This window comes from Arachis hypogaea, chromosome 3 (genome assembly GCF_003086295.3).
Source record: "Arachis hypogaea cultivar Tifrunner chromosome 3, arahy.Tifrunner.gnm2.J5K5, whole genome shotgun sequence".
In the NCBI taxonomy this organism is placed as follows: domain Eukaryota; kingdom Viridiplantae; phylum Streptophyta; class Magnoliopsida; order Fabales; family Fabaceae; genus Arachis; species Arachis hypogaea.
Genome location: NC_092038.1, coordinates 134,518,900 through 134,637,629, shown reverse-complemented (window position 1 = coordinate 134,637,629; position 118,730 = coordinate 134,518,900). Strand labels below are relative to the sequence as shown.

The 118,730-nt window shown below is 34.4% G+C and overlaps 13 protein-coding genes and 1 long non-coding RNA gene across 15 annotated transcripts; 3 read left to right on the top strand and 11 right to left on the bottom strand.

The window, feature by feature from the left end:
* The first annotated feature begins 2,912 nt into the window (after positions 1 to 2,912).
* On the top strand, positions 2,913 to 6,660 carry LOC112734045 (probable LRR receptor-like serine/threonine-protein kinase At1g14390). The gene is made up of 7 exons (XM_025783227.3): positions 2,913 to 4,594; positions 4,757 to 4,890; positions 5,013 to 5,256; positions 5,453 to 5,646; positions 5,751 to 5,785; positions 5,882 to 5,993; positions 6,146 to 6,660. The coding sequence occupies exons 1-7, from the start codon at positions 3,367 to 3,369 to the stop codon at positions 6,377 to 6,379; spliced, it is 2,181 nt and encodes a 726-aa protein (XP_025639012.1). The 5' UTR covers positions 2,913 to 3,366; the 3' UTR covers positions 6,380 to 6,660.
* A 464-nt stretch (positions 6,661 to 7,124) lies between these two features.
* On the bottom strand, positions 7,125 to 11,277 carry LOC112734046 (ubiquitin-conjugating enzyme E2 2). Its single transcript, XM_025783228.3, has 6 exons — positions 10,977 to 11,277; positions 10,257 to 10,390; positions 10,136 to 10,161; positions 9,468 to 9,557; positions 7,905 to 7,993; positions 7,125 to 7,542 (listed from the first exon to the last, which is right to left on the bottom strand). Exons 2-6 carry the CDS (start codon positions 10,379 to 10,381, stop codon positions 7,414 to 7,416), a joined length of 459 nt encoding a protein of 152 aa, XP_025639013.1. The 5' UTR covers positions 10,382 to 10,390; positions 10,977 to 11,277; the 3' UTR covers positions 7,125 to 7,413.
* Positions 11,278 to 42,059: 30,782 nt separating this feature from the next.
* On the bottom strand, positions 42,060 to 47,436 carry LOC112736072 (uncharacterized). Its single transcript, XM_025785426.2, has 4 exons — positions 47,368 to 47,436; positions 43,835 to 44,233; positions 43,419 to 43,532; positions 42,060 to 42,877 (listed from the first exon to the last, which is right to left on the bottom strand). The coding sequence occupies exons 1-4, from the start codon at positions 47,434 to 47,436 to the stop codon at positions 42,185 to 42,187; spliced, it is 1,275 nt and encodes a 424-aa protein (XP_025641211.2). The 3' UTR covers positions 42,060 to 42,184.
* Positions 47,437 to 51,546: 4,110 nt separating this feature from the next.
* Positions 51,547 to 56,634, top strand: LOC112735547 (uncharacterized). Its single transcript, XM_025785079.1, has 2 exons — positions 51,547 to 53,775; positions 53,941 to 56,634. The coding sequence occupies exons 1-2, from the start codon at positions 51,547 to 51,549 to the stop codon at positions 56,632 to 56,634; spliced, it is 4,923 nt and encodes a 1,640-aa protein (XP_025640864.1).
* A 937-nt stretch (positions 56,635 to 57,571) lies between these two features.
* LOC140183636 (uncharacterized) lies at positions 57,572 to 59,451 on the bottom strand. The gene is made up of 3 exons (XM_072232098.1): positions 58,555 to 59,451; positions 58,083 to 58,474; positions 57,572 to 58,015 (listed from the first exon to the last, which is right to left on the bottom strand). Exons 1-3 carry the CDS (start codon positions 59,297 to 59,299, stop codon positions 57,572 to 57,574), a joined length of 1,581 nt encoding a protein of 526 aa, XP_072088199.1. The 5' UTR covers positions 59,300 to 59,451.
* A 975-nt stretch (positions 59,452 to 60,426) lies between these two features.
* LOC112734041 (uncharacterized) lies at positions 60,427 to 62,058 on the bottom strand. Its single transcript, XR_011877745.1, has 2 exons — positions 61,315 to 62,058; positions 60,427 to 60,785 (listed from the first exon to the last, which is right to left on the bottom strand). It is a non-coding gene; the product is annotated as an uncharacterized lncRNA (long non-coding RNA).
* A 357-nt stretch (positions 62,059 to 62,415) lies between these two features.
* Positions 62,416 to 64,992, bottom strand: LOC112734040 (single-stranded DNA-binding protein WHY1, chloroplastic). Its single transcript, XM_025783221.3, has 7 exons — positions 64,580 to 64,992; positions 64,364 to 64,464; positions 64,185 to 64,277; positions 63,941 to 64,035; positions 63,695 to 63,768; positions 63,338 to 63,426; positions 62,416 to 62,760 (listed from the first exon to the last, which is right to left on the bottom strand). Exons 1-7 carry the CDS (start codon positions 64,797 to 64,799, stop codon positions 62,638 to 62,640), a joined length of 795 nt encoding a protein of 264 aa, XP_025639006.1. The 5' UTR covers positions 64,800 to 64,992; the 3' UTR covers positions 62,416 to 62,637.
* Positions 64,993 to 65,064: 72 nt separating this feature from the next.
* Positions 65,065 to 66,932, bottom strand: LOC112736070 (SPX domain-containing protein 1). Its single transcript, XM_025785425.3, has 3 exons — positions 66,590 to 66,932; positions 66,375 to 66,507; positions 65,065 to 66,140 (listed from the first exon to the last, which is right to left on the bottom strand). Exons 1-3 carry the CDS (start codon positions 66,824 to 66,826, stop codon positions 65,755 to 65,757), a joined length of 756 nt encoding a protein of 251 aa, XP_025641210.1. The 5' UTR covers positions 66,827 to 66,932; the 3' UTR covers positions 65,065 to 65,754.
* A 5,480-nt stretch (positions 66,933 to 72,412) lies between these two features.
* On the top strand, positions 72,413 to 75,929 carry LOC112734037 (uncharacterized). 2 transcript variants are annotated; one of them, XR_011880400.1, is made up of 8 exons: positions 72,413 to 72,784; positions 72,867 to 72,922; positions 73,326 to 73,488; positions 73,784 to 73,872; positions 74,135 to 74,267; positions 74,796 to 74,888; positions 75,008 to 75,277; positions 75,367 to 75,929. XR_011880400.1 is itself a non-coding variant. In XM_025783218.2 (8 exons), exons 1-8 carry the CDS (start codon positions 72,578 to 72,580, stop codon positions 75,729 to 75,731), a joined length of 1,209 nt encoding a protein of 402 aa, XP_025639003.1. In that variant the 5' UTR covers positions 72,413 to 72,577; the 3' UTR covers positions 75,732 to 75,929. The 2 variants fall into 2 exon arrangements, 1 of the variants encoding a protein (XP_025639003.1); XM_025783218.2 differs by having other exon boundaries at positions 75,175 to 75,277.
* A 583-nt stretch (positions 75,930 to 76,512) lies between these two features.
* On the bottom strand, positions 76,513 to 79,026 carry LOC112734039 (uncharacterized). Its single transcript, XM_025783220.2, has 8 exons — positions 78,699 to 79,026; positions 78,320 to 78,402; positions 78,160 to 78,168; positions 77,969 to 78,057; positions 77,801 to 77,874; positions 77,655 to 77,705; positions 77,487 to 77,563; positions 76,513 to 77,307 (listed from the first exon to the last, which is right to left on the bottom strand). Exons 1-8 carry the CDS (start codon positions 78,950 to 78,952, stop codon positions 76,685 to 76,687), a joined length of 1,260 nt encoding a protein of 419 aa, XP_025639005.1. The 5' UTR covers positions 78,953 to 79,026; the 3' UTR covers positions 76,513 to 76,684.
* Positions 79,027 to 80,533: 1,507 nt separating this feature from the next.
* On the bottom strand, positions 80,534 to 82,548 carry LOC112734036 (pectate lyase-like). Its single transcript, XM_025783217.3, has 3 exons — positions 82,165 to 82,548; positions 81,164 to 82,067; positions 80,534 to 81,095 (listed from the first exon to the last, which is right to left on the bottom strand). The coding sequence occupies exons 1-3, from the start codon at positions 82,383 to 82,385 to the stop codon at positions 80,871 to 80,873; spliced, it is 1,350 nt and encodes a 449-aa protein (XP_025639002.1). The 5' UTR covers positions 82,386 to 82,548; the 3' UTR covers positions 80,534 to 80,870.
* A 12,709-nt stretch (positions 82,549 to 95,257) lies between these two features.
* On the bottom strand, positions 95,258 to 97,068 carry LOC112734033 (pectate lyase). Its single transcript, XM_025783214.3, has 2 exons — positions 96,730 to 97,068; positions 95,258 to 96,589 (listed from the first exon to the last, which is right to left on the bottom strand). Exons 1-2 carry the CDS (start codon positions 96,954 to 96,956, stop codon positions 95,464 to 95,466), a joined length of 1,353 nt encoding a protein of 450 aa, XP_025638999.1. The 5' UTR covers positions 96,957 to 97,068; the 3' UTR covers positions 95,258 to 95,463.
* A 692-nt stretch (positions 97,069 to 97,760) lies between these two features.
* On the bottom strand, positions 97,761 to 99,758 carry LOC112734034 (thiol-disulfide oxidoreductase LTO1). The gene is made up of 2 exons (XM_025783215.3): positions 98,719 to 99,758; positions 97,761 to 98,483 (listed from the first exon to the last, which is right to left on the bottom strand). The coding sequence occupies exons 1-2, from the start codon at positions 99,338 to 99,340 to the stop codon at positions 98,230 to 98,232; spliced, it is 876 nt and encodes a 291-aa protein (XP_025639000.1). The 5' UTR covers positions 99,341 to 99,758; the 3' UTR covers positions 97,761 to 98,229.
* A 77-nt stretch (positions 99,759 to 99,835) lies between these two features.
* On the bottom strand, positions 99,836 to 107,924 carry LOC112734032 (alpha-amylase 3, chloroplastic). Its single transcript, XM_025783212.3, has 13 exons — positions 107,467 to 107,924; positions 106,844 to 106,974; positions 106,644 to 106,698; positions 106,397 to 106,519; positions 106,144 to 106,264; positions 105,223 to 105,578; positions 104,112 to 104,797; positions 103,620 to 103,809; positions 102,295 to 102,401; positions 101,799 to 102,048; positions 101,310 to 101,432; positions 100,793 to 100,960; positions 99,836 to 100,392 (listed from the first exon to the last, which is right to left on the bottom strand). The coding sequence occupies exons 1-13, from the start codon at positions 107,758 to 107,760 to the stop codon at positions 100,234 to 100,236; spliced, it is 2,763 nt and encodes a 920-aa protein (XP_025638997.1). The 5' UTR covers positions 107,761 to 107,924; the 3' UTR covers positions 99,836 to 100,233.
* Positions 107,925 to 118,730: the final 10,806 nt, after the last annotated feature.

Sequence of the window (118,730 nt, the reverse complement as noted above, 5' to 3'; positions counted from 1 at the left end):
TATTTAACATGATAAAATTCACTTAGAAAAATATAACAAGAACCAACCCTTCTTCAAAATTAAAGCATAACCACAATCAATACTAAAGTATAACCACAATCAATACTAATATTGTCTAATAATACCAAATATTTAAATACATACAAATAACACAATATTATGCATTCTAAACATAAAACATTAACTTATAGTCTTATAATGACTAATAACACAAAATATTAAGATTTACAATACTTAAATTCCACATAAGAATAGTCATGATCCATCACTAATAACACAAAATATTAATTGTGTATGATGACCGGGCCACCGGGCCGACTTCGGGTGACCCGAGCTATGGCCCGGACCCGACCCGAAATAATGACCGGGTCTATTTTTGAGACCCTTACCCGGCCCTAAACCCGATGAAATCACACCAAATTAGCCCTAAAAGTGTTCGGGACCGGGCCGGGCCTTCGGGCCGGGCCGGATCTGTGCACCCCTAGACTCCATAATTGTATATTGTATATATATACTAATAAAGGAATTTGGGATAGAATAACTATATTTGATCGTTACGTACCTCCCCTAACAAAAAAATTATAAGTGATATCTCGAAGCTAATTTTTTTAGCCAATATCAATTAATTTTTTAAAATATTTTATTTATTTTAAATTCTAAATCTTAAATCATAAATTTTTAATTCTAAATTTTAAAATACTAATTCTAAACAATAAATTCTAAAAAAAAACGAATTTTTAAAATTCAAAAAAGTTTAATAATATTCACTAATTAAAAATTAGTTTTCGATTTTTTTTGTTATAACTATTTTTAGTTTTATTAACACTAAGTTTGCTTTTTTTTTTTTTACATTTCTTTTTATAACTATTTTCAATTAAATAAAAATGGTCTATTAGTAAATATAAATTTTGTTCTTTAGCGTTTACAAAATAGAACAACAATACCTTAGATTTCTATTTTTATCCAAAGTATGAGTTAAATGACAAATATTATCTAAAGTAAAATACTAAAATATCAACAATTGTCACTATGTTAAGGTTCTGCAAAACCTGAATCTTGGCCTTCTTTTATTAACAAAATCTTCTTTTATATAAGTTTTCTATTCTCTGCAATAAAATAAGAATACAACCATCTAAAAGTCAAAATTCTTATCTCAAAATATAGTATTAACTATTAAGATCTTGTACAAAATTGACTTGTCCATCTTCACACATGCATCCAAACAAAGTAATTAACCATTTGATATTTTTCTCTTTTTTTTTTTTTTGGTTTACCCAAACGGTATCTCCCAACCCGACAGGTTAAGAACTAATTCGTCGCGGATCTGAATTCCATTTAAGGGTCTGCCGCTGGCTAATGAGTTGCTGCATGCACAAGACAGGATTCGAACTCTCAACACTTGCTTAAACGGACGAGTGAGCTGACCACTCAATCAAGCGAAGTTGGTTTACTATTGTTATTATTATATGATGAAATTGCTAGCAACTTATTACAATCCAATACACGTACATTTACTAAATCCAGCAATGCATGTATATAGTGGAAAACAATGCTAAACAACACTTCTTCGGATTCCTTTAATTCTTTTCCTTCCATATCAATGTTTTATTACAGTTATTATTATTATTATTATTATTAAAAAAAATGCTATGCTATCATAAAGAAGAGCATGATTAGGTGTAACTAACTAATATTACATTAAAAAAATGTGTCAGTGTCAAATGCATTGTACCAAAGAATGTGCGTGGAAACATGGACCTCTCTAACTGTAGGATGCTTTTTTGAGTTTTGAGGAACACTTCACCGACACAATGTCACAATCACAAAACTCCAAAAATCTAAGCACTCTCCAACCAAAACCCAAAGGGAAAAGTTACGCTATTATTGTTTGACAATGAAACTTTAAATTATTTGGATATATGAACCCTACCCTCGCTAAAGCCACGTGCCGTGGCGCCTGGGATTCATACATTAATTAATATATTACTATTACATCACTCACATTATCCTATTAATTAAAGATGGATAAATTTAACTAATCAATTTCTATGGTTATTTTTTGGTGTCTTAGAAGAAATTAAAACACGGTACAAAAGACAATAATATGGAAAATTTGCTGGAATACTGTAATTTTTAAAAATTTCATATCTGAACTTGGTGATGTGATAACATACATGCAAGTCCATCATAAGATGGTCAACACTACTAAGTGCCCCGAGTTAAGTTCCTGCATCTTGAAACTTTGAATTCAGAGCCGTGTGTTGACTTTGGCATCATTGGCAGCTTGGAGCCTTGGAGAGCCAAGTTGCAATTTAATATCATGGTTCCCAAATCCCTATATTATATTTTCTCTTTATGAATTCTACATTTTTTCCTACTAGAAAACGGAATAAAAAATTGATGATAGTTTACACTGTCACTTTTTAATTTGGATATGAAAGCAAAAGTGGTGTTGGATTCGAATATGGGGAATATAGGTACTTCACAGCCATGTGGTATCAGTGGAACAGAACTCGGATCATGCGAGTTTTTTTATCAGTAAACGGACGATTCAAATTGCATTTGATATTCCATTTCATAAAAAAATTGACAACAACAAACAACTCGGACGTCCGTTTTTTAGCTTTCGAAATTCATATTTGCCAAACCACAAGTCGGACCATGCGATTTCTTAAGCAAAATTTTAAAATCAAACAACTCGCATGGTTTGATTTGTGTACTCTGAATTTTTTTCAACTTTTTAAACACAAATCGAAAGGTTCGATTTGTATACTCTCACAATTTTAAAAAACACCAAAAATTACCATGTTAAAATATATCACTCATTTTTCTTCCATATTAAAATTTTTTAGGCTAAAACTGTTTGATAAAATAAATAAATATACAAAAGATATTTCTCTTTATTACACAGCACCTTTTATTTCATTTGCATCTTTCATGTGACGTGTCTAGTTAATGAAGTCTCCTTTACTAAGCTATTTAGTACACACTCTTTTAAGGTTTCTCAAAGTTTTGAAATCTCATTCTTTTCCAGATCTCAGGTTTCAGTATTTTTTTTTAAGAAAAAAAAAATTGGGGGTCCTCTTCCTTCCATTGTCCTACCTGCTCCACAACATTACTGAAATTCTTTATCCTCATAATTTTCCATCAGAAAATCTTTTCATGCAATCATTATAACATGACAAATAACTTTTCTGCTTGATAGCTTTCCTATGTACTAACTAAAGTGTTTGATTCTGTACAACTGGAAAGAAAAAGATAAGAAAGCAATTCTGTTTACTTATGCTCACTGCTTAATAGCTTTCATGCTGTGACAAAACCATTCTGTTTACTACAAATATTTTTCTTTTCTTTAAGTCTAAGAATATGAAGAGATCATTGGTTTTGTTCTGTAACTTGTTTCCTTCAACAATCCTTCTTGTTCTGCTTACTATAACAACAAGTACTTCTGCACAGCTTGTAAGCAGTGAGAACAGAATCCTCTTCCAAGTTCAGAAGCTTCTAGAATATCCACAAGCCCTTCAAGGATGGAATAACTGGACCAACTTCTGCTACCTCCCTCCATCACCTTCCCTCACCATAGTCTGCACAAATGGCCATGTCACAGAACTCACCATCATTGGAAACAACACTAGTTCTCATCAAATCCTTTCATCAAGGTTCTCCATTGATTCTCTCTTCACTGTGATGACAAAGTTTTCAAATTTGAAGGCCTTATCATTGGTTTCATTAGGTCTGTGGGGTCCATTACCTTCCAAGATCAACAGGTTCTGGTCACTGGAGGTTCTCAACATTAGTTCAAACTTCATTTATGGTGAAATTCCACCATCAATATCAACATTGAAGAGCCTCAAGAGTCTTGTTTTGGCTGATAATCTCTTCAATGGAACTGTCCCAGATTTCAAAAAGCTAACTTTTCTTCAAGAGCTTAACTTGGGTGGCAACAAGCTTGGTCCTTATTTTCCTTCACTATTAGGCCAGAATCTTGTGAGTCTTATCTTGAGGAACAATTCTCTGAGATCTCAAATTCCTCTTCAACTCATAAAATTTGATAAGCTTCAGACACTTGACATCTCTTCCAATGTAATCTTTGGAAAGATTCCATCTTTTCTTTTCTCTTTGCGTTCTCTCCAGTACCTAAACTTAGCTGCAAACCAATTAAGTGGTAACCTTTCGGCAAAAACAGCATGTGGTTCTGCACTGACATTTGTGGATATCTCACACAATCTTCTAGTTGGAAAGTTGCCATCATGCATTGGTTCAATGATTTCAACGGGCAAGGTGCTATACTCTGGGAATTGTTTTTCAACAAGAAGGTTGAATGACCAGCAGCATCCATATTCATTTTGCAAGAAAGAGGTTGCCTTAGCCGTTAAGCCACCGGAGAAAACAAAGAAGGAGAACGAATCCAGAGTGAAACTAAGTCTATTACTTGGTATAATTGGAGGTGCTGTGGGAATTGCAGCAATTCTGGTTCTACTCACTGTGTTCATTGTGAGGAAATCCAACCAAGAAAGATCATATCGTCACCGCGACAGATCCGTTGCTGATAAATTTTATGCCCGAGCATCTCCCGGACCAAACACTGATACCAGTAAGAAACATTATGATATAGTTGTTATTATTGTTGTTATTGGATGATGATCATATGATAAATGGTTATACATTTTAGATTTTCACTTTCAGATTCTTTTAGACTCTCATTAAACTGATTAAAGTGATGCATTCATTAATCTGGTTTCACATGTTGGAATAGGACGTGTTCCTCAGACGATGAGGCTATCTGCGGTTGGAATGCCACCATACTGTAATTTCACATCAGAAGAAATTGAAGATGCAACAAACAACTTTGACTCAACAAATCTAATAGGAGAAGGAACACAGGGCCAAGTAAGAGAATTTTTCTTTCAAGTTATTTACAGGGTTCATAGCTTGTTTTGTTTTCCATGATGAGATGGAACCCACAGAAAACAGGTTCTAATGTGTGTTCATTTACTATTGTATTCACACAGCTATATAGAGGTTGGCTCAGAGATGGTGCAGTGGTCCTGGTTAACTGTGTAAAAATAAAGCAGAAGGGTTTGCCCCACACCATTAACCAGAACTTAGAGGTTTTGCCTAATTTGAGGCACAGGCATTTGATGAGTGTTCTAGGACACTGTGTCATTACTCATCAGGAAAATCCTCAACCAACAAGCACAGTCTTCATTGTCTTTGAACACATATCAAATGTGTCGCTTAGGGATCAACTTACAGGTAAAACGATCACATAGACACTGGTAATCGTCTCATGACAAAAATATAACAGAAACGCAACTTCTGTCTTGTCTCTGTCTCTATTGTCTGTGTTTTCTGTCTTGAAACACTTATCAAACACCACCATAAAAATAAGGCTCACTATAAAAGCAAGGATTTGAAAGTCCAAAAAAATATAACGTGTCTTACTCAACAGATTGGAGAAAGAGAGATATGCTGAAATGGCCACAAAGAATGGCAATCAGCATAGGCATTGCAAGAGGGGTGCAGTTCTTGCACACAGGAGTTGCTCCTGGCATTTTCGGCAACAATTTGAAGGTTGAGAACATTCTATTGGATGATAGCCTCAATGCAAAAGTTAGTAGATACAGCATTCCATTGCCATCCAAGGTTAGCAGAAAGTACATGTAATTTGGACTATTTTCTCAGTAATGTTTGTATAATTGCATCCATGTCTCTAACATTGAATCATACCTGTCTTGGCCAATTTCCAGAACACTGACCAAAATGCCTCCAATCAGATTGGCAGGTATATATCTCTGCTCACTATCATCTCTTTCTTCAGTTTTAGTCTTCCATTACTGTGTAATAAGTATAATTAATATGTTGTTAATCCCACATGCAGCACAAATAATGCAGAAAAGGAAGATATCTATCAGTTGGGTGTTATTCTTCTTGAAGTTATCACTGGCAAACAAATTAAATCTTCCAGTGAAATAGAGGAGCTGAAGGATGAGGTTAGTATCCATAGCACTTGTTCTTAGATATCCTCCAATAAAAAACCTAAGAATCATAGAAGTGTTAACTCTACATAGCTATGTTTACCATAAAAAGGTTGTAACCAAGGTATATTTTTCTTATCTTTAATTCAGTATTTTATCAATTTCAGCTGGAGAAAGGGTCATCAGAAGCACAGTCAGTACTAAGGAGTGCAGTTGATCCTTGCCTGAGGGGAACTTATGCATATGAATCAATGAGGACTGCAGTTCAGATCACCATCAATTGTCTCTCCAAGGCTGCTAGTCAGCGCCCTTCGATCGAGGATGTTCTGTGGAACTTGCAGTACTCGATGCAAGTTCAAGAGTCCTGGACCAGCAGTGGAAATCTCAGCACAAAGTTCTGAACATCCCTGTCAATAGAAGTGTCTGCTGGCATTCCATAAGTTCATTGATCTTAATGAATAAATGAACATGTAAATATTTATTTTCTTCTATATTTGGCCAAAATGCACTACTTGTCCTGAATTGTTCCTACAAACTTATTGTCTAGTCATAGAAGTTCCTCTTCAAGTTTGTATCTACCAATTTCTTTGGATTACCCTTGAATAAGGCATAAAATCGTTTTAATAAGCCATGATGAGAATGATAATTAATAGCAATATTACACTTGAGTGTTTGTCACCAATTTGACTTTTCCCTATTCTATTAATTTTTTTCTCTGCTTAATCAACTCTTATTCTTGTCTCTCAGCTAATTAACTGCTCCAACTTTTTTTCTTTTAAAAAGAAACTTGATGATATTCATTGATTCAAAAGAAAAATATAAATCATACAAGACATACATTTTCTGTCATATAATATATTTTGTCTTGTTTAAATCTTTTGATAATTTTATATTTTTATTCACTGCATCTTTTCAATCAAATTCAGATTCTTATCATGGAAATTCAATATTCTCAACAAATATTTCATTGTTTAACTAATAAAGCTAGCATCAACCTGCATGTATTACTTCCTCCATAAGAATTAACTCCAAATAACCAAAATCTATCAGCTTTTTTTCTTTTGGACTGGAGAATCTATCAGCTAACTAGATCTAAAGTTATAGCATTGAAATGATAAAGTAAACAAAAACACAGATAGGAAGAACATGGAGAAAATATGGTGGAATATTAATTCATATAAAGTTTGAGCAAACACATCATCACAGAAATATAAGTATTCTTTTAAAGTCACAAGGTTACTGAATCATTCAGATCCCCTTGATAACCTTTTAACTACAACCTTAATTCATATGAAGTTTGAGTAAACACATTGTGAAGGACTAGAGACAACACACAACTGTTCTTTTTTTCAAGTCTCAAGGTTACTCAGTCAGATCCTTCAGATCAGTTGACAACCTTTTAACAGACTTAGTGGCAGCCTATTGAAGATTATAATTAATCAGCAGTCCAACTTTGCTCAACAATCTCACGTACTCTTCTGTTGTATTCGCGCTTGTTTTCACTGAACATCCGAGCAGCCTCAGAGTTTGCCGGGGAATTTGGATTTGGGTCACACAGCAGTGACTGCAACAAGAAAGCCAATTTAAAGAAAGTTAACATACATCTAATAAATTTTAATTCTATATCTCTCTATCTTAACAAGAATGTCATCAAGCAGTATAAACTGAAAACTAAAAATGGGAAATTTTTAAAGAAGGGATTAGGCTTGATTCCTTTTGAAGGACTTTCATTGGTTTATAATATGTGATTAAATCACAAAGAGCCTTCACTAACACAACCTTCGAATGAGATAACCCAACCTCCAGTGAAACTTCTATGTACCAAGAAAAAGAAAGGGAAATTTTAAAAAGGGGTTAACTGGAATCAAACTCTGCAGTATAAACTTTCTTTCAGCAACCCCAAAATATTAAGCAAATGACAATTACCTGGATTGAGGTAAGTATTGCAGCTACATCATAAATCGGGCTCCACTGGTTTTGTAAGATGTCCAAGCATATACTTCCATCTGCATAAACTGAAATTGACAAGTAGAAAGCAGGTTAGAATTGGATCAAAGTTATTCTGATGCAAATATCCTATCAATGTTATCTACTCTGCCAATTTATGGTTAAATGAACATAATATTTTCTGCAGAAAAATGAAATAGTCTTTTTTATTTTATTTTATTTTTACAAAAGAAAAATACTGCTAAGACTTAGAGGAGGAGGAAGAAGAAAAGGAAGAGGGGGGGGGGGGGATTACAAGGAATAGAAGATAAGAGGTCCTCCATAGAAGAGCCAAGACAAGAATTAAGAGTAAAGCTGTCTATAAAGCATAGCTTTCCAAGTACTCAACATGTTTGAGAGAGAACATCCTTTGAAAAGATTGTGTGTTTTACAGCAAATAGATGCTAAATGGCAAATTCTATACAACAAAACTTGCTCGACAAAAAATCGGTCATTCAATGTGTGTCAATTGCACCCCAACCAAATACTCCCATGAAATCATCTTTGATTGATCAATTCTTGTAATTGTTTATATTTTGTCATGAATTTGGCATGCAACCTTGACGTGACAAGTTGTTAACTATGTATAATTCATCTGATAATGAGTTTAAATAATTTTGTACGAGAATTCATTAAATGGTGTGACTAATTAAGGGTGCCAACTTTTTTATCTTATTTACTTTTATATGAATTATCCATGATACGGCTCAATAGCATGGTATGTAGCCATCCCCACCTGGTGAAATAAGGCTTTGTTGTTGTTGTTGTTGTTATTGTTGTTGTTACTTTTATATGAATTACCAACATTAATTACTTCAGTTCAAAATCAATTCTAACAGAATTAATACCCCTTAGATTAAATTCTACAAATGCAAAACCAAACTCTAGTACCAAGTCAAGAACCAACTATACTAAAACCTAATATAGTTGAGCAAAGGTTAATTAACGGTTTTTATATCTAATAATTATAATACTGTCAACATATTTGCACAATAATTCTCTACAATGATTTCTACTTTAATCATATTCATATCAGTCCCCTAAAACTTGTGTAGGAAACAAAGATATCAAAAGGGCCACTACATCCTTTATTACACATATTTTGGAATTAAAATTTCAAGTCTCAACTTTCTTTAATAAACAAATCAATCATTAAAAACACATATATATGAACCAAATTACAAGATGCCATATTGCCATTACCAAAAGCTAACTAAATTATGTAGATAAAAAGTTTGCAAAGTTTCTACATTCAATAGAACCAAAGTGCCAAAACTAGACATAATACAAAATAGGGTGTGTTTTATATATTGGATAAACTATAGTTAAAGAAAGCTTGGAAGAAGACAAAGGCACCACCAATGAAATCCCAAAAGCCGTTTCTACAATATTCTATAGGCTAAATAAATACTCATTCATGGCCACACAAATAAAATAATTCAAATGACTTTCATTCTAACTCCAACAGGGATAGCAATGTTGAAATTTCGAGTTTGGACTTACTATTCGGATGAAACATTCGAGAAACAAAACGCACTGTAGGAGGCTTATTTGGATAATCCTCCGTAAATTGAAGTGTCAACTTAAACGTACCTGAAATTATAAAGCAGCATCACACAATATAATTACATGCTTTGAATACATTAATCACAAGGGGGAAAAAAGAAGTGTAAACATGACATGGGTCAACTTAAACCTTTAGTATTTTGTCCTATTGTGTCTACAATAGTACAATTGGAGCAATAAATCAAAAGTTTAATTCGAAAAATGCATATTGAATACCAAGATTTAGGTGAGACCTACAAGCACAAGTTATATTATAGTACAACACAATATTATACACTTCCAATAGACAACTAGAATTGTTTCAGATTCTAGTAAAGAAAGACAACAAAGATGCGATTTGACACAACTACACAACGATATGGTTGCTGCCTCATGACTTAGAGGTCATGGTTCGAAGCTTGTGAGGCTAAGGCTCCATATGCTTACCCTCCTCAGTCCTCAGTCCTCACACCCCACCAAGTAAAAGCCTCAATACCTAATAGACATATGCTACTTCTACAAGTAAACCACATGCAAGAAATTCACAAATAATCATCATCATATGTGAAAATGCTGAAATGAGATATTAAGTCCTTCAGCTTATATAAAGTAGAATACTTTTATACCTCCATCCCAAGGGGTATCGTCCGGTCTGAAAAAAGCACCGAGAAAAAGTATAATTAGATTGTTATGATAACATATTTAAATAAATATAAAGAATGTTAGGATTTGAAAACTCCTACACACCCAAAGATGACAGCATTCCAAAGCATAATATTATTGTCTTGGGGAGCTCCACTGATGCCAGCAGGAGGATCTTGTTGCAATCTTTTAAAATCTCTCATCAGTCTCTTCCTTGCAGGAGTCGACATCCTCACCACCTATAATTCAATCAAGCACAACCCAAACCGTAGTAATCAGCAATTGACATGCCCATGTACACAAACCACAGTAATAAGAATACATGGAAAGTTCAAACTTCAGAAAATGCAGAAAAACACACACACCAAGATAGAGACACAGATTGATGTTCACATAGCTAAACAATTATCAACAAAATCCTTAAAGAGCAAATTCCGCATAAATTTCCATTAAAACATTCGCAACTGAGAAAATCCCAATTCCCTAGAGCTGAATCCAGCTAGCAAAAAATCCATCTAGGTACGAATCAGTGAGCAAAAAATCAAAACAACAAAATCATTTCAATAAAACATCAGAATCAAGTATTTTGAAACAACCAATAACAATTAAAAGACCCACTCTAGCAGATACCCTAGATCGACTTCACCCTTTTCACCAAAAACACAAGCCAAACAAACATCGAGCAACCCACCAACCAAAATAGGGTTTTTCGAATAAAAAACAAGCGAAATCGATCTGGGTACGAACTAATTTAATGACGAACCGTTCACACAAAAGGAAAAACGGGTTTTTAAGTGAAATATGGAGAAGAGAGAGAATTCTAACTTGTGAGTGAGAGCAGGTGCAATCCCAGGAGGAGGAGCAGAGAGAGAAGAGAAGAATGAAGCTCTGGGATGGATGGTATTTATGGAGAACCAAAAAGAAAAGAAAAGAAAAAAAACAGTAAAAGAATGTGAAGAGAGAATTTAGCTTTGGGCATCAGAGTGAGAGAAATGCTTCCATGGCAACTCGCTTAACTCACACAGAGACCAGAGAAAAAGATATTCCCTTCTAATCTCATCATCATAGTTATTATTTAGTAGAGATTATTGGGAGATTATTTTGTTACTACTGCAAAATTACACCCAAAGAATATTGATTTGTTGTGCATGGATAAAATATCGAGAAAAAATAAAAAAGTTACTGTTTTTGACTAATATTTTTAGTAATTAATCAAATTTTTTAATTTAATAATTTAATAATATATTTTTAGTTTATATTCTTAAATATTATTGATTAATTAATGATTAAAAATAATAAATTTTATTAGTTTTTTAATATTTTTTAAAATATTTTTGTTTATAAAATTGAGTTTAAACTACTATGTTCCTTTTTTTAAATAATGATATACTTATTATGAAAATAGCTAATTTTATTAAAGTAACTATTTTACAATATCATTAAAATTAAATTTCATAAAAAATTAAATTTTGTTTTGATTAATTCCCTCTAAAGACAATGAAAGTTTTTAAATATTTTATTTTCAATATTTTTTTTATGTTAACTACTTAGTATGTGTACTAACAAAACATTAGAAAACATATTTTATTACTTAAAATTATTAATTATAAAATTTATGGAATTCATGATCAAACTTTAACCACTAGTTAGTTTATATAGAAGTTTGGTTTGGTAAAATTTTTACTTTTTAAAAAATTTTTATAAAGAATTAACTTTTAAAATATTATTTTTTAAAAGTTGTAGTATTTATATTTAGTAAATTTATTTAAAAATAATTTTTAATAAGCATAAGTAACAATAAATGTATTTGATAAAATAGTTTTTAAAATTTAAAAATACTATAATAGACATTAATATAAGAATTAAATTTAGATATTAATTAGCATGTGAGGTTATATTATACTTTTTAATTTTGATAACTACAGGACAACTTTAAAAAAATTTTCTTTAGAACTTAGTTTGGTAAAATTTTTTAAAGAGGTATTTGTGTTTTTGTGTTTGATAAATTAAAAAGCTCATGTGCATGTATTTATACTTATAGCTTTTAAAAATTAGAAGTGATTTTAAAAGTACCTAAGAGAGAATTTTTTAAAATTAGCTTGTGCTTATCAAAATTAAAAAAATCTAATATAACCTTATACATTAATTAATATCTAAATTTTAAAAATTATTATAGTATTTTTTAAAAATTTTAAATTTAAAAACTATTTTAAAAATATTTAATGCCTATTATAATATTTTAAAATTTTAAAAATTATTTTATTAAACGTATTTGTTATTATTTATGCTTATTATAAACGGTTTTTAATTTAATTTACTAAATATAAATACTACAATTTTTAAAAATTTAACCTTTAAAAATTAATTTTCATAAGTTATTTTTAAAAAATAAAATTTTATCAAATTAAAGACTATTTTAAAAATATTTTTAACTTTTAAAAATTATAAAGACAAATATATAATTTTTTTATTTATTAAATATAAAATAAAATACTTATACTTTTAAAAAATATAAATATTTGGTCAAAATATTTTACCAAATTAAACTATGCACAAACGTGATAATGGATACTCATGCTTTTATAGAAAAAAGAGTAACTGAACAAATCTGATTTTATTAAACTTATTTTGCTATTATTATTTTCTCATTTTATTATGGGGTCATCTTTGTATGACGTCATTCATGAAAGACGCCAATTAATTAGTAATTATTAATTGCACATCAATTCATTTGAATTTTTTATTTAAATAAATAAAATAAAAATATTAATTACCGAAATAAATAAATTTAAAAATATTTACCGATTTATGTTCTACAATCATATCTCGTTTACAATGTAAACGAGATGGCATTGCATGTATCTCGTTTACAGTGTAAACGAGATATGACACATCAGCTGTGCTATGTCTAAACGAGATAGACCTTATCTCGTTTACACTACCCTTATCTCGTTTACAGTGTAAACGAGATGTCATCGCGTTTACAATGTAAACGAGATACTTGGAGTTGTGTCCAACCGGCTATAAAAGGATGTGTAACTCTTGGTATTTCTTACAAACTTTTCGTATCATATTTTCTCACAAATACGGGGCATTAATGGCTAGTAGTAGTCCGTACATAGTTGTGTTTGTGTATCCCAATTCCCGTATGAGAAACGGCGACAATGGGGTGACATTTGAGTGCGAGGATCCAATATTGTTTCGCACTGAACGTGTGAATACGTTATCGGATTTGAAGAGTTTGATATTGAGTAGGCTCGGTGGTACAGAAGCGAGGAAGATCGGAAGGGTGGCGTATAGGTTGTTGGCTCCCATGGGTAACGGAGTCTTCCGATTTCGACTATTCCGACTACTAGGCGACGAGCATGTGCGAGTGATGTTTGACATCCATGAGAGGATCATGGTGGAGCAAGTGATGGAGCTGTCTGTAGAGGTGGGACACAGTGGCGGTGGTCTTTCCGTACACTCGACCTATGTGCAGGACGACCGACCCCTCGCACCACCACCCATTCATGTCGCTATTCCATTGGATCAGGCCGAGGAGTGCGAGGAGGAGTCGGACGAAGATTACGTGGCGGACAGTGGTGATAGCGACTTGTCTGATAGTGCGGATGAGAATGAGTATGTTCCGGAGACACCCGTTTCGACTGCGGCCCGCCACGTCCTGCCTCCACCTCTTCCAATACCGGCGCTTTCGCCAGTTCCGACTCACTATCACAATCTGGATTTGGACGCCATGCATGAGAGGACTCCGTTTCTTGACACGGGTGAACAGGATTACAACCTAGACGGCGGTGTAGAGTTTCAGGTCGGCCATAAGTTTAGAAGTCAAGAGGCAGTGTTTCAGGTAGGGGTGGAAATAGGCCAGGCAGCCTGCCAGGGGCCTGCAGCCTGGCCTGGCCTAGCCTGATAGGAAATAGGCCCAGGCTCAGGCTATTAAAAAAGCTTATATTCTTTAAAAGGCCAGGCCTAGGCTTTTGAAATAGCCTGTTGGGCCTGTCAGGCCAGCTTGAGCCTGCAAATATATATAGAGAGTTTTATTATACTAGTAAAAATACTATTAGAAGGATTTGAACTTGGGTCTTCTATCTTATGAAAATACCTTTATCCACTCATCCATTTGTCTCTTTGATTATATATGTGTATTTTTTATCAATATTATTCATAAATTTATTATTTTATATTTTATAATTTTAAAAATTAAATTATATCTTAAATTTAATTATTATTAAAAAAAACAAGCCTATTGACAGGCTTCAGGCCAGGCCAGATTTAACAGCAGGCCAGGCTCAGTACTCATTAAAAAGCCTATACCAGGCTACAGCCCAGGCTAAGGCCAATATACTCTATTACAGGCCTGGTCTGTTAAGAGTAAAGCCTGGCCTGTTTCCACCCCTAACTTCAGGGTGTCAAGAACTACAGTATTCGGAGGAGTGTGGAGTACCGAGTGTTCGAATTGGACCAGTTAAAGTATCATGTGCAGTGCCGTCAAGCTGATAATGGGTGTCAATGGAGCCTCCGTGTGGCCCTTCGTCAGAACCTCGGATATTGGTAAGCTTAAGTTTATCTGTGCCTTTCATTACTTCTATACGATATACTAAGTAGGCATACGACATGGCTGAAGCAATATTGTGTTGTTGTGTTCAGGGAGGTTCGGAGGGTGGGTGGAGTGCATAGTTGTCTTGCACCCACCATGTCTTAAGACCATCGTCAACTAGACAGCAGTCTGATCTGTCGGGTCATCTTGGCGTTGATTCAGTCCAACCCTTTTGTCAGCATTCCGGTTTTGCAAGCAGCGGTCCAAGCAAGCTATCACTTCAAACCGTCCTACAGAAAGGTGTGGATGACCAAGTAGAAGGCAATTGCACAAATTTATGGGAATTGGAAAGAGTCGTACAACAAGGTTCCCAAGTTGCTTCAGGCACTGCAGAGCTATTTTTCTGGTACCATTTGTGACCTACGCGTCAACCATTCTACTTATAGGCGTCGTTCGGTCTTATCTCGTTTATAGTGTAAACGAGATAGACATGGCGCAGTTGATGTGTCATATCTCATTTACACTGTAAACAATATACATGCAATGCCATCTTGTTTACAGTGTAAACGAGATATGACTGAAAAACACAAATTGGTAAATATTTTTAAATTTATTTATTTTGGTAATTAACACTTTTATTTTATTTATTTAAATAAAAAATTCCAATTCATTTCACAATTTCTGTTTTTTAACTTTTTAAAATTTGGTGAAAAGGGTAAATAATAAAATAGATCATTTGATTTTTTTTAATTTTATTAGTATATGGATGATAGATCCTTGTCTTTTATGAAATAATATATAAAAATATATAAAATTCTTATAAAATATAAAATAAAAAATATAAATAAATAAATTTAGTATTAATATTCACCACAATCAATATTTCTATATAATAGAAATAAATAATATATATTACTAATATATATAGTAACGTATATATAAAAGGGAGAGAAAAGTGTTTATATATTATCGTAGCATATAAAGAATGAGAAGAGTGCTTTGGTATTGTTGTGTGTCATATGCTTCAGATTCTAGTCATTTTACTACTATTTATACACGTATGAAGGACACTTTTTTCAAACTTTATTAAACACAGTCACTCTTGATAACTTGAATCTTATGGAAAATAGGCATCCACCTCAGGCAATCTTATCACAACACTCCCGTTAGATGATCATTTAGGATTATGCCTCATTAAAAGTTACTAAAAAAATCCAATGAAAAAAAATTTTAGTGAAAGAAAAGTAGTACAATATTCTTTGTGATGGGGACTGCTTCATTAAAAACCTTGCCAAGAAAAACTCAATGAAAAAAAAACTAACCAAGAAAAAAAGAGTACAGCCTCCTCCTCTTGTTACTATTATTTAATATCTCGAAATCGGTACATCCCAATCTGATGTACCAATCTTTCAAATGAGGATTTTAGAAATGACTTTGTAAATAAATCTGCCAAATTATCACTTGAGCGGATCTGTTGAACATCAATTATTCCTTGATTTTGAAGGTCATGAGTGAAGAAGAATTTTGGACAAATATGCTTTGTTCTATCACCTTTGATGTATCCACTTTTAAGTTGAGTAATGCATGCTGTATTATCTTCAAACAGAATAGTTGGAGTTATCTTATGATCAATCAGTCTACATGATAACAGAATATGTTGGATCAAACTCTTGAGTCAAAAACACTCGCGACTAACTTCATGTATCGCTAGTATTTCAGCATGATTAGAGGATGTTGCTGCAATCGTCTGTTTTGTAGACCTCCATGATATAGTTGTACCACCATATGTGAACAAGTATCCTGTTTGAGATATTCCTTTGTATGGATCAGACAAGTATACAACATCTGTATAGCCAACTAATTATGACTTAGATGCATATGGATAAAACAAACCCGTATCAACCGTTCCATGAAGATATCGAAAGATTTGTTTGATTCCATTCGAATATCTTCTGGTTGGAGAGGAACTATACCTTTCTAGTAAATTCACCGCAAATGATATGTCAGGTCGTGTATTATTAGCAAGATACATTAACGCTCTAATGGTGCTAAGATATGGTACTTCAAGACCAAGGATATCTTCATTTTCTTTTTTAGAACGGAATTGATATTTTTTCGCATCCAAAAACCTTATTATCATTGGAGTACTCAATTGATGTGACTTATCCATATAAAATCCCTTCAATATCTTTTTTGTGTATGTTGTTTGATGAATGAAGATCCCATTTTTGTATGCTCGATCTGCAGGCCGAGACAAAATTTAGTCTTTTCAAGATCTTTCATGTCAAACTCTTCTTTTAGAGTTTTTATAGTTGTTGGAATTTCTTCAGGGATTCCAATGATATTTAAATCATCAACGTACACAGCAATTATAATGAATTCAGATGCAGATTTTTTTATATGTGAGCAGATATCATCATTCTTGAATCCGTTTTTGGCCAGATACTCAGTAAGACGATTATACTACATTCGTCCAGATTGCTTTAGGCCATATAAAGATCTTTGTAATTTGACTAAGTATAACCTCTGTGAATATTCATTGGATGGTTTTGATATCCTAATCCTTCAAGGACTTTCATATAGATATCACGATCTAAGGATCTGTATAAGTAGGTTATCACCACATCCATTAAATGCATATGTAGTTTATGATATGCGAATAAACTAACAAAATAACGCAATATTATTGCATCCACTACAGGATAATATGTTTCTTTATAATCTATACCGGGCCTTTGTGAAAAACTTTGTGCCACAAGTCGAGCTTTGTAACGTACTTCATTTTTCTTATTTCATTTTCTCATAAATACCCATCTGTATCCAACAGGTTTTATATCTTCTGGTGTACGGACTACAGGTCCAAAAACTTCACGTTTTGCAAGTGAGTCTAACTCAACCTTCATAACTTCTTTCCATTTTAGCCAATCATTCATTTGTCGACATTCTTCAACTATTTTTGGCTCAAGATCCTTACTTTCATGCATGATATTTAATGTCACATTATATGCAAATATTTCATTGACGGATTTGGATCCTTTAAAGTTTGAATTTCACTTTAGAGAGTAAAGTGTGATCTCTCACTATTGATTTCATAGGTGGGACCAAGAACAAATATGAAAGAGAAACTATTCAAGGGTAGAAGATCACACTTTACTCTCTAAAGTGAAATTCAAACTTTAGAGGATCCAAATTCTTCATTGACAATTGTCTTATTTTGGTCACATTTTTCTCCTGTAAAGACATAATTTATCGAGATCTCGTTATTTTCAGAATTTTCAGGTACCTGATGAACGTCTTTGGGCATCAAAATTATATCAGAATTTTGGACAACTGCAGGTATCTTTACTATGTCTTTATCTTTTTCAACAGAATTAGTATTTACCTTTTTTGTTTTTCGAGAATTTTTGTTTTTTAAACCGACTGGCCTACCACGCTTCTTAGGTGAATTTGTTTCGGTGGCCATTTGCCCGACTGAGACATCAATTCGAATTGGAGCATTTTCAGCTGGTATAAAGGATTTAGTTATCATTTTCGTATCAGAAAATGCATTAGGCAATTCATTTGTTATTCTTTGCAAATGTATAATCTTTTGAACTTCTAGTTCACATTGCCCTGATCAAGGATCTAAATGCATTAAGGATGATGCATTCCAATTAAGTTCCTTTTCAAGAAGCTTATTCTCTCTCTCTAATGTTAAAAATTTTGATTCATTAAAATGACAATCTGCAAATCGAGCTTTAAATACATCTCTAGTTTGTATCTTAAGATACCTCACTATAGAGGGAGAATCATATCCAACATATATCCCCAATTTTCTTTGGGGTCCTATTTTGGTGCGAGAAGGTGGTGCAATGGAACATATATCGCACACCCAAATATCCTTAAATGAGAAATATTTGGCTGCTGGCCAAAAGCTAATTGCAGAGGAGAGAATTGATGATAACTTGTTGGCCTCAATCGAATAAGTGTTGCGGCATGTAAAATAGCATGCCCTCAAGCCGAGATTGAGATATTTGTTCTCATAAGTAAGGGTCTAACAATTAATTGGAGGCATTTAGTAAGTGATTCTTCTAACTCATTTTGTGTATGAACATGAGCTACTGGATATTCAATGCTTATTCCGTTAACCATACAATAAGCATCAAAGGCTTGGAAAGTAAATTTACCAGCATTATCAAGACAAATTGCTTTAACTGGATTTTCTGAAAACTGTGCTTTCAATCGAATAATTTGAGCAAGTAATCTCGCAAACGCCAGGTTGCGAGAAGACAATAAGCACACATGTGAGCATCTCGAAGATGCGTCTATTAGTACCATAAAATATCTAAAAGATCCACATGGTGGATGAATAAGTCCACATATATCACCTTGAATCATTTCTAGGAATTTAGGGACCTCAAATCTAATTTTTACTGGTGATGGCCTTAAAATTAGTTTTCTTTGAGAACACGCGGCACAATAAAATTCACTAGATTTAAGAATATTCTGGTTTATTAGTGAATGTCTATGGGAATTTTCAATAATTCTCCACATCATGGTTGTTCCCAAATGACTCAATCGATCATGCCAAATTATAAATTCATTTGGGTTGGTAAACTTTGGGTTTACAATGGCATGTGATTTAATTGCACTAATTTTAGTATAATATAACCGAGATGAACGTAAAGGTAAGTTTTCTAATATAACCTTTTTTATTTGAATAATGAGTTGTGATACATAAGTACTCGTGATTTTTCTCGTTCATTGTTTCAATACGATATCCATTTTGGCGAATATCCTTAAAACTCAACAAGTTTCTTAGAGACTTAATAGACAATAGTGCATTATTTATTATAAATTTTGTTCCTCCGAGAAACAAAATTATAGCTCTTTCAGAGCCTTCTATTACATTACTTGAGCTAATAATAGTATTAACATATTTTTTCTTTGGTACAAGATAAGTAAAATATATATTACTTTTGAAAATGGTATGCGAACTTGCACTATCTGCAAGGCAAATATCTTTACTATATGTCCTTGCAATTTTTTTCAAAAAGACAAATATCTTTACATAGTATCATATACTAAAAATTTTATTATTATTATTATTATTTTAGAACTTGGCACATTCAGTAATTTAAAAATTTATAAACATAAATATTTTATTAAACTTAACAAGAAATTTCTTACATTATTTATTTACATGAGTACTTAACAAACCCACATATTAAACTTTTCTATCATTGATCAAATGGCCAATATTTTCTTTAGGATTCTCAAAGAAATCGGATACTTCATAATGAGTAGTGTAATTTTCAGCAACTATCCTTTGAAACAAAATTTGTCTCCTTTCTTTTATCATCCTTTTACAAGAATGCTTGATAAAGATCAACTAGGTGCCTCGGGATATGATAGGTACGCGACCAATGACCCTTTTCACCACAACAGAAATATTTATCCTCTATTGATTTATTTTGCCCATGATTTCTTTCTTTATCCCACTTCTGATGAATCTTTTCTTGTGAACATAATTTTTTTCCTTCTATAACTTTTTCTTGTTACCAAAACCTTGCCATTTACCTATTCTGGGGTTATGATTTGTCGCATTTGCTTCAGAAAATGGGGCGGCGCCAGCTGGACGCGCTTCATGATTTCTTAAAAGCAATTCATTGTTACGTTCAGCAACAAGAATGCAAGAAATTAGCTTAGAATATTTTTTAAATTTTTTTTCTCGATACTGCTGCTGCAGGAGCACATTCGAGACATGGAAGGTCAAGAAAGTTTTCTCTAACATGTCATTATCAGTTATCTTCTCCCCACATAATTTCATTCGTGAGGTAATTCAAAACATTATTGAATTGTATTCATTTATGAATTTGAAATCTTGTAGACATAAATGCGTCTACTCATATCGAGCTTGAGGAAGTATCACTATCTTTTGATGAATATACCTTTCTTCAAGATTTTTTCACAGATCTGCAGGATCTTTTAGTGTGAGATATTCATTTTTCAAACCTTAATCAAGATGACGACGAAGGAAGATCATGTGTTTGGATTTATCCTTTTGGGATGCATTATTTTCAACTTTAATGGTATCTCCAATATCCATTGAATTAAGATGGATCGAATTTCAGCATCTAGTATCCATGATAAAAAGTTGTTTTCAAATATATCAAGAGCATTAAATTCAAGATGAGAGAGTTTCGATATAATGAAAATTTATTACCTGAGTCTTCCTAAAATTTTATTAGAGTCTCGTGCTGATAATGTGTTGTAAAATAAATAAATAAAAAAATATAAAATAAAGAGATTATTAATGTTCACCACAATCAATATCTCAATACAATAGAGATTATTCATATATATATATATATATATAAAAGAGAGAGAAGAGTGTTTATATATTATGGTAGCATGTAAAAAAAAGAGAAGAGTGATTTCATATTGTTGTGTGTCATATGCTTCAAATTCTACTACTATTTATACACATATCAAGGACACTCTTTTCAAACTTTATTAAATAAAATCACTTTTGATAACCTGAGTCTTGTGAAAAAATGGGCATCCGCTTCAGGCAATCTTATCACAACAAAAATATTTTATTTTAAAATTTTTAAATAAAAATACGTATAATAATTTTGTTATAAAAATTTTATAAAATTAATTAAATTTAAAATTTAACTATTTTAATATTAAAAATAATAAAATTAATGAATAATAAATTTATTTATTTTTAAAGTATAACAATTACTCATTAATAATATATAGTTTGTAATTAAATTAAAATATTTATATTAGAATTCTATATTTTTAAAAATAATATTAGTGGTTAAATTTATAGGCATTTTCTCTTAATTAGTGAGCAAAACTTTTAAACTCTCCTACTTTTATGTTAAAATCGATTTGAGAAAGTATAATTTAACATGATATAAAATTTGATCTTGAATTACCTTTTTTATTATTATAGAAAAAAATATTATGAAAAAAAATAAATTTTGTTAAAATCTACCTAAAACTATTTTATATTCTAGTTTCATATTCATTTTTGGAATCAAAGTAATACGATTAATGTTGTTATCTGTTAAAATTTATTAATATATTTTGTCTATTTTTAAGATGAAATAACTGTATTTGTACCTAGAAGTAGCTTCATATTTTTTGTTAGTTTAAAGTTTAAACACCTACCAAAATTGCTAAAGATAAGATAAATACACAATTGAATATACAATATCTTGTCTTAACTTTTGTAGAATGATAGAAAGAATTTGTGTCTAAAATTTTGGATTGGCCATACATAAAATAATAATTATTGATATATATCTTTTCTAAAAAAAATCTTTTGTTGCAATAAAAACATAAATGATATTGATTATTCAAAAATCGAAGTTGATTTGTCCATCCCGTGCAATTATTTTTTCTCACAAAAGGCAAATATCAGTTATGTGTTAGAAAAAATTAAAATAGTATCATCACTCAAACATTTATCAAGTGCTTCGTAACAATATTTATTAACTAATTTTTTTTCTCAAATTACGAGTTTGATTTTCACTAATAATATTACTTGATGATAATCGAGTTAGATCTTGAATATAGAATTCTCAATTATATTTGATAATATTTTAAACTTTAAATGTATCTAATTTTTCTATTGTAAAGAAGTAAAAATATAATGTCATTTGAATTATTAACAATTCATATCAAGTAATAACATATAACTTACTTCATATCTATTTTTAAATAATTACGAACATTCTATTTTTCTAATTTTTTTTTTAGTTTTATTTATCATTCATTTTCAGTTAATTATATTAATATGTAAATAAATTAAATTAAATACGATAATATTGATATAATATAACTATTTAATTTGGGAATAACTTATGTTTAATTTAGTATCATTTTTGTAAAAAATTATTATTAGACCAAAAAAAAATAAATATATTAGACCAAAAAATATTTTTTTTAAATATCAAGATGCAAAGGAACAATATTAAAAAATCTCAAACAAAAAATAGTGAAATATAAAATAATAAAAACAAATACAATAAAAATTTATCCAATATTCAATTGCATCATTTTCAAATTCTTCCAAAATATTAATTTTTTTACCTAATTATTTAATCTATTTCTTTATCTTAGTCCATGACGTTATCTATTGTATAAGCATATAAATTTATCTATTATTTAATTAAGAAGGATTGTATAATTTTAAATGTCTTTTGTTAAAATGTTCAAGTCTAACACAAATTTAAGATAATATTTAACTAAAAGAACTATATATTATACTAAATAAAGTAACTATCGAATAATTATATTTTTAAAAAATTTTAAAGTTATCCACAACAATAATTGACTTATTGATCCAAAATAATTTATAATATTTTTTGTTTTAAGATAAATAATAAAAATTTTATTAAGAAAAGATAGGATACAATTTATACTTATTTTTTTATGTATAAGAACCATGGCATACAATTACTCATGATCCTTACAAAAGAGGGTAAATAAAAAAGATGAAGAATAGATAAACAATAACCTTCGTTGATATTATTTAATCGCTCAATCTCTCGAAATAAGAAGTGAAATTAAGCATATAAGGAATATAATTTAAATATTAAGAAGACCAACATGTAAAGAATTATGATAAATTAACTTGTATAAGATAAAAATGATAAAATTTATAATAAAAAATAATAAAAAAAATTAATAAATAAGAACAAAATAAAAATAAAATAGATAGAGTACAATAATGAATATTAGTAATATCTTATAATTTATATAAAAAATGAAAAAGTAGAAATAATATATTATAAGAGAAAAAAAAATATTATTGAATGAAAGAATAATTGGTGAAAAAAAAAAGTAAAATTCTCTTTTAGCATATATGATTTTTGACAAAAAAAATTATGAAATATACAAATAGGTAAAATAAGAACAAAATAAAAATTATAAAATTATATCTTTTTAATAAATTAAAGAAATATTACCGACTATATAATTGATGGTAGACACATAACTATTTGACAATAAATACAAGAAAATATTAGATTTGATATTAAAATAAAAATATAAATAATAAATAAAAATATGAAATTTAAAATCTAGGAAAGAAATAAAGATAAGCTTTTGATAAACAATGACTCAAAGAGTCAAAGACAATAAATTAAATTAAATAACATATATTTAAATTAATTAAATTAAATAATTAATATGATAAATTAATTATAATTATTTGACTCAATAAAATAAGTTAAATAAATAAAAAATATCTTATAAATATATTAATATAAAAATTATAATACTTTTAACATTATTAATCAAAATATATAAAACAAAAAAATTAACCTAAATTAAAATAAAATTTATTTATTTATTTTATATAAATTAAATAATTAATATAATTAATATAATTAATTAGTTATAGTTAATATGGTCAAACAAAATATTAAATAATTTGATATTTATTTTAATTAAATTAAATAAATAATAGTTATAATACTTTTAAAAATCATTAAAATACATAGGACAATTAAAACAAAATTAATTTATTTATTTTAGTTAAATTAAATAATTAATATAATTAATTAATTATATTTAATGTGATAAAACAAAATATTAAATAATTTAATATTTATTTCAATCAAATCAATAAATAATTTATTAATTAATACACTTAAAATAATCAAATAAAATAAATTAAGAAACAAACTTGAAGAACATACCACATATATTATGCTATTTATTAAAAGAATTTAGTTTTAATAATATACAATAATTTTTTTAATAATTTTTAAAATATGTGAATAAAAATTAAAACAGTGAAATTAACAAAATCTTTTAGAAATTAAGTAAAAAATGCCTTACATACACATAATTTTTTTAATCATTATATTTTTAAAAATTTGAAACTTGTAAGTTACAATTTTATATTATTATACTTGTTATGGGGTTACTTGAAAGTTGAAACGTTGATTTGACTTTGAATGTAAGGTTTAGACTCCTTATGTGAAGCAGCATTCGACTTGTTCTTGTCCTGAAGTGTCGCCGTCCAAGTTTCTCGTGAGAAGGTGAGAGGTGGTATCTGCAAAAAATTTCGATGCTTAAGTTAGCAAGGATTTTAAGCAGGGTTTTATTATAATAGAACGTGTATACCTGAGCGAGTGTCAGTGTATTTATAGTAGAGTTTGATGACCACCTTTTTTTTTGGAGTAGTTTCACATTTAATTGACACTACAAAATTTTTGTTTATTTGTGGCAGTTTTTTTTCTTATTTGTGGAGGTTTATAACCCCCACCAAATGGTTTGTGGAGGTTTTTAAAACCTCCAAAATTTGAGGTACCACGAAGTCTTTTGTGGGAGTTTTTAAAAAACTCCACAATCTATTCAGTGGAGGTTTTGTATATATTTAGTGGGAATTTTATATTAGACTTTTGTGGCAGTTTTAAATCACTTTTGTGGTAGTTTAAAACCTCCACAAATTAATTTTTTAATTTAACAAAAATTAACTATTTTGTGAGATTTTTAAATCTCCACAAATCCTGTAATTATTTATTTATTTTTAATTTCAAATCATTCATTAATCTCATCTCATTTACATATTTTCAAATTAGAAATTTATTTTTTAATATCAAAATTTAAAAACTAAATATTTTATAATACAATTCCTCAATATAAGACATAACTCTATATATAAAAAAATTTTCAATGTCAATAGTTCCAAACATAATTACATATAGTATTGTTCTACATAATTATTACTATTTTTTTTAAATAAAATAAAACAACAATTTCAATATTTTAATATCATCTAATTACATAAAAAGTGATCTGTCAAATACATCTGGATGGCCATAGTGAAACCGCACCCTGAACGGAAGTATACACAAAAAAAAGGTAAGCATATGTTGGAGTTTGTACAGCATGATGAATAGCAAGTATCAATGAGTCTTATTATACTTTTAATTATAGAAGGTTGCTAAACTCTCATTTATCAAAATAAAATTCTAAACCAATAGCATCTAAGCAATTAATTGCATAGAAGTAGCAGATTGAACACCTTATACTGGAGCTTAAAGCACAAAGTAATAGAAAGAATAACAATTATTAAAGGAAGCTATTTATAGTATACCTTATGAAGATGGAAAGTAACGCCCTTAATGGAAACACTAATATTACTAGGCAATTCACTATTGCAAAACCTACCGAAACCACATAAAAAAAATCATATGAAGGAGGATCAGTCAAAGACAGAGAAGCAACACCACCAAAAGTAGTAGCATCAGCCAAAAACAGAAGTAAGAACAAGAAGAAGGAAGAAATACCTTAGCGGGATATCACAAAAGCAAGAGAGGTAATTAACCAATTATTAACATATATACACACTAGCTTTTTTCATTAATGTCAATTACTAATAGTTAATTATAATTATTTCTATGCTCTTGTTCAAGATAGCCAAGTGGCCGTAAGAAAGAGTTCTCCTGAAACAAAAAGAAAAGGAAGTTTATATTATTGATTGCTAACCAAATATGCGATTCACATCGTCCGATCCTTCGATAGATGGTGACGCCGCGATACTCTGAGCTTCGCGACCTTGGTCCATGTCTATTCTTCTTCACCTGTTGCGCTCTATGAAGAACCATCCTTTGCTCCACCACTGCCATTGCCGTCGCACTATCACCGCCGTCGCACTACCACCGCTGCGATCTTTCTTCATAACAAATTCCAACCACGCTATATATGCATGAAAAATGTAGAGAAAAAGTAAAAAAAAAAAAGAATATCCAAACTGAGTTAAATAAATAACAATGTGTTGAGTTAAAAAATTAACTAAATTAATTAGTGATGACAAACATTATTTTTGGCAAAATAAATAATTAGAGTTGTTCAAATTAATAAGTATATGTTGCTAATTATTTATTTTGTGTTGCAGGCCAAATTCATTTTTAAGCAGCCCAAATGGTATAATAAAAATATAACAAGGCTGATGGAAAAATAATCAAGCTCAGCCCAAAAGAAACAAAGCCAAAGGATCTGATGGGCCAACCGGGTTGCTTTATGGAAATTCAATCCAAACCCGTATCCATCTCACAAGACTTCTTTTGTAAGATTGAAGTCTTCTCCCTCTTGAAGTGCAACGTTCTTCTACTCTCTGACCAAGTCAAATCAACTTCACAAAAAGTAAGAAAGAGAAGAAAAGCTTCCTCCATAAGTCAGTAACCAAAGAAGCAAGAAAGAGAAAAACTAAGCTTGAAGCAGAGAAGCTAAAGCAGAAAATCTAATCCAAATCAAGCTTAGGATAAAGGTAATCCATCTCATCTTGCATGCATCAGATCTTCATCCCCTCTTCCCAACTTTCTGCACTATCCGAAAATGGCATTCAAGGGAAAGTTGATATCTGTTCTTCACTGCTACAAATCCACGGTCACAAGAGATTCTTGGAGACCAAGTTGCATTTCTATGGTTCAGATTTGGTTGACCATGAGAAGATTTTCATGGTTACTGTTTTGTGGCTTTCGGTCAAAATGAGGAAGTCAGAGGGAAAGTTTCTTCTCTGAGGATTAAGGTGAAAAAGTAAATCTGTGGCTTGGTGAAGCTCCAGGCTCAAGGTGTTGACCTTGGAAGAAGAACCAAGCAACATGCAAGGAGATAAGTAGAAGCTTGTTGTTCACTCAGAGAACAAGGAGAGAAAACCAGTGAATAGAGGTTATTGTTCTGAGAGAGCTCTTTGAAGAAGTTCAACTAACTGGACAGTGTAACCTAATCAAAGGTGCATTCCGCCAGTATGAAGAACTGAATCAGAGGCTTGCTAATCTGGTTTTTTGCATAGCACAGAGGCTGTTGATGAAGTCAATCTCCTTCATGTTTTACTGATTGTAATGTACTTTTCTAAGTTTATCTTTCTGTAATTTCTTGTGAGAAAAGGCATTGTGAGAAAGCTCAAGTAAAAGCCATGAGTGGAAAAAGGCTGAGTGATACACTTGAGAGAAAAGCCTAGAGTTATTTTCAGATTTCTTTAGGTGTGTTTATGTCTTGTATCTTGTACCTGTGAGGTATCCCTTTCTTAGTTGGGTTAGCACTAAGAGTGAATAGTTAGGTATTAGCATAGCCAATGTCAAGTTAGGTTAGAACTTGAGTGTGAAAGGATTGAGTCAATCCTGTGTTATTGGTGTATGTAATACTGTTAACTATAGTGAAATTCTTCCATTGTTGTGGAGGAGACTGGATGTAGGTTGCATAGCACAAGGCAACCGAACCAGGATACATGCTGGTGTTAGCTTTTCTCTTCTCTGCTGTGTTCTATTTTTTGATTTTCATGAGACAAAAATAAATTGTCTCATAAATTTTTGCTGCTAAGTTATAACAGGATCAGAATTGCAAATCTGTTTTAAAAGGGTAACAACAGCAACTAAAAGGAAGGCATAGATTCAACCCCCCTTCTCTAAGCCTACCACAACCTTCAATTGGTATCAGAGCTAAGGTCTCAAGAATCAAGCTTAACCGCTTGGAGAAAAGATCCAATGGCGAACAATCTGGGCACAACCACAATTGCCTACACCCTCACTGAAGGCCAGTCAAACAACTGGCCACCTTTCTTTAACGGAAAGAACTATTCCTACTGAAAAGAAAGGATAAGGATCTTTATCCAATCCATTGACTACAACTTATGGAAGATCATTGTGAGTGGTCCCAAGATCCCAACAAAAACAAGTGCTGTTGGAGTGGTGACTCCGAAAGAAGAAGCTGAATGGAATGAAGATGACAAGAAGAAGATAGAGCTGAACGCTAAAGCAATCAACCTTCTTCACTGTGCTATCAGCTTTGAAGAGTACCGGAAGGTGTCTAGATGCAAGACAGCCAAAGAAATCTGGGAAAAACTCCAGGTTACACACGAAGGCACTAAACAAGTCAAAGAAACGAGGATTGATATGCTGCGAAAAGAGTATGAGATGTTTAGCATGAAGGATGGAGAAAGCATTGATGAAGCATTTGAGAGATTCTCAATCATAATCAACAACCTTAATGCTATGGGTACAAACTATGCATAACAAACCTTGGTGAGAAAACTCCTTAGAAGCCTCACAAAAGAGTGGGAAAACACTGCCACTGTCCTAACCGAGAGTAACAACATAAGTCCCATAACCTATGATGAGCTGAGAGGAAAACTCCTTGCCTATGAAGCCACACACACAAACACAGACTCAAAGAAAAAGGGAATAGCCCTCAAGTCACAAATAGAACCAAAAGAGAGTGAGTCTAGTGATGGTATTTTAGATGACGAACTTTTGTTTTTTGCTAGGAGATTTAGAAGGATGATGAAAAGCAAGGGCAAATACAATGGTTCAAGTTCAAAGGAGCAAAAGATGGACTTGAGCAAGGTGACATGCCATCATTGCAAGGAGGCTGGACACTTCAAGTCAAACTGTCCAAAGCTCAAAAAGGAGGACAAAAGCAAGAGGGAAAGGAAGAGAGTACTCATGGCAGCTTGGGAGGATCTTGAGAATGACTCAAATGAAGAAGAAGAATCTGAAGGAGATGACAAAGATTGCTTCATGGCTGGAAACAACAATCTTGATGAGGTAAACTATTATGATTTGACCATTGAGGATTTGCATGTTATTATTGATGATCTCACTTTAAACACATCAAAACTGCTTGATAAATACAATAAATGCAGATCTGAAAGAGATGTATTAAGAGTTGAAAATGAATTTTTAAAAGAAAAAGTGAAGGAAACTGAATGTGCTTTGGACATCATTGAAGAAAACAGATTTCTAAAATATAAACTTGAAAAATTAAAAGGAAAGCACATTGTGGATCCTTCACATGAGTTAATTGCTGAAAATAAAAGATTAAATGATATGATTAAAAGGCTGAATGGTGACTTAGCAAAATTTGCTCAAGGTTCTAGTAACTTGGACAAATTACTTGCAAGTCAAAGACCATTGTTTGAAAAATCTGGTTTAGGCTACATAGCCAAGGAAGATGCATTCTCTAATATTTCCTCTATAAAGTTTGTGGCTTCTTCATCAAATGCCAAAACCATACCAAACAAATCTGGTATTGAAAATGCTCCAACACTTGAAGAAAAATTTGATGAAGTATACACAAGTGAAACTGAGCCTTCACCAAGAACTGAACCGAGTTCAAACCGGCCAGGTTTGGGTTATATTTCGAAAAATGAGGCTGTTTTTAAGAAACCACCATTTTACAACAAAACCTCATATTCGAAAGGTAAAAATGTTCAAAAAAATTCTGGTGAAAATACTTTTGCAAAGAGGAATAACTTTAATAAAAATCAGTTTGTTAAAAGAAATGTATCTCCTCCAAAAACTAGAAAATTTCAAAACTTTAATCATTTCAAGCAATATAACTCACATCAGTTTCAGCAACACACACGAGAAAATCATTGTGTTAATTGCAAGAAATTTGGTCACTCATATGCACAATGCTTCATTGAAAAGAGAGTTGTAGGAAACAAAGTCTACAATGTTGTTTGTGATTTCAATGCACTTGGGCAACCAAGATGGATTAACTTCAAAGGATCCAAATTAATTTGGATACCTAAGGCTACTTGAAACTCATCATGCAGATTTGCCTAGCATCCAAGAACAAAAAGGACATGTGGTACATGGATAGTGGATGTTCAAGGCACATGACTGGAAGGTCAACCTACTTCATCAAACTAAATAAGTATGATGGAGGTTTTGTGACCTTTGGAGATGATGGTAAAGGTAAAATCATTGCTGTTGGAAAAGTAGGTAATGAGCAATCTACTTTCATTGATGATGTGCTTTTGGTTTGTGGTTTAAAGCACAATCTTTTGAGTATAAGTCAGCTGTGCGATTTAGGATATTTAGTTGTTTTCAAAAAGCTTGAATGCTGTGTTGTTAATGAAAAAACAAATGAAGTGATGTTTGTTGCCAAGCGTTTCAATAATATGTATGGACTTACTCTTGATGAACTAAAGAATCAAAATATAGCTTGTCTTTACTCTAAAGAATCTGAAAAGTGGTTATGGCACAAGAGATTGGGCCATGCAAGTATGTTTCAAATAAACAAACTTGTAAAGAAAGAATTAGTAAGAGGTCTTCCTTTGATAAAGTTTGACAAAGACATCACTTGTGATGCTTGCCAAATGGAAAAACAAACAAAAAGTTCTTTTAAACCAAAGGAAGACATCTCTACTAAAAGACCACTTGAGTTGCTACACATTGATTTATTTGGTCCAACAAGAACTCAAAGCCTAGGTGGTAAACATTATGGTTTAGTAATTGTGGATGACTATATTAGATTTGGTTGGGTTTTATTTCTTGCACACAAAAATGAAGCCTTTTCGGCCTTTGAACCTTTTTGCAAGAAAATTCAAAATGAAAAGGATTTGAAAATCTCTTCTATACGAAGCGATCATGGAACTGAATTTGAAAATAATTTGTTTGAATCCTTTTGTGAGGAATTTGGAATATCTCACAACTTCTCTTGTCCAAGAACACCACAACAAAATGGTGTTGTGGAAAGAAGAAATAGAAGCATACAAGAGATGACAAGAGCTATGCTTTGTGAGAGTAATGTTCCAAAATTTCTTTGGGCTGAAGCGGTTAACACAGCTTGCCACATTTTAAATAGAACAATCATAAGGAAATTTTTGAAGAAAACCCCTTATGAACTTTGGAAAGGCTACCCACAAAACTTAGATTACTTACACATCTTTGGATGCAAATGCTTTGTCTTAAATAACAAAGAAAATTTGGGTAAATTTGATCCAAAGGCTTATGAGTGTTTATTCATAGGATATTCCACAACTAGTAAAGCATATAGGGTGTATCATCAAGATGCTAGGATTATTGAGGAGTCCATACATGTTACATTTTGTGATACTAACTTGGTACAAAGCATTTTGGAAGATTGTGATGCAGGAAATCAAGCTCAAAAGGAAGATGAAGCTGCTCAAAATCATGAAAAAGGAAATTCTGGACAAGCTGAACCAGAAACTGCTAATGCTGAAAATTCAAGAGACAATTCTATTTTGTCTCATGAATCTGAAGGAAATTCTGCAGCCAGCAGCACCCAGAATCCCTTGGTGAATGAATCTGCCTCCAAGTCCACCAGACCTCGTGAATGGAGATTCTTGAAGAATTATCCTGAGGAATTTGTCAATGGGGACGTCTCTCATGGAGTGCAAACAAGGTCTTCCACTAGAAAGGCAAATGAAGGATCAAACATTGCCCTTCTCTCACAAATAGAGCCTCAAAACGTCAAGGAAGCACTTAGTGACCCTTCTTGGGTTAAAGCTATGGAGGATGAGCTTCTTGAGTTTGAAAAGAACCAAGTATGGACTTTGGTTCCAAGGCCAAGTGGAAAGAAAGTGACCGGCACCAAGTGGATTTTTCGGAACAAGTTGGGAGAAGATGGTAGCATTGCAAGAAACAAGGCAAGGCTAGTGGCTCAAGGATATGACCAAGAAGAAGGAATAGACTTTGATGAATCCTTTGCTCCTGTTGCCCGAATGGAGGCCATAAGACTTCTCTTAGCTTATGCTGCATTTTGTGGTTTTAAATTATACCAAATGGATGTGAAATGTGCATTTTTGAATGGAGTGATAGATAGAGAAGTGTATGTGGAGCAGCCTCCTAGTTTTGAAAATAAAGAGCATTTTGATCATGTTTTCAAACTATCTAAAGCTCTCTATGGTTTAAGACAAGCTCCTAGAGCTTGGTATGAGAGACTTAGATCTTTTCTTTTGAAAAATGGTTTTCAAAGAGGCACCACTGACACAACTCTATTCATCAAGAACTCTAATGATTCTTTTATTCTAGTCCAAATATATGTTGATGACATTATTTTTGGATCAGCAAATGAATCCCTTTGTTCTGAATTTGGAAAACTCATGACAAGTGAATTTGACATGAGTATGATGGGTGAACTTAATTTCTTTCTTGGGCTGCAAATTAAACAAACTGAAAAAGGTATTTTCATTCATCAAAAGAAGTATGCCAAGGAATTAGTTAAGAAATTTGGTATGGAAAATGCCAAACCCATGGGAACTCCCATGCATCCTAATTCTAAATTAGATAAGGGAGAAATTGAGAAAGATGTTGATGAGACTAGGTATAGAGGAATGATTGGCTCTCTTATGTACTTAACTTCCTCTAGACCCGATATTGTGCAAAGTGTTGGATTGTGTTCTAGGTTCCAATCCAAACCAAAAGAGTCACATCTTTCTGCAGTTAAAAGGATCATTAGATATGTTCATGGCACATCCAATTTTGGTCTTTGGTATCCTAAGATTGATGATTTTTCTGCAGTTGGTTATTGTGATGCAGATTTTGCTGGTGATAGAGTTGATAGGAGGAGCACCTCGGGTTTATGTTGCTTCCTTGGGAAGTCCTTAAATGTATGGTCAAGTAAAAAGCAACCAATAGTGGCCCTTTCCACTGCAGAGGCTGAGTATATAGCTGCTTCTTCTTGTTGTTCTCAGCTTTTATGGTTGAAAACGCAGCTTGCTGATTACAAATTAAATGCTGAAAATATTCCCCTGCTGTGTGATAATATGAGTGCCATTAATATTTTTAAAAATCCAGTTTTGCACTCTAGGACTAAACATATTGAAGTGAAATTTCACTCAATAAGAGAACATGTCCAAAAGGGGGATATTAGTATTCAATTTGTTAAATCAGAGGAGCAATTAGCAGATATTTTTACAAAACCATTAGCTGAGGATAGATTCTGCATGCTTAGGACTTGTCTAGGAATCTTGAGTTATGATTCTTTGTTTAAAAAATGCTGATATATTTGCTGGAGCTTTTTGTCTCATAAACAGGCATGAGACAATTCTGGGCAGGTGATGAACTTTTCCATCAAGTCAGCGTGTTCTGGGCTTATTTCAAATGAACCTCAATCTGGGCCAACCTCAATATTCAGATCAAGAGTGGTCCAAATGGGTTTCATTAATCTCATATCACTTCAAGGCCCTAACATGAATGTTACAATCTTGTTTGTTATTTTTGATGACTTGTGTGTTTCATAAAAGGTTTTCAATAAATGTTTTGTGGCCCAAAAGGTTTTCAAGAGGATTTAATTTTGGCCCAAAAAAGTGTTTCAGGTTAATTTTGTTGTTTTTCTCAAATTTTAAAATTAACTTCCCTTTTATTTTTTAAAATCAAATAAAATCTTTCTTAAATGAGGTCATGTCTTTTCAAGTCTTTTCAAATGGTAATGCAGTTGCATGGTTTTGGAAATCCACTTTTTGGGTACGGTTACCAACACTCCCTCTCTTCCCTCCATAACTTCTCCACACACTCTTCGGTTTCTTCCTACTCACTTTACTGCTTCTCTTCCCTCAAAAGACTGAAACTAACCAAATGAGGAAGAAAACCATAGCACACAAGCCTCCTCGAGAAAAGGTGTATAAACTTCCATCCAAACCCTCCACTCGCTCCCAAGACCGCACCTTCACACCTTCACCATCTCCTCCTACCTCTCCTCCTCGCACTGCACCCATGGTGCGAACCAAGACTACACCAAGGTACCCTGCTCCTGCCAAGCCGACGCCACCACCTAAGACGACACCCTCCAAACCGAGCTCTTCGAAACCTGGCTCATCTAAAGGGAAGCGTTCTGCTGTTGCAGAACCTGTTCCTGAGATAGCAAAACCTAAGTCAAGGTCTGTCCCTGTTCGATCACAAAGAGGTAACCCTCATCGCCCTCTCACATCTGTTAGAGAACCAGACATTGATCCTTTTGCTCACAAATCACACTACATGACATCTCACTCAGACTTTAACCCCCATCATTTCAAATCTGCCATGAACCATGATTTTTATGAGGGAGTCGTTCGGTATCGTACTCTATGTCCATCTTTTCTGACTGATTTACCTGATTTGAAAAAGAAAGGTTTTTCTTTTGTTGAAAATTTGGAATTTTTAGACTGGAATCACCTTTTTAAAATAAAAAAACCTGTATATCCTCAGTTGGTCAAAGAATTTTATGCAAACATGACTTACCATGAAGGAAGTGTGCATTCGTATGTTAAGGGCAGAGACATTATCTTGAATAATGAAACTATCAGTGACTCCTTGAAGTACACTGATGTTGGGCCGTGTGCTTATACCTCTGTGAAATGGGATGAAGGTGTTGGTATTTCTTACCATGATGCTTTGGCTCACATTTGTGAACATGTTTTCCTAATTGATGGCATCACACCCACTCACAAAGCCCTGGGATATGAACGTGCTCAGTTGCACCGAATTGTTAATCACATCTTGAATCCTCAAAATGGTTCATATCAAAGGGTCTCTTACACTGACACACTTGTTTTGTATGCCCTAATCACTAAAACAGAAATCTCTTTTGCCTACTTGATGGTTAGATACATGTTTGATTCTGTTAGAAGTATAAAAGATAAAGCACTACCTTATGGCATGTTTTTAACTTGCATATTTGAGAATTTTGGTGTTGACCTGTCAAATGAGGATTATGAAAACAGACATTCATACCTAAAAGGGGGTGGTTCAGTGAAACAGCAAAAAGGACTAACTCGATCTGAGAGAGTGGTTCTAGATGATGATGATGAAGAGTTCATTTCAGATGATTCTACTGCTCCTTCCACTGAGGGTACTTCCATCTCCACTGGGAAGAAATCCACTCTGCTGAATGTGGTCAGGGATGTTGCTCAAGAGTTTGTCTCCCAATCGAATCACTTGATTGAATTGAGCAAAGAGAAAAGGAAGCTGGCTAGCAAGCATGAGAACTTTCTGAAGAAATCAAGGGATAGGGTGGCTGTACTTATGACTTTCATTGACAACCTTCAAAATGATGAAGACATTGCCACGGATGCTGAAGAGGAAGCTGCTTCGGAGGGGAATGGTTCTGATGCCTAGGATTTGTCTCATAAAAACTGTTGTTGCTGCTTTCTTTTTGTCTCATGAATTCTGCTCTTTTAGTACTTTTGAACTGTTTCTTTTTGGATGACTGTAATAACTCTGGATATTACTGCACCTTTGGTAGTTTAGTTAGTATTTTGGACTGGGCACTAACCTTTCTTGCAGGGTTTATAGTGATGTTTTTGTTGATCTTGCCAGTCGTCCACCCTTGATGACAAAAGGGGGAGTAATAGTAGGATAAGCATATTTTGGGGATAAGCATACTTTGGCATTGATGATAGTAGGATAAGCATATTTTGGGGATAAGCATACTTTGGTATTGATGCAGCCATCAGTTTTTCTTTTGAAATTTTTGTCAAATTGCTGCACTAAAATTTAATTCTACATGCTGAATACTGATGCTGATAATATTAGCTTGATATTGGGCTGATTATGTGATGTTGCTCATTTGATATTCCCTGTACAAGATAAATTGTGCATAGCTCTTCATTATGCTCTCTTTAAGAACAATGTGAAACAGGAACAAAGAGGAAAGCATAAATCCAGGGGGAGCAATTTTTGAAAAGGAAAGGGGGAGCAACATAAAAGCAAATGACAAAAATCAAAGGGAGTTTCTAAACCTTACTCAAACTCATTTACTTCCTTTTTGATTATTTGCTTAAATCATGTTTGTCATCAAGGGGGAGATTGTTGAGTTAAGAAATTAACTAAATTAATTAGTGATGACAAACATTATTTTTGGCAAAATAAATAATTAGAGTTGTTCAAATTAATAAGTATATGTTGCTAATTATTTATTTTGTGTTGCAGGCCAAATTCATTTTTAAGCAGCCCAAATGGTATAATAAAAATATAACAAGGCTGATGGAAAAATAATCAAGCTCAGCCCAAAAGAAACAAAGCCAAAGGATCTGATGGGCCAACCGGGTTGCTTTATGGAAATTCAATCCAAACCCGTATCCATCTCACAAGGCTTCTTTTGTAAGATTGAAGTCTTCTCCCTCTTGAAGTGCAACGTTCTTCTACTCTCTGACCAAGTCAAATCAACTTCACAAAAAGTAAGAAAGAGAAGAAAAGCTTCCTACATAAGCCAGTAACCAAAGAAGCAAGAAAGAGAAAAACTAAGCTTGAAGCACAGAAGCTAAAGCAGAAAATCTAATCCAAATCAAGCTTAGGATAAAGGTAATCCATCTCATCTTGCATGCATCAGATCTTCATCCCCTCTTCCCAACTCTTTGCACTATCCGAAAATGGCATTCAAGGGAAAGTTGATATCTGTTCTTCACTGCTACAAATCCACGGTCACAAGAGATTCTTGGGGACCAAGTTGCATTTCTATGGTTCAGATTTGGTTGACCATGAGAAGATTTCCATGGTTACTGTTTTGTGGCTTTCGGTCAAAATGAGGAAGTCAGAGGGAAAGTTTCTTCTCTGAGGATTAAGGTGAAAAAGTAAATATGTGGCTTGGTGAAGCTCCAGGCTCAAGGTGTTGACCTTGGAAGAAGAACCAAGCAACATGCAAGGAGATAAGTAGAAGCTTGTTGTTCACTCAGAGAACAAGGAGAGAAAACCAGTGAATAGGGGTTATTGTTCTGAGAAAGCTCTTTGAAGAAGTTCAACTAACTGGACAGTGTAACCTAATCAAAGGTGCATTCCGCCAGTATGAAGAACTGAATCAGAGGCTTGCTAATCTGGTTTTTCGCATAGCACAGAGGCTGTTGATGAAGTCAATCTCCTTCATGTTTTACTGATTGTAATGTACTTTTCTAAGTTTATCTTTCTGTAATTTCTTGTGAGAAAAGGCATTGTGAGAAAGCTCAAGTAAAAGCCATGAGTGGAAAAAGGCTGAGTGATACACTTGAGAGAAAAGCCTAGAGTTATTTTCAAATTTCTTTAGGTGTGTTTATGTCTTGTATCTTGTATCTGTGAGGTATCCCTTTCTTAGTTGGGTTAGCACTAAGAGTGAATAGTTAGGTATTAGCATAGCCAATGTCAAGTTAGGTTAGAACTTGAGTGTGAAAGGATTGAGTCAATCCTGTGTTATTGGTGTATGTAATACTGTTAACTATAGTGAAATTCTTCCATTGTTGTGGATGAGACTGGATGTAGGTTGCATAGCACAAGGCAACCGAACCAGGATACATGCTGGTGTTAGCTTTTCTCTTCTCTGCTGTGTTCTGTTTTCTGATTTTCATGAGACAAAAATAAATTGTCTCATAAATTTCCGCTGCTAAGTTATAACAGGATCAGAATTGCAAATCTGTTTTAAAAGGGTAACAACAGCAACTAAAAGGAAGGCATAGATTCAACCCCCCATTCTCTAAGCCTACCACAACCTTCACAATGAAAAAGAAAAAAAATGAACAAACCAAAATTGAACTTAGGTGATTGAGGAGAAAATCAAACGCCTCGACAGATAACCTTGATGGAGGTGCCGGCGGTGGCTACGAACTCATTCTCTCTAATCTCAAAAGCTATGGCGTGTAGATGAAGGAAACAACACATTGACATAGAAGCTTGATGGCGACAATGACGAGGACATGAATGGCGACAGTGGCGAGCTTACTCTCTCTCTGATCTCGAACACTAAAGCGAGCTCGACGGTGATAATGGAGAAGAGATGAATGTGGTGGCAATAGATCTAGGGTTTCAAATCTCACATAAACATTGATTTGGATTTTGGACGATTTTGGACTTGAGATTTTTAAATTTTAACTAACAGTAATTAATGGGAGTTTTAGATGATGCCACAAATAAAATAGATTGGGGAGGTTTTAAAAAATCTCCATAAAAAATTCCATAAATAAATAGAAATCTTGTAGTGTGATGGATAACTGTTTTCTTTATCTTTGAGAATTTGTTGGGATCTATCTTTTAGGAGAAATAGAGATAGTAGGAGAAATTCGAAAAGACAGTTATTTATTTGAATAACGTTAGTATTTGTGGCTGTGTTCGACCTCTTTAAAAAGGTTGGATAAATAGTAGAGACTACCCTTTTTAAGTGAAACTTTTCGTAACAAATTATAATTTTGATATATTCATAATTAACTCAATACTGATCTTGAATACAATTTATAATAAATATATTGAATTATAAATGTTTTAAAAATATTTGTTCTTTAACAAATGTTTATCTTTAACCCTAACTTGCTAGTAAAATACTTACGTACATAAAAATTATTATTATTATTATTATTATTATTATTATTATTATTATTATTATTATTATTATTATTATTATTTTGGTATATCAAGTGGTGTTTGAATTTTTGGTGATACCCAAAAAAAAAAAGACATATTTAAAAGTTTAGTATAATTTAAAGAAATAATTAAAAGCAAAAATTTTAAATTATTTTCACAATCTCCATCATTTTTTAAGAGACTTCTGTAATTTGTACTTCTAGAATAGGTACAACCAAGGTTAAGAAAACTGGACCGGTCATCAAATCGCTCTAGTCACTGATTTACTAGTTTACTGGTCTAACTGGTGGTTCAACTGGAAAAACCATTTTAGAATAGAATAATAAATAAATTATAAATACACATCCTAAAATATAATTATAGTCTAATATAAATCTTAAAATATCTTCAAAATTTAAAACACTACATAAAATATCATCAACCAAATACATATGATCTTATCAAAATCAAAACTCAAAAGTTAAATAGTAATAAAAGCATATCTAAATATTAAAACCAGAAGAAGCAGATGCTTGGCTAAGAACTATATATACTGCAATGTTTCATAAGGCCTAAACATTAAAACCAAGGTAATAATAATAATGCTACAACTTTTAATTACAATATAAAAATTTATATAGACAGGATTCTCTCTATAGGTGACAAAAACATAACTAATCACTACTTTCCTCTTATGCCATATGCACAGAAGTTGATAGAATACAAGAAAGAAAGAATAGGAACTTGAGATTTGAGAAGGCATATGGGATATAAGAAAAAAGAAGACAGAACAAATAAACCCTATGATCATTAAACTAAACAACTAAAAACCAAAAATAATTTGACAATTGCAGGAATAATACTTATGATAAACTGTGTATACTATAAACAAACATTAATAAATTGGTTGTCCTACACAATTAATAGGAACTATTATTCTACTACCCTAGTTCCAAATGCTTCTCTTTTTAGATCCCCCAACAGTATAACAAAATTATCTTTGTGAGCTGTTCACATCCTTGTTGGGATTTAATTACAAAGGTGTGAAATATGGTGTCATTTGCAGCTGCGAGTTTTGAATCAATAACATTGATTTGTGCCTCTTGGAATGTTTGGATCACTCTTGAAACCGGATGAGAATCAAGAGGGCAACTCACCCTAACAATCACCTCATCCTGTGCTGCTTCAATATCCACATCAGCATTAACAAAACAGAGTAACAAATTAACAATTACAAAGTAACAAATTAAACAAGGTAACAAATTAACAGTTACAGAGCAGCAAAAGTGCAAAACACTAAATTGAAGACCGAAGAAATTGAACAGAAATCAAAGTTCCCAGAATTGGCTGTTGATCCCAAATTTTCATTGCATTGGCAGCCATTCAACACAACACAATTCTGCCTAGTGCCTATAGCATTCAGCCATTCAACACAACACAAAAACATCAATTGGCTGGAAAACACCAAAACAGCAAGACACATTAGGCGTTCTAAAGCAGCAAAACACCAAAACAATACAACATCAACATTAGGCGTTCTGGAATCAGAACCATACATTCTAACATAGAAGATGAAAGTATGAAACAGATAAAATGAAACAGAGGATTCACTCACCTGGGTGCTGACGAAGCGAAGACCAGCAACGACGAAGGAAGAGGCCAGCGAAGACGAAGCGGCGGTGCTGAGGAGCAGGCGACGACGGTGGCAGCCTGAGGAACACGGGGACGCTGGGAGCCTGGGAATGCTTCAGAAGGGGCTAGGCTGAGATGAATGAACGGGCGAACTGGGGAAGAGACCACGCGACGGTGGTGGTAGTCACGACCAGCAAACCCCGGCGACGGCGGTGGCGACTGGGCTGGGGTTTTCGAATGCTTCAGAAGGGGCTAGGGTTCACCGTTCACGCCTATAATCTGGAGTAAGACTGAGATGAATGAACAGAAGAAGAGATCACGCGACGGTGGCATCTGGGCTGGGGTTTTCGAATGCTTCAGAGGGTTAGGGTAGGGTGTGAGAGTAACTGAGCAAGAGACAGTGAGAGTGAGACTGCGATTTGGGAATGGGGAAGAAGGGGCCAAGGGGGGTTCCGAATGGCAACAGGTCAGGCGAGTCGGGCGGGTTGGGTTTCAGTTTTTTATTTTTAAAAATACCATTAAAAACGGCGCCGTTTAAGTTTTTTAGAAGAACCGACCGGTCACCGATTTGGTCCAACTGGCCGGTTTTAACCGGTTCAGCAATTTTTTTCTGCCGGTTAATACAGGAAGACCGGACCGCATACATTGTCGGTTCGCAATTAAACTGGTTGAACCAGTCGATCCGGTCTGATTTTCAGAACCTGGCTACAACACGCTGTCTTGAAAACGACTTGCACTCCAATTTTTTCTTTAAAAAAAAAGGTGTAGCAGCTGCGAAATATCAAATATGTTTATATCATTATATTATCTCTATCGTTTCCAACACAAATAAAAAATTACACGCTACCTTGGTGAGGTGAGGAGAAAGGAGTGGGGATATAGAAGTAAATCAAGTCATTTTAAACATGAATTCAACAGAACCATATATACAACTCTTTTATCTTAACAAAAAAATTGAAATGAAGTGAAAATTTTATGGTGCTATGTTTTTTTTCTTCTCTTGTTTTCTTTTATCTACTAATATATTTTGTATTTTATTTTATTCGGTGAAAATTTAAATGTAGTTAATTTTATGTGAGTTGAATAATTAAAAATTAAATCAATTTTGGTTGGTCGAATAGTTAATTCACTCATCCACTTAAATAAGTGTTGGAAGTTCGAATACCGTCTCGTACATTCTTAGATAGAGTTTAAATTTACGACAGATTAGTTTATTTTATTTTTAAAAGAAATTGTATTTTTTTTTTTTCAAAAATTCATATTTTTACACAAATTTTTATGTCTTGGTTTATTGGTTATAATAATTTTTTGTATTAATTTTATAGATATTTTTTATTTTAAAAAAGAAAAAGTATAGATAGACGATGAAAATACTAAACAATATGAACAATGAATACGTCAAAGTTCAATTCAATAGGTATTCAGATGATTATGTTCATTATTTTTAATTGGATGGTTATTCTTTTGATTTGATATACTCATGCACAGATAATAATAGCTAGATGTTCAATTCACTAGATGTGCAGATAATTATCTTAATAAGATTTATAAAGTAATTTAGAGATAGAGTATTTTTTACTTTATTGGATCAATTCTAAAATCCTTTATTCACATTATTTACAAAAGTCTACCTAACAAAATCCTTTAAAAAATAAAAAAATTTGTGAAGACTTATTAATTACAAATCGATTACAAAAACACTCCTTTAAAAATACAGCACTGTTTATTGCTCTCATAGAAACCGGAAAGACGAAACTTTAATTTGTGCACACTAGCTTTGATATGCTCTCATCATTAATAATAGGGAACATGTAATGAAAATGATTTCACTTCCTTTTCTCCAAGAACTGGTAACTTTTCTTAGAGGGCGGCGAAGCATATGAACCTTTAGACGGTTGTGAGGTTAACAATGAGAATGTGATGTTTCCTTGTTGGTTATTATTAAGAGCAGAGGATGCATAACAATCTGCATGTAAAGGTTGTTGAAAAATAATGGGCATGCAATTTTGTTGGTAGGGATAATAATTCCCTTGATGATATTGAATCAGTGGTTGCTTTCCATTCTTATTATTATTAAGGTTCCAATAATAACGAGACGATGATGAGTCTTGAGTGCTATACTGCAATGGAGAGAAAGTGGTAGTAGTTGAGGAAAAATCAAGATTTGTTGGTGAATACTTTGGTATGGAAGATGATGATGAAGTTGGAGGTTTAGTAATGAGGTCAAGAGTTATTGTGGGGTGAAAGTTATTATTTGAGATCATGGAAGAGTTGAACAAGTAGAATTGTTGTGGTCTTATTAGGGTAGTATTATTATTAGGGTTGATAATGGTTGTTGTTTCTGAATTGGGTACAAGGCCTTGTTGTGACGAGGAGGAGGACAAGGAGGAAGATTGAAGAACGGAAGCGGCGGCTGAAGTTGCAGACGCCATTGGAGTGGCTGAAGAAGGAAGTGGATGGTTGTGAGTTCCTTCATAGGTTGTAATCAGGATTGACATGTCTTGAGCACATCTTTGAACCTGACCTCATCAAAATATACTTCAGAAGCAATCATACAATAATTAAGCTTTGATTAATTGTTAGCATTGTTATGGTTTATTAATTTACAATCATGTTTGGAGATAATAAAAATCAGTTTAAATTTATCTTATTTATTATTTATAAAATTAATAAATAATATTAAATAAAATAAATTTAGACTATTTGAACAGATTTATTATTATCTCTACCATAATAAAATGATTATATATTTACACAAAGATTTAATATATATTTAACTAAATTATTTGATATAACATATTTTTATGTTTTTTTGTAATTTTAAAATAAAAATATCTTTAGTTAAATAGTTATTTCGATAATGTCACAGAAATAAAAAAAAATTTATTTTATTTAATATTTATTAATTATTATAATAATTAATAAATATTACATAAGATTATTTTTTTAATTAATTTATTTGTTATTAAATATTTTCGTTTGTAAAATTGGTATTTGTTAATTGTAGAATTAATTAATATTAGCATGTATGATATATGAGTAACTCATATATATATATACCTGTTTTCTTACGGGACAAGATGAAGAGACAGTGCATCGGTAGTATGAACGAGGACATGGATTTCCTTTTGCTATCTTCTGTCCATATTTTCTCCATTGGCATCCATCATTCATCTGTGAAAAATATTATTACAATTTCAGTTTTGATAGCACAGAAAGAGTTATATTATGTATCAGTCAAGACTAGTATACCTTCTACTAAGACTACTAAAAAATTTAATATTAAAAAAAATATATTCTAAAAAAAACATACCACTTTCAATGTACATAAGCTAAGAGTGATCCATACATAGATGATAATAGAGGTAAAAAATTAAAATCAAGGTAGCAAAAATAATTGAAATTTTAATTAATTGAAATCAGAAAATTATATAATTTAATAAAAAAATTGAATTATATATATTATTTGCATGTACCGTTTGTGTATCACATCTGGCTCTTATAGAAACCCTAGTCTTCTTGAGGCGAGTATTATGGTGATGATGATGAGATGCTTCATTTCCTTCGCCATTATTTTTTGTTGTCTTCAGAACTTTACTCGGTGGCCACATCTCGGTGAGTAGTTTTTCCTCTCTATTATTGGAAGCTGATGATGAGACTCCTAGAGAGAGTGACACAAGTTCTTCATCACTATCTTCATTATTATTATTGATGCCTTCTTTGGTGGTAGCTTCTTGCTTTTGTTGTTGAAGGATAATGTCAAACAAGTACTCCTTTTGCACTAATGATGATGAATCTTCATCATTTGCACCATTTCTCAATAATACTTCCAATTTTCCCATTCCCCCCTCAGTAGTGGATTCAATCTTTGGATCCTGATGCATATACATCCAAGTTTGATAACTATCATTGACTATATAGTAAATATTATAATTGGCAAATTTCCATATATATATATAATTTAAGGTATATAAGGTGGATTGGAAGATTTGGTATGCAATTTTGGTCCAATAATATCTTTAAAATATATACTTTTTGTTATATTTAAAGCTCAAATTCAAGAATCCTTAACTAAAAATGTAAGGTATTTATTATCTTCGTTAATCTCACACTTATTAATAGTAAATAAAAGGGTAACTTACCAAAAATGTTTTCAAATTTTGCTGTTCACAAAAATATTCTCAATTATTTAAAAATATAATAAAAATACACACCTATAAACTGAGATGTTTTATATTATTGGAGAATATTAGAATAATGTAATAATAGAATTTTTTATGTGATAAATGAGACTAACATTGACAAGTGAGTTACGTTATGTATTTTCGTTAATCAAGCAAATCTTTGATTATGTTTAAACATTTTTTGACACGTTTTTAAATTATTTAAAAATATTTTTGTTGATAATAAAATCCAAAAACATTAATATTTTGATTTTTTTTGTGGGTTAACGTAGATAAAAAAATAAATAGACTCTGTCCCGCAAATATTTCACTCCCTTAAAAAATAAAACATTAAAATATCTGACATTCTTAACATTGGATATCTAAATTTTTCTGTCCATTATGGTCCGTAAAACTCAACAGAATTTAGTGACGTGAATGTCATTCTGCATACGTGGCCATTATAGAATCACACGTGGAGGGAAAGAAAAAGTTAAGGTTGTGAAACAAAAATTACTCCTAAACTCAAATGACGTCGTTTGACACTAAGCTCTCCAAGTTCGTCTCTTAGCTTGTCTGTAATTTCTATAAAACCACATTAAGACAATTTTTAGAAAATCTTAACAAATTATCAAATTTTACATATACACTCTATTTCTCACATACACTCTATTTCTATTATTGTGTTGATATGTTATGGGTTTTATAGGAATTACAAAAAATTTAGGGACGAACTTGGAAAGTTCTGTCTCAAATTACGTCACTTAAATTAGTGAAAATTTTTTTGTTTGGTAATTTTTTTATTCTATCTGCGTAAGTGTATGTGAGTCTATAATGGCCACGTACGCAGAACGACATCTATTGAATTTTACATATTAGGATGGACGAAAAAATCTACATGTTCAACGTTTAAAAAAATCAGAGACTTTAATATATTTTTTATTTTTTAAAGAGTTAAATGTTTACAAAATAAAAGGTTAAAGGTCTATTTATTTTTTGTCCCTTAATATCAATTAAATAGTTAATGATAATGGTTAGTCCTTAATACTTGAAAAGGCCAAGTTACGGTACTAATACAAGCCTCAATAAAAATATTTCTAAAAAATTAAAATGATAAAAACACTTTCAAGAATTTAAAAATATGGTAAAAAAAAAAATACAATTTTTAATAAATAAAAAATATCTTTTACATTACAAATGATTAACTTATGCATTTTATATAAATTTCTATGTGAACATTTAAAAAAAAATTAGAGTAAAATTTGACTTCTAAACCTCTTTTTTTTCTTATTTTAAAAAACCTTTTAGCCATTTATAAAAATAGAAAAATTCAATAAACATAAAATTGTTTAATTTTAAAGATAAAAATATTTTATTTTTATAATTATATTTTAAAAAATTCACATTAAATTCTAATATCAGAATCTTTTTAAGAATATATATATATATATAAGCAATCTTTGAGAAGTTATTTTTATGAGCACCGAAATTTTGTTGGAGATATACACTATACAATGAATACGACCTAGCTCTAAGCTGGAAGGTTGGACAACGAATAAGAAATCAACCATGCAATTTAGTTTTCTGTCGCCAGAAATATTAATATAATGCCCGACACAGCACGGTTTTTGTTCATTTGATGGATGGGTGTCGCACTGTCGCCTGAATGTTAACACTTTTTAGTGGGAAAAAAAATTGATTTGAATTGACGCAAATATAAGAAAAAAATATTAATTAAAATTCCTTCTAGATAAAAATACGTCTATACTACTAAATTTACGCTTCGAACTATTAAAAAAAAATTCTTTCGATATATCAATTGCATATAAAGGGTTTTTCTTTTAATAAATAAAAAAAATTATATTTACTATTTGATACAAATATCAGATTATTTACTTTTATACAAAATATTTTTTAATTTTGCAGCAAATACAATTTTGTTCACGAAAAAAAAAAGGAAAAAAAAATGTTCTCCTGAAAAACAAACAATGATTTTTCTCCTAATATGTATTCTTGTTTGTTTGGCCATATATATGCAGTTGCACAGCTTAGCGTGCTTAAGGGTAATTTAGACTTTAGAGCATATAATTTGTCTTTTGCATAGAATTAGAGCAAATAACAAAAGCGCTATGGGGAAAAAATAAAAAACCTTAAACCCTGTATAATTAATTACAGCCACTCTTAATTACTTTAGGGAAATAAAATACTTTACAACGAAAATAAGATTCAAAAATAATGAGTGAATCTCACTAGTTTAATTTGAACATACATGTTATTAGAAAGTTATTTTTAAAAACAATAGAAAGAATCGAAAAACCAATTCTCTTCCTCCAAAATTGCCAGCTATACTATAAACATAAAAAGCTGGAACTTTGTGAGGGGAAGCATTCTAATCAATAATATTTGGTAAATAAAAAATCAGCCAAAAAATTTAAATTTATTTTATTTTATAATAATTAATAAATACTAAATAAAATACATTTGAATTATTTTTTTTGTCTTTTAATATTACTGTTAATTAAAAGAATATTCATACTCATCAACAGGGAAAAGCAATATAGATGAGGAAATTAATTAAAGCATATTTTTCCAGCTATATCATTTCCTCTTTTGATTTTTGAGAGTGACATTCATGCATCATACAATATACAATGCATTTATTGTGTTTAAATAAAGTTACACTTCTTTTTTTTTTTTTTGTGCAAAAACCCTATGAAACTGTTAAGTGTTAATTATTATAGAAAATCAATAACTCATAAAATATAATCTAGCTATATCCAAGGGTTAGGATCATTTATGAAAAAGGGTAGCTATATAATCAAAGCATCATGAGCTAAATAACTAACCTTATTGCCACCGATTTCTTCATTATTATCCCCATTAGACTCCAATATGTTAAAATGATGATCCTCCATAAGTTTTTTTTTTTTTTTTTTGGTGTCAAATGGAAAACTTTTTAGCGTCAAATTTTCTCTTTATCATTTCCAGGAGCCTCGTTTTCTTTATATACTGAAAGCTTAGGACATGACTTCAATATAATATCATAAGCTGAAATTCAGATAGTGACTGTCACATTAATAATTAAATTAATATCAACAAGGCACAGGAAATTTCAGTTTAATTTTCTGCGTGATTTCATGTATATAAATAAACCAAAATAGAAATATTATTATAACTTAGGGTTTCAACATTAATAGTTATCAGATGCAATGGAGAATAGTTATCTAATTATTTAATTTTAGGGAAATTTAAAATTCCCATAGTTGGATACTGGTTGTTGAATGAGGGAATAAATTCCTACTAAGTATATGTGAGTCTCTCCAAGTTGGACCCATTAAAATCAATGGTCACCGTCCACCTATATAACGATAAATTCTTATTACCCGAAGAAAATAAAGCATTTTTATAAAATATACCCTTATTAAATTAGAATTGAATTGAAGAATATCCCTTTTAGTAAAATGTCACATAAATGCCGATCCCAGTCCAAGTTCACCTGATGTATTCATAATCCTTTTTTTTTTTTTAATGTGATAGGGTATTCATATCAATCCTTGACTATGGTGCTTTTGTATAATGTGAGTCTCCGTCAATTTTGATTTATATATACATTTAAACCTTGCTTAATTCCTTTTACTAGCTTATATATATACAAAAATACTATTTGATAGTATTCGTACACTAAAATCAGTTATTAATATATTTGTATATATATAAATACATATGTGATTTAATTTATTTTTAATACGTATTTATATTTTAACATGTATTTCATACTGATAGTTGACTTTGATAGTTAATTTTGGTATATACGTATCACAGTCAATATATATATATATACAATAAAAAGCATATATAGACAACACCTTTTCCATATCCTTCATTTCATAATAATAATAATTCAAAAAATTATTTTCAGGACATACCTCTTTGAATTAACTAAAAATTTAACTTCCTATCTCTTTTCCTAAATAAATATGTTTTCTCCCCCTCAATTGTGTCTTACATATATATGGGCCGGATAAAATAACACTAATCTAAGAATAAGCTACACGATGCAATTAATTAAGATGTCCGTATCTGAATTATTTTTAAATTTTTTGTAAAGTCGATTTAAGTTACATGCATGATTGTTGGCATGTTCCGATCACGATTTAATACTAAATCTTTATATTGAATCTTGATGCCTAGACTTCTAAGTAAACCACTCGCGGTAATATGAGTTGCTAAGTCTTGAATCTTGAATTTCATAAGATGTATGTTCAATATATATTATTCATTCATTCATTCATTAAATTCATATTAAATCCTATATCTTCGTTGCGAATGTTTGATTTCTCAATTAAGTACGTGTTTAATTAAGACTGGGCGTATAAGAGGTTAGGGTTTAATTTTTAAGTGATGGGTTGCAGATTTATTTCATATTTTTTTTTTTCAAAGTAAAAGTATATATATTCCCCTATACACCATACATATCTTTGACAAAGGACGTAGGTAAACACTAATTAAAGACTAAAGACCAAAACGCATCCTTTAATCTATCTTCACATTTGGTTGTCTTTGATTTGATTATCAAATTTTAGTTTTCAATATTTCATCGTATAATTTAAGTTGTTATGGACATGCATGATCCGTCTTATTAGGAGAATAACAAAAATTAACCAATAAAAAAATTTGCACATTTAAAGAACAAAAAAAAATTATAGAATAGTGTGTTAAAAATATAATCATTCACCTGTGTTTTTATATTTATTTTAATTTTTTTTTAAAATTTCATAATATAATATTAAAATTCTATAACCTAAAAATTTAGTCATTTAGAGTTTGATCTTTGTTGATTCTTAAAAAAAGTTCAACATAGCATTAATAATAAAATAATTCAAAATATAATAATAAAATTCAGACAAATGTAAAACAAGTTCTTACATTTTAACAATAATAATAATAATGATTATATTTATTGACTCTTGATTTTGGAGAAAAACGATGACTATAATAGTTGAGAGTATGTAGAAGTTAAGATATATATCCATCTCCACGTGGCATCATTACAAACATTAATTACCTAATTTCAACTATACCTAGGTCATAGTTAGTTACAAGCATAACTAATTAAGTTCCTTTATGAAGGTCATTATATCATTACTATCTCTGAAGAGTCATTTCTCTGCAGGCTGCAGCTATAATTTGCTATTGCATGCTTTTATAGCTACGGTAGTTAAATTATAATCCAAGCTAAGCTTTCAATAACTTCTTTGTTAATTAACTTTAGGGGCCGGCATCTCACACTATTATGTTAATACTCATCATAATCATTTTAAAATTTGTAGTTCATAATTAGAGTAAGCGAGAATGATGTGCGATCAGCAAAGTTGGAGAAAGCATAATCAATTATTAATTACCATTATTCGTGTGGTTTTATTAATTAAAAATCATGGTGCTGTTGACAAGTCAGAAGGAATATAATTAACCAACTCATCAGACTGCTAATTCATAATCATAAAACCACTAAAATCTTTAATCTCTAATTTGAAGCATTTATATATTATTTAAGATTCTTAATTTTTAAAGAAACCAGCACAGCTTTAACGTCTGAGTGGACCTAAATGTTATATTTTAAGTAAGTGGAAATATAATATAATATTAGGTACAAATAGATTTTTTTTTTTCTGAAATAAAATAAAAAAATTATTATTTATCCAAAAACAATTTTTAAACTTTAATTCTCCAAATACAATTTTTTTTGTTTAGAGCAAGTTCGCCTTACTCCGGCGAACTTCACAAATTTTTTTTAAAACCTGCGTTTTTATCCATATCATCGTCTCCAAAATATTATATAGATCTCCAAACAATATATACGAGTACACAAAAATACACAGACAACAAGCATGACTTCTTCAAAGATTTTTATTTAAAAAAACAAGTCATATTTAACAATAACAAGCATTATCATCGTCTCCAAACACTGGAATAAGCCCTATTTAACAAGGATTTTTTTAATTATAAATTAAAAAAATAACTATTTCCCAAAAATAAAATACGATTTATTTCTGTGTACTATTGTGTACTCTTTATATACTCTGGAGACGATAATAATGGTTACCATTGTTGACGTTTCAAACTCAATCTGATATAATGGTTACCATTGTTAATTTTTATAGAGTTCGCCGGGGTGCGGCGAACTTGCCCAAATATAAAAAAAAAAAATCTTATTTAAAAAATTAAAATTCAAAAATCGTGTTTAGAGAAATAATAATTTTTTTTATTTTATTTTAGTGAAAATTTCAGTACAAATATTGTCACATATATCATTAAATAACTTCTTTAAATTATAAATTTCACACACTTAATTATTTAAATGAAGTATTTCATTCTGATACGGTACCTGTATCCTCGGTCACCCGGAATACTCGGCACACAAATATCCGAGGCTGATGTCACGTTAAACAAGCTCGGAACAAAAGCAGATAAGCTCGGCCTCACCCATTCAAATAAAAGACACGTGCATCATAAAGCTCGGTCCCGTATCAGCCGTCCGAAAATCTCGGCACGTGATCAGGACCGAAACAGCATCACGCAACTGAAAATAGGAAACGTGCTAAACTAGTTTATAGCACCAAAACAGAATATCTCAACTAACCTATAAACTAGAACTTATCCACTAACGGGCAGAAGACAACTTCTATAAAACCTAGCTAACATGCTTGGCTAGGTCTCAGGTTCCACTATCAGTTTTCACATTTACTTATTCACTCTCACTTAATTACTCTCTCTCTTTTCTGAGACTATTACTAACTTGAGCGTCGGAGTATCTTTTGCAGGTATTCCCGCCGCGGTGTTTGTCCATCGGCCGACGTAAAGCTCTTCCTCTCTGTTGACGACCCACTCGGAAGTGCTTAAGCTCGGCCTACCCAGTGTTCAGGACGAATCACTTGGCGCCCACCGTGGGGCCGGAGTACATCTAACCCCACTGTTTCCTTTGTTTAGTCTTTCACCTTATTTTGCAGGATCCCCGATCCTCGGACATGGCTGACAAGGAAAATCCACAACTTTCACAGGATGACCTCCTAGCTCAGATCGCTGAGCTTCAGGCGGAGGTACGAAGGATAGCCGAGCTCTCAACACAAAGTAATGGAGAGAACTCCAAGGGCTCAGCTCAAAGTACGGCGGACCCTTTAAACATCGTCCCGCCAAAGGAAAAGCTCACCCTCGACAACCCCTTCTCCGAGGAGATCACGAATTACCAGATGCCAAAAAACTTTGCGCTACCCACCGCGCTGGAGCCGTACAAGGGATTCGGCGACCCCCGAGCCCATGTGAAGAAGTTCCAATCGATGATGTTCTTCAACGGCCCGAACAATGAGCCCGTCCTCTGTCGAGCATTTCCCACTTACCTAGATGGTGCAGCGTTACTCTGGTTTTCTAAACTTTCTGCAGGTTCGATCTCCTCCTTTGAAGACCTCGCCAGATCATTTATTGATTACTTCGCTGCATCAAGAATATATGTACATGGCTCGGACTTTCTCGGCACCATCAAACAAGGTCAGCACGAGAGTCTGAAAGACTACATGACCAGATTCGCTGACGCCACTATGGAGATCCAAGACTTGGACCCAGCCGTTCACTTGCATGCTCTCAAGGCCGGCCTCAGACCTGGCAAGTTTCGGGAGACCATTGCCATAACAAAGCCAAAGACGCTAGAGGAATTCCGAGAAAGGGCGGCTGGGCAAATGGAGATCGAAGAACTCCGAGAAGCCCAGAAATCAGACAAACAGCCACATCGGAGAGATGAGGAAAGGACTTTCAGATCGCCAGGCAACAGGGACACAAAGAAACCTCCTAAGCCCGCGTCAAAGTACAACACATACACCAGATTTAACACCCGAAGAGAGAACATCATCAGAGAGATTCTCAACGCCAGAATCATAAAACCACCGGCCCGAGCAGGGAATTACCAGGATCAACGATTCGTGGACAAAACAAAACATTGTGCCTTCCACCGAAAGTTCGGTCATACCACAGATGACTGCATCGTCGCGAAGGACCTCCTGGAAAGACTAGCACGCCAAGGTCTCCTGGACAAATACATTGAAACCAGGAAGGGCAGAGGAGGAAACTCGGACAGGGCAGAGCATAAGCAAGCAACGGCTGACGACAAAAAAGAGAGGACGACTCCTGACCCGCCAAGAGGAGTCATCAACCACATATCAGGAGGATTCGCAGGCGGAGGAGAAACAAGCTCGGCCAGGAAGCGGAGCTATAGAGCGATGATGGCAATCGAAGGAACCATACAGCCGAAGAAGGGCAAAGAACCAGACGTCACAATATCCTTCAACCAAACAGACTTCAAATCAGCAAGCCCTAACCTCGACGACCCCGTGGTAATTTCCATCCAGGTCGGAGAACTGTTGGTAAGAAAGACATTATTAGATCCAGGTAGTAGTGCTGACGTTTTATTCTACTCTACTTTCACAAAAATGAAATTATCAGAGAAATTGATACAACCCTCCTCTGGAGAGCTAATTGGGTTCTCCGGAGAAAGAGTCCCCATCATGGGGCATATATGGCTAAAGACCACAATGGGAGAGATCCCTATGTCAAAATCAATTGATATTCAATATCTAATAGTAAAATGTTACAGCCCTTATAATATTATACTGGGGAGACCCGCACTGAACATATTCAGGGCAGTGGTGTCCACATTACATCTGTGTGTCAAGTTTCCAGTGCAGGAAAACAAGATCGCTACGGTGCATGCTGACCATCAAGAAGCTCGGCAATGCTATAACGCTGGTCTAAAACCAGACCAAACAAAACAGGAAGCTCGGCCCCAGGTCCAAGCCATCCAAACGTCTGCCAACACAGCAACACTAACCGATCTTGACCCAAGGGAAGACCTCGGCGAAAGACCTCGGCCGACGGACAATCTTCAACAAGTAACACTAACAGCAGACGACAACCAATGCACATATGTTGGAGAAGCCTTAGAAGGGGCAGACCGAGCAAAGCTCATTCGCATACTACGTCAGAACGCCGACCTTTTCGCATGGACGCCAGACGACATGCCTGGAATAAATCCAGAGGTCATCTGCCATAAGCTAGCAATTGACAAAACAGTCCAACCAGTTGCACAAAAGAAAAGGAACCTCGGAGAAGAGAAAAAACAAGCAGCACTCGAAGAAACCCAGAAGCTCCTCAACGCAGGCTTCATCAGAGAAATTCGCTTCACCACATGGTTGTCCAACGTGGTAATGGTAAGAAAGAACTCAGGTAAATGGCGCATGTGCGTCGACTTCACAAACTTAAATAAAGCTTGCCCAAAAGATGCATATCCACTGCCTTGCATTGATAAATTAGTTGATAATGCCTCTGGTTATAAAGCTTTGAGTTTTATGGATGCATACTCTGGATATAACCAGATTCTAATGCACCCAGAAGACCAAAGCAAAACAGCTTTTATAACAGAACACGGGAATTTTTGTTACAAGGTAATGCCCTTTGGCCTAAAGAATGCAGGTGCGACATATCAAAGGCTAATGGACAAAGTGTTCCAACAACAGATAGGCCGCAATATGGAGGTCTACGTAGATGACATGGTAGCAAAAACACCTTCGCAGGGGTCACACTGTGACGACCTAGTAGAAATCTTCAGACAACTCCGAGCATATAACATGAGACTCAATCCAGATAAATGCGCGTTTGGAGTACAAGGAGGGAAGTTCCTGGGATTCATGTTAACATCTCGAGGCATCGAGGCCAACCCAGAAAAGTGCAGGGCCGTGCTGAACATGGCAAGCCCAAAAACGGTAAAGGAAGTCCAGCAACTTGCAGGACGAATAGCTGCCCTGTCACGTTTCCTACCTGCAGTGGCAAACCGATCTTATCACTTTTTCCAGACATTCTCTAAAGGCAGGAAGTTCAACTGGACAGACGAATGCGAAAATGCTTTCACCGAACTTAAACAACACTTAACATCACCACCAATCCTCCAAAGACCAGAGACAGGTAACCCACTGTATTTATACCTATCAGTATCTAACCATGCTATAAGCTCGGTTTTAGTAACAGAAACAGGAAGAAAGCAAAACCCAGTATACTTCATCAGTAGGGTGCTACAACCAACAGAAACAAGGTACCTGAAGATAGAACAACTGGCGCTAGCACTAATCACCACAGCAAGAAGACTGCGGCACTATTTTCAAAGCCACACAATCATAGTACGAACGAACCAACCGCTAAGGCAGATATTAACCAGACCCGAGCTCGCCGGCAGATTGATAAAATGGTCGGTTGAGCTCTCCGAGTTCGACATCCAGTACGAACCAAGGAAAACACTGAAGTCACAGGTGCTAGCCGACTTTATATCGGAAATGACTAATGATACACATAATACAGAAGTCAGTTGGAGCATACATGTAGATGGAGCGTCAAACAAAGAAGGCAGTGGGGCAGGAATACTACTAAAAGAGGGAGACAAGGTGGTGGCCGAGCAGTCACTACAGTTCCGCTTCAACGCAAGCAACAATCAGGCAGAATATGAGGCCCTACTTGCTGGACTAAAGCTCGCCCTACAACTACAAATACCTCGAATAACAGCCTACTGTGATTCTTCCTTAGTGGTACATCAAATAAAGGGCGAGTTTCAGGTAAAAGATCCTTTGTTAGAGAAATATTGGCTCGTAACAAAGGATCTAATTTCAAAATTTAAAGAATTTGATATTATCCATGTAAACCGAGAACAAAACACCAGGGCCGATGTGTTATCTAAGCTAGCCACAACTCGGCAAGCCGAAAACACATCGGCACTGTCCCAGCTAACACTTAACAGACCAAGTTTTGAACAGGATACGATTCTAAGTATTACACAGGTCTCAGACTGGCGAACACCTTTTCTCGATTACATCAATACAGGCACCATTCCAAAAGGTGAGCCAAACTTGCCGCTCTTCAGAAGAAGAGAAAGCTTCTATACAATGCTCGGAAACACCTTATATAGGCGAGGACATTCACAACCACTGCTCAAGTGCATCAGCAAAGAGGAAGCCGAGGAGGTTATGGCTGAAACGCATGAAGGAGTCTGTGGCAACCATATCGGCGGCCGAGCATTAGCAGCAAAGATCTTGCGAACAGGATACTATTGGCCGACGATAAAACGGGACTGCATCACAAAAGTCAAAGCATGTGATAATTGTCAAAAGCATGCCACCCTCTCAGAGACCCCAGCCGAAGAGCTCCATACCATAGAGGTAAGCTGGCCTTTCGATAGGTGGGGATTGGATATCCTCGGACCCTTTCCGAAAGCGCCAGGCCAGGTAAAATTCCTCTTAGTGTCAATCGATTATTTCTCTAAGTGGATAGAAGCACAACCACTAGCACACATAACATCAGAAAAAGTGCGATCTTTTCTATGGAAAAATATCATATGCAGATTCGGTATCCCAAGAGAAATAATCTCAGATAACGGAAGACAATTTACAGACCATAAGCTCGCCGCCTTTCTGACAAACTTTAACATCAAACATCACTTCAGCTCAGTAGAGCACCCGCAAACTAACGGACAAGTTGAATCAGCTAATAGAATTATCTTGCAGGGATTAAAGAAAAAGCTCGGCGAAGCTAAAGGGGAGTGGGCCGACCTCATTCCAGAAATTCTATGGAGTTACAACACCAGCATACAATCTGCCACAGGGGAAACTCCCTTCAAATTGGTATATGGCGCAGAAGCGCTCATTCCAGTAGAAGTCAGCATCCCAACACTAAGGACCGAGCTCTATAATCAACCAAACAATCAACAAGCTCGGTCAGTCGAACTGGACCTCGTAGAAGAAGACAGAGACATCTCCGCCATAAAGCAGCGAGCCAGAAAACAATACCTAGAGCAAAGACACCACAAAAGAGTAGTCCACAGGTCTTTCAACAATGGAGACCTTGTACTCAGACGAACAGAGGATGCACGGAAACCACCAGCACATGGCAAATTAGCGGCAAATTGGGAAGGTCCCTTCCGAGTTCTCCAAAACCTCGGAAAGGGGGCTTACAAACTAGAAACCCTTAGAGGAGAACAACTCCCAGGAACATGGAATGTCTCCTCTTTAAGAAAATATCAGTCATGACATAGCCTGTATAATAGCGAATGATGGTACTCTTTTTCCCTCCGACGGTTTTTTCCCAAAACACAAGGGTTTTACTCGGAAAGGGTTTTAACGAGGCCAGACGCAACAAATCATTGTACCCATACAACTTAATGTGTTCTCATTTTGACAGTTAGCATACGTTTCAGTTAGTAAACACTTCAAATTATCCGAGCATAATCCTCGGAACCTTACCATCACGAGCCGAGCATACTCCTCGGAAAATTACCAGCATAAGAATAAGTCAAAGTTTATCTAATTAAACTGATCCGAGCTTCATACTCGGAATTCCACATGCACATACCGAGCACAATACTCGGACAAGTAAAAACTAGCATTTTTTAACATTTTATCTCTACCAAACATTCCATCAAAGGAACGTTTGAAATTAATTCGAGCTCCACACTCGAAGAGAGACACACGCGTTCCGAGCATGATCCCCGGAGAAGCACAAGATAAACAAAATATTTTAAAGCAAATCCTAAAGGATCACTCTACCAGACACCTTATGTTTGAGCTACTGCTCTCTTTACCAACAATCATCAAACGCGAACATAATTGCAACCACAACACAACATATGCTTTTCATCATTGCAAGAGCATCATATTTCATAAAGTCAAAACCACAAAATTACAACACTAGAGCACCCGCTCTTATTTCTTAACAACTTTGTTCAAAAGAAATGACTTACACTTACACTCGATTGTTTTCAAAAAGATAATCATACCCAAGACATCAGAAAATGTCATCATCAAGCCGAGCTATATGCTCGGAAAACAAAAGTATCGCAACCGAATTACATACTCGGTACCCAAAATGTTATCGCCAAATATTCGAAAACATAGTTCAAGATAAAACAACCACAAGTTTCAAGCATGCTACAAATATACAAAATAAACAAGATCAAATACTAAAAGCCTAGTCTGCCTTGTCACCTATGCTAGATCCCTCACTCTCACCAGCACCTTCATCTTCAACAAGTTCACCGTTAACAACCACTTTCATGACATCAAGTTTTGAAGGATCAGCTTCCGGACACACCACCTTGACTTGGGAAACAGCACGGTCAAACCCTTGGGCAAAAGCCTCATAAACTCCTCCTTCCAACTCTTTGACCCTAGCAGAGAGCTGATCGTTCTCAGATTCCACAACCTTCAATTTTTCAGACAAAGACTTTTGAAGTTTTTTCTCATCGGCCAACTCCAACTCCTTTTTCTCCATAGAAGCAACAAGCTCAGCGATTTTCTGATCTTTTTCCTGAATGATCCCAGACAGCTCTTCTACACGGGAAGCTTCCATCTGCTCCCGATCCAGGGCAAGCTCCTGTGCTCGGCCAATGGCAACAATCCGAGCACCAATCACCTACGACAATAAAACAATATAATAAGAGACATCAAAAAGCCACAACCATAAACAAAATAAACTATACCTGCAGAAACCGACTAACACCAGCTCGGCCGACTTCCTCAATCATTTTCATATCGTCCGGAAAACAACACAGTTCGTCAGCCATAGTACTGAAAGGATACAACTTTGCCCACAGAGACCTAGCGTGCTCATTCTCGTCATAACCGTGAAGCCTTTTCTGCGACTCGTATGCAGACTCAACCTTCTCCAAAATCATAGAAGACTCCCCCTTACCCTCCAAAACCTCGGCAAGGCTGCCCTGGGCTTGTCCCCTCTTCCTCTTATGTTTCGGCCCAGGATGAATCAAGGCAGCTACACCTTTTCCAGCATTCGAAGACACCTCCTTTTCACCTTTCTTGCGCTGATTGAAGAAAGATTTCAGGCCCGCGGTTGTAATGGCAGGAGCCCTCTCGGCTGCAAAACAAAAACAAGCAAATAAAAACCAGAAGGAGCACCTTATAAAGGAAAGACAGAAGCATGGCAAATTACGTTACCTATGTGATCATAAACAGCCTGTCTATTAGTATCCCATTTCAACATCTCGGCAATCGATAACAACCCCTTCGGACCCAATGATTTAAATAAAAAGCTCATCATAATATCATCATCTGGATGCCTATCATCTACGTCTAATACCTGATAAGGTTCGGGACACCAAGACAAGGGGAACTTTTCGACCAAGTGCTCATTCAAATAGAAGGGAAACTCCTCGGGCACACTCCTCACCTTAACAAACATCGACTTAAAATCCTTAAAAGAAGATTTATACAGACCAAAGATAGCCCGACGCGGATAACTACTAAGATTTACCCATAACCCACGTCCCACCCCCTTAGCTTGAAACAACGAGAAGAAAAGCCTCAGAGAAGGGGGGTAATCTAATAACCCCATCAATACCTCGAAAGCCCGTACAAAACCCCAAGAATTCGGGTGCAGCTGGGTAGGGGCGCAGTTCAACCAGTATAAGACCCCACATTCAAATTCGGTAAAAGGCAGTTTGACCCCCAATTCGGTAAACAAACAGCTATACATATAAAAGAAAGACCAATCCCTCAACTGGTCACAGACTCGGTCCTCTTTACCACACGGCAACAACTCTATCCTAATGTTACTACCCTTTCTAACCCACAAGTCTGACCCCAGTAACTTTACTGACTCCTCATTATCAAACTGAGATGCATATTCCCTCACCCTGGCATCAACCCACCCACACGGATCAACCACATCACAGTTCTCCATTGCAGACAAAGAAAGGAAAAAATAAAGCACAAGAAGGAAGAAAAAAACGTGAATTCAACACTGACCTTTGCTAGACATTCTCAGACAAACCAAACCAAAACTCCTTTTCTCCAGAAAACAGCAGCAAATAGCATTTACAAAAAGCAAAGGTAATAAAGGAATAAGCCCAGTAACCTAAACGGTTACACAAAAATCCCACATTAAATCCTCGTCGTCAAAAAAGAGGGGAATTTAATGACCTCCAAATCCGACGGACAGGGGTACCTAGGGATGCGGGGCACGTTTCACGTCAATCATGTCAAGAGGCGCGAAGAACGAAGCAAGTATTAAACACATAGAAAACCGTTTCGTAGTCCAAACAAGACCAAGCCGAGCTTGGGGGCTACAGCGACCATATGCGACAAACAAATTCGGCAACCGAGGATCCAATACTCTTGGTCCAAAAGCTCGCCTTAGTCCTGTCCACACCAAGGCAAGCTTGGGGGCTATGATACGGTACCTGTATCCTCGGTCACCCGGAATACTCGGCACACAAATATCCGAGGCTGATGTCACGTTAAACAAGCTCGGAACAAAAGCAGATAAGCTCGGCCTCACCCATTCAAATAAAAGACACGTGCATCATAAAGCTCGGTCCCGTATCAGCCGTCCGAAAATCTCGGCACGTGATCAGGACCGAAACAGCATCACGCAACTGAAAATAGGAAACGTGCTAAACTAGTTTATAGCACCAAAACAGAATATCTCAACTAACCTATAAACTAGAACTTATCCACTAACGGGCAGAAGACAACTTCTATAAAACCTAGCTAACATGCTTGGCTAGGTCTCAGGTTCCACTATCAGTTTTCACATTTACTTATTCACTCTCACTTAATTACTCTCTCTCTTTTCTGAGACTATTACTAACTTGAGCGTCGGAGTATCTTTTGCAGGTATTTCCGCCGCGGTGTTTGTCCATCGGCCGACGTAAAGCTCTTCCTCTCTGTTGACGACCCACTCGGAAGTGCTTAAGCTCGGCCTACCCAGTGTTCAGGACGAATCACATTCATTATATAAATTGTATGAGATTTTACAAGGAAAAAAAAACTCTGATATCATGATAGAAATAAAAATAGAGATCATGCTAATTCAAAAGTTATTTCCATCCGATTAAACATAAAGAAGAAAAATTTGGGACTAAATATCATTCTACACCAATGCACAATGAATTGAAGTGATATGACACTAGTGCTGACCAAAATTTGAGACTTTGTTATTAGTTTTTTTTCTTCTTATATCAAAAACATTTGAGTTCTAGTTATGAGAGTAGGGATGTGATTGACGCAAGGCAGAAGCAGAAACTGCTTGTCAAAAGAATCAGTGGCTGGTGGGTGTGGATTTTTCCCTCAAAAACCTCCTTGCTCCAATCGGTCCAAAAGCAAAAGCTGCTCCAATCTTTCCAGAACTTGCTCCAATCTGTCCAGAAGTTACTCTAGCAATTTCACTGTAAATTTATCAATGAAAAAATAAATAAATTAACACTTTTGACAATAAAAAATATAGGAAAATAAATGTAACATAGTCCTAATTGCAAAATAAATGTGGTTGTAAGGCGAATATAGGAAAATAAATGTGGTTGCAAAATAAAAAATATAGGAAAATAAATGTAACATAGTCTTAATTTAAGGTAGCCACTCAAATGAAGACATTTTCATCTTAAAATGATAGTTAGGATATTTTTTTATGTCCACGGACAAGGGTTAATCTATCGCAAGTCGAAACTTCATTTAAGAGTTTGTGGTTGTAAGGCGGGATTCAAATATTCGATATTAATAAGCTAATCACGAAATCATCCCAAATTAGTTATGATAAGTTGATAACTAAGATGTTAATATGTATTATGTTAAACAGTTTGATCGGACATGTCAAATTATGTAACAGCTTTTCGATGATTATCATCACATGAAAATATTTTCAAACGATTATTCATCTAACTTAAAATCATGAATGGTCAATTGAAAATTAAGGCTTACTCGGTAATAGCAGAGGTGAAGTCGCTGGAGACGGCATAGGGATCAGGAAAATAAGCTTTTTGGTTTTCTATTTTAGCAACCTCAGCTCTTTGCCACCAATAAGGATCAAAGTCTCTGGTTATATCCTTGATATACGCATCGGTTTCTAGGATGTTGGCATACATAGTGGGAATGCAGGTTAGTGCCAACAAAAGAATTGGCAACAAAACTTGAATTTTTGATGCCATGGCTAGAGCTTTTATTTTATTTTATTGAGAAGAAAAAAAAAATTATTGTAAAAAGACGCCTTGCCTAGGGACTCCTTGTTAATTAACAAGAAGTTAAAAACAAAGCTCCCCATGTTAGAATGAAAGATTTGATATTTATATGGTAATGGGCAGTAGAAAGCACCATAAACGAGTGTTGTGGATGTCCAATTATTTAGGTTGAGATTGGTGCAAATTTGGTAGAGGCCTAAGAAAGTGCCTAAAAGAAAGGGTTATCTTTTTGTCAAATGCATGATTTTGAGGTTATTAGTGTTTTAAGGATTAATGTTTTGCTATTTTGCTCCTTTCCCTCTATCATCTCTTGCTTGACTGAAATCTTTCAATCCAACTTAGAACTTTATTTTGCTATTTTTTCCAAACACTTTTTAAGTCTTTCTTTTTTTAAACTTGCTTGAGACTTGAGAGATCTGTTTTTCTTTAATTAGAGTTTGAATCTATAAAATTGCAAAAAGTAATAAACTATATCCTCACCCCCCCCCCCTCCCCTTTTTACTTTTTTATATCCTCATTCTTCTTTCCATTGTGTTTTTGAAAAAAAAAAAAAAACAAAACAAAAACAAAACCATAGTTATATATTCATATATTATTATTCTCTTAAATCTTTCCAATTGATACTTCTAAGTTATAAACTTCTATGAATTTCTTAAATAGGTTTTTTTGAGTAATAAAACAACTAAGTTTCTAAAGAATTGTGTAATGCGAGAAAAAAAAAAATCATTAAAAAATGAATAAGAAGAATTACAATAAAAATAAAATCTTTCAAATTCGCTATCTCTTTTGGAAATTCCTTTTCAAGCCCAATTGCACTAGTATTTGATTCAAGTGATTAGAGCAATTTATAAACACGTTTGAGCAATCTCTTCATTGAACACACTAGTCATAACTCATAAGACATACAAGTATACTACAAAGGAAAGCAAGTGATCCCAACACTACCATCTCAAAATTCCTAAAACCATTATCAGCTAACAGGGCAAAACGAAAGTGAATTTAACCCATTTCAAAGTTGAGAGAAGGCTCAAATAGGTGGTGCTATGCAATGGCAGAAAGCTGATGATCACAATCTATTCCATTCATAGTCTCCTCCATATGTAGGGTTTGCATTATTCGCTCCTCTCGAATCCTCTGGCTTTATTGAGTTCGCAAAGGTGTGCCAACCAAGAAGGTATGGCATAATAAACTGTAGTGATAACCAAAAACAAGAGTGAATGAAATAATAGCAAGGTTGTATACAAAGAAGACAAATTACATTTAAGCAAGCAGGAACCATGTTGTGTTGTAGACAAGTCCTTGTTTTTAAGGCTTAAGAAAGTATATTATCATAATGAATAACATATTGAGGTCATCTCGCCAATGAACTCTTAAGCTATTCAAATATTTGGATTCTCTTTGAGTGACAAGCAGCAAAAATCTTTTTAAGATTTGGTGCCTTCTTAAAGCATAACACGTACTCCTTGTTTGGCCAGACAAAAGGAACATAGAAATATTCCAGACCAAGGACGTGTTTGGTTTGGGAGTAAAAAACAAAAGATGGGGATGAAATTTCATGGATGGGCTCCATATGTACACCCAAGAACATGCCGTAAAAAGGTAGAGCTGCTATTACTATCGATGCAAAGCAGTTTCATATATAAGTCAGATATTGAGTGCTAATATTCTTATATGGTAATCAGTCATTTCAGCTGCCATAGGTTTCCGACTGGATTATAATAGAATTTAGCAATGCAAATTTTGACTTGTGAGAGAGAGAGAGATACATTGAAAATTGAGCTCAAAACTGTTAACTCTGCTCTTGAAACAGGGATGTAGATGTTTTCATCGACATTCACAATCCTGTTTTGAACACCTTCAAAAATAACATAACAAAGTCAGAATCGGAGCAAACATAACTGCATATCACTTCATTATAATTTTATATTGTGTGCATCAACATAAAAATGGTAATATATGATACTCTTTAGATAACTACACTAAAGACTGATCACCGTCAAAATATTCCATTGATCTGTGATATTATCAGCTCTTTGCAAATCGCAACATATGTAATGGACCGAATCAAAATGGCAAGAAAATTAAATTAAACAACAAAGGTTCACAAAAGGAAAGAGGATTACTGAGGTTAAACATGTGACCAGAACCATCCGGAAGAGGATCCACCTTCAAAACTTTTCTAACTTTACCTTCATCACTGCACAATATAAAATTTCAGTCCTTTTTTATTGCCAAACCTATAAATACAGCATGCAATTTTTATCACAAGACAAATCAAACAGTAATTAGTGACATTATAATATGTTAATCCAATTAAAAATTCACATTTTATAATAATTAGAATTCAGAAAAGTACAGCATAGAAGTACCTTTTGCCCTTCATAGGATCATGGAAGAATTCACAAGACTCCCTTGCGCCAAGGCTGATCACAGTTCCCATTTCACCCACTGATAAAGAGAACACCTGCAATCAAGCAAACAGGACCAGACATTGTAAACTACAAGAGTAACTCACAAAGTCAACAGAATAATCTATTTTAGTTTCTGAAGATCAAATTCCGAAGTGACAGATATCGTGAAACAGACTCAGCATGTCATTATCCTCAAATTCACCTGCTTTCTAGTCCAATCATACTGGCGCGAAGCAATTGCGGGTGCAAACTGAAGCAGAACATAACCTTCCCTAGATATTTTGAATGCCCCTGACTGCAAAATTTCACCATTATAGTCCACAAAGATTAGAACAGATCCAATGATATAACGACCACCAAAGCCAAAATGAAGCAACATACATCGAGCGGTGCAAATTCCGGAGGCCTAGGAGTGATGGAAAGTGCAGCCTTCCCTTTGTAAATGGAGTGACCAACATAAACCCTAGGTGGCAAAGCTCCACCTGAACACACACACATACAAACATCAAACCAGAATTAGGGGTTAGGGTTTAGGCTTTGTTTTCTCTCTCAGCAAACAAAAACTGTTTAATTGAAGAAAGGGATAGAAAGAGGTACCTGAAGAAGAAGAAGAAGAAGGTGCGGAGGAGGAGAAGGTTTTCTGGTCGAAGAGGTCGGAGTGGCGGCATGTGATGGAGAAGGGCTTTGGAGTAACAGAAGAAAAAGGAAGGAACTTTGGAGAGAGAAAGGAATGGTTCTGAAGGCAGAGAGGATTGGAAGAAGAAGAAGAAGAAGAAGAAAGTGATGAAGGGATTGAGTGTAGCTTCAACTGCAACATCCTTCACTTCTTCACCTTAGCTCCCTGTCTTCTTCTTTCGCGGCTATTTCAATCTCCTTATCATCTTCATTCTCTAATCAAATAATTTCAACACAATATCTTCTTTAATAAATTTATTATTTTATTTTAATATTATTTTCAACCTATATTAAATTACAGAAACATAACATTATCCACGTTAACTTACCTACCCAGCTACATGAACCTTTTTATTGTCCTAAATATAATATCTAATATTTGTATTATTATTGTGGATATCTTTTAGTTGTTATAATAAAGTAGATGCTATATTATGTGGAAATGACTCAAAAGAGCGTTAATACAAATATTACAACGCACATAAAAATAGGGATGAAGGCAGTAAAAAATGTGCAACAAGGTTTAGGCCATGTCGAGTTTTAAGTTTTAGACTAATAATATTATTATTATTACGAGGAGTGCTAGAGCGAGCAACTTTTGTGATTTGTAGCCATTAAATAGCCATCAATAATGATTTTAATGCTATGAGATTGATGTGAAATTTCATCCATGATTTACTTTTCTTTGTTGATTACATGCTGGCTAGAATTTGATAAAGTTGCTGGTCCCCTAGACTTTTTCTAATAATAATAATAATAATAATAATAATAATAATGAGAAGGATTTAAAATGCAACATCGAGTAAGGCTTATACTTTAAATAGAAAATGAATCTTCTCAACTGTTAAAAAAAATTGAAAGAATAAAATATAATTTCTAATATTTTAATATATTAACGACAAGAAATCACATTTTACTCTCTCAATTTCTAAAAAGAAAATTGAGGAATTCATTTTCTTTTAAATCCTTCAATTATTATTATTATTATTTCCAAAATAAACACTCGCAAACATAGTGAGAGTCAACGGATTCTGATGGATCACTTTGCTGCCATTTTATGATGTAGTGCAGTTATTTGTTTTGAGTTTATTCATCCTCTAAATGCTTGGAGTTGAAGAAGAGCTTCCACTGCTCCTAATCTCTCTGAGGGTTTGAAGTGCCATCAAAGTTAATTTGATGAACTCATTCTCCATGTTTTCAATCTTATCAGGAACTTCTTCGGAAACCTGCTGCATCTTTGGGATCTCTCCACTTGTTTCATTGTTCCTATTATTATTATTATTTTCATGATCATAGTTCTCATCATTTGTTGATGGCCCTTCATATAAGGGAAAAAGAATGCTCAGTATTATCTCGCACTCCTTTACAAGCTTATTCACCACATCAATCTTAAAGAATGGTTGGTTCAACACTTGTTGAATGAAAGGCAATCTGTGTAGTGCTCCTGTTCGCTTATCATATTTTTTTATTATCTTCACTAATCCTGCACATACAAACAAATCTCTTATCTGTATTTAATGTATCCATTCAATATACAAAATTAAATCATTTTTTTATTCAATAATACTAATCATTAAAAGGACAATTTTAAAATATAATCTTAACTAACCAAAGATCACTTCAGTAAATAGTAATAACAAAACAAATATTTAGGAGACAATAATTAATGCATATATATAGGATCATGCATATAGGAACATGCATATATTAATAATACCTGTGTAATTGAGCAAGCTATAGTTCTCTAACAAAACCATCTCTCCATGTAGATCCACCATGTCCCTCCCTAATGCCATCAGTTCTGCATCTGAATCCAAATCAATGGCCCTATCAACTCTGTCTTGCAATTCCTGTAATACAAACACCATTAATAGAATGAGTAATAATACAATAATAGAAAGAGTAATAATAATATATAATACATTAATATACCTTCCATTTGATGATGTACTCTTCCTCCTTTTCAACAAAGAAAGCGTTGAACTTGTCAATTTCTGCCAGCAAGAGTTGAAGGAAGTGGTTGACATATCTGGGATCCAAAAACAGCAATTGGTCTCTGGGACAAATAATCTTCAAGAGCTTCTTCAATTCCTTATAACACAAGAACTTGTCACGCCACTCAGGCTGGGTTTGCTCCACCAGCTTTCTCAGTTTCTTCATGAAGTGCATCCTTATTGTTGTTTATATGATAGAGTTCACTCTAATTTAATTTCGTCAACTAGTAAAGATACATATTTGCTTCACCTTGTAACTAATAAATATATACACAACTATATGTCTTGGTTTTCTGGGTTTCCGCGTCGTGTATACCCTCCGAATATTCTTGTTGTAGGTATCGATAGAATATTCAACTTTGAATACACCCCTGTATGTAAGCTAGGTTCTCAAAGGACAAAGTTAATTTTTTTTTTTTTTATATCACAAATTAGATCATTATTCATCTAAAAATTAGTTATAAATTACAAGATTTTTTATAGTTAAAATAAATTTTAATTGTTGACTCTTTTTTATGGTTTTGGTTATTTCTCCATTGGGATACTCGATCATGGACTTGTATATTCCAACAAATTTTATCTGTCTCTTTGGATAGAGGTTGGGGAAGTATCCAACCTAGGAGTAGTGTCCGATGCGTAGAGGAAATGGTCGTTAAGAATATCCCATTAAAAAATCTTGTATTGACTATAAATTAACATATGATAAAAATTTAGGAATAATTATTTTCGTGTTTAATATTATTAGATGATAATTTAATTAAATTTATTAAATTATCTAACAATTATCAACTATTAACTTTATATAAAAATAACTGGATATAAATCTTAACCTTAACGTATATTATATAATACGAATATACGATACATCCGATGTATAGCACTAAATATCCATCAACGCATCAACTATAATGATTAATGGCCGTAGCCGTACGTAGTAGGTTATTTTTAGTAGGTCATTCACAACTCAACTCAATCTCATATATGAAACCCTATTTAAAAATAACCTTAGTCGATTGTATGATTTTTTTTACAGGAATTGTATGATGGTTACGGTAATGGAATCTTCTTCAATAAGTGAAGATATCCCTTGCGCACATCTGATTTTGAATATATAATATAAGAATTTTGCTATACATTTAAATTTAAGTAATTTTTATCAACTCATTTTAATTAAGTTTGTCTAAATTTAATAAAAATTGTTCACAGATATGTACATGAAATCACACCATCCCTTTTTTTTTTCCGAAAAAATAGTACCAAAATTTTTAATTGTCATACACAAATTTTTTAACATTGACACAAAAAAAAAATTTATTTTAACATAAAAAATTTTTAAGATTTTAGACTTAATATTGCACCTTCCTTTTTTTTCTTTTGTTTTTTTCGATTATTTTTCTTTTTTTTGTGTAAAATTTCTGTATTTATTATCAAAAAGAATTGACCAAAAAATAAAATAAAAAGTTGCACGTTTTTTTTATATTTTTCTTAGAGAATAAAATATTAAAAATTATGTGAATATGAAACAAAAAAACTATAAAAACAGAAAGAAAGAGAAGGAAAAATTATTTAAAGAAAATATAAAACAAAAGAATAGCATAGAAATTTTTTTACCACGACATAAAAATTTTTTAATTTTGATCTCGAAACTTCTTAATTACGACACATAAAATATAATGCTGCAGTTTTTTTATTTTTTTTTATTTTTCTTCTTTCTTCGTGCATAATTTTTATATTTTAATTTATAAAGTTATGTGTTTTTCTTTTTAAAATTTTTGTGCTTCTTATTAGAAAAGATAAATCAAAAAATAAAATAAAAAGTTACATATTTTTTTTATTTTTTTTGTTTGAGTTTTTTTAATTTTTTTATCTTTTTAGAGAGTGAAACAATAAAAATGATGAGAGTGTAAAACAAAAAAATTATAAAAATAAGAAGAAGGAGAGAAGGAAAAAAAAGAAAATAGGAGTAGTACTAATTAGAGAAAAATATAAAACAGAAAAATAGCGAGATGAAAAACTAGGAAAATGCAGTATGACTCTAACAAAGTAACAAATTAACCATGTTATTCTTATTAATTATTATATACTCTAATAAATAAATATCAAATTTAAATTATATTACTGTTCCGGCCCAGCCCATCAGGCGTTTTCCCCCAGTCCGAGCGGCCGACTCGATGGGCATGTCGAGCCCGAATCGGGAGGAAGACCGATACCTTTCCCCCTCCAGCCAAGCACATGACAGCTGGGGGGAAAGGAAGCTTCCTGAAAGGCGGGTCTGCTCCTGTGGGACCCGCCCTAGGTACAGAGTATATAAGGGGAGGGCTCAACCACTCCCCCAAGATACGTCACGATTTCCTCACTTTTACTGCCACCTGGTACGACTTTTGACTTGAGCGTCGGAGTCCTTTTTCCAGGTGGCTCCCCCTCATCAAATCATCAGCTCGGGAGGTCACGAAGTCTCAGTCCACACGTGCCAGTACCTATCCAGGAAGACCATCCACGCGCCAGTGACCCAGATCCAAGCTGGTTCTCACCATCACACACTCAAAACATCTCCGACCCGTCCGAGACCCAAAGTCACGAACATTGGCGCCGTTTGTGGGGACTGGCCTGAATGGATTTTTCGTTGGGACCAGTGGAAAGAGAGGATGGAGGTGAGCCACGTGTGGAGGACTTGGTTCACCGAACCAATAGGGTAGCCTTCTTGGCTTCCTCCAGCGAGCGCACAAGATCCCCTCCCCGGCGAGATGATCTCCCCTCCCGTTCCCAGGAAAGGCGTCCCTTTGGAGGAACGGGGAGCGACAGTGCAAGAATAATGCAGGAGTTGTGCCACAGGGTGCAAAACCTGGAGCGGGAGCTAGCAAACAAAGAGCGCTTCCAGCCCACTTCGAGTCAATCTCGTTCCCGATCTCCTCAAAGGAGGGGAAAACCAGGGGAAGAAGCCCCCGGAGAGACCGCTCTAGACGCACGCCGACCTCCCGATCCCAGTCAGAAGGCCAGGGAGAAAGCAGGGAAGTGCCGAGGAGACGGCAAGACCCCAGAATCTACACTCGACCTCTAGTGAGACATACAGAGGAGGAAAACCGAGAAGATAGCAAGGAGAGACTAAGGAGGCGGCGACAACCCGTAATCATGGGGGCAACCCCTTTCCACCACTCCATCCTCGAGGTCCGACTACCGAAACATTTCGACAAGCCAACAAACATGAGGTACGACGGGACCCAGGACCCCTAGGAGCACCTAACGACCTTTGAGGCCAGGATGAACCTGAAAGGTGTGGGTGATAAGGTGCGATGTCGCACCTTCCCCGTGACCTTGGCGGGACCGGAAATCCGCTGGTTTACGCCATCCCTCAAGGCTCTGTGACGACTTTTGCAGATATAACCCGCGCTTTTCTGGCTCAGTTCACCACGCGCATTGCCAAAGCAAAGCACCCAATTAACTTGCTGGGGGTGACGCAAAGAAGCGGGGAACCGACTAGGAAGTATTTTGACGGGTTCAATGATGAATGCCTAGAGATTGACGGCCTGACCGGCTCGATGGCCAGCTTGTGTTTGACAAACGGGCTGTTGAATGAAGACTTCAGGAAATACCTCACCACTAAACCTGTGTAGATAATGCAAGAAATCCAAAATGTGGCTAGAGAGTACATCAACGACGAGGAGTTCAGCCAAGTTGTGGCAGCTAACAAGCGGCAACCCGCCTATCACCCTGCTCGCCAGCCCGGTAACGGGGAAAGGCCTAAGGAGCACTCCAAGGACGGAGGGCCAGCTAAAAGCTTCAAGCCATTCTCCTGGGTAGGAAAGTTCACTAACTACACCCCCTGACGGCCCCGATCGTTAAGCTATACCAGCAGATAGCCGACAAATGCATCTTGTTGAAGCCTCGCCAGCTCAATGACAGAACTGGAGGGAACAAGAATCTCTACTGCGACTACCACAAGGGCTTCGGCAACAAAACCCAAGATTGTTTTGACCTAAAGGACGCCCTGGAGCAGGCGATCCGGGAAGGTAAGCTAGTGGAGTTCTCTCACCTCATAAGATAACCCAGGAGGCAAGAGCGCGACCAATCTGGCGACGACAGGAGCCACACCGTGAAACCAAGGCAAGAGCCCGAAGATGATGACCGTGGCCTCACCATCGTGAATGTCGTAGTTGGGAGGGACGTTGCACCAAGGTCTAAGTCGGCAACAAAGAAAGACGTTCAGGTCTTGGCTATGTCGTCAGCTAACTAAGGACCCTCCCCCAGGAGAATCCCAACGATATCGTTCGGACCGGATGACCAAACAGGAACTAACGCTAAATGCTACAGTGAGCCTATCTACAGTTAAGCCAAGGCTAAATCTATAGCTAAATGAAGAGAAAAAATCAGGAACCTAAATGGCAACCCCCTAGCATCTACCTAACGTTGTTACAAGTCAAACATGCAAATCCAACACTTAATCCAAACAGGCAGGAGCAGGGAAAAGCATGTAAACAGCATATAAGCACACAACAAAGCTAAGAGGCATGAAAGAAAGAAAGGGCTTACCAGAATGATGATGATGATCAAAAGAGACTGGGAGTATCGCAGAGATTTGGAGGGCGATTAGGAATGAAGAATTTCAGAGAATGTGGAAAGGAAAGGAAGAGTGTGTGATAGCAATTTGGGAGTGGGAAACTGAAACGCAAAAGAAATGAAAACTGAACAGTAACTGACGCCTAGAAGCGCGAAAGATAGGGGCAAAATGGACATTTCACTCAGGGTTTAAGCAATTAAGAGCATTAAATGCCCAGCGTGGAGAACGAGGCAACGAATGACATTCCCTCGAAACGATGAAACCCACTCGCGTGTAGGAGGCACACTACGGTACGACTAAAGGAGACCAAAACGTGCCAACAACGACGCCCACGACCATAGCTAGCACGTTGGGGGCACTGTTTCGCCCCAGCCTAGCAGGTGTTTTGCCCCGACCTGAGCGGCCGACCCGACACCTTCCCCCCTCCAGCCAGGCACATGACAGCTAGGGGGAAAGGAAGCTTCCTGGAAGGCGGCTTTGCTCCTGTGGGACCTGCCCTAGGTACAGAGTATATAAGGGCAGGGCCTACCCCTCCCCCAAGGTACGTCACAATTTTCTCATTTTTACTGCCACCTGGTACGGCTTCTGACTTGAACGTCGGAGTCCTTTTTGCAGGTGGCTTCCCCTCATCAAATCATCAGCTCGGGAGGTCATGAAGCCTCAATCCACACGTGCCAGTACCTATCCGGGAAATCCATCCACGCGCCAGTGATCCAGATCCAAGCTGTTTCCACCATCACACACTCAAAGCATCTCCGTTACGTCTGAGACCCGAAGTCACGAACAATTACCATTAATTATATTGCAGGTTGAATATAGTTGAAATCTCGTGCATGTATATTTTGTGAAATCAACGTATTAAAAATTTAAAATATAAAAAATAACTAATATCAAAAAAGAAAAAAAAAGGATTGGATTGGTTTTTGTTCACATTTTGTTTAATTATAATATTATTAATTTTTTAAAGTGTTGTAAAAGAAAAACTGAAAAAATTAAAAATATTTTTTTGGGTGAGTAGACGGGGCTGAGGCCCGAAAAAAATCAAACAACAACCAACAATATTACTTTTACGGTTTCTAAATAAAATTACAAAAAACAGAAAGTGAAAACAAGAATAAAGCCCGATAAAGTGAAAACCCAAATAGATAGAGCCCAACAAAGCAGTGGGCAAAAAATAATAATAGGCCCAAAAGTTGAGTATTCGATGAGAGAGAGAGAGAGAGAAGGAGGGGGAGGGGGGGGGGGGGGGGGGGGGGGGGGGTTATCGTAAATGTGAGCGCATCGGTGTCTTGTTGGTAGCCACACGCTCCATCATCGTCAACGGAAAATCAAAGTGTTTTTCAGTTTCCGATCAAAAGCAAGTTCGTCGAGATGTTAGTACTATTACTACGCACTGCGGCATCTGGTGCTGTCACATATCCATGCAAATGCAAGGCACCACCACTAAGAACAAGAACCCGAACCCTGCTGCATCTTTTCCTTCCAATTCATCCCAACACCAACATCAATTCCACCATCCTTTGTTCTTCATCCTCACTCAATGATGACTCATTTTCTAACCCTAAACCAACAACCAAGGCAAGCCACAACACATTCAGTTACTGTTATTATATTCTTTTCTTTTCTTTTTTATATTTATGTTTATTTTGATGATGCTTAGTTGGGTTACACTCCTCCAGAGGAGCTCTTTGGCCTCGACGTTGAACTCAACCCAAGGTATTGCTTTATGTTACTACATTCCCATGCCATCGATCATTATGAGTCTGAATTTTGGCTTGTGGTGTACTTCATTTTTGTTTATGAAAATCAAACATGATTCATGTTCACTTCATTCAGCACCACAAAGAAAGTTTCTTGCTTTAGGCGTCTGGCCCCTTCTGGCCTGGAGTTTCAGCTTGGAAGTTGATGCTTTCACTTCAGTTTATTAGACAAAATCATCATGTCCTTTTAGTTGATGTGGTGTGGTACTGCAATTAAGTGCAAACTGAAACTGTGTTGACTATCTTCTTATAATAATGCTCACATTGTTTCAATTAGACCAAAATTCATATGGACAACTGAATGTTGTTAAGATACACCATATAAGTGACTTGAGATTAATTTAAAAATTTCATTGCAGCAAAACTAACTCTCAGACACAAGAGCCAAGGTCTTGGTTTGGTCCAAATGGACAGTATATCAAAGAGCTTCCTTGTCCGAGTTGCCGGGGAAGGGGTTATACTCCGTGTACAGAATGTGGAATAGAAAGATCAAGATCAGATTGTCCAAAATGTAACGGAAAGGTATACATTTTTGGGTGTTATACTGTTATATTGTTCTCAGAATAAAGGCAAATTTCAATTTGGTCTTACCAGGATTCAATGACTTGGATAATTTTGATACGCAAAATTTAGTAGTTGAATCAGCCATTCCTTCTTTTGTATCTTATGTGGTTATATACAAGGCTTTTCACTGATTCTCAGTTGGTATTTCGTTAATAGTTGTAGTAGTTGCGAAAAACTAGGATATTAACATCATATTAGTGCAACCATATCTGCTAGTTTTCTCACGTTCTTCCTTTGGTCTTCATGTAAACAGGGTATAGTGACTTGCCACCAGTGCTCTGGAGAATGTGTTATATGGGAAGAATCCATTGATGAGAAACCGTGGGAGAGAGCCCGTTCAATGTAACTTCTGAGAAGCAAACTTCATCTTTTCCAATGTTTTTAAGAATTCTTTTCGTGGCTGCATACATGAGTTATGATGCACATCTCTTAACACTTTCAAACTTTTGTAGTCTAAGGCACAAACACTTGAAAAGCATACTTGATTTACACACAGATCTGGATTGTTGTTTATACAAACCTTTGAATCCTGAAAAATGAATTTATTTTCCAAGTCCTATAGGATGTTTCTTTATGGATTATTTGTTTAATTTTTTCTTTCCAGTTCACCACTTAAAGTGAAGGAAGATGATGAAGTAGACAAGTTAGACATAAAGTTAGATGTGAAGAAAAAATCCAAGCGTGTTTACCAGTCACCATCTCCTGAAGTGGGATTAAAGATTAGTCGTTCATTGAAAGTAAGTTAGCTGCTTACCCTTATGTAACACACTTATATTTGATATAATTTCTTACCATGCATGTTTTTTACACAAAACAAAGAATTGAGCCCATTATCTAGTTCCCTTGATAGATTGATATATACTCCTTTCAGTGTACAATAACTGTCGCTTCGAAACAAATTTTGAGAGCGACATATTGTGGACTAGAGGGATATATGGCAAAAATGGACCTGCACACTCAGAACCCATATACAGATGCAGAGACCGAGAGAAGAACACAACTGTTTAGAAATATTAAAAGCTAAATTCATAAGTAATAAGAATTCTTCTTATCATGTAGGGTTTAGCATCAGTTTGTTTAATTAATTAATTAATTAATTTATTTCTAAGAGACTTTTCTTAACGCAGTTATGAGTTTCTAACAATTTAAATTTCCTGCACTCTCTATCTACATTATGCCTGTCTTCATATGGGAATCTAAAAAGGAGGATTTATAGATGTTGAGATTGCCAATTTAAATGTCCATGTTTAGTTGAATGATTGCAGAGTCTTAATGCGAAAACTGGTCTATTTAGCAACCGAATGAAGATTATCCACCAGGATCCCAAGCTTCAGGCGCAAAGAGTGGCTGCTATTAAGGTTAGCAATACAAGGATTTGTATTTCATTAAAATTTGGTGTCTCAAAATATACCTTCTCTCAATATTAAATATTAATGAATGATTGCCTGCTTGATGTTATATTCCAAAATGTGCGCAGAGATAGAAATAAAAGTATGCATCAAGCGCATGTGTTACTTAACACTTGAGTATTGGCACAAGACTTCATTTCATGCTAGGAGAAAATTGTCCAAGTACTTGATGCACAAGAGTTTTGGCACACTGAAGATTCGTTATAAATAATATTTTCTTTAATAATGGATGCAGAGAGCCAAGGGAACTATTGCAGCAAGAAAGCATACTTCCAAGACTATGAAAGCTTTCTTTAGTGATCCTATAAACCGTCAGAAAAGGAGCATGGCCATGAAGGGTCTGTCTTGTATCCTTGCACTCAATATTGCTGATTTGTGTTCTTTGGATGTCATAATTATTAATCTATCGTGTCTACCTATAATGCAGGAGTGAAATTCTACTGTCAAAATTGTGGACGCGAAGGGCATAGGAGACACTACTGTCCGGAACTCAAGGATTCTTTGGTTGACCGGCGATTCACATGCAAACTATGTGGGGAAAAGGGCCACAACAGAAGAACATGCAACAAGTTAAAGACAAGCCACGGCAATGGTAGAGTTATAAAACACAATAGGTGTAAAATATGTCGCCAATATGGCCATAACCAGAGGACATGCCCTCAAGTTGTTCCCAGCAAAAGAAGGGACACTCTCTTGAATAAAGCATACAAGTGTAGGTTGTGCCACAAAGAGGGACACAATATTAGGACATGTCCTAGCAGAGTTGTTACTGAAAATCCTCAAGATCAGTAGTCTTGAGAAAAAGACACAAGCTTCTCTAGTGATATTTTATTCACGACAGAAATCAGAACTGAAAAAGCTGTGTTTTGCTCATCCTTGTGTGTTCCCAAAAGGGATCCTTGCAGTAATATTGTATGCTAGAGAGAAAAAATGAATCAAAATTCTGACAATAGAGCACTACCCGAAATGCAATGTAGCAGTTGGTTCCTATATTGGGGATAGAAAGAACTTACACAGTGAGATAGTAGAAAGTAGAAACTTTAGCCGTTCCTTCGGAAGGTATAGAAATTGACTTAAAACTTGTTCCTCAACATGATAAATTATCTTACCCATGTCCTTAAATTATCGTCTCCGCTCTAAACATGTTTTTTGTCCCCAATCTCTGTCTTTTCAGTTTTGGGACAGTAATAAATGCTGCTTAAATTTACATAGTTTTGCATCGATATTCAGACAAAAGCAGAACATTGATTTATCTTGAGCGAATACCCCATCCGGCCTCTGACAATTATCTCGAAAGGGCAACGAGGCCCTCAAGAAAAAAAAACACCGAATCCGGCCCCTCATAAATTTTTTTTGGCACAGGGGCCTCGTTGTCCTTTCGAAGTAATTGTCAGGGGCCGGGTTAGGTTTATTTTTTTTGTCAGGGGCCGGGTTGGGGTTTTTTTTTTGTCAGGGGCCTCGTTGTCTTTCGAGGTAATTGTTAGGGGCTGATTTGGATTTTTCTCATTTATCTTTAATTTACCATGAATTGAAACTTGCTGTGCTAAATAAGAAATCAGAAATGCAACTCATAAACATTAAAGTATCTTTTGTTTGACAATGTTGATTTATAAGCAGACTAAGACTAGGTCACAATGTCACTGTGCACATCTTAGCAATTTATTTGACATCTACAGTTATGTTGAGAAAGTATATTTTTTTCTTAACTGTTTCTTAGCTGCTAATAAAAAAGATAACAAAAATAATCAGTCAGAAATGTTGAAAGCACCATTCCACAGCGATGGCATAACAGTTCTGTGATACATTGGCATTTTGCTGCTTTCTCTAGACACTAAGTTAGGTAATCTGTTGATATTGGAAGAAGAACCAAAGTAAGATATACTGTTAGTGTCATTTTTATTAAGAATCCCTCCAATCCCATCACTGCCCTCTTGTGGATATTTCAATTCAACTTCTTCAGCTTCTTCATCTGCAGAATTCAGGTTTCTCTGCATCAGTTCTCTAAACATTGAGGATTTTAGGAGAAGTCCTAATGCTGTTGGGGAAGATGAAGGTGACTTATAGCATGGACTTAAAGGTGCCGCAAACTTGGAAAACTCTTTCTTCTTGGTGATGTCCAATTCGCTTGCAGGGACTGGATGGAAGTTGAAGTTTGATAGCTCGGTGGCTCCTGTGGCTAGGATGGGGTTAGAGGTTGTAAATATCTGAGGGTCTGTGCTCGGCTTTTGATCTTGAGAGGTGGTAGAGTGTACTCCTCCTGGTCTTAGCCATCTGATGTAAGTGCTCAAGTCAAAGTTTGTCACAGCATTTATGCCTCTGTATTCAATTGCAGCAATATCATATGCGCGAGCTGCCTCTTCTTGTGTACCTTTTGGACAAGACATTGAGCACGTGTAAGATATCAGCCCTTTATCTTGACAAGACTAGTCATTATTTGTTTCTTTCTCTTCTTTCTGTCATTCATGTCTTTGGGCACATTGACAGATAAAAGGGAATGGAGAGAAATGGCATAAAAGGTAACAAGGAATTAAGATTGCGAGAACTCACTGTAAGTTCCAAGGTAAAGGTACTTGTTGCCGAACACTCTTCCAATCCTTGCTTCCCATCTTCCATTGTGATGGTGCCTGTAATCAATTTTTATCCTTAGCATCAAATATATGTTTGTAGGCAACGAAAGGTAAAGTTTGATTGCATGAGTTAGAAAATGCTTCTCACCTTGCTACTCCTCTATACTTTGATACACCTCTAGAAAATCCACTGCTTCTTCTGCAATACACACACAGAAAAGGATATAGATTATAGAACTTGGAATATATCAGAAAATTCTTAATGGCAGTATTTCTTGGGGAAATGAGGTTTACCTTCTCAATGAAGCAAGGTATTCTTCTTTGGTTACAGTTTTCATTATCTCAATTTCTTTCTCATAATCTGATACCTGAAAAAATTATCACATGTTAGTTAGGCATGGATATCAATAAGATAACCATAATGAATAAAACATTATTGAAGTGTATATGCTATTGACATACTGGAAAATTGGTGAACGTTGATGTTCCCCAATACTTAAGTGCAGCCAAATCATAAGCTCTAGCAGCAGCTTCTTCATCATTATAAGCTCCTGATTTAACCATGAGCATTTAATCCAAAAGGGTTAATTTTTCTACTCTGTGCAGTTATATCCAAAGAACATATGAAGGAGTAAAAGAGTTGAAGTACTCACCCAAATACACTGTTCCACATCAGCAAAGCAACACATCCAAGTTCAGAAACAGAACCACGATGGAAATGAACAAGGGTGTTAACAATCAGAAAAAAGAACAAAAACAAACAAATACCCAATGAAAGTGAAAAGTAGCTGAGTCCAAGTTTTCAACATCTACCTTGCTTTCCTTTCTTTTTCTGAGTTGGATTCCATGTCCCTTTATCCCATAGATGTGCTTCATACCTTCCAGTCCATCTGTGTCTGCTTCATAAGAAAATATGATCAGCCTCAAATCAGAATTCAGAAAGGAATAAAGGTTAATTTACTATCAAATTGGTCTTTAGTCAGAGTTACATGTGGTACTTGAAAACAAAACATTATAATTTTGATTTTAGTCTTAAGTAAATGACTGTTTTACCCCACAAAAATCAAAATATTAGATGGCTGAAAAGCCAAATTTTCAAATACCATAGGATAATTAACAATTTCTTAGAGATCATTTTGTCCTTAAACCAAGAAAAAAATGTTTATTTTATTGATTTTGAATATTCACATGCCTGCTAACTCCTCTGAACCTTGAGCTTCTCTTCACGGTGCTGGGGGTCGATTGGCCACTCTGTGGTGTCTGTTGGGCTTCCGGCTGTTCACCTTGTTGTTCATTGCCCCCTAACACCGTTAGAGGCAGAGGCAAAGACGAATCTCTTCGTCGCCTTTTGATGCCCTTAGAAGCATTAGCCTCGCTGCCATCCACCATAACGTGTAACCTATTACATCTTGGGTTGAATTCACTCTTCACAGATGCAAGCTCCATTTCACACTGACTCCTAACTTCTAACTTCTTAGCAATCAAATGTCAAGTTGCCAACAACAGACCAAAATTGGAATGAGTTATCAAGTTCAAACTGTGACTTATATATATACATTACCAGAATTTGTTTCATGCTTTTGTTGCCCTTTTGTTGTTTTTAACTGCTTCTATATACAACAAAAAATGACGATGATAACTTTAATAAAAGACAAATTTTGATTTTGTCAACACCCAAAATACCAAGAAACATCAAAGAAAATTTTCTGTCGTTTGTAAACACCCGGCAGAGCTAAGAGCCCGCAGCTAAGAGCATACTCATTACTTATTAGCGGTATAATAAAAAATTGTCTGGCTCAATGTTGAGAAGCATCCAAAAACAATGCTTTGATAAAATCAAGGTATATCACTTTAGTCATTTGTGCACTTCCATGCATTACAGAGAATTTTTAGATATAAAAAACTTAAGAAAGAATTACTGAACTGAATATACTTTGCGAAGTTATTGTATTAATATAGGAAATTTATCTCAAAATTGTAATTTGCTCGTTGCTCATGATTATTTATTTCAATATTTGGCGGAAGATGTTCCGGACAATTAATATAAACCGAAATGAAATCTCACAAGGACTAATTAGTTCGAATTTTGTTATCAATATAAATATTATTTATTGGGTGATTTATAAATATTTTGTAAGTAAATGAATTTGCAAATATGTCTTAACTTTAGTAGAAAAATCGATGTCAAACATACCTAAACTTTTGTTATCTATTTTTTTATTGGAATTTTTTTGTTATTACTACTTATAATATAAATATTATAACAATGGATTAATAGGCTATTAATCCACTATTGTAAAGTGTAACTTTATATATATATATTGGAACTTCATTTAGGAAGTAAGACAAGTGATTTTGGTGTGTTGTGAATAATAAGTCCAAAGTATCTACGTTATATTTTTTGGATTTTAGAATAAGCATGGGTAAGTCATTTGTCTTGTGCACTAGGGTTATATGCACTACGAAGAGTACTTATTTTGTCAGTAAAGAAAGTTGATAAGAAAAAGGCCTAGTAAATGTCGTCCATAGAGTTTTTATTTGCTCCATCAGTTTGTGCTAAAGTTCCAACAAAGCTTGGCCTTCTCATACCAGATTGTACAGCAGAAATATTCCCTCTTCGGAACTTTATGAACTGTAATTCCTATGGAAACACGTACCTATAGTTGTTATTACAATATAATTAATAAATATGTATGATAAACAATTAATTCTTAATAATCCATTTTCTCAGAATATCGTTAACTAATTCCTAAGTTTCATTTTCTTTTATCAGTGAGTTCAAATTATATCATGGAAACATAATATGTATTAATGTATTATATTTATATTATATATTATGGGTTTAGACGATTTGTTAAGATATATAAAATGAAAATTTTAATTGAAAATATTTTTTATACTTTTAATACAAGGAATATATCAATCATTTTTATTTAAAAATATTATTATTTTCTAAAAAATATTCTTAAAATACTTTTGAGTTAAATTCTTATTTTTAATGTAAGTGGGGGCTAACGCTGCTAATACTTTTTAAATTCTCATTATATGTAACCATGTTTTTCTATTAAAAGAATAAAAGAATCTCAAAGTAACAGCAAAAATTAGTACATATCACCCTTCATTCATGAACTACGGTGGTGGCATTCCTTTCCACCGTTACGGTGTTCTTAATTAATCCTTTCCTATCAAAAAGAAAAAGAAAACTAATGAAAAGCACACAACAATGAGAATGTGTGCAAAAACTGCAAAACTAATAGGTATTTACATTTGCAGCATCCAGCAATGGGTGTTGACTACCAAGATAGCAAAAGAATAATGAATTGAATTATTTACAATCTTTAATATTGGCGAATAACTAATTAAGCTAGCATGGGTGGCCAATTTTGCATGGAAGAACACCCGCAAAGCGTGTAAGCCTTCCAACATATGTTCCTGGCTTGGCTGTGATCATGTCCTCCCTTGAGAATGGTCTGTTCTTCAATTCAGCCCCGGATTGAACGAAGAATGCTCCATTCAAGTATTCATCATTGATTGATCTCCATTGCCAGTTCTTCCATATGCTTTCTTCTGCGTATTCTCTCTTGGTTATCTGAATCAACATAATTTATCATTATTTGTGGTTGCAAATATAAATAAAAAGACTTAAATAAACATTACCTCTTTGGCAAAGCGGTTTTCAGGGGCAATGAACCTGTTACCCTCACTGATGATGGTAGGGTTCTTGCTGCCACCAATGGCATACATCTCCCAATGAGTGTAGTCATTGTTGACAACATGGACAAAACCATGTCTGGCCCTTGGCATTCTCTGAACACACCTCTTGCCGTAGTGGTTGAATGCCAAGGTGATTTGCATGATCTTGTCGCCGCTGTAGCTGTCACTGGCTCCAAACAGCATCACCTCATTGTGGTCAGTGTAATGGCCGTTGGAGATGGTAATGGCGGTGGAGCCCATAATGGCATCAATCAATCCATCGGAGCAATTTCTCATGGAAACATGGTCGATCCAGATGTTGCTTGCGCCAAAGATGGAGATACCATCACCATCACTCTGTGTCCGAAATCCGTAATGAGTTTCGGAGTCCCTAATCATGCCACCTGTCTTGACCACCGTGTTGTAGACCTTGATGCCATGGATAATGACGTTCTTGATGAACTGGACGGTGATGCCAGCACCGTTTGCAATTTGGACATCGAATCCCCTGCCATCAATGGTCTTGTTGCTGGCCATGATGAGCTCTTGCTGGAGCGTGATCACCATGCTTCGGGAGAAGATGATCCACAAGGGTTCAGTTCTTGTCACTGCATGGCGGATAGTGCCTGGTTTCGGAGACAGCAAGTCACCATCTGAAGAGTCATTGACGACGTAGAATTTTCCTCCTTTTCCTCCAATGGTGTTTCTTCCGAATCCCTGAACACAATCTGCAAGTTTTTGGCGGTTATTAGCCCAGTTTGGGTCACACCTCCAGCACCTGTCAATGGGGTTGGTCGCCATGCATGCAGCTCCTCTATTCTTTCCTTTCAACTTCCTTCTTCCTCCACTACTCTTTCCAATAATGTCGCTTTAATTTGTCCAACAACAAAAAAGAAAAAAGAAAAACCCTAAATATCATTATTCTACCTTTAAAGCTAAAATTGATGATGAGAAGAATTACGTACTCACTAATGGCAGAGGTGAAGTTTCCAGAGACGGCATAGGGATCAGGGAAATAGGCTTTTAGGTTATCAGTTTTAGCAATCTCGGCTCTTTGCTTCCAGTAACCATCGAACTCTTGTTCATGGTTCGTCCAGTACTTATCGTTCTCAAGGATGTTAGCTTCAATGCATGTTAATCCCAAACACACAAAATACAACAACAAAATTTCATTTTTTGATGCCATGGCTGCTACTAAACACCTTCCTTTTTTTTTTTAGTAATGCAGGCCAAGGTTTAAGCTTCTTGAGGAATTACTATAATGACGAAGCAAAAACCCCAACCAAGAAGAAGAAGGGGTGAAATAAAAATATCCCTTTCTTTGAGGGGCTCGTTAACAACAAGTTATATTATTATAGGTCCCGACTATGTTGTGAATTGGAATCTTGGTATTTATAAGTTGCAATGCACTCAATTAAAAACGGATGTATATTATTGTGGATCCCAAATTTAGGCACGGATTCGAGTAAAGTTAGCAGAGGCCAAAAAACACCTACATAAATGGGTTATCTTTTGTGTTTTAAGGTTCCTTATTAGTGGTGGTGGTGGATTCTGAGACGTGATGAAACAAGGTTCAAACTTCACAATTTGGGAGGCACCTAAATTAAAGAGAGGAAAACAAGAAGGGAAGAGTGAACTGTGCGTCGTTCGTAACTTCGTGTTTAATTTGATACTGTAAATGGAAACTAATATTTTATAGAGTATTTATCCATTTTGGTTCTCGAAAAATTTCGGACCAAACACTTTAGTTTTCAACAAAAATTAATTATTCGATTGATTCTTAGCAATTAATTTTATCAGTCACTTAGGTCCTTCAGTCTTTGGCTTCGTCAACTCTAACGGAAGATAAAATGGTCCCTGACAACTCTAACAAGGGGACAAAATGATTCCTGATCCTTTTGTTAAAAAACGACACTGTTCTTCTCCAATTTTCATCATATTTCGCATAATCCTAACATTCATACTCTCTTTCTTCACCTTCACAGCCTTCTTTTCCTTCCTCCTCTTCAGTTGCAAGATCAAGTCATGGTACAACTGTCACGCGTGTCGCACTTATCTCAACATGTCATGGACCACACACTTCCTAAATTTCTGTGACTGATACACCCACCTCCTCCGCACTTCACTCACCAGAAGTATCCACCTCCACGTCCTCGATAATATCACCTCCAACTCCGACAACGTCCACCACATTCTTATAACCAAGTTCTACAACTACCCCAGAGACACGTTTTTCTCCATTCTCCGTCAAGTAATATAGATTGTTGGACATTAGGAAATTATGAGAAGATTCTCCTTCGAAATCATATGCAATTTCTCGTTTGAAATGGACCCCAAATACTTCATTCTTTCTTTTTTGGAGTTCAAGTTGGTAGACCGCTTCGACCTAACATCCAAGCTATCAGTACAACGAGCAATATCGCTATTGCCGCTCATATGAAAACTGAAGCGAGCGATTACTGAACATTGGTTTGGAGAAGAAGTTGAAGGAAGCAATCAGAGTGGTGGACAATGTGGTTAGATAGGGTCAAGCACGGACCCAGCTTGTAGCATGAGGGGGCACTTGGCCCCACTGCATTTTCATTTTTTTTTAAAAAATCGTTATATATAATATGTTTTATTTTAAATTTTAAATGACTCCATTACAAATAAATTAAATTCAATTTGTCAAAATCTCAAATTTATTTTTCTATTTTTTTATTATTTTAACTATTATTTAACCTAATTAAATTTAGTTTTTAGATCATCGCTCTTTTATTTCTTTAAACCCTCTTCTTATTTTATATTTTCAAACTTTTTTTTTTTTTCATTCTTTGTCTAATGGTTATCTTCTCTTTATCAAAAAGTAAATTTTAAATTCTTTATGTTTTTTTATATAGCTCTTTACGACTCTATGCATCTTTCAATTTTATTGTTTCGCTTTTTAAAATTTTCAATTGCAAATTTTAATTCAAACAATTATAATTTAGATATTAATCTAATGTTTTATTTTCTTCATGACTTTATATATTTTATTTTATTCTCAATTTATTCATTCTTATTACTTATTTTATATCTTTTGTTCTATTATATGTATCTATGTTGCATATAAAATTTTAAAATGAATTGATTAATTTACTAATTTAGAATATATTTTTTATTTTTAGAAATAGTAATAAAAATATTTAAATTACAACACATAATTAAACAGATGTATGCCAATGAGTAATAGCTCAAATGGCATAGTCTCCTCATACTCAATTAAGAGGTTGCGGGTTCGAGTCTTATATCTTTGGTAAAAAAAAAAATTTAATTAAACAGATGTATAAAATCTTTCGTCTAACATTATATTAAAATTAAATTAATTAAAAATATATAACAAATTTAATTATTTTTAAAAGAAAGAAAAAATTATAAATTATATTTCTATTATTTTATATAAACATATTCTTTATATACAAATTTAATTTTTGTAGTATTTATTAATAATTCTAGTTTCAAATTATAAATACTAGTGTATCATTAGCCACTAATATGCTAATTGATTCAGTCTTTTATTATTAAATATGTATAAAAAATTAGTCAGGATAACAAATTTTTTATAATTTAATTAAAATATTTTAAGTTCAAGTTTTAAAAATAAAAAATAGTTTTTATAAATTATATATAATAAATAATATTTTAAAAATAAAAGTGTTCACTAACTTTTTTTAATTTTTATATCTCTATATAATTAATAATGTTCAACAAATTAAATTTTATTTTTGTGTATATATTTTTGTCCCTACTTCTAAAATTTTTTGGGTCCGTCACTGGATAGGGTAGAGGAAGAGGGAAATGGCAACGACGACGACGGGTCTTAACAAATCAAACTTGTTGTCTAGATTCATGCATGGGATCCATATCGAAGGCGACAAATTTCCTAAGTATGAATTGGTTGAGAATAAAGTTGAGAATTTTTCTTCTTGTGAACATTGAAGTTACAGAATGTGCATTGTGTAGCTTGAAGTTATGGTGTTAGACGGTTAGTGTTATGCGAGATATAATAAAAATTAGGAGAGAACAGTGTTGTTTCCGAATAGAGGAGGTCAGGGACTATTTTGTCCCCTGTTAAAGTTGTCAGTGACTATTTTATCCTTTGTTAGAGTTGACGGAGTAAAAGATCTAAGTGATTGATAGTTAATTGTTAGGGACCAATCGAATAATTAATTTTAGTTGGAGATTAAAGTGTCTAATCTGAAATTCTTTGAGAAACAAAATGGATAAATACTCTATTTTATAACCTTACATTTTTTGAGTTTAGTATAACATTGTCATTCTCATTATATAATATATTATTTTATCTTTATTTAAAGTAAAATACAAATAAAATATTAAAATTTATAATAATATTTTTGAACTATAAAAATAGAATTTGAAAAATAAGAACATATATAACTATATTAATAGTATGTCAATTTTACACTAAATTTTATATCAAAAAGTTAATAAAAATTTATCAATAATTTAATATTTTACTAATCTTATTAGAAAAGTAATTGGCATATGATATTTTGCTCTCTATTACACATTTTATTTTAAGTCTAAAATTTAAAATTATAAATAAATTATTTATATTTATAATAAATATTTGTATAAAAATATAAATTATAATATGTTATTAAAATTAAAATATTATTTTTTAATTTAAATATTATTAAAGATGATATCAATCCTACTAAGTCTACTCTTTTATGATAAATATTATTTTAATATTAATATTTTTTAATAATTAAACATATATTTTTATTTTATTAATTAAAAAATAATTTAAATGCATAATTAATTAATAACAACTGTATTTTTATACTGATGTCAAAACTAATATTTAGTGTATGAATAATTGTTAGGATGCTTGTGAACTTACAGCTTACAAGTATAGAAAGTCGGGACTTCAGCTTGTCTAGTACACAAGTGGGTGTTGATAATGATATCTAATCCAAAGAATAAAGATATTTCGATGCTTAATTAAATGAGTAAAATTCGAATTGAATAATGAATATTATGTAAATAAGTGAATAGTACCCCCTTCTAGTATCATCGTGATGAATTTTTATACTATAGACTCCGTAGAATAACAATTTCTTGTTTTTGTGAGTATTACTATTAACAACAAAGGAGGATATATCAGGTAACCGTTGGCACGTTATTCCAATTACACAGATCATTCAGTATATTCCTGTTTCATTTAGATTAGTACAGAATTCTTTAAAATCTTTTTGAATTGTTTATAAATTGATTAGATAATAGGCGTACTAATATTAAAAATATTTTATAAACTATTTATTTGATAATTTATATAAAATTTTATATAATTATTTAACTAAATATAATACAAATTGAATTATAAATTATTATATTTTAGGAATTTTAATTTATTTTAATTTATTTTTTAAAAAAGACAGATTTTTTATACTAAATTTATTATTTTCATTGTTTACAAATAATTAAAAAATAAAAAAATCGAATGAAAATATAAAAATATATAAATTAACTTTGTAATCATGATATATTTAAATGTATCTATTAAAGAGATGTTGTGCCAAATTTTAATTTATTTAAAAAAAATTTTAACAATTTTTATGAAAGATTAAAAAATAAAGTAATAATAGTAAGAGTTATATACAACCTAATTTGTATATAAACCAAATAATATAATAGTAATAGTCTTATACAGCATACATAACTAAGTCAAATAATGTGGAATTCGAATATTTGTAACTAAAATTTTTTATAATTATCATTATTATAATATTTTATTTGTATATGTTTATTGTATATTTTTTTTTAAAAAAGAAAGAACAAGCTCAACACACAAAGTAAAGCGTACAAATGTCAGAAAAATAAATCAAAGTAACTCCTATGTCTTTGACATAGCCATCAACAATATGAGTTAGCTATCACACCAGTTTTTAAAGCAATAAAATGACTTAGCAACACAATTTACCATATTCGTTGCCTTATTCTAAAAGATGACTTTATTTCTACGTATCCAGATATTTTATATAACTGAAAAGAAGCTAACTAATAACCATTTTTTGCGCAAGTCTTTTCTTAAAGGCAACGTCCTCCGATTCTCAAAATATTCTTTTATTGTATCTGGGATGCTCCGAACACGTCCCACATCAGTAATCCATGCGCACCATACTTGCCAAGTATACTCAAACGTAATAAATAAATGTTGCACAGATTCAACTTCTTTATTACAGATAACACACATTATCACGCTGTTCAATGATACCCAATCTACTCAATCAATCCTTTGTATTAACTCGGTCTACTAGCACAAACCAAGTAAACAACTCAACTCGAGGGAAAGCTAGTCTTTTTCATATTCCACTTTTGAATTTGTATCTAAAAATATCATTCGTCAAGATCTCTTTCTGCAATACCTGCACAAATAAGTTAATAGTATAAATGTCTTCTTTATCAAATTTTCACACCATTCTATTTTATACCGCTGCTATCAATCTTATAGCTTACAAGATATCAAGCAGTTAATTCAAACTTTCTATTTTTTATTGACAGAATTTTCTCTTCCATTAAAAATTTTAAACTCACTCTATTCCATTCTAAAATTTACAGTCTTCGAGAGATTCTTTATTATTTGAAATCAAGAAGAATTTAAAAAAAAAATCTTTCATATATTATTATATATTTAAAAATGTTAATGTAGTATCATTTAAAAAAGTAAAATAGTTAAAGCTCATTATATAAAAAATTTGTATCAACTTTTGTAAATAGATAAATAGATAACTAAAGGATAAATTAATTTTTCTGCATCACACTTAAAACTAATTTGTGGTTTTAAATGAACTGATTTCATAAAAAAGATTGGGTTATAATTTTATTCTTTACTTCAGCAAATTGGTTTTTTATATATAATAATACTAAATGAACAAATATTTTTTTCAATAAAATTCTAACTAAATGGCCGAAAAACAACTTAAAAAAAAAAATAAAAAAACAATAGGACACATCTTCCATAATTCCTACTTCTTTTTTTTTTTTTCCTTCTCTTCTCTTGACATATTCTTATTCCATCCTCCTTTTTTTTGTGGCACATAGATTCTTCTTTTCTTCCTTTTTCTTCTTCTTCTTATTTCTTTGCTTTTTTTTTTTCTATTCTCTTTTTTGTATTACTTTGGCATGTATAACTTTTATGTTATTATATTGATTTAGTACGGTCTCAATTTGGTTTAGTTTTATTTTTTTGATAAAAATATTGTATATATATTAAAATTAATTATTATATATTTATGTATAAATATATAATTTAATTTATTTTTAATATATATTTTATATTAATAATTAATTTAAATGATTAATTTTAATATACAGTAAGTATAATTATTTTTTTGAACACCTGCCTCTTTCTTTCGGCATAGTTATCAAAATCGTTTATTCGATCCAACTGAAAAATTGATGATCAATCTAATTTGGTTTAACATACAGACTAGATCTACAACCAATAAATTTGTTACTATTATGTAATAATAAAGATTTTAGTTTTATTCAATAATAGCATATTTAAAATTTAATCTTTAAAATAGGCAATATTATTATTAAATAAGTGACTAAAAACAAAAGATAAGCTGAAAGAAGGGGTTCCAAGGTTATGGTCCGTTTGGTAGGCTTAATGGATAATATGATACATGATTATTAAATTATAACTAGCACTATGTAATAGTGTACATGATGTATAATCTTCTATAACCTTTCACACTCAGCATCTGCTGTTAAGTTAGTTATGTCAGTTTAGCACAATTCAATTAAATTTTACACTAATTCCTAATCAACTTTGTAATCACAATCAACTTGTAATCACAGTTCTTTTACTTACTGAGCCCATAATTGTATAGACTCATTTTTGTAATTCATCTAATAATAGATCTCTAATTTCACTCAACTCTTCTTCTAGCTCTTTCATTTCAAATTACTCTGTTTCTCATCAAAGATTCTGATACTTTACATGGTATCAGAGCTTCAATTCTGATCCATGGATCACCACACCCCTTCCCCAACCTCAGCTCCAGCAACACAACACCATTAATGGCGGCAATCGCAAACTTTTCAGCCACAATCAAACTCGATGAGGACAACTTCAAAGCATGAAAGCGTCAAGCCTTTGCATGTGTCAAAGCCAACAAATTGCAAAATCACATCACTACGCTGTCAATTCCAACAAGATTTAACTCAGAACATGATAGAATTGAAGGAAAAGTCTCACCAGAATTCGAAGCGTGGGAGCAACGTGATGAGTGCTTGGTTGCATGGATGCTCTCTGCTATGAATGAAGTCTTCGTGAACAGAGTGGTTGAATATGACTATGCCCACGAAATTTTGGGCATCGCTGGAAGAATACTTCACAGCTAGGCAAAAATCAAAGATAAGAATGTTGAAGGTACAACTAAAGATGATAAATAAACAAGGTGCAACAGTAATCGAGTACATAGCCAAGATTAACAAGGTAGCCAACTCTCTATCTGCGCTTGGTACTCCACTCTCGAAAGAAGAATATTTTGATTTTGTGCTAGGAGGATTAGATGAAGAATTCAGCGCGTCCTTACTATGGTAAATTCAAGAATAGACTCGATGACTGTTAGTGAGCTTGAGTCACAGCTTCTTGCACAAGAAGAGGTAAACGAAAGGTTTCGTAAACCATACCTAACTATGGTTCATGCAAATCTGGCTCAAAAAGAATCAGGATCAAACAAGGCAAGTAGTGAATTCCCAGCAGAAGAGACCTATGAAGGCTACTATGTGAGAGGACAATCTGGAAGGCGAGGCAGAGGAAGAAATTTCAGAGAAGGAAGATCTTGGTGGTCAGGCAGCGAACCCTAGTGTCAACTGTGTGAAAGAGTTGGCCACACGGTTTGGCAATGCTTCCACCGTTTCAATCAACACTACCAAAATTTCCAACTCCACAATCCCAATGGCGGCCCTCCACCACCAAACAGTGTGTTCCGCCAGCAAACTCTATATACCCAGCTGCAGCCACCCTATCAACAAAATTAGCAGACAACCACAAGCAATCAAAATCCTCCTCATGCACTGTTCGCCGCAAACAGCCTTGACAATGGCTAGTATCCTGACTCTGGAGCTTCTCACCATCTCACATTCGATCAGCTGAACTCGCTCAGCAGCTCAAAATACCAAGGACCTGAACAAGTATTTGGAGGTAATAGAAAAGGTATGAGTATTGCTAATATTGGGAGGTCCATCATGCATGCATCTATGTCAAATAAAATTTTCAAACTCCAGAATTTGCCTCATGTATCTACCATCTCAAAGAATCTAGTCAGTGTCACAAAATTTGCCCTAGATAATGGTGTGTTCTTTGAGTTTTGGCCTTATGTGTGTGCTGTTAAATGCTAGGAATCCAAGAGAATCCTGCTCCAAGGCAACCTTAAAAATGGCCTATATAGATTCACTAATATTCAAATACCAAGACAAACCTGGAAGTCGAATAAAGCACAAGCTTCACAAGCTTTTGATGCTGAACAGGAAAAGAAAATATGTGCAAACACTAGCACTGTGGATAGGAAAGTACAAAGTGAATTTGGCAGAGCAGCAAGCAACAACACTGAGACAAAACAAAATGAAAAAGAAAGAGAAATAGGAAAAGAAATTGATGAGTCAAATACCACTCCTGAGAATCAAAACTCAAGAGAAAAGAAAAATTGTAATAGTAGTAGTAGTGCAATAAGAAACAACTACAACAGCACACACTAAACTACTAATATAAGTAACTTATGTAACACAATTAGCAATACTGATACATATGCTAATGCTGAAAGTCTGTGTAATAAAGTAGTAAACTCTAATATTCCTTGCCTACTTGATGTACCTGGTCCACTTGATGTAGTACCTCTTGATTCAAATAAATTTGCTACTGTTATTGACTGTCACAGACTTTCTCATCCTAACTGTAATTGCTATGTTCATTCTATTTCTAATAAATCTGCTGCTGTTGTTGAAAGTCATAGCCCAGCTCTTTCCAATTGTGATAACTAGGTTCAGTCTACCTGCACTACCCTAAACAAATACACTGCTGCTGTTGAAGCCAAAAGTTATGTCAGCAACCCTGCCATTAACAAACCTCCTCCTCCTAACTACACGTCCAAAAATAGACCCACTGCACTCATCACAAACCCCACTGCCAATAAAGTCACAAATGACCCTCCTTCTACACTGCCTCACTCTTCTCCCACAGCCAATTCCCAGGTCATCAAGCCAAAAACCCCACCCAACACCTTCAACTCCTTTGACCTATGGCACATGAGACTTGGCCATTCCTCCAAAAGAATAACCAAAACCATATTAACCAACAACAACATTCCATTCTCTCTCTCCAGCAGTTCCCCTGCCTTTTGTGAGTCCTGCACCATCAACAAAATTCATCAACTCCCCTTTCCACAATCTCACTCCCAACACACAAAGCCTCTTGAGCTAGTCTTCTCGGACCTTTGGGGACCATCAGCCCAACCAAGCAAGTTAGGGTTCAAATACTATACATGCTTTATTGATGTCTATAGCAGATATACTTGCACATTTCTTTTACAAACCAAAGTTCAAACATTCCCAGCCTTTTGCCAATACAAAAACCTCATTGAAAACAAAACTGGCCATAAAATCAAGACACTCCAAACTGACAATAGAGGAGAATACATGTCAAACACCTTTAACCAATTTCTCAGAGATCAAAGCATACAACATAGACTTATCTGTCCTCACACACATCAACAAAATGGCTGTGTGAAAAGAAAACACAGACACTTGACAAAAACAGCTCTCACCCTCTTATCACAGGCATCTCTCACTCTCTCATGTGGGATGAAGCTGTCCTCACCTCAACCTACCTCATCAATAGGTTACCAACTCCCACCTTAAACCTCAAATCACCCCTAAAGACCCTATTCAACATTACACCAGACTACCAATGCCTTAAAGCCTTTGGCTGTGCTTACTACCCCTGGCTAAAACCATACAATAGACACAAACTAGATCATAGGTTCATCAAATGTAGGCTACAGCCCTGACCACAAAGGTTACAAATGTTTATCCCCATTAGGCCGAATCTATATGGCAAGGAATGTCATCTTCAATGAACTTGAATTCCTCTTCCCATCGCTGTTCAACTCACAACAATCCTCAACCAAACCAACAACACCTAAAACCATACCACCTAGTAACTACGTTTTTAACCCACCCGGCATAAACATTCATCATGCACCCCCCAATAGTATCAATATTGTATCTAATTCATTACAACCTACACTAATTCATGTCACTGAAACTAACCATGTTGGAAGTGCAAATTTCCTTGAAACTATTCCTTTACAGGTGGAAATTGGCCCTTGCATGCAATCTGTAGCTGCCACCACATCACAAGTCCCTCAACTAAACACTCAATCCGTCACGATTGGGCAAAACACTCACCCCATGCAAACCAGGAGCAAAAGCGGCATCATCAAGGCAAAAGTGTTCACTGCCACCCTAACCTCCAGCCCAGAATCAGCAGATAACCTTCCGAAATCCATCACTCAGGCCCTTGCCACCCTACATTGGAGAGAAGTCATGGAAGAAGAATACTCAGCGCTAATGAAAAACAACACTTGGAGACTCGTCAATCCACCCCAACACTCGACACCCATAGGCTACAAATGGGTATTTCAAGTTAAAAGAAACCTTGACGGCACAATCCAAAAATACAAGGCGAGGCTTGTAGCAAAGGGTTTTTACCAAAAACAAGGAGTTGATTATGACCAAATCTTCAGTCCTGTGGTCAGGCATGCAACTGTTCTGGTCATGCTCAGCATTGCACTTGCAAAGGGCTGGAAAGTACACCAATTCGACTTCAACAATGCATTCCTCAATGGTGACCTCAGTGAAGATGTACACATGCAACAACTAGCGGGTTTTACCTCCTCAAACCCACATCAAATATGCAAGCTGCAACGTTCCCTTTATGGTCTCAAACAGGCTCCAAGGGCCAGGTTCACAAAGCTCAACTCTGCCTTCCTCAAGTTTGGGTTCACAAGCACTAGATCAAATGTCTTTCTCTTCACCAGATTCACCCCCTCTTCAGCAATCTACATCTTAGTATATGTAGATGATATCTTGGTAACCGGAAACTCAAAATCAGAGATCAACTCCATCATAACTCAGCTCCACAGCACCTTCTCTCTCAAAGCCCTAGGAGAAATGAACTATTTTCTCGGAATTGAAGTCAAACACAGCAGCAACGGGACAATAACCTTAAAACAGACAAAGTACATTCAAGATCTCCTCAAAAGAGTTGAAATGAGCACTGCCAAATCTGTGCCCACTCCAATGACATCCTCTCTCAAACTCTCAGCCTTTTGTGATAGTAACTTCTGCAATCCTACACTTTACAGATCGATAGTTGGAGGCTTGCAATATGCAACAATCACAAGGTCAGAAATCTCATTTTCGGTCAACAAAGTTGCTCAATTCCTTCACAACCCTCTTGACTCGCACTGGAGGGCAGTAAAAAGAATTCTTCGATATCTCTGGCACAACTTAGTATGGTCTAAAGTTCAAAAAATTCACAAATTTCAGAGTCTATGGTTTCTGTGACTCAAATTGGGCCAACGACATTGATGACAGAAAGTCTACCAATGGGTATGAAATCTACCTAGGTCCCAACTTGATATCTTGGGCAAGTAGGAAACAATCTGCAGTCTCAAGAAGCAGCACAAAAGCGGAATTCAGAGACATTGCAGATACAGTAACTAAGATAGTATGGTTGCAAAATCTCCTAACTGAGGTCAGAATATCATGCTCTGCCAAGCCAGTGGTATACTATGATAACCAAAGTGTTGTTCTCCTGTCTGCCAACCCAGTTCTACACAATAAATCAAAATATTTTGCTCTCAATCAGTCCTTCGTAAGAGATTTTGTCTCTAGAAAGGAACTCTTCATTCAGTACATCCCAGCACAAGACCAACTTGCAGGCACACTCACCAAACCCCTCTCAACAACATCATTTCACAAGTTCAGGAACTTGCTCAGAATATCTGAAGCAGATCCCTAGGAGGCCCTTGGCTTGAGGGGGCATGATAGTGTACATGATGCAAAACCTTCCATAACATTCCACATTCAGCATCTACTGCTAAGTTAGTTATGCCATCTCAACACAATTCAGTTAGATTCCATACTAACCCCTAACTAACTTTGTAATTACAACCAACTTGTAACCACAGCTCTCCCACTCACTGAGCCCATATATAAACTACTATAACAAACTGTATAGACCCACTTTTGTAATTCATCTAATAAGAGATCCTTAATTTCACTCAACTCTTTTTCTAACTCTTTAATTTCAAATTACTTTATTTCTCATCAAAGATTCTGATACCTTACAACTTACACTATGCACTTATACAATGTTTGTCCTAATATTATATAAGATATTAAATTTTTACTCTATATATTATTCTTTATTTATCCATATTCCAAACTATTTTAAAAGTTTTATTTATTATTTATTTGAAATATTATAAAGGTCCATTATGCTGATGTGGCAGAATACTTAATTAAAAATTTCTCGTAATGAAAATAAATTATTTCTCTTTCTATCCTCTTATGAAAATAATTTTTTTCTTTCATGCTTAGAAAATTAATACGACAACAATTTATGCCAGTATAGATTGATGATGAATTTCCTTTATATTCAAAAGTGAGGAAAAAGAAAAGTTTTTTTTTTAATCTAGAGTAGATTTTGAGTGTTATAAAAAAGATTGTTTCTTAAAAAAAAAATTAGAAGACGAGAGAAATACTTAATAATTAAATTGATAAATTTGTGAAATGAAAACTCAGGTGCAGTCAATTTTTTGTGAAATTGATAACCGAGAATCATTAAATAAAAATTTAGTCAAATCATTTAACGGTTCTCAATTATCAACTTCAACATGAAGTTGACTACACCTAAGTTTTCACCAATTTGTAATTGCAATTATTTTAATGAATTCCGTTACAAGTTGGTTGCCAAGCAGGGGCAGTAGATAACTCATGTTTTTCTACTCAAAAAGAAAGAATTTCACATTGAAAATCTCAAAATTCAGTACAAGAAACTAAGTATAGAACTATGAATCAATATCACATTGCCAAAACCAAAGCCACAGTTTGCAGCATCCACGAGTGAGAGAGCAAAAGAATGAATTGAATTATTATTGAAGAATCTTCAATAACTAATCAATAAGGAAGAAGGAAGTAACTAACTAGCAGGGATGTCCAATTCTGCATGGAAGAACACCCGCATAGCGTGTTAGCTGTCCAACATATGTTCCTGGCTTGGCTGTGATCATGTCCTTTGTTGAGAATGGCCTGTTCTTCAGTTCAGGTCCTGATTGAATGAAGAATGCTCCATTCAAGTACTCATCATTGATTGATCTCCATTGCCAGTCCTTCCATATTTTTTCTTCTGTGTATTCTCTCTTGGTGATCTCCTTGGCAAACCGGTTCGGGGGGGCGATGAACCTGTTACCCTCGCTGATGAGGGTAGGGTTCTTGCTGCCACCAATGGCATACATCTCCCAATGAGTATAATCATTGTTCACAATGTGGACGAAACCATATCTGGCTCTTGGCATTCTCTGAACACACCTCTTGCCGTAGTGGTTGAATGCCAAGGTGATTTGCATGATCTTGTCGCCGGTGTAGCTGTCACTGGCTCCAAACAGCATCACCTCGTTGTGGTCAGTGTAGTGGCCGTTGGAGATGGTAATGGCGGTGGAGCCCATAATGGCATCAATCAATCCATCGGAGCAGTTTCTCATGGAAACATGGTCGATCCAGATGTTGCTAGAGCCAAAGATGGAGATACCATCACCGTCACTCTTTGTCCTGAAGCCGTAATGTTTCTCGGAGTCCCTGATCATGCCACCGTCCTTGACGACGATGTTGTAGACCTTGATTCCATGGATGATGACATTCTTGATGAACTGGATGGTGATGCCAGCACCGTGTGCAATGTGGACATCAAAGCCTCTTCCATCAATGGTCTTGTTGCCAGCCATGATGAGCTCTTGCTGGAGGGTGATCACCATGCTGCGGGAGAAGATGATCCACAAGGGTTCAGTTCTTGTCACTGCATGGCGAAGAGTGCCGGGCTTGGGAGCCAGCAAGTCATCATCGGAAGGGTCGGTGACCACGTAGTATTTTCCTCCTTTTCCTCCGTACGTGTTTCTGCCGAATCCCATAACACAATTCGCAAGCTTTTGGCGGTTATCAGCCCAGTGTGGGTCACACCTCCAGCACCTGTCAATGGGGTTGCTCGCCACACATGGAGCTCCTTTGTTCTTTCCTTTCAACATCCTTCTTCCTCCATTCTTTCCAAGAATGTCCCTGTCCACAAACATCAAACCAAACTTAAAAAAACAAACATGATATAGAATAAGCTGTAAGAGAAATGCTAGGGCGCCATCAAGATTTATTATTTTTGACCATCCATCAATTATTCAATTCTTTTAGTCCAGTTCCTTTACCAGCTAATGGCGGAGGTGAAGTTGCCGGAGATGGCAAAGGGATCAGGGAAATAGGCTTTCTCGTTTTCCTCCCTAGCAACCTCGGCTCTTTCCCTCCAGTAAGAATCAAACATTCTTAGTTGGTCCTGCCAAAACGCTTCAGTGTCCAAGACATTAGCATAGAGGCTGGGAATAAAGGTAATTGCCAAACAAAGAAAATAAAACAAATTTTTAATTTTAGGTGCCATGATTCTTATTATGTTGGCCAAGGTTTGCTCCTTTTGCCACCAAAAGAAGCAAAAACCCCGGCCAAAAAATCACCCTTGACTGGGGATTGTTAACAAAATTGAGAATCCCAAGTATGTTTCGAAAGAGAGACATGGTATTTATATGATCATGGCCTTCATGTCAAGGAAAACAAAATGGGTGTGGTTGAATCTAAATATAGGTTTAGATCCGAGAAAACACAGGAGAGGTCTAAAAGAACGTGATACCTCTTTTACAACACGTGCAATTTTGGCAAACGCTTGTATCTTCATGGTCATGGTCATGGTCAAAGGCATTGCACAAGATGTTTGATCTAAAAATAGTTGCTTCTTTTCTTATTTTTAATGAACAAATTTATGAGGAAAGATGTGGTCGTGTGCAAAATTTGATACAAGTGATTATAGTTGAGTTATCACGGTTTTGTTATTTAGTTTCATGAGAATATTCCTTCTAACCCCAAGGCTGCAGTTAAATTGAAACATTGGTGGCAAGTATTTACATACATGTTTGAAAGGGGTAGTGATAAGTGAAAAACAAATTATCATAACTTCAATTTTATCTGTTATAGACAAATAATCATGCGTATCACAAATATCTTAACAAATAGAAACAAACAAAGGCCAATGACAATCGTAACCTTTGAGCTTTAATGAAATTTTTCTTTCTTTTTTTCTGTGTCCAAGATAACATGCATTCATATTTCTTAATCTTCTTAGTATTAAACCTAGAGAAATATTAAGTGTAATATTGTGGGAAGGAATATATGTTTTGAAGAAAAAAAACGGTTAATTTTTTTACAAATCTAATAATATATGCCTTTTTTTTTTTTACTTTTTTTCTTTGATAAGTTTTGGCTTACGTTCCATCTTAAAATTTAGAGTAAAGGACATTTTCGTTCTTGACCTTTTTTTTCGCGGACATTTTCGTCCTCAAGGAATAGAAAATACATTTAACTCCTAGACCCTTGAAAAACGTGGACATTTATGTCCTTCCGTTGAATTCAGCCGTCTGCACTGAATGGAAAAAGATGAGCTGACAGAGGTGGCGCTGAGGTGGCTGTAATGGAGGACAGGTGGCATGGAGCATCTCGTAACAGGACATATAAGTCCCTGGAGACAAAAACGACGCCGTTTTTGTGACCTCCCCCAATCCTGTTTCGAATTTCTCTGCCTTTTCTTATTTCTTCGTCCTATTTCCCTTCCATTCTTCTTCCTCGGCCCCTGCCTCCATCACCGCCGCACAACGGCGCCTCCGTCAGCTACCGTCAACGCTGAAAGACAAGAATGCCGAAAGCAAACAGTATGAGCAAGTCGACCCAGAAAAATTTGTGCTGAGAATGAACAAGAAATAGGCACTAGCAGCTGCCATGGAGGTAGTGGTTCCCAACACCATGAGCTGGGAGCTGGACCTGCCAATCCCAAAAGGCAACATCTTCTTTGTGGCCAATTGCAGACCAAGCGCCGCAACCAAGCCATACGCCACCATCCCAACCAAAGGAAGAGGAACACCTATCAAACACAAAACAGAAAAATGTCACTCACACATTCTTTCAAACACATTGCCTGCAAATAATACCCTTCACACCACAAAATTCAGAGACCAAAAAGAATCACACATAGAACAACAATATGGCAAACACACACATCAGCCAAAACCCTAACAGAATCAAATCATAGAACAGTTCAATTGCAAGCACCATCGAATAGTTGCAACACATTCAAAAGAAGGCAAAGAAAAAAATACCGAAAATAAGCGCGTAATCACTGTTGAGTATGTCGCCGCAGGGAGAACCACCGATAGGGCAAAATGCTTCGGAACCGATGAGCTTCAGGTAGGTAAGGTACGAGGTTTCAAGGAAGCCGATCCCGGCGATCCACGCGGTCAGCTTATGAGTCCATTCGCCGGAGCCGGAGGAAGTGGCGGGAACCTTGGTTTCCTGGTCGGGTTCTGCGGCGGAGCATTTGAGAGGCGGCGGCAACCTCATACGCTCCGTGACGTCAAAGAGGCCCAAGCTCCAGTGGTTGGGAGCACGGTGGTGCCAAATGGGCACAAAGGAACGAAAAGACGATAGGGACATGGAGAAGGTGAAAGTGGCCATGGTGGTGGAAGCTTCTAGTAGCTTCGCCGGCGTTGATGGTGGCTGACGGAGGCACGGCTGTGCGGCGGTGATGGAGGCAGGCGCCGAGGAAGAATGGAAGGGAAAAAGGACGAAGGAAGAAGGAAGAAGAAAAGGACAAAGGTGGAGAGGGAGGGGGATGGGGCAAGGAGAGGAGGGGCAGCTTAGGTGGTGGTGGAAGAGGGAATCAGGGGCACAGGAGGTGGTGGGGGTTGGAGGTGGCTGATCTATGGAAGGATTAGGGCTCATAAATGTGAAAGATGTGAAAGATTGGGGGTTTGGGTGAAACGACGTCGTTTTGTGTTGGAAGGACTAATATGTCCTGTTTTGAAAAGCTACATGCCACGTGTTCTCTCGTAACAGCCAGGTCAGCGCCACGGAGCCACGTCAGCGTTTTCCGTTGAGTCTAACAGAGTCACTTTAACGGAGGGCCACTTTATCCGCGTTTTGGAAAAGTCAGGGACATGAATGTATTTTCTAATTCTTGAGGACGACAATGTCCGCGAAAAAAAAGGTCAAGAACGAAAATGTCCTTTACTCTAAAATTTATTTAAAGTCATCATAAAATAGAAAGCATGGCACGTGGTTAAAGTTTAAACATCTGAAATATTAAGTAATAATGCTGAGTAGCCAAGAAGCAATAGCTCAAATGGCATAATCTCTCCGTACTCAATTAAGAAGTTGTGGGTTCGAGTCTCCATATATTCGGTTAAAAAAAAAAAAAAAGTAATAATGCTGAGTAAATTACAACTTCAAAGTAGGGTGCATACATGTAAATATTCCATTTTTGTTCACATTAACTGAATACATTGCCACATTTGAACCTGATCAAGAGCTACTTAATACTATCAATGCCATGCATTTGTGCCCTTACATTTATATTATTTCCATATATATATTATTTATAATGCATTATTGATACAAATTCTCCTGATTTGAAGGCTTTCTTTCTTGTTTTGGATAAGCCTGCATTTGACTTAAATGAAATTCTCTAAGATGCTGGTTCTATATATGAAGAATCTATACAGTGGTACAATGATGCCTCCTAATTGAGGCAGATGGCATAATCAATTGGAAGAATTTTCCAATGGAATATATATTTGGTTTTAATTTTAATTAATAAGATATGGACACAAACTATATTATGATGCCTCCCAAATCTTATAATCTCTTCCTTCCAGAGCTGAGGACCATTTTTGGGATCCACTTGGTGGCTCAAAATGACCAGGTCCAATCTTCATAGCAACTTTATCATCTATGATTGCAGCATAAACATCCCTTTCTGCCTTGCATATTTTTACCTTAAACATCAAATAAAAAGAATGGTGAGTGCTCCAAGAACACCATAATTTTTATATTACATAGATTACCCTTTAATTTGTGCATGAAAATATAAATAATGCGTTTGGTTTCTATGTCAAAACACAAAATGATATAATACTCTTTTACATTGCAATCCGGTGTCGTCAACCTACCACGTACATAAAATGTGATTTTAATTACATTTATCTACATGACAAATTGACAACATCTGAGTAGATGTCAATGTAAAAAGAGTTTTACATTAACACATCGAAATTAAACTCATAATAGTAATGACCTTCATTTTTCTTTATGTAATAACACTTGATTGTATGCTGGTGTAAAAGAGTTTTACGCCACCAGTGTATAGAAATTAAACTCTACTAGTATGATACTTACTATACTCCGGCAGTGTAGCTTGTTCCGTTGCCGGACAGACAAAAGAATGGATATTTCAGTCTTGTAATGAGAGAATATGTGATCAAAGAACACCGATGGAGTTCCTGGGTGAGTAAGGATGTATGCATATCCTTGCATCTCTTTTCCGCTTGGAAATCTCCAATGACCCTTCAAGAGAAAATATGAAGTGTTGCAATATTTGATAGTTTTAGCAATCTCAGTTATAAATGTTACCTCTAAAGTTTGCTTTATCATAATAAATGTTTGTGCAATGAACACTTACAAATGTCAATAATTGCACACTGCTACAGTATACAGATCTAAATGTGGATATATAAATAAATATAAAGAATCCAAAGAAATTGAAAGGAAAATGCCTGATTTAATAAACTCCAATCTTAGTTAGTTGCAGAAATGTTCATATCAACGGACGAAGCACAGCAGAGGAAAATGAACTATGCTCAATCAGATATTCAGATTCAAGCAGCAAGATAATTTTGTATAGGGAAGTCCGAACCTGGGTAGAGCCAGTATCATGATTTTCTATAAAAGTAACAGCACGAGACGGCCACCATCCAAGAACTCCAGGGGGTTTTCCCTTCTGATCTGACAATCGCCAATATTCACATTTATCCAATGCCTATATGGACCAAAAACCAGTCAACTATCGGCAAATGTTAAGGTAAGTCTGTTTATGTCAATAGTAGAGAAATTTTTTTGAAGATTTATATTTGCTGCCTGAAAAAACATAATTAAATGATGATACTATTCTCTCCCACATGAAACCAGTTAAAATCTCAGGCATTGGAGCAGCAAGCTTATTCAGGATGAGTATTGAGATTTTTTTGCTAGAAACATTATCAATATCATGGAAAAAATTATGAAAAAGAAACACTACCACGCTGTCTTTGCACTAATCCATTGCAAAAATTTCCAACAAACACTTATCAAAGCATATCCCCCGAGGAATTTGAACGTTCTTAAAACCATCGAATTGAGTGCTTACAGAGTGAAGGATCCCTTTGGTCGTAACATCGAATGCCCCCGCAGTACCATTGGTAGCATTGATCCAGTCAATGATCCGCTGCCTATGCGCGTCTTGATTATGATCCATCTCGCCATATGTATAACTGAGGGAATCCCAGTACTCTCCAACAGCAAAGTAAGGTTCACTTGCTTCGAGGTAATCCTTTACATAACCACCCCAAAATCCTCTCACAAAGTCAAGCCTCCACCCATCATAGCCAATTTCTTTCCTGAAAGACAATTCTTGTACTTCTTCAATGCAACAGAAGGAATGGCGACAATAATAATGTATTTAATCATGAAAACCATAGATTAGAGATGCAATTTTAAGCTTCCAAATCCACTGATCTTATTATATTATATTATTATAACCTATTCACTACTGACAAACTTATTGGATATACCATCATCTGATACAATATTATGTCCTAAGCACTAGTAATAAGCTATTGAAAATTAAGATCAGTAATATTAACCTCAACCAAAGTAACCATTCTTTAATATCCTTTCTCACAAATTCCTGTGAATGATCAATGTTCGGAGCAGCATGGAAATTATCTCCACTACTTTTGTTGCCTCTACCCTGTTTGGCAAGAAAAGATATCCAATATGTATTTTTAGATTTTCCCAGAAATATAAAGCACTTTGTATCATAGTATTTGAAAGACAGAACTTCAAAAGAACAAATCACACATATCATATCTACTTTACCAATTATAAGGCACTTCCAAATGTTTCAATCAAAGTTGTCTCGTTTATCATGAAGTCAATCAACACATTAGATTGTTTACACCACAAAACTTTGTGTACACGAAGATGTACATCTTCACATTGTGCATATGAGCATGTTCAATTGTGATAGGTATAAACAAATATGTTATTTGCTCCTATTCAGGGTAGAATTCAATTACATAGTAATTGGTGAAGGGAACAGTCAACAGAAGTAATCACTTCAAAATATTTGGATTGCCTACATCATCATAATCCATTTCATGACCTTGTATAAAGTACGAAAATTCAATAAACCGAAAGCACCAATATTAAGATATTATTCTAAATAGAAATATGTTATTGGTTTGAGAACAGGCCACCAAACAAGTAGGTCAGTAACAACTTCAACACAACTTATGTGTTCCATTTTGGGCTGTTCACTCAACAAAATGCTAACAACTCGAATATGACGTATAAAATTTAAACAAAGTTTCTGGAAATTTGCATCTATCAAACAGTTCTAAGTTCTACTGCAACCAGTTCACTTGTATTGACCATTCTTTAGGAAGATTGTCTACCCTGAAATAGTTATGGCTATCCACTATTGTCATTCAGGCTATTGGAACAAAGTTACTCTGATACCATAAAACAAAATACAATTTCAAACACAAAGCAGTGAAAAACGTTAAGCACACTACCACAGAACGAAATGTCTGTTTATCTTGATAGACATGCACACACACACAAATTTCTTCAACCTATAGTTTCCAAATGAACACCACTTTCATAGGAAACAGAAAGTGTAACACCTAATACATTGTTCATGAAACTATGTTACATGTTATGGCATCAGATATCAATTTCCTCAGTCTTAAGGATAGAAAACTTGACTTCTTGGGTAGGTTTTTGTTGCGGGAAGAGAGAGAGAGAGGGTTAACTGAAAGGCATTGATCTTCAACCTCATAAACAAAACCAGTCATGCTGCTTCTGGGTATAAACAAGGGCAAAGATCTATCCAACTTGATTTAAGATGATTACTAATAATATTAAAACAGACCAATTTTTTTGCCTTAAATTCTCAGAAACAAACCTGAAAATGTGGATCATCAGCAACAATTGCTCGATCGTCCCAGTTGAGGCGACCTCCAAATATGTTCCAAATACCATTCTGGTTCTTAAAGTGGGCACATCGATGATTCAAAACGACATCTCCAAGTACTTTGATTCCAGCTCTGTGAAAGCTTTTCACCACATCCTTCAGTTCATCAATGTTTCCATATCTATTAAATAAAAAAACAATTTGTATCAAAATTTCCTTCCCATGAAAATGTGCAAATGGTGCTTCATGTCTATAAAACCTTTTTCCAGCACATTGAAAGAATAATGCCAGATTCCCAGATAATAAACTGAATCAATAAAATAATACTTTTGAAGTGCAGAATATAAGACACACTTTCGATGATAAGCAATTTCCTAACAAGGGGTCATCTATCGAGAAATCATAAAAGTTTAAATACAACATTACAACCACATCAGTACCTATGAAAATAATTAGGCAAATAGAATGATTTTAATCAATTACCTAGAATTTAAATTATATAAATCCTTTGGCATGTATCCTTCAGGGGACACAGACTCCGTAGGTGGTGGTAACCAAACTACAGTAAAACCAAATGATGATAGTTCTGCAGCTTTCTCTTTCAGCTCCATGTACCATCTTCCAGATTTATGAGATTCCCAGTTAAACCCTTGGCATAATATTTCATAACCAGTGCCTGTCCCTGAGGATATTTTTGGTGCCTCAGGTGACACCAATGTCTCTGATTCTACAGAAGCCACCGCCTCAGGTTCCGCAATGGTTTCCTCTGAGAAAGTTGGAACATTGGTCCTAAAAATACTATAAGCTTCAGCAGCAAGTCTTTCAATTTCTTGAAGAATGCTTTCTTGTGCTTCTTTGGATTTTGTTTTTCGAGTCTTCTCAGAGGAAATGTCTGTCACTAAATGCCTTATTTCACTGATTATTCCATCGGTAAATGTAGAGGTAGGTTCCTCCTGACTTTCCACTCTTGTCACTTCCCTCTGGACAGCTTCTGATTGATCCTTTTTTTTGCTAGTAAGTGAGTTACTAGAACTTGACAGAGGGATATGAAAGTCATTTCCCTTGTCATTCAACCAAGTATTGTCGTCTAGCTTAACAACAAAAAGAAATCCTGAAAATTCTTCTCCCACAGGAATTTCTACTGAATTCCCCTTCCCGCTGTCCCTTGACTGCAGAAGTGAATACTCCAGTAAATATAACACGACACAAAGAAAGGGCAAATAACAACATTACTGCATTGTGCTTACTATTTAGGCAGCACTTACTATTCAGTAAATAAAATTGAAACAAGATTAGTTCAGAAAAAGACAAAGCCACATATAGCTGAAGAGAGGAGAAAAAGACAGTATAGAGGTGAATCATTGGATAAGATATTCAAACAATTCTGCAGTCTTAACTCTCAGGTGCAATATAAATTAAAACATGATTTGGGGTGAAGATCAAGTTCGAAATCCTTATAAAAGTATTTTAGTATCAGAACATCTTCACTAATAATTCAAGGCAAGAACTCCACTAATGGTATAACTTATTTATAACCTAGATCCAAGTGCTAACGTATAAAAAGGAAAAGATACACAAGCAGCAAGGCATTCACCTGTAATTTAGTTCTCAAAGCTCTGTTCTTAAATGCTACTGTTTCTGCTGGATGAGGAGCAGGTGGAACTTCCCACCTTCTCAAATCATCTTTGCAAACTCCCCAATGAAGGAGAACCTCTCCAGGTATATCTGTTTCTAAATATAAAAGATTGTTAGCTGTCTCAGCACATTTCTTAACGGAGACACTGATAGAGTTGCCGACAGTAACTTCTTTGGTAATTGGCAGCTCTACATAGAAGCCTTCTAGTTGACTATTTCCTTTTCTTGGCTCACTGGATTGCTTGCCGTTATCTTGATCGTTGCTATGCACTGCCTCTGACTTGAGAAGAATGTTAGATATCTGCCCCAAGGCCCCTAGGAGGAAGAAAAGAATGATACATATTTTTAGATCAAGGTTACCAAAAAATGGTGTGTGGAAACAGCTAAAAGGTCAAAACCACAAAACAAAGAGCACCCACAATAATACATATAAAACCCAACTAAGGATCTTTTCGAACTTCCAAGAGATATTACGATCCAATGAGTTTTCTTTCTTTTGACAAAGTAGAGATCAACCATATTGCTATTCTTTCCCTAGACTAAAATGGATATACTCCAGAACTCATTTACATATAAACTGAAAATACATTTCTTCTTTGTATTTTAGTTGCACCAATAATTCAATGGCTGTTCACTCTATTGATCATTATCTAAGCATCTTATGAGAAAGTGTTTGATTTAAAATACTTAAATACACAAGAGATGACCTATTAGAACCATGACCTACAAAGTATCATTGTACTATCATTTATGTGACAGTTGACACTCACTAAAGGAACACAGAGCAATAGATGAAACAGCATATACATATATTGAAGCAGCAATAAAATAAAATAAAAATTTGAAAAAAAAAATATAATGCTTAATAATTTTGATGTACCTGGCCAAAAACTAAAGCCCTTTTTAGGTCCAATTATATTAGCATCCTCCTTCAGGTAGCTGACTAGAGGAACCTTGAAATCTCTTCCTTTGTGTTGAAACCAAGCACCAGTTTCCTCATCCTGGGTCGACAGGACCACACAAAAACATAATAAAATGAGGCAAAAAGAAAAGTTTAGTCAAGTCCCATAGATCAATCACAAATCCAACATGAATAAATTAAATCCCAAACAACAACTTGCTACAAAACAAACCTTGAGAACAAAATTAATTGCGGAGATTTCACTGTTGGATGTAAGATCAATCTTGACCTCATGAAAATTATCTCCTTCAGAAGATGACGTTGATTTCTTCAAAGGTGTCTCAATTGCATAGTCCTGAAATTTTTTACTTTACAGTCAAACTTTGCATCCCAATAATGATCAAGTGCCATGTGTGAAATCATGAGAAAAACAAGAAAACTTTGTAAAATCATGAGAAAAACAAGAAAACTTTGTATACCTTTATAGGAACAGATCCTGGGGGTATCATATCACGAGGAGGCTGATCCCATTCACTGCATAATCAATCTTTTAGATCCAATCGTCTATCTTAATTGGATCAATAACAACAGAACTTAAAGAAAGTACAATCATCAAGAATTTCAAACAAAACAAGAGTTGAAGAAAAACCAATAACACTTAGTTTAGCATTGATGTTACCTTCCAACATCATCTAAGCGGGAAACTCCCCAGTGAAGAACCCATTTCCCAGGTAGATTGCAACCCACAGTTAGCTCCCAATTTCTTAAGTCTTTGCCCTGATCCAATCTAACAAAGATTTGTCCCTCCAACTGTAGATTCCATTTCAAGTAAGACAACAATTCATCAATGCCAAAGACCAAATTTTATTGTATAACAACACAATAAGAATTAAACAAATTAAAGATGGGAAAATAAAAAAATACTGTCTTTCATATTAGGTTTACTACTTTTTGAAAAAGTGCAACATACAACTTATTATATACTACTACACTATTACCAATCTGTTTGATTGGTCAGAAAATCAAACGAAACCAAAAGAAAACGAAAAGCAAATAATAACCAACAGCAATAAAAGCTGATTGAGCTGATCCAAAGATTCACCCCCCCCCCTTCAACTTTTTTGAGGGGAAAAAAAAAATCACAGAACAACTCTAAATTCTAACGATACCCTTTACTTCTTCTCAGTTTCCACATAAAAAACAATTTTTTTTCTAGGTATTCCATAACTTGCTCCATAAAGCAAGCAATATAAGAGAATTAAAAAATAAATAAAAAAAGAGGAAAATAGAGAGGAGAGAGACCAATTCAGTTCTGTTGATGGGGAAAATCTTGCTGAATAATACATCAGATGATTGAAGGGGCTCGAGGGTATCAGTGTTCGCGGCAAAAGCTTCAAACTTTGGAGCGTGGAGCCTGTGGGATACCGACCAAGACCAAGAGGAACTCTTGATGATGGTGGAAGAAGAGAGAGAAGAAGGTGGAGGGAACAACAATGTCTTGGGCTTGGAAGAGCGGTGAATAATGGAAATGGGGATGCCTCTGCGTGTGTTGAAGCCGAAGAGTGGTTCCAAAGTGAGGGTTGTGGACATGCTCATGCTGAAAGCTCAATGATGAATGTTAATGAGAAGAAGGAGAAGAAGATGCAAAAGGAAGTTTTCTCAGTTTGCAGCAACTTGAAAGTGTGGACAACAGATTTTTTTTAGTTAGAAAACCCAAATTTTTTTTTTCTACAAATTTGAAAAAACACAAAAACATCATTAAGTATTGCATAAAAGATACAATTATATTTATCCAACATTTCTTCGACATACATTTTGTGAATCGGTTCGCTACGTTACCAACAGTATATCTGCCAACTTCTGCCAACTTTTATTTATAATTATGTTTTATGGAAGTGTGTTCGTAGATGTGTCTAATAAAAATGTCTTTTTATATCTATGTTTAATAAAAGTGTCTTTATAAATATATTTTCTGGATGTGTCTCTTTATATATGTATTTAAAATATATTAATTATTAGACACATCCACGAACACACTTCTATGAAACACAATTATAAATAAGAGTTGGCAGAAGTTGGCAGATAATATGTTAGTACTCTATACTTTTCCTTTGTGAATATATTTAAACACATTCTAGTATAATTATATATTCTAATTTTATTCTTGATTTATAATTTTTAAAAAAATTTAAAAATAATATATTACTGATTATTAACGCAACAAAATATATAAAATATTTTATATAATTATAAAATATAAAAACATTATTAAAAGAAATTATGTGCACTTAATATTAACAAAATATTAAAATATTGTTATAATTATCTAAAGAAGTTATATTTATATAAAAAACAAAATAATATAGATTCAATCATTAGATCTAAATAAATTTTTAGGATTAAATTTTGAAATAATTAAACCATTTATTTGCATCTTCCTCATTTGTTTTTTCCCAAACTATTATTAAAATTGAAATGATTAAATAGTTAGTATTAAAGCAAGGTCTACTATTTTGTGATTGAAATTGATCTTGACATTAATATTGGAATAATGTATTAATGATACTATATAAATATCTTTTTATTTTTCATATTTTGTTCTTAATTAAGTATAATATATTATTATTAATAAAAATTGTACCTAATTTTTTATATCTATTATATAACTATCTCTATTTTTGTTATTTATTATTCTATTTCTATACAAATGTCAACCAAGTGTTAAGATTTGATCTTTGTCTAATATATACGAAAATTTAAAACTCCAAACTAATTAGTGAATATTAATTATCATGTACGACAATAAATACTCTAATTATAAGTCAAAAAGTGTCGTCTTTTATTATTTTATAAGTTATTGTTATTTAGGATAGCTTATTGATCAATTTTCCGAGCGATCATGAATTGGGATTATCTTTAATCTGTTGTATGGATGAAATCATCAAAAGCATACCTTAATCTCAAACAGAGATATATTTATTTAAAATTGCCCAACTTGTTTGAGCAAATCGAGAATTCAAGCAACGTAGCATTAATCATATATTTTAACTCAGATCATGCAAGGTTTAAGGATATGATCCACGATTTTTGTTGTTTTGCACATGTTTATGTTGTTTTGTACATATTTTACTTTATTTTTAATTGTAGATTGATTTTAATGTTTTATTTTTCGTACAAATGTTAATATATCAATTCAATTATTGGAAAGTGATCACGGGAAAAAATATCGTCTGTCAAGAAATATCAATATAATTTGTGGTTCTCTCTACTACGTAGGAGCTTATTTTTCACTTACTTTAATTAATAACGTTTAGATAAAAAGTTAAGTTGAAATGAAGAAAAATAATTTAATTATCGGAATATCTTTAAAGTTGTCTTTTTAGTTTTTAACTTGGCTCAAGATATGACGAAAGGAGATTACCATCAATCTACAGGTGTGGATTCTCTCCAACCGTTGAGAACAGGTTCATATGTGAGATCATTAAAAATTTCAAAGAGGTACTTGATATATATTAATCTTGATCACAAAATTTCAGTAACTAACCAACTATATAATTAGGTGAATTATATGGTAAAGATATAAGTTTAAAGATCTTTCTTTATATGGGATGAAAGAGAAATTAAAAAAGTAGGTCTTACACTTTGAATAATAATAAAATAATTAAAAATAATTATAAAAAAATTATTTTCTATTTCTATACCACCTCAATCTGTATAGTAGAATGACCCAAATAATTATAGAAAAGTACACATAGATAATGAAAATTAATATAAACGATGGATATATCGAAAGTTTAAATTTATTGATGGCCACTTTATTTTTGGTATTTCATTACATAGATAGATAGTTATCTTGTGTGTAACTTTATTGGGAATATGATATATCTGTCATTGGAAATATAATTATATAGGAAGCCTAATCAAATAATGATATCTATACTAAAAGCTGTCATCATCTAGGTCTACCCCTCCTAAATTTATGCATAGGTTTTCTTTTTATTTTTAGTTTTTGCTTTTCTCTAGGTGTTACCTCATGTTGTCTTTGTTATCTGTCTTTTCTCTCTCATTCTCTTCTCATCTCATCCCCTCTTCTCCTATTAACTTAGGGTTAATATAACTTACCATTTATACACCTTATTTGTGTATCAATTGTTGTTTGCTTTTAGGTCCTATATATAGGATTATTTAGTGGGGCCCGCAAATATCTTTCGATTGATATCCAAAGTCAATCAACACTAATATATTTCAAATGTCTATGTTGCTTCTTTTTTTCCCTCCCAAAATAAGGGTTCTATCGATTTCGAAATTCGAATTACTCAATTGATTTGTGTTTATAAATAAAGGCAGAACCCATTGATCATGGCAGATTTTTCTCACATTCATGTTGCTGTTGTATGTGTTTCTTAGTTGCTGTTTGATTTACTGAAATATGTTCCCTCTTTCATCCCTCTAATTGCATTTTAATATGACAACTGCCTTAGATATGGTTAATAAGATTAATCCTGAGAAGGAAGCATGGAACCTCAAAGTTAGGGTGATTAGGCTTTGAACTGTTCCAACTTTTACTGGTTAGCTTCTCCCAAATTCCATGGAGATGATTTTGGTTGATGAATCTGTGAGTTATAGTGGTCTAAATCTATTAAAAAAAATTTATTGTTTTTTTGTTTTGTATTTAGATGTGTTTCTCCTTGCTTTTTTTTATATCGAGATCTGAAATTTTGTTTCATTTAAATTTGTTTTTCTCTGTATTTGATTTGTCATTTATCAGATTTTTAGTATAATTTATGTTGATTGGTAGGGGTGCAAGATACAAGCAACTGTTCGAAAGACTATGATTTACAGGTTCAAACAACTTCTCTCCGAGGGTCGAGTATATGTAATGAAGCTCTTCTCTGTTGTGCCAAACCAAGGATCTTATAGGGCCACTAGGCATCAGTTTAAGTTGATTTTCCAGTTCAGAACCACTGTTAGGGATGCTATCTGCGATTTTATTCCAAAATCTGCTCTTACAATCTATCCATTCACTCAACTTTTGGAAACCAAAGAGAATTCCGATTTCTTAGTTGGTATGTTGTGCTATTTGCTCATACTTTTTTTTTTGCTGGAATGATTGCAGTCTTGTTTCTTTGTGATTTGTAGAATGTTGCTTTGTTGTCATTATTTCCTAATAGTTTTTTTTTTTAATATTTATTTGAAATGTGGTGGGTCTGATGGTCTCCGTGTCGGAAGAGAAAGAATATGATAAAGATAGAAAGAAGATGAAGATGGCTGTGATGGAACTTGCTGAAAATGAGTTAGCGTTCTTTAATTTCTACCTCTTCCTCTTATTGAGATTCTTTTTTGTTTTCGGTGTGTTTGTATAGTCAAGTTTCTAATAGTGTAGGTGATTTTGTTGGTCGTTTTCAGTCACAGGATTCGGTGTGCCTTATTTGGTGAATATGTTGACGAACTTAATCGATTTCTGTCTTCTGGGTATGCTGAACAGCCAGTTGTGGTTTTACAGCTTGCCAAAGTTAAGGTTTTTAGAAGTTCGTATCATGTAAATTTTCATTTCAGGTGTGTCAGTTATCCAAGTTCACTTGGTTTTACCACTATATTCCTGTAACCAATGTATATATATATTTTTAGGTAAAGTTGGACTTCAGAATGTTATGTTTGCATCAAAGCTTGGATTTAATCTTGACATCCCAGAGGTGGCAGCTTTTAGGAAAAAGTATTTTTTTACATGTAGTTTCTGTTGTGTTTTTTGTTGTTGTTGCTGTCATTGTTTACTTATTTAAGTTGGTGCTGTATTTGTTAACAGTTCTATTCCACATGGAGTTAGTGCATCCCAACCCATTGCCTTTGTTGGATCTGGAAAAAATATCGGAATAGAAGAAGATTTTATGAAGCTCACACCTAGGTGTACTGTGAAGTTGCTTGATGATAACAACCGGGTTGGAACCAGTTTAATTTTTTTTAATCATGTTTACTCTTGATAATTTGTGTTAAATTTTCTTTTGCTATTCATTAGTAAAAACTGCTTTGTTTTTGTAACCATGTTAATGCTTTTTTCCTCCTTTGTACTTGAAAATACTACGCTGTTAGTATTTATTTTAGTTTTTCAGTTTTAGTTTGTATTACAACTATCTTTGGTTATAATGTCTTAACATTTATAGACCTGGTCTTATATTTTTAGGCTGAAACTTTTGTTGTACTAGCGAAGATAGCTGAAATAGTTGAGAATGGTCCTTGGTGGTACTCTGCTTGTGTGTGTGGCAGAGGTGTTCAGGCAGAATCTGGGATTTACTTTTGTCAGTTTTGCAACATCCATGTTACAAATGTGACTCCTAAGTATAAATATTTTACAATGCTTCCTCTGTGCTTCGTTAAATAGTGAATTATTTCTGCGTAGTTGTTAACCTCAGGCTAGTATTTATGTGCATCTTAAAAAAATCCAGGTTTAGAGTGAAGGTGTTGGTTGAGGATTTCACTGGTGTTTCTATTTTTGTCCTCTTTGATCGTGAGGCAAGTTACCTACTGAATAAGACTTGTGCCCAGGTGTTTAAACAACATCTTAAGAATGTTGACGTAAGTCACTCGAATGCTATGTTCTTATTATGCGCTGATTTTATTGTTAAAGAGTTTTCTTATCCTTCGGTTTCTACCGATTCATTTTTTCTGTTGTCTCTGTTTTATATTGTTCGTAGGTTGTGTTTGGCACACAATTTTCTCCTATATTCCAAGAAATTGTTGGAAAAACTATACTGTTCAAGGTTCTTAGTGGGCCTGTTGGGATGGAGAAATTCAAATGGACTTATCCAGTGAGGCGTGTTTGTGATGATGCTGCAATACTTGGAATGTTTGAGCTCTCTGGTTCAGATTTGAGTCCTGAAAAGGTATAAAACGGAATTCGCACCTATTGTTTTATTTTAATAAATTCTTTCTTAAATTTTTCATTCTTTGGTTGTTCCACCTTTATTCATGTCTTATATCGGATGTGCTTTGTATTATCCAAGGCTGAGTTTGTACCAAAAGGAGAGAGATCATTTGGGGAACCCTCTAAGGTTACTGAATCACCGAAATTGGGATTGACTCCTTCCAGCTGCTCTGAGCTCTTTGCTGGTTCGCCTAAATGTACCGAACCAAAATCAAGTGTTGTTGACTTGGGAGTTGATGAAGATGCTAAGGTTTCATACTTGCAGTTTCTTCTATTATTTTTTCTGTATTACTTTTCACCCTTTTTTTAGTCGTGTTTAAATTGAACCTAATATGTTGTGTCATTTAATAGTATCCTCTCCTCAAAAGAAAGTCTGCTGATGCTGTGGTGGATAAGTTAAATGAAGTGGATAGTTCTGAAAATTCATGTGATGAGGTTGATGAAAGTGAAGAGGTGAGTGGTGTTGCCAATTTATTTATTTTTTTGACAATGCGCTTAATTTTCTGATCAAGTTCCTTTGACTAGAACTTATTAATTATCCCTCTAATTAGGTTTATATTTTCATGCAATTGTTTACACTAGGAGTATGTGGTTGGCCTTAATCGAGGCTCTCTTGATCCTGAGAAAGATGTGAAGCCTTTGTTGAAGAGGTTGAGAAGATCCTTGAGGCTGCAATTTGATGAAGCTGAGGAGTCTCGTGGCTCGGGGAATGATGGCTCCTCTGAACATGGGGTTAATTGAGGTGACTGCCCATGGCAGTTAACTAGAGCTACTGATTAGGACTAATCTAGGGCATTAGGTATGTTGGTTGTGTCCATGTAATAGCATTTGATGCATTGGATTCTAGTGGATGAGAATATGTGTGTGTTGTCATATTTTGTATAAGTTGTTTGGATTATTTTTTGGGCATCTTTCTTATGTAATAGATTAAGTGCTAGGGTGTGGACACAATATCCTTAGCCACTAGGCAAATTAGCTATTTAGCTCTTTATGTTTGAACTTATTTTTTTGAAATTCAATAAAATGCAGTAGCTCTTTTATGATATAAAAATCTCTCCTTCCACAATTTAGTTTATTCCTTAACTTATGTGGTTTTGCCAAGTGAATGCTTTATGGTATTTAGATGACTGAATATTCATGTGTTGTTGAATTGATTTGTACTTCCTTGATATATCTGTATTGAACAGGTTGGAAGTGATCTTTTGGCCATTTCTTTTGTTTTGATAGATTTCTTAGGTGCATTTTGCCTATAATGGCTAATATAGCTTAGGTATTAAAAAAGTTCATTCTTCGTTAAAATGATGACAAGGATATATGTACACCACAAAGTCACTCATGATTTTTTATTTGACTGATTTTTTTTATTAGATAAAGTAATTTCAAAAATATTTGGATTTTATTGGCTCTCTCTCATGTCAATTTGAGACTCAAATACCCACTTCTCTGAATACACAATTTTGACGTTAGTGGCAAAATTTTGATTAGTTAATTTACTGTAGAGTAAGTTTAACTATATATTTTATAATAATAATTCTGTTTTCATTGTGACTGTATACGAAAACACTATTTTTTTGAATATAATGAATGGTGTATTCACTATATTTTATCCAATTATTGCTGAATCCATTTTTTTCAATATATGGTGAATATGTAAATTGTAAATAGGTAAACAAATTTTGCGTCATGTTATAATGTAAAGATCAGCAGCAGTAGCATGCGCTATACCCATGGTTCTGAAAATCGGACCGGACCGGCCAGTTCAACCGGAATAACCGGAAACCAGTTACCTAGCCGGTCCGGGTAACCTCAAAAACCGAATGGCAAAGAACCGGTAGAAAAACCGGTCGAACCGACGGTTAACCGGCGAACCAGAAGAACTGTCCCGGTTTTTTGGCGGTTTAGTGGTTTGGAAATTCAGATGCCAAACGACGTCGTTTTGGCTTTTTAAAAAAAAAAAATAGAAAGGCGTACGCGTAACCTAACCTAACCCTAATCCACTATGCCACTGACCCCATTACCCCAATCAGACAATCTCCCCTTTCTTCCCCCTTCACCCACCAAGGCCACCATTGCCACCGCCCACCAAGCTCCAGATTCCAGAAACCACCAAGCCACCCACAGCCATCCACAGCAGCAGCGCTCCTCATTCGCCACCCATAACCATCCACAGCAACAGCGTTCCTCATTCGCCACCCAAACCAATCCACAGCAGCCGCGACCACCACCGTGTTGAGCCCGCCTCCTCGTCGCCGAACGTCGCCGAACTCGCCGAGCCCGCCTCCTCATTCGCCGGTAAGACTCTGTTCTTGTCTTCTTGATTTTGAACTTGCTTCCTTCTGAATTCTGACCTCGCCCGTTCTGTTTGAAAAAAAAATAACAGGGCATCTGAGTTAAAAAAAAAACATATGAATCCAGTTAAATATGCTTCAGGTTCAATCTGTTTTTCAAGTCGTGTTGAGTCTCGAACACTTTTATTACCCTTTCAATCTGTTTGTTGCTTCTGAATATGTTCTGATCTTGATTTTTGTTTTTGATTTTCTATGCTGCCTGTTCTGTTTGCTGCTTCGGTTTGCTGCTTCATGAATATTTTTGTTGCTTCTGAATGGAAATAGTTTGAAATTTTTATTTTACCTGAATCAGTTGATTTCTGTGACTGTCAAGCTGCATGAACAAATTACATATATTATGAACAGTGTCAATTATCTAGGCAGCAAAATTTATCTTTCATATACATGACCAAATGAAGCTCATATATACCTGTATGTTGACATAATCTTCTGTGTCATCAATATATTCATGCATATACAAACAGTATCATGATCATGATGAATATTTTTTCCTCCAACAACAAGTTCACCTACAACTGCGACAACCACACCTTCAACTTCCTCGTCCATAATGGCTTCATTTGGTTTCTCTATTTTTCTCTCTAGATCTGTTTCCTCTGATTCAATTTTGTATATATATGTATACATTTTTGTGTAAATTGTGTTGTTTTGAATTTGATTTGTTTTGTTTGAATGGTGCAGTACTGAAATTGATCTGGTTTTGAAACTTTAATTAAAATAAAAAAAAGAAACTGATGATCCTCTTCTGAGCTCACTGTCACCACCATCATTCCTCCCTCGCCGTATCTCCAGTAAGCCGCTGCTTCTTTAGTTTTGATTTCTAAGATTCTGGCTTCTGAGTTGATTTTTTGTACTAGATTCTGAATTGGGATTGTGTTTTGAGTTGGGTTGTTCCTTAATGTGAGTCTGAATTTAATTTGAATTGTTTCACTTAGTTTTTCTGTTTCTGGATTTGGAGGTTGAGTTGTCTGTAACTCTGTATTCTGAGTTTTTGTTGTTGAAAAGCATTGAATTTGTTGAATCTAGTTAGGGTTTAGTTAGTTATAAGAGGCTTGTTGCACAATAAGAAATTTCATCAATGTGTTATTCAATTGAATTGTATATTGGCAGCCCAAAAAGGGATAATTGAATTGTATAAGAGAATTGATGTTGAATAATTAGCCTTGGCTTGACAATGTTGCCTGCAAGATCTTTAATTTTTTGCAGCTTGAGTGGAAATTCTGCCTCAGTTAGTTATTTTAAAGTTATCAATAAATTTAACTCAATCTGAATATTATCAATGAACTTTTCATCTTCAATTTTTTTTATATCTTAAATTCTATTAAAATTTTTTTACTTAAAAATTCATGAATTTTAATGAATTTAAATATATAAAATTATATATTAAATTTTTAATAATTTTATTTAATATTTAATTAAACCGGTTGAATCCCAGTTGAACCCCGGTCGAACCACTGAACCAGTGAACCAGTCGCCTCACCGGTTCATTGATCGGTCCGGTTCTCGCAACCTTGGCTATACCATTCAATCCATGAAGTTCTCGATACTCAGAAAGACCAGCAAATTTTGGATGAAGCTTATACATACAAACTTTGTCACTTCATAATAACATAGACATTGAAAACAGTATAATATTAACAATACACTTCATGACTTCAAAATATGGTGAATGTAAATTTTAGGATCCCAATCACCCACAAGCTTTAAGATCTTTGAATTGTCAGATCTATTCGGCGGTTTTGCAAGGAGTCCATCTTCAGGATAATGGTGTCATTTTTCTTCAAGTTATAAGTTTGACAACATTTGGCCCAATCCACCCCGAATCTCCACTCTGTATTTCTTCCTTGACTTTTGAGTAAATAGAAAAAAAAAGACATTATTGTCTCCGCTAAATGATGGACCAGCGATCTGCCAAATGGAACCATGTCCAAATGGAGTGAAATGTGCAGCAAAACTAGCACCTAGGTACTGCAAAAAATGAAGCATTGTTAGTGTTTTGGGAGAAATTATTAAGGTTATGTATTGTAAATGGATAATCAAAATTTGATGTGTTTGCATAAAATTGATATGAATTATTTATAATGAACTTACCAATCTACTTCCGGTGACGTCCGTACTTGTCAATCTCTTTCTATAGGAAACCTCTGGACTGTACCTGCTTGATGATAGTTTAAATTGTTAGTCTCCATCCTAAAATTTATCTCAATGTTATCTAGAAATAAAATTTATGGATAAATACATAAATTAAGTGTCACATTACCTATGATCAGCTATTTCTTCTCTTTTGGAACTGTCTTCGCTCAACTTAATGATTGAATTGGTTTCATCAGACATAATTATTGGATTGTTAGGGTTATTATCCTCCATTGTTGAATCTTCATCCTCATCTGATGAGTCTTGAAGCTCGGATGGTTTAGACCCGGACAGTATCATAACATCAGGTGAGGAAGAGTCATTATTGCTGCTGTAATCTAGATGAAATGCTCTTTTGATATTGTTCAATGTGTTTTGGTCCAATCGGTCCCCCACATAAAAGTTTTTTTCAAGAAAAATTTTAATTGGTTGGTTCATTTCATCGAAAAGTGAAATGAAAAATATCCCCAAACCCGCATAGGTAAACTGTATAGTATTCCCTTTCCCGACAAAATAAAAATTCCTAATCAGCTCGAATGAACCCTTAGTTATAACCTTCTGTTTATTTTTACTTTCTATATCCAACACTAAGCAATTATCCCACTCATCAATTGCGTAGCATGACGACCCTAATTCATGCTCATAAATTGCTTCAAAACATGGTGGTAGAGCTTTGTCTCCCTATATTACATGTTACAGTTCAAATTAAATGCTGCAACTCACATGCTATTTACGATACATGACATAATATTATATATATTTACTTACCTGCCCGTGATATAGTCGAAACCTTAGAGTTGCTTCTTTTCCTTGGATCCAGTGTTGTTGGGTTGCCAAAAACCTCCTGAGAGCATATAAAAACACCATCATAAGTTAGTCATACTTCGATTATTTGTAGCGTAAGAAATGGACTTGTGCTGACTTAAGTAAATAGTCATTTTAAAATCAACTATTCTTTTGATTGGTATATATTTTTAATTACTTAAAATCATTTTAATAAGATCTAGATGCCTTATATTATTGATCTTTCCGTTCTAATTAAAATTTCTCAAAAAGTAAAAAAAAATCAATACGGCAAAACTTAAGAGGCAAAATACTACAAAGACACTTAATAGTTTTTCTTTTTTTTTAATACTATAACAACAACCACTATATACATTAATTAT

Bases quoted from the DNA above. Each gene is read 5' to 3' on its own strand.
- LOC112734045 (XM_025783227.3), top strand. From the start codon at position 3,367: ATGAAGAGATCATTGGTTTTGTTCTGTAACTTGTTTCCTTCAACAATC. The intron at 4,595-4,756 runs GTAAGAAACATT...ATGTTGGAATAG, and splicing joins CGGACCAAACACTGATACCA to GACGTGTTCCTCAGACGATG. The intron at 4,891-5,012 runs GTAAGAGAATTT...GTATTCACACAG, and splicing joins GAGAAGGAACACAGGGCCAA to CTATATAGAGGTTGGCTCAG.
- LOC112734046 (XM_025783228.3), bottom strand. From the start codon at position 10,381: ATGTCGACTCCTGCAAGGAAGAGACTGATGAGAGATTTTAAAAGATTG. The intron at 9,558-10,135 runs GTATAAAAGTAT...TTATAATTTCAG, and splicing joins CGATACCCCTTGGGATGGAG to GTACGTTTAAGTTGACACTT. The intron at 7,994-9,467 runs GTAAGTCCAAAC...TGTCAATTTCAG, and splicing joins TCGAATGTTTCATCCGAATA to TTTATGCAGATGGAAGTATA.
- LOC112736072 (XM_025785426.2), bottom strand. From the start codon at position 47,436: ATGGAGGATCATCATTTTAACATATTGGAGTCTAATGGGGATAATAAT. The intron at 44,234-47,367 runs GTTAGTTATTTA...TATATGCATCAG, and splicing joins AAGAAATCGGTGGCAATAAG to GATCCAAAGATTGAATCCAC. The intron at 43,533-43,834 runs GTACATGCAAAT...TATTTTTCACAG, and splicing joins CCAGATGTGATACACAAACG to ATGAATGATGGATGCCAATG.
- LOC112735547 (XM_025785079.1), top strand. From the start codon at position 51,547: ATGGCTGACAAGGAAAATCCACAACTTTCACAGGATGACCTCCTAGCT. The intron at 53,776-53,940 runs GTAAGAAAGAAC...GGATATAACCAG, and splicing joins GGTTGTCCAACGTGGTAATG to ATTCTAATGCACCCAGAAGA.
- LOC140183636 (XM_072232098.1), bottom strand. From the start codon at position 59,299: ATGGAGAACTGTGATGTGGTTGATCCGTGTGGGTGGGTTGATGCCAGG. The intron at 58,475-58,554 runs GTAACGTAATTT...TTTGTTTTGCAG, and splicing joins GGCTGTTTATGATCACATAG to CCGAGAGGGCTCCTGCCATT. The intron at 58,016-58,082 runs GTATAGTTTATT...TTATTGTCGTAG, and splicing joins GTGTTAGTCGGTTTCTGCAG to GTGATTGGTGCTCGGATTGT.
- LOC112734040 (XM_025783221.3), bottom strand. From the start codon at position 64,799: ATGTTGCAGTTGAAGCTACACTCAATCCCTTCATCACTTTCTTCTTCT. The intron at 64,278-64,363 runs GTATGTTGCTTC...GAAATTTTGCAG, and splicing joins CGGAATTTGCACCGCTCGAT to TCAGGGGCATTCAAAATATC. The intron at 64,036-64,184 runs GTGAATTTGAGG...GCTTGATTGCAG, and splicing joins ATGATTGGACTAGAAAGCAG to GTGTTCTCTTTATCAGTGGG.
- LOC112736070 (XM_025785425.3), bottom strand. From the start codon at position 66,826: ATGCACTTCATGAAGAAACTGAGAAAGCTGGTGGAGCAAACCCAGCCT. The intron at 66,508-66,589 runs GTATATTAATGT...TTTGTATTACAG, and splicing joins AGTACATCATCAAATGGAAG to GAATTGCAAGACAGAGTTGA. The intron at 66,141-66,374 runs GTATTATTAATA...TTGTATGTGCAG, and splicing joins TAGCTTGCTCAATTACACAG to GATTAGTGAAGATAATAAAA.
- LOC112734037 (XM_025783218.2), top strand. From the start codon at position 72,578: ATGTTAGTACTATTACTACGCACTGCGGCATCTGGTGCTGTCACATAT. The intron at 73,873-74,134 runs GTAACTTCTGAG...TTTTCTTTCCAG, and splicing joins TGGGAGAGAGCCCGTTCAAT to TTCACCACTTAAAGTGAAGG. The intron at 75,278-75,366 runs GTCTGTCTTGTA...CCTATAATGCAG, and splicing joins AAGGAGCATGGCCATGAAGG to GAGTGAAATTCTACTGTCAA.
- LOC112734039 (XM_025783220.2), bottom strand. From the start codon at position 78,952: ATGGAGCTTGCATCTGTGAAGAGTGAATTCAACCCAAGATGTAATAGG. The intron at 78,403-78,698 runs GCATGTGAATAT...CTTATGAAGCAG, and splicing joins AGGTTCAGAGGAGTTAGCAG to ACACAGATGGACTGGAAGGT. The intron at 77,564-77,654 runs GTGAGAAGCATT...AATTGATTACAG, and splicing joins AAGTATAGAGGAGTAGCAAG to GCACCATCACAATGGAAGAT.
- LOC112734036 (XM_025783217.3), bottom strand. From the start codon at position 82,385: ATGGCATCAAAAAATGAAATTTTGTTGTTGTATTTTGTGTGTTTGGGA. The intron at 82,068-82,164 runs GTACGTAATTCT...GACAAATTAAAG, and splicing joins TTCACCTCTGCCATTAGTGA to CGACATTATTGGAAAGAGTA. The intron at 81,096-81,163 runs GTAATGTTTATT...ATGTTGATTCAG, and splicing joins AAAACCGCTTTGCCAAAGAG to ATAACCAAGAGAGAATACGC.
- LOC112734033 (XM_025783214.3), bottom strand. From the start codon at position 96,956: ATGGCACCTAAAATTAAAAATTTGTTTTATTTTCTTTGTTTGGCAATT. The intron at 96,590-96,729 runs GTAAAGGAACTG...GTTTGTGGACAG, and splicing joins TTCACCTCCGCCATTAGCTG to GGACATTCTTGGAAAGAATG.
- LOC112734034 (XM_025783215.3), bottom strand. From the start codon at position 99,340: ATGAGCCCTAATCCTTCCATAGATCAGCCACCTCCAACCCCCACCACC. The intron at 98,484-98,718 runs GTATTTTTTTCT...TGTGTTTGATAG, and splicing joins TGATTACGCGCTTATTTTCG to GTGTTCCTCTTCCTTTGGTT.
- LOC112734032 (XM_025783212.3), bottom strand. From the start codon at position 107,760: ATGAGCATGTCCACAACCCTCACTTTGGAACCACTCTTCGGCTTCAAC. The intron at 106,975-107,466 runs GTCTCTCTCCTC...TGGAATCTACAG, and splicing joins CCATCAACAGAACTGAATTG to TTGGAGGGACAAATCTTTGT. The intron at 100,961-101,309 runs GTTCGGACTTCC...TTTCTCTTGAAG, and splicing joins ATGATACTGGCTCTACCCAG to GGTCATTGGAGATTTCCAAG.